Below are 144,179 nucleotides of genomic sequence, written 5' to 3' on the forward strand. Positions count from 1 at the left end.
GAGAAATGACCAGTTCTGCTCTAGACAGAAAGAACGAGTTACCTAAAGTTAAAGAACTCGACATTAAGTCTGGAAGACTGCACGTGCCTAGAAAGAAGATGAGGTGTTATTGCTCAAGGTTGCATTGTGCATCATTAAAACAGTACAGGAGGCCACAGAACAATAGATTTCTACTGTCAATTCAAATTTCCTGCATCTGCAGTTATTTTTTTAATTTTCATCTATTTGGGGCTCTTGGCTGAACATAGTTTTGAAAGCTTCAGCTTGTCTCTCATGATCAAGTGCTGGGCCCTGCCACTTTGGGGAGGGATATCCTTGGGCACCCCCCTCCCATTAGCAGTTTATTCACTCCCTATTATAACAAACTGAGGAAGGTTTCCTTACGTTCACTGGATTTTGGAAGAGTGAAAAGTGACCTCATTGACACATACAAGGTGCTGAGAGAGATCAGTGAGGTAGATGTTGTGTTGCTGTTTCCACCTGCTGGGAGGGGTGAGATCTAGAACCAGGAATCATTACCTCAGGTATGTGTCAGCTGTTCAGGAATGATATGAAGAGAAATTTCTTTATGCAGGGGATTATAAACTGTGTAATTCTCAAGCGCAGTGGGCTATGGATAATCAGGCTGAGATCAATATATATTTGGACCCAAGGGAATCAGTGGACTGGGATCATGTGGACTTTTCACAGGAGTTTTTGTAGGTGTAGATCAACCATGGTCTTCCTGACTGGATGATTTGTGTGAGGACCTGAATGGTCCACTTCTGCTTCTGTGTATGTCCTTGTGTTCTTAATCAGTGGCAACGAAACAGAACATTTATTAAGGATCTGTGGTTGTTATGCACAAATTATGACATTACAAGGCGACTATACTTCCACAATACTACTTTGGCATTTCACGAGGCCACCAAAATGAACATTGACCTATATAAAAGAAATAGTTGAATGTTAGTAACAAAGCTAAAAGGTCAATTATTAAAGGTACATTGAAAGAAAGTCCAAAGACAAAAAAACATTTAACTATATTCTCCAAACCAACTCTTAGGGTGAGCAAATCATGGGTCCCACATTGTGGTGATGTAACATGTACTTTGGTGATTGTGTCAAGTCCATAATCATATCTTTTTCCCAGGATCGAAATATCTAAGTACTAGAGGGTGCATTTAAGGTGAGAGGGGGTAAGTTCAAAGGTGGTGTGGGGGGGGGCAAGTTTCTTTTGCACAGAGAGTGTGGGCACCCAGAATGTGCTGCCAGGGGTGGTGGTGGAGGCAGATATGATAGAAGCATTTAAAAGGCTCTTGGATAGGTACATGAATGTGCAGAGAATGGACGGGTATGGACATTGTGTAGGCAGAAGGGATTAGTTCAGTTAGGCATTTAATTAGCTCGATACAACGTCAAGGGCCGAAGGGCCTGTTCCTGTGCTGTGCTGTTCCATGTTCTATATGTGTTCCTTCGTTATAGAACCTCTCATTACTATTGTTCTCTCATCCTCTAAAAAGAGAAAGATCAAAGTTCATAGGGTACCTCATGTTATACAGTGTTGGAGCAGTGGTAAGTTATGGGCTGGTGGGCCCAAGTTCAGCTTCCACTGTGGAATTTAAATTTGATTAACAATCTGCAATTTAAAAAAAAAGTTGTTAGTTATGATAACCAAAAAAAGCAGCAGATTAATGTAAAAACCGATCACCAATGTTCACAGGATGAAATCCACCATCCTTACCCAGTCTGGCCATTACATCACTCCAAGCCAACCTACACAAGAGACTTGGTGAGCTATTCACTTCAAGGGCAATTAGGGATGGGCACTGACTTCAGGGTAAAGAATGTAGCAGACAATTTGCAAGCAGTTTCGCATACAGTGATGGGATAATAATTGGATAATCTACCTTTGATGATAACGGTTGTGGGATATTTATGGGACATGAGATTGGAGAGAATGTCCCTGTTCTTTTTTAAAATAGTGCATGGAATCTTCTACATCTATCAATTGGAGTCAGTGTCAGCGACAGGTCAGGTTCTCACCCTCTTCTTTACGCAATTTCCCTATATCACCATTTCATCTTCCTCGTGTGCCACTGTGTTGCTCTTGATAAACTTCCGTTGTGTCCCTGCTCTCGCCGAGCTATAAACTGAGCAGGTCCAAACCCACATGGCTTTCTTGTGTACGTTCCTGCTGTTCCTTTTATAGGTGGTCACCCGGTTTATCTGCCCTCAGTTTCTCCCCAACTGTGGGATGTAAGCTCAGCATTCCTCTTTCAGCTGTGCAAAACTTCATTCCAGGGTAATGTGCAGAGCCGTAACATCCCACAGCACATTACAGCATCTGTATTGTCCTAATTGCTGTGGTTTTCCACAAGAATTTGTTCCAAAGGTAGCTCTTATTTGCTTGTCTGATGTTGCAGGTTTAGGCCCACTTTACTTCAGCACTAAAACTCAGAGCAATGCAGCCAAAGTGGTGGAATTTTATGCTTGGGCTGTATTAAACATAACTCATGTCTGCCTGATCATTAATGTCGGATCTGTCCCTCCCCCTACTCATCCCCCCACTGTCCCCATTAACTTCCTCCCCTCCCTCCAACTACCCTGCCTCTCAGACTCTCCTGCACCCTTTACAAAGCCTGCTCAACTTCTGAAGTGTGGTGGCCAGAACTGGACATCATACTCCATTTGTGGCCCATCCAATCTTTTCATAAATGCCCATTATGTCTCTGTGCTCTTATACTCTGTGCCTCTAAATATAAATAGAGTTCAGGATCCCGTATGCTTTTTTAAAAAATCATTTTCTAAAACTGGCCTGCCACCTTCAAAGAACTATGCATATAGTCTTTGCTCAGTCTGCCAATTGTACCCAAAGTGGAAACACTATCCTGCTATTTTTACTTCTCCCCATACAAACTTGCTTTGTCCATACCCCATACAACATTCATAGCCCAAATTAACTTTGTCAGCAGTTATACTGTGAGCAGACAATAAGTCAGTGGTCCCAAGCAGTAAGACCAAGTTTCGCACCAAAGTTAAACAACAATCCTTCACAGAGATAATATATGTGATCTTAAAGGATAGGACCTACATTATATAACACCTTTTATGACTTCAGAATGTTGCAAAATCTTTTACAGTGAAATAATATTTTGAAGTGTGTCACTTCTGTAATATAGATTTAAACACAGCTAGATTCCTCCAGTAAGCCCTCCCCTCTTCCCCCACCCCTTTGCTTTCCCTCATTCCTGTGGTCCCCTGATCCTTCTCTTTCCCCTCGCCCGCTGTCACGACCTGTCCATTTATTCCCCACCTCCTTCCCTTTATTCCATGGTCCACTGCCCTCTCCTACCGGATTCCTTCTTCTCCAGCCCTTTGCCTCTTCCACCCATCACCTCCCAGCTTCTCACATCACCCCCTCTCATCCCCCCCTCCCCCACCCACCTACCATCCCCCCCTCACCTGGACTCACCTGTCACCTGCCAGCTTGTGGTCCTCCCCCTCCCCCCACTTTCTTATTCTGGCTTCTGCCCTCTTCCTTTCCTGTCCTGATGAAGGGTCTCCACCCGAAACGTCGACTGTTTATTTCCCCCCATAGATGCTGCCTGACCTGCTGAGTTCCTCCAGCACTTTGTGTGTGTTGCCCTAGATTCCTCAAATAGCAATGTAATAATGACCAGATTTTTTTTTGGTGATGTTGGTTTAAGGGTAAATAGAAAGATGACATCTCATGTAAAAGACAGATTGCCTGGATATTCATCCCCTGTTGGAAGTGCTAAATGAACTATTTAGCAGTGTCACTGCCCTGCACTCTGCCTCTGAAACTCATGTCACTGAAGTCAATGGAATGAATTTCAAAGGTAAACACACCAGCACAACAATATAATGCACTGGTACATCGACCAAGGATGAACTTCTAAGCATGTACTTCTGATAGTCCAGCACTCCCTCTGTACCGCATTGAACTATCATCCTCTACTGTGTGCTCCAGACTTTGGAGAGATGTTTGAACACACAGATTCTGAGTCAGAGACACAATAGCTATCACTCAGACAGGGCTGGTACAAAATCGATCATCCAAATTAGCCTTCAAAACAGTTCTATTTCAGCCCTGATTTTTGAACCATATATTTTTGTTTGGCATGTGGAGCTGAGCTGTGAATATCAATGTGGAGAAAGCAAAGCTGAAAATTTGATCCACTTACACACAATTTTCATCTACAATTCACTCACAAAAGCCACTTGACGATTAGATATGCTAAGCAATCACTTCCAGGTCAAAATGATCCCCTTGAGAAATCGGCCCAGGCACTTGGTGTGTGATTCACTTTGGTGCGCGATTCACTTTGGTGCGCCTGATGTTTCGCAATGGCAGTCATGCATCTAATAGTGTTTCAAGTTGCGCATTATATGCACCTTCCCTTATCTGCATTAAATTGAAGTCTTTGGGTGCAACTTATGATCTTTGCTGAACATTTGTAGAGAAGCGAGGGGTATTTCACTCTGTGATCACCACAAGGTGTCTTACGCACACCATCTGCCAGCTTGTTTTCAGAGCTCAGCATTACAGAAATCTTATCAGTGGCTTTCCCATCACTGTTCATGGCCTTTCTGTACAACTCACATCAAACTCTGCTCCATTGATCATTACAGTGGGCCAATCCTACTATGGGACACAGAGGGGCAGATAATCATGTGGAGGAGGGGAGGGTTACCCGTACATGCAGCAGTTCACTAAACCTCCCCCCTCCCCTACTGCAGCCACAGGATGAGTTTAAGATCTCAGACAATCCCCAGTGACTGGAACGTCAGTGATGTGGCGGTTGCAAGTTCTTCCTGCACCTCCCATCAAAAGCCACATAGGTTGCAGATTATCACATATAACAAAGAAAGATTAATAAGCAAAAGAAAACAAACTGTTGGAGGAACTCAACAGGTCAAACAGCATCTGTAGAGGGAAATGGACAGTCGACGTTTCAGGTCATGACCAGAATGAAGGGTCTCAACCTGAAATGTCCACTGTCCATTTCCATCCACTGATACTGCCTGACCTGCTGAGTTCCTCCAGCATTTTGTGTCTTACTCCAGATTCCAGCATCTGCAGTCTCTTGTGTCTCAAGATCAATAAGCAGTAAGATAAGATTTGGGAGTGAATGTGGCATGAAATAGCTGACCTAACATCATCAACAAAGCCTTTAAGTCACTAGCAAGTAGACTGCAGTCAATATTTTTTGCAGGGAATTTTCCGCTTTGTGCCTTTAAGGAGAAACAAAAATAACTTTTAATACAGCAAAATGTTCTCTGGAGAATAATCAGACAAAATAACTGCTCCAGGGTTAGAGGTTTGCTCAGACAAGTCTGGAAAAATCTGCACTGTTGACAATCTGTTTAACATGGTAGGGCAATACTGCGCACATTTCCGGTTGTCCTAGGACTTATCGTTAAAATGGTCTCCGCATTTCTTGGCAGAACTTTTGCATTTGCTAGCAAGTTTTATTCTGGTGAGAAGCTCCCTCCAGATGACAGCAACAGTGGTGCAATGCCTGAAAGTTTGTCATCAGTAAGATTTTCAACATTAGTTGGGAAAATGACAATTGCTGTCACCAACCAGATTTTATTAACAACAGCAGAGCATGTTGAAAGTGCTCAGCAGGTCAGGGAGCATCAGTTGGAGAGAAGAAGAGTCTATGTCAAGGACCCTTTACCAGAACTTTTACTAACTCGACATTGATCTGCTGCATACTACTCTATACACACACAGCCTAGTCTGCACACTGAAGCCTGAGCTTTCCTTGCATTTCACCCACTCTTCTTAAAGCTAAGCTGATTTAAGGTGGGGATTTGTCTACATCTACTGCCCTGCTTGATTGATGATACAGAGCCAGAAGTGGCACTCTGGAAGAGGAGATCATAGGAGACCCAGGGGAGCTCATCACCAATGACAATCACCATCACAGGCTTTACAGGGAGCCTACATAGAAATTCTCCACCTCCCTAACCGATGGTTCTATCAACCCCAGAAGGCCTACAGCGAGTTTCTTAGGGCAGCTAACCATCTTCATCTCAAGAATAATTCATTATTTGCTATCAGTGGCAGCATCCCAGACAGGAATGAAGAAATGCAACAACACTTCCTGTCGAGAACCACCTCTTGCTTTGGTGGGAGATTACACAGGTAATTTGATATTAAGTGTGCCATTCCCAAAGTTACACACAGTTATAACCACACTCTATTTTAAAGCATAGAATTTATGCTCCTTTCATGCCCTTTGCATGCCATGTAGGAAAATCACTGCCTCAGAAAAAAAATGGCAAAAGTCCTCCCCATAGTGCCAATTAAGTAGGTCTTCTGTATGCTACAATTTCTAGACCATTTCTACAATGACCTGAAGAGTTTTACTTGTGAAATTGGCTTTTTGGCATGTCCCTGCCACAATCACTTGCATCTACTTTGCTTCACTGCTGATTGATTTGCCTTTTAATACTTTGCTTACAAACTGAAAGGTTTAAAGCATGACTCAGCTGCATTCAGTATCATATAGGTCAACATGCCAGTGCTGTCTTTTGTAAGAGCTATCCAGTTAACCACACCACTGTATTCTGCTCTTTCCCCACAGCATAATTTCATTTTTTCTCAAATAGATAACAAATTGTCTTCGCAATGTTACTAATGAAGCTGTATCCACTATCTTTTCAGGCAGTGCATTCAAGACGCTACAGAGTTTTCTTCCCTGTAGATTTTTGTAAACCATCTTGAATATGTCCTTCTTATCAAGGGAAGAAAATTGTCTTCGCAATGTTACTAATGAAGCTGTATCCACTATCTTTTCAGGCAGTGCATTCAAGACGCTACAGAGTTTTCTTCCCTGTAGATTTTTGTAAACCATCTTGAATATGTCCTTCTTATCAAGGGAAGAAAACTTTCTATATCAAAATTCCCCTTCATTTAGGAGATTTCTTTTAAATCCCTGGTATCATTTTAACTATCGTCTAGCAGTTGTTTTCACACATTTATGAAGCCTCTTCAATCAGCTGACCTGATCCAAACCGTCCTGATTTTTATGGCAAAGACCGCAGACTGCTCATGTTGAAAATCTGGCAAAGTTAAATAGTCTCCTCCTGCATTGTATTGTATGACTCAACAAATTAAACGTGTGATATGGAAGTATACTAAGAAGATAAATACCAAAATGAAGTCTGTATTAACACAATCAATCTGTCTAGAGCAAATAAAACCCCATAGAAAACCAAGTTCGATCCTGACCTCTGGTCCTGTCTGTGTGGAGTCTGCAGGTTCTGCAGTTATGTTGTGGGTTTACCAACATGTTCCAGTTAACTGGCCACTGTAAATTGGCCCTAGTGTAAGTAGGTGAATGGTAGAGTTGAGCACAGTACAAGGAAAGGAGTTTTCAGGAAAAATCAGTGGGGGAATGGGTTTGCATCATGAGCTAGCATAGACTTGATAGATCAAATGGTCTCCTTCTATGTCACATGGAAATATGAAAAACTCTTCCTCAGAACCCTCAATTATCAGCCGTCTGTCTTTCCACGGACACTGCCTGACCCGCTCACAGTTTCTAATATTTCCTCTTCTCCTCACTGCTCTGACTCCCCTTCCCTCAACTCTCCTCCTCCCCACTTCACCCTCTCCTTCCCCTACTTAGAGTGATACGGCACGGAAACAGGCCCCTTGGCCCACCTCTCCCTCCACTAGTTTCCCTCCCTCCTTCCCCTCCCCTCCTCTGATTTCGCAACAACTCTCCTTTCCCCCTCTTCGTCCACCGTGTCCCCTTCACTCTCCAGTTCTCCCCCACACCCACTCCTCACCCTCCTCCCCTCTCCGCACCTTCCACTCCCCACCCTCCTCCCCTCTCCTCCTTCCTACCCTGCTCTCCCCACCCACCTCCCATCCCCATCTTCCTCTCCCCACCCACCTCCCCTCTCCACCCTCCTCTCCAGTCTTCCTCCCTCCTCTCCACCCTCCTCTCCAGTCTTCCTCCCTCCTCTCCAGTCTTCCTCCCTCCTCTCCACCCTCCTCCCCAGTCTTCCTCCCCCCTCTCCAGCCCCACCCCTCACTCTCTTCCCCCTCCCCTCCCTCCTCACCCCCTTCCTCTCCCCCACCCCTTTCATCCCCTTCCTCTTCCCCCTCTCACCCCCTCCCCTCTTCCCCCTTCCTTCCCCCTTCCCCTCTCCCTCCCCCTTCCCCTCTCCCTCCCCCCCCTCTCCCCTCTCCCTCCTCTTCCCCTTCCTTCCCCCTTCCCCCTCTTCCCCTTCCCCCTCCTTCCCCTCCCCTCCTCCCTCTCCCCCACTCCCCCTCCCTCACCCCCCACTCCCCCTCCCCTCTTCCCTCTTCCCCCTCCCTCCTCTTCCCCTTCCCCCTCCCTCCTCTTCCCCTTCCCCCTCCCTCCTCTTCCCCTTCCCCCTCCCTCTTCCCCCTCCCTCTTCCCCCTCCCTCTTCCCCCTCCCTCCCTCCACTCTCCCTCCCCCTCCCCCCGCCTCTTCCCTCACCCCACCCTCCTCCCTCCTCTCCCCATTCTCCTACCCCTTCCTCCTCCCCCTCCCCCTCCTACCCCCTACTCCTCCTCCTCCCTCCTCTCCCCCATTCTCCTACCCCCTCCTCATCCCCCTCTCCCGCCCATCCGCACTGTGTTAATTCTGATATCTCCCTCCCCCCGGACCCCTCTCCGTGTGTTTATGCGTGTGTCTGCCGACCACATCCCGAAGCCGGGCGGCGACTTGTTCCGATCTCACCCCAGCACCTGACTGGGGTCACCGGCCCCGCCACACCCAGTGCAGAAGCGCCCTGCGAGAGTCCTTGGGACACGTAGTTCAGCCGGGGGGGGGGGGGGGGGGGGGACGCGGCTAAAAGTCACTGCAGAGGGCCAGGCCGGGCCGACGGGCCGACGGGCCGCGCTCACTCGCTACATTGTTTCCAAAAGAGGAAATCCGGGGCGGGGCGAACACGGGCCGTGACGTGGCCGGCGGCGCGGGTGGTGCCTATATATGGGCAGTGACGTCAGCGCGGTGTGCTGGGGGTGTTCTGTCGGCGTGAGACGGGGAGGCACCGGCTGCGGCAGCGGTGTGAGCGAGGGGCAGCCTGCTGCAGGAATTAAAGCCACGCCAATTCCCACTCATTGATAGATAAACCCTTCAGTTTATACCTGCTTATACAAACGCAGCCGGCAAAAATGGTAGACCGTGAGCAGTTGGTGCAGAAAGCCAGGCTGGCTGAACAAGCCGAACGGTACGACGATATGGCAGCCGCGATGAAATCGGTACGTCTTTTGTGGCTTATTTCTTCCCCCGTCTGTCTATTTTGTCCCCCTCGCCACCCTCCCAGTCGCATTTATTTTTTATTTTGCTGATCTTATCTCTTGCCCCCATTCCTCTCCTTTCCCTGCCTCCTCTGCTTTTGTCAGTACATAACTGGGCGATGCCGCAAAGCCGTAACCCGTTCGCAATGAATGAAGCTCAGCGCACGGTGTTTGACATTTAATTTTTGGGCCCAGGGTGGCAGGTGACTAACCTAGATATTTTTTTTGTTGGTGGGGCAGGGCCAGAAAATCACTAATTCTGGACTATCTAGGTTTGCGTCTGAATCTTTAACCTGATAAATTTGACATTATTGATCTTCTAAGTGGTGCTTAATTGTAAAGTGAATCGTATGGCTCCAACCATATTGTGCCTGAGACTAAACGGGTGAAATCTTTGGACAGGAAAACAACAGAATGCGGATAATGCCGACTGGGCGGTGCCTTACGAGAAATTTCTCGCCCAACTCCGCGCTTTCTTCGATTGAGCATCCTATCCGCGGCGTCAGATGAAATGTACATTTAAAACAGAATTGGCGTGGCTTTGCTAACTGGCTTTTTTTTTAAAAAAAAGCTCTTAAGCTGCCCCCTTTTTAATAGTATCTGCAGAGCCTCCCTCTGCCTGGCGTGTGTTTGGGGGGGGGGGGGTTGGGAATCGAAATAGAGGCGCAAACTGCAGCTTAAAAAGGCACGTCCTTTTCGCCCGTGTCTGCAACCCTCTTACCCCCGCGATCAACAGGCTCCCTGCCCGACCCCCAGAAGGGTGGTGGTGGAGGGGCGGGGGGGGGGGGGTTGGTGTGGAGGGCATTGTTCCCACCCTCCCCTCCCCTCCTTCCCCTCTGTGGAATGCATCGCTGACAATCTGCTGGAGCCTCTCTGCTCCTGACAGCGAACAAAGCAGAACTGGGAGGGAACAATTCTGGAATCTTCTGCCGGGGTGACACTGCAGGTATCCGAATTTCCCCAATGGAAATCGACCGAGAATGACAGTATCTCACCCCCCCCCCCCCCCCCCCCGCGCCCTGCAGGATTTTTGTCTCAGCGCCCGGCTGATCGCCGCTTGTGCTGGGCCGATTACTTACAAATGAAAGGAGGAGACGCGTGTCGATTTTTTTTTGGCTCTGGGAGTGGCGCAGCCCTTGCTCCGCATGCCCGCTGTCTTTATTGCGCCATTTGTTTCTTTGCTGTGTTAGGTACGCCCATTAAAGTCCCCTCTCAGCCGCATTCCGCCTCTGCAATTTTTCCTTAGAGTCACGTTTCGTGTGTGAATTTAGAAAGGGCAGGCGACCGAATATTATCCACTTTATTTTGGACAAAACGTGTGGTTTTATCGTCTCTGTGCATTTATTTCGAAAGAGGGGGTCTTATAAACCGACTTGAATCGTGGCATGGTCAGGTTATCTTGTATCCCTGCTATTGAATGGTCAATTATTACCCACGCCCTTTCCCGGCGACATCGGTGGGTTTCAGTCGAATGGAGCCATCCTTGTAATTTCATGTCCTTTTCCTCCGGTGCATCCCACGGAAGGGTTGTAGAACCCCGCCCAGGCTTTAACTTTATCAGTACCAGACGCCCCGAGGTAGACCGACGACACTTAACCGAGTGTGTCTGTTGGTTTAGTCATGGGAGGTGGAGGAGGGAAATGCTGTCCAGACGTCCCACTACACCCAGACTTTTGCATTTAATGCTGAGCTTTTGTTCACCAGTACACCAAGTTTTAACAAAAGTGCCCCCGAGTAGGTGATTTTTATAGTGCTTTTGGCGTTTCATTAACTAGTCTGATCAAGGAGAATTTGCCATATTTCCACAATTTAAAGCATTTCCCAGAATGTCACTACCTACTGGAATTAAGGCTCCCCTCGGCATCGCCCATCACTGATGAAAGACTTGAATGATCAAAAATTGATATCCTGAGGAAAATGGAATAGTATTTAAAAGTATATTTTGCATTTTTCAAATTGAAATCCATAGTATAATTTGAACATTAGATAAAACAATAGCTTGTTATCAGAACTCCTATTCTGTAAATGCACATCTGTAAGTGTAGTGTGCATTTGAGGAATGGGTTTTTTTTGGAAATTTAATTACAATGTTGCTTAATGGCTATCACTGACTAGTTATGGGTGTGGTTACAGTGACACTGAGTAATGAACAACAGATTACATATGGCACACATGATAACATTCATTATCCAGTGAAATAAGTGATCTAAAAATGGCTCACACTTTGCACCTTTGGCAAACCGGTAAGCTGAAGAGCAAAGTTTAAAGTGCATGTGCACAGTCTGCAAACGGGTAGTGACATCACCTGGTGTACGATGGGGGAACTCGCTCTTGTTCACAAATCGGAAAGTCGATGGTCACCCTGGAAATAATTTGCTGTATGTGGCTAGCACTAGATGACAATACTGGGTGATGATTTTGCTAATAGTGGCACTTTATCCCTGGCTAAAGATTGCATTGAAACAGGGTGCACATTCAGCAGATTAACAGTATGAATGGCAGTCTAAATTTTACCATGGACATTGGAACAGGTGTTCAGTCTAAAACTCAGCCTGAGCAAGCTCTGGAAGTTAACTTGAAATGATTGTACTTTCTTTTTGGCTAGCATATCCGTTGCTTGGCAAAATTACTATTAAGATCAATTAAAAATTCATCATTTTATGCTGACCTGTTGATATGATGTAAATGTCTTTTTTGGGTTTCACACTTGATATGAACATGTCAGGGATACATCATCTTATTTTAGTCAACGCTAATGTTGGCTTTTGATTAGTTCAGCAAATGAATGATAAAGTCATAAGGCAAAGAGCAGATGAGCCCACTGATCATTTGGATGAATCATGGTGACAGCACACCCTGCTACGAATCATTTTGGTCTTGGGAGGATTGTGAATTCTTTGAAAGTGGCGCCGACACATCTGGGATTGCACTATACAGCTATTTCCTAGAAGCAAAATGGGTTCCATTTTATAGTAAAGCTTGAAAGATCTTCCTGCTCAAACATGTACTAAAAAAAATCTGCAGATACACGGTCAATAAACAAAATGCTGGAAGCACTTGGTAGATGAGGCCACGTTTTTAGGTTGGGGGGGGAGAGAGAGTGTACGTGTTTCAGACCGAGCCTTCATAATATTTGAAAGCAAAGTGTTTCTAAGTATAGAGTCAGGAGAAGTGAGGAAGGAGGAAGGAGAAAGGAGAACCAAAAGTGACTTCTAGGAGATCAAGTGGTAAAAGGGAGCATGTAGGAAGGTAAAAGTGGAGAAGTAAAGACGCAGATGGACATAGATGAGAGTGGTTACAACAGAATAACAGAAGGAAGTAAAGAACATTTGGTAAGAAGATGAGGGTCAGGGGGCTGCAAAAAATGTCTTGAGCTCCATTCTGTTTTAAATGCTTGTGCAACTATTACCTGGCGTATAATGGAGGTAAATGACATGGAATGCATTAAGTATAAACAGATCACTCTTCCTGGTGGGAAGCAGCTGCTGGGAATGTAATAATTCATAATTATCAAATACTAAATGGAAGAGATGGGATGAAGTGACGGCTGACATCCAGGAGTGAAGGAAATCCTGTGTTTTTTCTCTCTGCGTGGAGATGGGTCAAAGGCTCAGTTTCCCTTCAGGTAGATGGAGTCTACAGTGCTCACGTTTATGTGGCTCCCTCTCCACTGGCCAAGGTCGCACTTGGTTAGGTTCAGACCTTCTAAATGAGGGCAAAAGCAGAGACGTGTAGCCTTGCAGGGAGAAAGATGATGGAAGAAAGCATGGCGCCATAGATATAGGATTCCACCCTTTTCAGAATTGCTTGCTAGGTACATAGGAAATGGGAGCAGGAGTACATCGCTCAGTCCTGCAGCCTGCTCCACCGTTCACGGCTGCTCTAATCTTGGCCCCAGCTCCCATTTTTCTGTCTGCTCCCCACGACCTTGGATTCTCTTATTGTCCGAAACCTGTCTGTTTCCGATACGGCAGAGGGACGACCTTCCTCTTGTCTTGCTGTTTTCTGAAGCTCCTCCAGCTTTTTCCACATGTGTAATAATATGGTATTGCTGCCATGCAAATTTGCATAATTTGTCCCTTTCAGTGAAGAGAAATGAATGATTGTGTCTCCGTGTTAATTGTAGTGACAGATGGCACGCTTGCAGGGATCTCTTCAGCCGCGATGGTTCTTCAGTGTTCCCTGGTAGGTGCCTGCAGCTGAAGATTTCAAGCGGTTTGAATATTTCTCATAACTGCCCAGGCTGTTTGAACTGTTGTACTGATGATATTATTCTTTCCTATAAATATCTTTCATTGTTCTAATGTGTCATTCAGTGCATGAAGTAAAGTGTAAGCAATGGCTGATGAACTGTTTGGTATTGGTTTATTATTGTAACTTGCACTGAGGTACAGTGAAAAACTTGTCTTGCATACCGATCGTACAGATCACTTCATTACGCAGTGCAGTTACATAGAGTTAGTACAGAGTGCATTGATGTAGTACAGGTAAAAACAACAACAGTACAGAGTAAAGTGTCACAGCTACAGAGAAAGTGCAGTGCAATAAGGTGCAAGGTCACAACAAGGTAGATCGTGAAGTCATAGTCCATCTCATTGCATAAGGGAACTGTTCAATAGTCTTATCACAGTGGGATAGAAGCTGTCTTTAAGCCTAATGGTGCGTGCCCTCAGGCTCCTGTATCTTCAACCCAATGGAAGAGGAGAGAAGAGAGAATGTCCTGGGTGGGTGGGGTCTTGCGTGTCTAATTTAGTGAGGACTGTGTTGGGACAAAAATGGTGTGTGAGGAGGGGTTTGCCAACAACCACACCCAGATACTTTTATTTATTCAATGGTATAATGGGGCCATTGAACATTGCTTTTCAGTCAAAAGTCCTCTTGCCTTTGAATCAATGGGATCAAACCCTGCTTAAGAACATGCCTACGTTGACGTTCCAGCACAGGTTGTCAGTGGCCCTTCATTGAAAAGCTCCATCTAATAAATTAGTCATCAGAGGTTAATGTACTATTCCACTTTCTGCTAGTCTTGAATGAAATTTATTATTGACTTGTATGCTGTGAAATTTGTTGTTTTGCGGCAGTAGTGCAGTGCAAAGACATAAATTTACTATAATTCTTGAGGAGTATATGGTTCTTAGGGAACCAGTGCCAGCATAGAATATTGGGGTGCTGGTCATCTGATGTTCTTGCTAATCTTCATCAGTTTAAATCACCAAAGAAAGGCTCACTGATCTAATTTGTGGGATTTTGCTTAGTACAGCATCCCTGCCTGATGAATTCTATTTCACTCGAGCACGTTAAGCTTTTGTGGTTTGAGAGTTATGAAAAGGTACAATATCGATGCAAGTATTCTGATGAGAATAAGGAAGAGGAGAGTGTAAAGGAAATAATTGTGGTCAGATTGTTCTTTCAAAAGGAACAACTGCAACTTGTTTCTTTGTCCCTTTAAATTGCGGGTAATCTGATTAGAGCCAGCAGTTTCTATTGAAAGATTTTCTAATGACTTCCCTCTCAATACTGTCAGAGAATTTTCCCATGTTATTTTCTTGCCAGGAGATGTACTTAAATTCTATTTAAGCTCTAATATCCCAGCAAAGGTAATCTGGGCAGAATGATCTCAACTTCTATATAACTAACAAAACCCTCAAACTTGGGTAAAGCTAAAGGCAAGAAACTTGTATCTATTTAAATGTTTAAGGTGCTGTTTGGATTTTCTCCAAGGAGATTGGGAGCAGGTGGCAATTACAATTGAATCAGCCAAATTTCCATAAAATGGCTGAGGCTCCATTAGGATCTGTGTATCACTTGACTAATGAGATGGTGAAAGATATTTGGACATCATGAATGCTGCCTGAAACACCTGGCCATGCAGTTCCCAGTTACTAAATGTGACATTTCAAGGTTTCTCTACAAAAATTTCAGTCCCAAATTTAACCATTGGCAGTGTCAGTTCTAGCTTCACTTTGAGTAAAAGCAGCATGGAAGATGATTGCCAATTAGCATATAATTCATTCCTGGAAATGCACAGCGAGTCAGCGAACATCTAAAGTGAAACAAATAGATTCATGTGTTGGGTGGGACATTTCAACACAGGCCAGTTACTGTTTCTGCTTCAAATTTGAGGCATTCAGTGTCCTTTTCCTCTAAGTGACTCATCATCTAGTCGTCAATGAACAACGTTGAGAGTCTGCAAATGCCCCTCTTGAGGGTGATAATTTTAAACATCCTCTTGGTTTTTAGCTTTAATGCATGTGTTGAATTGTGGGTTGAGTACAAGTAATCACTGATCTTAATTAGATATTTGGAAAAGCTTACAGGATTTAATAATTGTAGGAGTTTGGAATGATACTTGTTGCATCAGGCTACTGCTGCCAATGCTTGGGTCTACCTGCAGCAATAAGTGGTGGGAATCAGCAACAACGATATTCTGCGACATTTACTTTTTCTTGCGCTTCCTCAAGTGGTCTTGTTGCTTGTAAGTTTTATTAAAATGGATGTCAGAATCTTGTCTTGTCCAGCACCATTGCAACGGCCTAATGTAAATTTTAAAAGGAGCTTAATGGCATTTTAAATGTCACAGGAAGTCGTGGCAGTGATTTTAAAAGCAATGTTGACATTTTGGTTTCAAACACCGTGTCACGGTGGATAAGAAGCCTGACCTTTTGGTTTGTAGAGCAAGCCTTGGATGGGTGCTGAATGTTGCAGAAGGAAGACACTGTAAGATGAAGGACAGGTTTGGCCCAACAAGGACCAATTGGGGGAAATAAAAAAAAACAGCATGTGATGCCATGGATATGGACCATTGATCACATTGGGTATTTTAGAGAGCAATTAAAGTGCCTGTTTAATTTGTCTAAGGAACAGTAAGAGCATAAGAAATAAAAACATGATTAGGTCACTTGACTCTGCTGTTCTGTTACTTCACTTTCGTGTATTAGTATTCCTTGAATATCCCAAATATCTATTGGACTTTGTCTTGAATAGACTCAAAAACTGAGCCACTACAGCCCTCCTGGATCGAGAATTCCAGAGATGTACAACCTTTTGAGTGAAGATATTTCTTCTCAACTCAGTCCTGAATATCTAATCTCTGATTTTTGAGACCATGACCCCTGATTCTAGAAGTCCCAGCCAGGGGAAGCATCAACCTCGCATCTACCCGGTCAAGCCCAGTAAGAATTTTGTACGTTTCAACTCTATTACTTCTCATTCTCCTGAACTAAGGGGAGCATAATGCTGGTCTACTTAATTTCAGGCTTCTGTATAATTGGAGCAGGGCATCTCTTGTACTCTGGAACAACCATTTGCAACTAAAGTCCTCAAACCTATCCCAGTTAGGTCTCTAAATAAGATGTAGGGGATACTCAGCCAGTCTGGAAGCATCTGAAGAGAGGAACAGAGTTTCAGTCAACAACAGGGCAACCAATGTTACCTGACTTGTTCAGTATCCCCAACATTTATTTATTTCAGATTTCAAGTAAGTTTTTTGTGTTTTCCAGTTGTGCAATCCATTTACCTGTCTTTTCATCACGTCCCTTGGATACCTCCAGCTCATTAAAAAAATCTCCCTGCCTGTTGGTCTTGAGTGCCAGATTCCTAGTGACTACCTGCTTTGGGGGTTGGGTCAGGGAGAGAGTTCTGGCGGGGAGGGGGGGGGCTGGTTCCAGATCTCAGCCACCCTCTGCAGATTAACTGCATCCTGGAGGGGTTTGACTTCTGAATGGTCTAGCTCTCATTTTGATGTCTAAAGGTTTCGTTTGCCACAGGAAGTACCTTTACTGTCTATAACCAATCAAATCTTTTAACATTTTAAAACCATGGAATTACAAGAATGAAGTAACCACTGTTTGGACTTTCTTTCATAGTCTAATTCATCACTTCATCTGGCTAGCTGCAACTACACAATGCACAGTTTGTACTGGATGCACTGAATTAGAACCTTTTTATTCTGATATACTTGGTAGGACAAATTTTGCACAGGCCATCAGTACTCTTAAATATGTTGGTTAGCTTGGGCTAGGATAAAGGAGTTTGAGGCATTAAGATGGGCACACCAGAGGTTTTATGAGTTATTTTACTTGAGCCAACACCCAAGCTGAGTAATGGAGTTGGACTTAGATGAAAGTGTTCCAATATGACCAATACCAGCATTCATGACTATAAGGATTACACCCTGTAATCATTGCCTTTTAATCTAGTTCCCCATAAACTCTTCTGGACATTAAATATTCAACACATGCAGTGCACAGGTTGAAGTATTTGGCTTTTAGATGAGTTAAAGTCTGTCTGAAATTTGTTCTAATTATTTTGTCCAACAGTATAGTCATGACTAAAGTTAGTGGTATGTTGTTCAATCATGGATCCTGAGTTAGTACCTTGCTTTTTTAAAACAAAAGAGCAGTGAATGAGTTAACCAACTTAACATTTCAGCAAAATAATGCTTGAACAGTCTATGTCTAGTTCTTATGATTGGAAAAACTTGTCTTGCATACCATTCGTACAGATCAATTCATTACACCGTGCATCGAGGTAGTACAGAGTAAAACAATAATGGAATGCAGAATAAAGTGTAATGGCTACAGAGAAAGTGCAGTGCAGGGTCATAAACGAGGTAGATTGTGAGGTCAAGAGTCCATCTTGTCGTGTCAGTTGTGACTCGCTTGATAGTGCTCTCATTGCTGAGACTGAAAGTCGAGTGTTCGTATGCAATCCAGAGCGCAAAAAATGGAGCATCTTCCCCACAGAAATGCATGGACATGCAGTTAAACCTACCTTACAGGCTGAGCTGCAGACAAAGCTGCCCTCGGTTTAGATGTTTGTGATTGCCTCACATTATCACATGGAATCTATTTGTGTGCAATGAAGACAAAGGGGACAAAAAGAAACTGGGATTTGTCTGTAGGCCTCCAAACAGTGGCAGTAAATCAGGAAGTTGGAGGTATATAAAACAAGGGTAATACAATGATGGGGGACATTAATTGACATAGACTGGGAAAGCTAAATGAGCAGTAATAGCACAGCTCAAATTCTTTGAATCTATAGTAGATTTTCCAGATAAGTACATTGGGGGATTAACCAGGGAACAGGCTATTTTAGATGTGGTATTGTGGATTGAGAGAGAATTAACTGATCTGGTAGTTAAGAGATCTTTAGGGAAGAATTATAATAGTATAGAATTTGATATCAAGATTGAAAATGATTTAGTTCAATCTGAAACCAGAGCCTTGGGTCTAAACAAAGCAAACAGTAAGGTCCAGGGTGTGAGGTTTTGTAGATTGGGAAACTGTTAAAAGCCAACAAGCAATGGCTAATATTTAAAAATGCATGTATTACAACAAGTACATGATCTGTTTTAAGGCACTGAAATCCAACAGATTGCTAACAGGGGAGGTTTAAGATAGATCAAAGGAAAAAGCAAAAACCTTTGCTAAAAAGAGCAGTTGGCTCAAGGATTCATTTAAGAATTCAGCAAAGAAAGACCAAGACATTGATAACGAAAGGAAAAATGGAATACAACTATAATCTAGCAAGAATCAAATAGGCTATAAAGACTTCTATAGATGTGTAAAATGGAAAAGATTAGCAAGCATTATTGTGGGTCCCTCAGAGAATGAGGCAGGAATTGAACTGGGGTGTGGGGAGAAGAAAAAGGCACAAAAGTTAACAAAAATTGTCTGTCCTCTTAGAAAATGGCTGAGAAAACATCTAGAAGGAGGACAACAAATCTAGAGTGAACGAGGAACTGAACAAAGTATGTATCAGTAGCAAAATATATTAAGAGATTAAAGTGTCTGAAAGCTGACAAATAGCCAGGACCTGATGAGACTCATCACATGGTTTAGAAAGAGAGGCACTGGTTGTCATCTCCCAAAGTTCCCTAAATCCTAGAATTGTTTCTACAGATTAGACATTAGCAACTGTAACTCCACTATCTAAGGAAGGGATGAGAGATGTGGGAATCCCAGACCAGTTAGCTTAATGCCAATAATAAGGAAAGTGCTGGAATCTATTAATAAGGAAGTGGTAGCATGACACTTAAAAGGGAAAAGGGTGGGGCAGAGTCGATGTGACTTTGAGAGGAATCATGTTTGGCAGATGTCAGTTTTGAGGTTGTAACGAGCAGAACAGGACAAAGGGGAAACCAGTGGATGCCAATTAGGATTTTCAGAAGCCCTTCAATAAGATGCCACAAGAGGTTATTAAAATTAGAGCATGTGGGAGTGATATACCGGTGTAGATTGAGGAGTGGTTGGAGGACAGAAAACAATAGGACTAAACGGGTTGTTTTTAGTTGGGAGGCTAAGACCTTGGGGAACCTCAAGGAACAGGGCTGGAGCCCCGCATTGTTTACAATCCACATCAGTGATTCGGATGAGGCAACCAAATGATACACATCCATATTTGGTCATGGCACAAAACTGGGTGCCAGGGTGGATGGTGCAGGATGTAGGGAGACCCTGGGGGAAGGGGTGGCAGTGATAGAGATGGGCTAAGTTAACGGGTGAGGACGTGGTTGATGGAATGTGATGTGGAAAGATGTGAGAGGAAAAAAGGAAAAGCTGAGTGTTTTCGACATGGTGAGATTGAAAAGTATTGACGGTCAGAGGGACCTCTATCATTGTGCACTAATCATTGAAAGTTAACATGCAGATACAGTGAGGAATTGTAAGGCAAAGGTGTGTTGGCTTTTATTGCAAGATTTGAGTGCAAAAGGAGAGAGGTCTCGGTGAATATTGGAATTGTGTAGTTCCTTGGTGAGACCATGTCTGAAACATTGAGTACAGGTCTGGTGCACAAAGTATGCTTGTGACCCAGTGAAGGTTCACACCTGCGATGACTGGGTTGACATACAAGAGGTCAAACAGACTGAGGCTGTGCCACTTCAGTTGACAATAAATGCAGGGATGATGTTTCCCTTGATGCGTCAAGAACCAGTGACAGCTATTCAGGACTGATGTGAGAAGAAATTTCTCCATCTACAGGACAGCGAATCTTTGGAGTTCTCTACCCAAGAAAGCTCTGGAAGCTCGATCAGCAAGTGTACTCAAGGCAGCTGGATACATTTCTGGATATCGAGGAGAGCTGGAGTTAGTCCAGGATAGTGGTCATGATCTAACTGAAGAGCGAAGGGGCTGAATGGCCGCCTTATGTTAATGCAGGAAATGGGTTTGGTTCATTCAATGCTAGGTTGGTGTTTCAATGGGGCACTTGCAGGTTTGAACTTGATTATTTCCTGGGCTGAGCTCTGAAACACCAGGCATTTTACCATTGCTTCCCAACTAACAAACTAATCTGTCTGGTCATCTGCCCGTTCCCATGAGAAAAATTGAACAGTCATTGTTACTATAAAAAATAATGTGATCAGTCCTCTCCAATTCTTTTTAACTATTAGCTCTGCTAGAACAAAATGATTTTATTTTCATAAAAATATGAATATTTGTGGGACTTGAAGGGATGTGGGCCGAACGCAGGAAATTGAGACCAGCTGGGTGGTCACCGTGGTCAGCATGAACTTGTCGGGCCGAAGGGCCAGTAGCCGTGCTGTATTGCTCTGACTCCATGAAACTCTTTACACTGGCAGGTGAATTGGTAACCAGTAAAAGCAGTTTCAACATAGCTAGAAAAAGGGCTGCAGGGAAGAGGAGATTCTTCTCTCTGAGCTTGATGTGCAAGTTTACCACAAGAAGCCAATTCAGTAATGTCAAAATGAAATTGGATAAAGGCCTGACATCTATGGGGCTTTAAGGATGGGGGTGGGGGGGAAGCAGGGTGTGGAGAGGTGGAGGAGACTGGCAAAGGGTTAAAGCAGGGGAGTGGGATTATTTGGATTACTTGTCCAGTGAGCTATCCAAAACAATGGTTTGCTCCATGCTGGGAGGTTCTACGATTATAATTAGTCACCAGCGCGATTCCCTCCGACTGCAGAGAGATCACTTATGTAGCTGGTTTAAGATCGGAAATGATAGGTTTTCTTTCACTGTGCAAGTGAACGCGTGAATGTTTCACAACTCCTTTTCTCCCCGTTCTGCTTACTAAATTTCCAGTGAGCTGTCTTATAATGTGAAGTTGAGGGAAGGAAACATGCTGGCAAAAAATGAGGTGTTTATACTTTTGAGATTTTTAATAAGTGGGGAGTTGTTGCAACAGTTGTTGGTTGGTCCCTATTTGGTTCCAAAGGTGCATGGTCACAGGAACAATTTCACAGGACTATAAATCAAAAGAAACAATTATATAAAGTGGGTCACTTGATTTGAAGTGGGATACTTCCCAGGAGATGCTGTAGATATTCTAATCTATTTTTCAGGACCAGAATGTTTCCGTGTTTTAACAATTATTTTACAGCTTTTCCTCTGAAGGAAAACCATTGTCTTCAATTTCTTTCTCCATCCTTTCTCAAAGACAGTCTTATTGCGGGCATATATTTGTAGAAAAGTGCCACTGATCTGTTTGTGTCCCAGTCTGGAAATAGAGACATCAGGTGTTACTTGGGCACACATCAGCCAATACATCTATCCATGGATAGGAAGGAGTGGCTTCCTCTATAATCCCTGAGGCTAACAAAACACCAGCCTCAGGATAGCCAGCTGCTTTCATCCATTGATTTAAAAAAAAGTCCCCACCCGCTCTCCTGCATCACATCCCCATTGGAGAACAGTGAGGGAGAGAGTGACTAATGGGCTGATCATCAGTCTGACAGACGGTCAGTGAACTTATGTAACTACCTTTATATGGCTGAGTGTGGAAAGGTTTTTGAGAGGGTTTGTTGCAGTCCTGTGGGAAGAGGGGAGTGTGTAAGACTGTTCAAGACTGTACAGGAGCCTTTTCTTTCCCAGTCCCCCTTTCCCCACCACCAAGAAACCATGATAAAAAGCATCAATGTGCTAATGTTCACTTATGACTTGTGATTGCTGTTTTTCACCAGTGGTGCAGTTAACTTAAAGTCTGATTTAATTATCCAGACCATTCACACTGCAGTAGATGAGTGCTGGAATGAACTATCCATCATTAAACTACTTAGAGCATCAGAATTAGGATCCAAAGCAAATATACTAACTAGTTTGCATAATTTTTCAGGCTATGTTTTAGAGCTGATATTCTATTGCCTGCAGTGGACAGTAAAACTTCTTCCCTTTCCAATTTATTTCGAAACTAAAATTCCATGGAAAATTCGAAAGTTTCTACAATTGGAAAACGTTTCTTACAATTCCTCTCAAACAGATTAAAGCTTGTCGGGACTCATTATCTTGTTCTGAATATCGCTTGGTATCCTCTTCTGAGTGATAGGAAGGGGGATGTTGGGGGTTTCTTATTTTTTCCCCCTGCACTTGTATATCAAGACTTATCAACCCGTGTCTCTTAGGTACTCTAATGGGAAGAAAGTGGATTAGTGTGCTCTTCCACAAGTTATCTACCATGTCCCCTTGAATATTTCATACCAGAAAGTTTTGATTTAACGATATTTCCTGAATTAAAAACTATACCTGTTAGACTAATATATTGAGTTAAAAACAGAATTTTGGTCAAAAAAGGTAAAATTACAAAGAACCAGAATAATGCAAGCAGTAAACCATTTTATATTTTTACCTTGCTCATAATCCAGATTGATACTCTCTTCTTTCACCTTCTCTCTGCATAGTACCAGTGCAAGGTTTTCACTGGTGCAGTGTGAAAATGACCAACTGGGTGCATGCATCCTTGTGTTACTGTCTAGACATTATCTCCACTTTGAGAGAGAGGTGACAAAGCTTTGTAAAACCAGCATTGTCAGTAATTTAACAATGCAGATTTTAATCAAGTAGGTAACATTGACAATAATAGTAGTTTCCTTGGCTTGTCCTTTGGGATCGAGGATGACTGCTTCATCCTGGTTCTGAGGTACCCGAGGCCAAGGTGGGACCGCAAACTGTACCTTGGGTGGGGCATGAGGTGCTTGATGGGGGCAGGTCAGGTTTAGTTTGGGTGGTGGTGGACTCCTACCATTTACATGGACTTCTGGGTGCTCCTGTACAAGTGGATTTGGGGTTCTTGGTGTTGCCCCAGATGCTGCTCACCTTTTGGAGTGGCCATGGCCTGGGGATTCTCCCTCAGGTGGTATATCTCCTGCTGGAGGTAGTCCTTGACATGGAGTACAGGAGGCAGAGAACATTGCCGTCTGGTAGACCAGAGGCTTTGTGAGGTTTAAGGTCTTGATCTTCGAGACTCCGTTGTTCAGAGGTGAGGATGGAGCTGGCACAATGAGGGTGGTGATGATTTTCATCAGTGTCTGCCTTTTTTGAGAGATGGCTCACTGGATGTTGGAAGTGGTGGATGTTTTCCAGGGCCTTGTATGGAGTTTTATTGTTGGAGGATGGTACTGTACAGCTGAAGCAGGTTGATAGACAACCTTTGATTTGCAGATGTTAAGTTGTAAGATCCATTCACATGCCATTTTATGCACTTAATTGTGCAATGGCTTGGAGTTCTGCCTCTGAATATGTGCATACTCAATGATCATCTCAATATTGCAGCTCAATGACAGAAGTTGGGTTGACTTAGTCTCTGTATCGGAGATGATGTAGTTTGAACAATTTTCCAGTTGCTCTGTAGACCAGCTCTGCTCCAGTGGGAAGCTTGTTGGAGGTGAGTTGCAGCTTTGCCTCAAGAAACACTGAGAAGTGTTGAGGTAATGACACAGACTAGTCACCTGGCTACAACACATTTGGCTCTCTTGTGCTGTCATTGGTGGAGCTCAATGCATGTGGTGTGGCGAGTAGTTTCTATGAACATCTAAGCCTGAGAAGAATACTCCATTTTCCTTCTTGACTAATATGGGGGAAGAGTTTGAGGTCAAAGATTGCTAAGTATTGTGGTTGATGTTGCTCCCTGCATTGTCCCTGGAGTTGACACACGGTTAAGATAATTTCCACTGTGCCTGTAGATGGACAGAATTCTGGAAGTGGCTCTTGGGGAGGAGACAGTTGAGGAGGATCCTGACAACCTTACCTGGTGATGGAAGATGAAGGGGAGACCCCTCTATAGTTATCAAAATGAGATTTGTCCCATCTTGAAGACGGTCAAGATTAGAGTCTGAGGGTCCCTAGCATGTTGTCCTCTTCAACTCAACTGGCTGATGAACCAGTGGACCACGTGCTTGGACCAAGCAAAACGCACAATATAACGTTGATTGGATCATCAGATGAGAGTTTTGTCAATCATGAGTTTAATTTTCCCTCCTGTCCCAGCTGGCATCTATAGCACATGTGAATGAAATGAAGCATTTTCTAGTATAGATAACTTTGGGTTACCATGTAGTCATGGGGGTTGTCTTTCATCTTCCTCAATGGAAATGCAAACATCTGCTTGCCCTGAATTCCAAATACAACATTTTCAAGATAAATGTTCACAATTCAAAGCAACTTAAAATCAAACTAGTCACTAAGTGCTAGTATTGCTCAAAGTTTAGTATGTGTAGCTTGTATGATTGAGCACTCTATTGGAATTTCACACAAGATCACAAGACAAGGGAGCAGAAGTAGGCCGTTTGGCCCATCAAGTCTGCTCCAAGGAAAAGGGAAAAAAGAAAAAGAAATGAGAAATGGGGGGGAGGGGAAAAAAAACTATTCTAATCCGAATTTCCAGCCTTATCCCCATATCCCTTGATACCCCGACTATTTAGATATCTATCTATATCTTCCTTAAACGCCTCCAATGATCTGGCCTCCACTGCTGTACCTGGCAAGGAATTCCACAAATTCACCACCCTCTGGCTAAAGAAATTTCTCCTCATCTCTGTTTTGAAACTGTACCCTCTAATTCTAAGATTGAGCTCTCTGGTCCTGGACTCACCCACCAAGGGAAACAGCCTAGCCACATCTACTCTGTCCAGTCCTTTCAACATTTTAAATGTCTCTGAGGTCCCCTCTCATTCTTCTGTACTCCAGTGAGTACAGTCCAAGAGTTGACAAACGCTCATCATACATAAGCCCTTTCATTCCTGGAATCATCCTTGTAAATCTCCTCTGAATCCTCTCCAACATCAGCACATCCTTCCTAAGATATGGGGCCCAAAACTGTGCACAGTATTCCAAGTGAGGCCTCACTAGTGCCCCGTAGAGCCTCATCAACACTTCCTTACTTTTATACACTATACCTCTCGAAATGAATGCCAACACAGCATTCTCTCTCTTTACCACCGATCCGACCTGGTGGTTAACCTTTAAGGTATCCTGCACGAGTACCCCCAAGTCCCTTTGTACTTCAGTACTTTGAATTTTCTCTCCTTCTAAATAATAATCTGCCCGTTTATTTCTGTTCCCAATGTGTACAATTACACATTTCTCAACATTGAATCTCATCTGCCACTTCCTTGCCCATTCTCCTAAACTCTCTACGTCTCTCTCTGCAACCTTCCCGTCTCCTCAATACTCCCTACTCCTCCACCTATCTTGGTGTCATCCGCAAACTTAGCCACAAAACCATTTACTCCATCATCCAAATCATTAATGTACAAGGTAAAAAGAAGCGGCCCTAACACCGACCCATGTGGAACACCATTAGTAACCGGTAGCCAACCAGAACAAGATCCTTTTATTCCCACCCTTTGCTTCCTGCCAACCAGCCAATGCTCCACCCATTCTGTTATCCTACCTGTAATTCCATGACCTCTCATTTTATTAATCAGTCTGTTATGTGGCACCTCGTCGAAGGCCTTTTGAAAGTCTAAATACACAACATTTAAACCCAGCTTCTTGTAATACGGCAATAAAGTTAAATATATCAACAACAGGGCAGTGTTGTCCATCCATCGGTGACACAGCGAGGAGCATTGCTGGCTTACGGCTCCAGTGATCTGGGTTTGATCCCGACCTCTGGTACGCAGTCTGCATGTGACCTTGTGGGTATCCCCCTGGGTGTTCTAGTTTCCTCCTACATCCCAAGGTTGGTAGGTTAATTGGCCAGTGTATATCTTCCCTGATTATAGGTGGGTGGTGAGAGAATCAGAAGTTGATGGGGATGAGAGCGTAGGCTACAGGGAAATAATTGGGGAATGGGACTGATGGAAGTGCTCTTGAGAGCTAGCAGGAACTTGATGGACCAAATGGCTGCCTTCTATGTCATATGAAAATGAGAAATCTGCAGTGTTTTGTGTTGATGTTGAGTGCAGTTTGGCTGAGATCAGATGCCCCCAATTTCCAAGTTTGACACAAGTGGGATTGCATGTAGGAAGGAGGTTGTAAAGTGGGTTCAAGATACAGATTGACGTGTGGGTAAGAACATGGTAGACTTAATGTGGGGGAAAATGTCAGTCGATCCACTGAAGAAAACAGTAAAGTGGAGTGTTTTAAATGGTGACAGATTGAGTCATGTTCAAAAGGACTCAGTGTCCTTGTACCCAAGTCACTAAAAGCCAACATATAGGCCATCAATTGATTAGGAATCAATGGTACATTGACCTTTACTATAACAGGATTTGAATATAGGAGTAAAGATGTCTCACTGCAACTATATGGGACCTTGGTGAGACTACAGCTGGAACGTTGTTTACGGTTTTGGTCTCCTTACCAAAAATGATATACTTACTACTGAGGGAGTGCCACACTGGTCTTATTGAAATTTACAAAATGTTTTCTCTCCTGGTGTCCAAAACCACAGGTCACGGTCTTATAACGTGGGTATGCCATTTAGGACTGGAATGAGGAAAAATCTCTTCACCTTGGGTTGTGAATCTTTGGAATTCTATACCACAGGACTGTGGAAGTCATTCAAAATGGGTCAATAGATTTCTGGATGTTAAAGGGATATTGGGGTAGTGCAGGAAACTGGCTCTGAGATAGATTAGCCATCATCTTTTTGAATGGCGGAGCAGACTTGAAGAGTCAAATGGCATAATCTTGCACCTGTCTTTGTTCTTGAGTACAATGCTTGGTTTCCATTTCACCTTCTGCAGTACTTTAATGGATGTTGGAGATCAGCTTCGGTCACTGTGCAGGCTCTTTGGAGAGCTCTTCCCATGTTTAGTCTGACAGTTGTTACTTTTATATTCTATGCAAACTTGCATCATGTGCAGTTATAATACTAAAAATATTATCCATCACAGCCACAGATTTATTGTTTTTTGATTTGAATCATTCTTCAGATGCCTTACCATTAGTATATAGACTAAATGATTGGTTGTTCTGAAGACAATTTCAAATAAGAATGATTTTAATTTGTTCAATGCACCACAAAAGCTCTTGTCCTGATTCAATTTCACCTGCCTGGTTATAAAGAGATTTATTAAATACTGCAAATTCTTGCATGCAACCAGTGCTTGTTTTTTTTGTTCTGGTTGGGGGATGGGGTTGATTTTAAAGCATCTTAACCTATGAGCCTGGAGAGTGTGGGTTTGTGAGTCTGCAGAGATGTTTCAGACTGGCATTTCTGTAATATGATAGTGCTGCATGTTTAAAGTGCTTTCTTTCTGATGAATGTTAAACCTTGAGGCCCTGTCTCCTTTCAAGTGCGCATAAGATCCCATAGCTGTGTTCTGAAGAGTTACCCTGGATGTCCTGCGGAAATATTATCCCACAACCAGGATCACTAAAACAGATCATTTGTTCATTGCATTGTTGATGGGAGCTTGCTCTACACAAATTAGCTTCAATGATGGCACTTCAAATGTACTCGATTGGCTGTAAAGCACTTTGGGACATCCCAGGGTTGTGAGGTGCGACTTTATGCAAGTCTTTTTATTTGTTTCAGTATATTTTGTGCACTTTGATGCTGACTTCGGTGTCCTTCTCAGCGTCAAATACACAATCAGGGCAGCAGTGGCATTCTCCCTGTGACTCTGGGCTTCCTTGGGGACATCCTGTTACCTCCCACATTCTGAAGACATGTAGGTTGGTAGGTTAATTGGCTGCTGTAAATTGTCCCTAATTTAGAGTGATAGAATCTTGGGGGGGGGGGGGGGGGGGGAAGAGTTGATAAGAATGTGATAACCCATTTAAACAAATGGGTTAATGTAGTAATCCATCAACAATGCAATGAACAAATGATCTGTTTTAGTGATGCTGGTTGTGGGATAATGTAGAGGCATTTAGATAAACACATGGTCTGGACCTCCCCATTATATGTCTGATCATGTGCAGGCAGATGGGATCAGCTAGATTGGCATCATGGTCATCACAGACTGAAGGGCCTGTTCCTGTGCTGTATCATCTACAAACTACGTTACCATGCATCCAACATTTGGGTCCAGATGAATTTGCATCACAAAAAGCCAGAGACTGTGTACTGAATCCTGTGGAACCTCACTGAAGATAGCCTTCCAGTCATAAAACCAGCCATCAACCATTATCTTTTGCTTTGTTACTGAATGAGTTTTGGACCTAATTGGCCACTCCCTTGGATCCTTACCTTTTTACCATGTGCCAGGTCCTTGTTAAGCCTTACTAAAATCATGTAGACTACATCAAACACATTTCCCTTTCTGACCCTTGTGTTATTTCCTCAAAAAATGCAATTAGCAAGTCTACGCTGAGGCTCGCTAATTAATCCATGCCTTTCTAAATGAGTCTGTACTATCTCCTCAGAATTGATTTCAATAATTTGCCCAACATTTAAAGTTAAGTGGCAGATAATTACTCAGTTTATCCTTTTTATAAGCAATGATACAATGTTAGCAGTGGTCCATTTCTCTGGTAACATCCCAGTAGCCAGGAAGGATTGAAAATTGTGGTCAGCTTCTGTTATTTCCGCCCTTTGCCTGTGATAGAATTTGAGGTTGGTGATTTATGCTTTCAGCAACACAGAACTCCTTCATACTTCCTGTTACGGGTGCTAATCGCTTTCAACATTTCACTCTCGTCCTCTGCTACAGCACCAACAGCTTCCCCCTCTTCCGAATAATGGCTGCAAAGTATTCATTAAGAACCTTACCCCACCCTCCACACATTTGCTAGTTGATAGGTCCTTTTCTTATCCTCTTGATAATTTTGTTCTCAAATCATTGGATTTTTCTTTCTATCAATACACGTCTTTGCTTTTCAAATTTTACTTAATTTTGCTCTTGTATTTTCTATTCTGCTGTGCTAAGCTCTTGGGTTCTCTCGCTTTCCTTTTCCTTTATCATACTTTCTATATATCAGTCTAGATGTGGCAGCCCATGGGAGCATGTGTACCCTTGAATGCCTTCAATTTCCTCAAACATTTCCCATTGTTCTGAGACTTATTTACCTCTCTGAGACTTATTTACCTTCAAGTAGCTGTTTCCATTCCACGCTGGCTTAATTACTTCTCGGTCTGGTAAATTATCCCATATTAGAATCTTCACTTCTATTTTTATCTTTTTCTAAAACCATGCCAAATCTAATTGAATTGTGATCACTGTTGAAACCGCACTGCATTTTATACCCGCACACACTATCCTGCCTGAAAACCCTGTAACCAGGAAGGACAAGGCCAGTTCTGACCCTCTTTAAGCCATGGTTCAGTAATCAAAACACCATACCAGTGTCTTTCAGTACCCTCAACACATTTGCCCTGTTCATTAAGCTTGCATTTAGGTATTTGCGATTAAATTCGGCCAGACCCTTTTTTTCTTGTGTGTCATGAATTTTCTGCCTTCCGCTTTCAGTTCTGCTTCTCTCCCACCTGAATCTCTGCCCAGCTTCCCATCCCCTTTGAAGTCGGATTAAACTCCCTCTAACATCTCAGTAGGGCCAGGAGCAATATTCTTATAGGCAGTTTTGCTAGGGATGCAACCTGTCTGCCCTTCCCCAGAACTGGTCGCAATATCCCAGGTGGCTACAGCCCTCCCTACTGCACCATCCCTTCAGTCCCTCAGTGATCTGTGCTATCATCCTATTGCCTGTATTCTCTGCCGCTCGACATTGGAAATAATTGCAGATTACTTTGAAGTCCTGTTTAGTCTCTTTCCTAACTTGTCTGTCTGCTGGACCTCTCCCCTTTTCCTACCTATGTTGCTGGAATGTGGACTAAAACCTCCTTTCCTTCCAGAATGTTACTCAGTTACTCATTACTGCTCAGTGACATCTTGACCTTGGCACCAAGGAGGTAACACGCCATCCTGGAATCGTCTGACTGCAGAAGCTGCTGTCTGCTCTCCTAATAATAGAATCTCCTGTAACTGATGCTCTCGAACTTTCTGCCTCCCTGTATGGCTGAGTCACCCACGGTGTTTTGGTTGTAGCTACATTCACAGGGGAATCCTCTTCCCCTCGTATTTGGAACTGAATACTAGTTAAAGAGCAGAATGCTGTCAAGGCTCTTCACTTTTGACTGTGTAGCAGTCTCCCACTCTCCCTCTAACAAGGCTCTCTTCAGACACAATGTTTTTCCCCTTTGCAATCTCCTAAACTCAAACATAATTACAGTCTTCACTCTGCCAGCATTGTAAACATGGTAACTTGGGTTTGTCTGATGCAAGCAGTCGGGATTAGCGTTGTCATCTGCAAACCAATAAGAATATTTAGTAAACTGTATGCAATCCAAGATATTGGAGATGGTACATGGTGAGTGAGAAAAGATACCATACATGCCTGTATCCTGAACAGGGATGAACAGAATAACTTGAGTTGAAGCAAGAGTAGGTCATTTAGCCCATTGTACCTGTTCCATCAATAGGATCATGCTGGAAACACTCAGGTCAGGCAGCATCTATGGAGAGAGAAGAACACTTAATACCTCATTACTGGGACCCTTTGTCAGGACTGGGAAAGGGAGGAAAAAATGAAGATTGTCTTATGAGGATAGGATGAGTGAGCTTTTCTCTTTGGAGAGGAGGAGGATGAGCGGTGACTTGATAGAGGTGTACAAGATGGTAAGAGGCATAGATCGAGTGGACGGTCAGAGACTTTTTCCCAGGGCGACAATGGCTAACACGGTGGGGGCATAACTTTAAGGTGATTTAAGGTAGTGGTGGGTGTGTAGAACGTACTGCTGGCAGAGCTTGTGGGGGCAGATACATTAGGGATATTTAAGAGACACTTAGCCCTCTGTTTCTTTATCATTCATGTGTCTATCTATGTGGGAGGGAAGGGTTAGATGGATCTTGGAGCAGGATAAAATGTTGGTACAACATCGTAGGCCAAAGGGCCTGTACTGTGCTGTAGTGTTCTATGTTCTAACATAGTTTACTTTCAGTAGCGGAGAAGTTGGGAGATAGGTAGAACAGAGGGACTGTCTCTGGGGCGAGACCAAATGACAAGGTGGCAGTTGCAACCATTGTGCTGCTTTGTCCTAATAATGGTGGTCTTAATGTCGAGGCTGTGGGACATTTTTGAGCTCAGAAGGCAGCAGCATTGAATTTTCCAACTTTTAAGTTCCTCTTTTTCTCCATCTGTATCAGAACTGGCCATTTCCAACAGTCGTCACTTTGACTTGTTTTTTTCCCATTTGTCTAGTCTGACCGGCTGGACTTCACTAATAACACCTCCATGAACAAAGAAGTTCCATGCTGTGAGTCTGTGCTTGTTTGGATACTCCAACTGTCCGTAAACCCATTTGGTTCCACCCTATCCAGAAGTTGCAGTTTGTTTGATTTTTCACTCAAATTGTGGCTGATCATTCCTTGCACTAACTCCTGTATCGCTTGATCTTTTAATGTCTTTAAAAAAAATCCACCTTGAATATGCTTGGTGTCTGACCCTCAGCCCTCTTGCAGAGAAATTTCTGAAGATTGGCAACACTCTAGATGAAGATTCCTCTCATCTCAGTCCTATATGATCAACTGCTTATTTTGAGACTGACCATTGGTTCTTGACAACCCAGTTGAGGGAAACATCATCCCCGTATTACTCTATCAATCCCCATAAGAATTTTGTATGTTTCAAGGAGATCATCTAAACTCTCAAGAGTATGCCAGATCTACTTGATCTCACCTCGTAGGACACACCTGCCATCCCTGGCGTTCTATTTTCTATCAAATTTGATGTATCTTTCTAAAGTATGTTCAATTGCCATGTCCTTGCACAATTCCATAGCCCTGGTATATTTCACTCAAGTCCCTCTGCAACCTTGTCACAACTCGCACTGCCTGGTGTTGTACCTTGTGGTTGGATATATTACGCTTCGTCTTCTCATCCAAGTCATTAATAGATTGTGAACAATGGCGGCTCCTGCACCAATCCCTGTGGTGCCTTCCTACTCAATCTCCCAATTCAAAAGTGACTTGTTTATTCCTGTTGTTTTCTGTCCACTAACCAATCCTCAGTCCAATCCAATATATTACCCCCATCCTGAATACTTTATTTTTGTTTAATAAAATCTTGTGGCACCATGAAAGCATTCTAAAAAAAAATCATAATACATCACATCTACTGTTCTCCTTATCTATTCTGCTGGTTTCAACCTCAAAGTTCTCTATTAACAGATTTTCCAGATGAGTTTTTTTAAAGCTATAGTGACTGTCCAATTATATTGTGATTTTCTAGGTGCCTTTCACCACTTAATAATAGGCTCTAGCACTTTCCTTATTACAGTCTGTAGTTCGCTATTCTGTCTCTTCCGCCTTTCCTAAATCATGAGGTTACATTTGCCAATTCGCAAGCTGTGGGAACAGTTCTAGAATCTGTGGAATTTTGGAAGTTGACAGCCAGTGTGGCCAAGATCTTCACTGCTTTCTCTTTCTAAACCTTGGGATGCAGGTCAAGACATCCTGGGGACTTATTGGTTTCAATCCCATCAATTTCTCCAATTCTCTTTTAAGCTTTTCTTTCAACTTTTCATTAATCTGTTGTCCACCAATATTCCAGGAAGATTTTGTTATCTCAAATTGGGCACAAAATTTGTGCCATTTTCTTATTTACTAATACTTTTCATGTCTGTCTGTAGTATTCTACTAATATGTCCCTTTGCTAAGATTTTAAAGTATGTTTTTGTTTCTTGCAATATTACACAGCACCTCTACTTTTGCTTGGCAATGTGATAAGACTATTGAATGGTTCCCTTGTACGATGAGATGGACTCTCGACCTCACAATCTACCTTGTTTGATCTTGCACCTTATTGTCTACCTGCAATGCACTTCCCTGTAGCTGTGACACTTTACTGTTATTGTTTTTACCTGTACTACCTCAATGCACTCTTTACTTAATCAATGTATCTGCACTGTGTAATGAATTGACCTGGACGATCGGTATGCAAGACAAGTTTTTCACTGTACCTCAGTACAAGTGACAATAATAAACCAATACCAATCTGGTCCTCCTTTGCTGAAACCAGAACTATTCCATATCTTTTTAGCAACATTTAGTCTTTGGTTTAATGTGCTCTCTGACCACTTAACCACAGTCGGACCACTTTGTGGCCTTAAAGGGATACATAGTTGTTGTAAACTATAAATCAATTATTAGCTGACTTGTGCTTTATACCTTCATGGTTTGCTTTGATTAATTTTGAGACCTTGATTTCAGATTGAACCAAATTACTAACAATATTTACATAAGATTCCATCACATTGTGCTCACTCATCCCCCAGAATACCTTTAACTTTAAAATTAAGACAAGATATCTTTATCAGTCACATGTACATCGAAACACACAGTGAAATGCATCTTTTGCGTAGAGTGTTCTGGGGGCATCCCGCAAGTGTCGCCACGCTTCCGGCACCAACATAACACGCCCACAACTTCCTCACCTGTACGTCTTTGGAATGTGGGAGGAAACCGGAGCACCCGGAGGAAACCCACGCAGTCACGGGGAGAACGTACAAACTCCTTACAGCGGCTGGAATTGAGCCCGCGTTGCTGGCGCTGTAATAGCGCTACGCTACCGCACCTGCCCGCAGGAATTATTAATTCCTTTTGAATTACTCCAGATCTAAAATGGCCCATTCCTATTTGGCTTTTCAGCATTCTGATCTAGAAAACCATCTCATGTACACTGAATTTGTCCTTCACATTACTAATGCTAATTTGGTACATCCTGTTCATATGCAGATTAATTGATTGCAATACCCTTGTTACATGTACCCCTAATTTCTGGGTTATCGTTATCCATTTCGCTATCCTAGTCAGTGCCTCCGGCTGGGTAGTGGGTGTTGTTAAGAAAGGTGGTGTCTTTGGAATGATGCCATTGCCCATCTGCGTTTGTGGTCAGTGGTCAAAGTAACCGAGGGCAGCTGATGTTCATTGAGCCTGGTTACATTAATGTATCACCACTCGATATGGGATGAAGTTGGATAGCCTGAACTACTGGGCAGAATTAAATTAAGCACCAGCAAGTATAAACCATTGTCCACCAGTCATATGCCCATAACTCTGGACTGACTAGAATTGAACTGATAAGGTGACTATAAAAAGAAGCAAATGCAAAGAATATTGGGGATACTCTGCAGATTGGGCAGCATCTGTGGAAAGGAATAATTAATGTTTCAGATGATCCACAGTCCAAACTCGGAATGATGGTTGGCTGACCAGGAACCTGTCTCCATACTGCAGTGAACACATTAAAATGCTGTCACATGGGTAACAAATACCCAGACATGTAATGTATTGTTCAGATCTAGTTCCTTGTGAGTGATGGAGAGGCTTCTGAGAAGAGAACGAGACTCGACCAAAGTGTTACTAAGATGAGCAATGAGATTCCTGTACTTGTGGCAGGAGTGGTTAGATGCGAGGGAGATGGCAGAAGGAGTAGACTTCAAGATACAATATCTTCACATGTACATCGAAACTTTTCTATCATAGTGAATAACAGTTGTGGTAAACAGGAATTACAGGGATCAGAGTAATTTTCCCCAAATCAGTCAAAACCCAATGCAGAAAGTTATAGAATTTCAAGTGTGAGGTGTGTTCAATGGAACTTAAGTTCCTGAAATCTCTTGTACTCGTTTTAAAGAAGGCAGCACTGGCTCTGCAGAACTAACGTTTTCCAACATTCAGTGAGGGCATTTACACTAAATGTGCCTGTTTTTTGGACCTTAAGTATTCTTGTTGGATCCAAGTCCTCTAGTAGGCATCTAAAAGATAAATAGATTTAACTTATTAGGAAGCTAACTATTGTACACCAATGAAATTAATAAAATGGTACTGTATATCTTAGTTATTTACAACTGGATTACTTGTGGAGCAGGCCAGATACATCAATAGTGCTTATTGTTTAGTGATTTTCAGCTGATTTTAAAACTGTAGCAGGTTGTCACTCTTCTTTTAAAAAAAAAGTTATTCCTCTTAAATATTCCTATATGTAATGCAAGGGAACAATAAACAATCTTGTTCTCAAATGTTGCTCAGTGTACTCGTTCTTGGAATGTTAAAGCTTGTAATTATGCAAATATGCTTAAATGGAAACTTGTGCCATGACTGACTATGAGATGACTGGGACAATTCTAGACCTCCCTTGGTGCTGCACAAGTGTCGGCCTGGTTTTCAGCTCAAGTCTGAAGTGGAAATTGAACCCACAATCTTCTGACTTAAAAGCAAGAATACGACTACTGAGCTCAAGCTAATATTTTGCTTACCACACTCTTCTAAGCATAGGACCCAGTGCCATCCATTCAGGGCTGCCAGGTTTCCAGGGATTTACAGAATGGTTGCAGCATGAAAGGAGACCATTTAGCCTTTTGAGTCTGTACAAGCTGTATGCAAGAGCAATCCAGCTAACTCCAATCCCCTGCTCTCTCCTTGCAGCCCTGTAAATTATTTCAAATGTATATCTAGTTCCCTTTTTAACACCATAATTGAATGGGTCTCCACAACTACCCCGACTCAGCTATTCACTGTGTGGGAGGGGAAGAAAACTATTTCATTGTCATCTTTGGTTATTCTGCTCATTGTTTTATTAATCTGCTGTTCTTTACCCTTCTGATAACTTTTTCTCTGTGTATTGATTACATCCTTCATTTTAAATAGTTCTGCAGGATCCCCCAAATGTAGCCCTTTGTGGCAAATTTGCACTTAGATTAGTCATGCTACTGAGAACTGAAAGGAATACTTGAATTTATTGAACAGTTAATTGGAAAGACAGCATTCAAACACTCACATCTCGCTCTGTACACTTGCTGTCATGACACAAGGTAGCTTCCCATTGTTCTGAGTCCAGGTTCTTGTGCTGTTTAGACTTCCATAAGGTGTTAAATCCTATTTCCAGGACACACCACCTTCCTCCTCTTGTTCAATGAAGCAGTACCACGTGGTCTGGTCCAGGTCTGGATTGGTTGCAGGTAAACTAGTTGCTGCTTCCCTGCGTCAGGACTGAGCGCGTAGAGGGAGGATAACTAGTGTGAAGGTGGGGAGAGAGGTGAATCTGGGAGATGGGAGCTGGGGGCAATAGGTGGAAACAGACAAGGGAAAGAAAGGCTAAAGGAGCCAGTGGGGGGGGGGGGGGGGATGTGGGGGGTGGTGGCGGGAAGGTGAAGGTAGAGACAGGCTGGAGGGTGAAGGTGCATGAGGTGCAAGTGCTGGACTCTTAAGGAAGGTGGTGATAGGAGGGGGAGTGCAAATTTGCCGCAAAGGGCTACATCTGGGGGATCCTGCAGAACTATTTAAGATGAAGGATGTAATCAATACACAGAGAAAAAGTTACCAGAAGGGTAAAGAACCAGATGGGGGAGGGGTTAGAAGACCACTTGGGCGTAAGTGTGTGGTGATAGGCGGATGGAACCAGGTGGGGAGGGACAAAACTGGGTGGCGAGAAGGGGCATGGAAAAAGAGGGTGGGTGGATCAGAAGGTTGTGGGAGGTGGGGTGTAGGGGAGAACAACAGACCGGGGTTACCTAAAAATCAAAATCCACTGTTGTCAAATTGTGGACAAGCGGAATACAAGGTGTTGTCCTTCAGGTTTGCAATGGTGCTCACCCTGGCAATGGGGACAGACAGGTCAGTGTGGGAAGGGGGGACGAAATGGGATGTAACCTGGAATATTGCGGACAGGCTCTGTGAATGGGTCGCCTGGTCTATGCTTGGCTTCACTGTAAAGGAGGCCACATGGAGAGCACCAAAGGCAGTAGATGGGGTTGGAGGTGGAGCATGTGAATCCCTGCCTCACTGGGTGGGCTGTTTGCTATTACCAAATCCATCCTGGCTTCCTCCTGTCAGTCCACACTTGTCCAAGTGACTGCTAATTCTGTCCCTGATCATGCTTGAACTTTTCCTGTCACTGAGGTTAAACCAATTTGTCTCTAAGTACTCAATTTATTCCTACTCCTTTTATTGAACAAGGCTATATTTTCCAGTCCTTGGGCACTATCCCTGAATCCTTCTTAAATTTCTAAAATAAGATATCTTTATTAGTCACATGTACATCAAAACACAGTGAAATGCATTTTTTGCGTAGTGTTCTGGGGGCAACCTGCAAGTGTCGCCACGCTTCCGTTGCCAACATAGCATGCCCGCAACTTTCTAACCCGTACGTCTTTGGATTGTGGGAGGAAACCGGAGCACCCGGAGGAAACCCATGCAGACACGGGGAGAACGTACAAACTCCTTACAGTGGCGGGAATTGAACCCGGGTCGCTGGCGCTGTAATAATGTTACACTAACCGCTACACCTGCGGAGGCATGGCTAAACTTTATCCATAACAAAATATATGTACAAAAAGGAAAATGCAGTGCAAAAACTTTTTACATTCTTAGTGTTGTTTGGTCCCTGAATCTATAGATTTTGTATTTCAAAAATATTCATAATTAAAAAATATATACAGAGGAAGAAACAGTGCAAAACCTTTACATTCATGGTCAGTACATTCAGTAGTGTTAACTAATTTTTTTTAAACCATTGCCACTCATGTGGCCCCCTGGGGTGATGCACCATTTCAATGCTTGAGGGGCTTCCCCACCCGACTCAGCCCCTCTGTCTTCAGTAGCAGAAGAAACCTTGACTGTGGTCCTTCTCCAGAGAGCTTTTGCATTGGCTGTACCATACTTGGAAGATAGCCAGGGCTCTCATTTCCCACAGCAACCTCGGATGCATCCCATCAGGAGTAAATGATATATCCATGTTTAAGTGTAGCTAGCTGTTCTATATCTGTTTTTAGCCCACCCAGAATTGTAACTACACCTTTGCTGAGACTCCAGGATCGTTATCCTTCGTAACACTGATAATAGAGAGCTCATTTAGTCCCTCAGCCCCACCCAGTGCCTCCATGAGTACATTTGTTTTTTGATGCCTGATTAGCTCCACCTGTCATTTTACAACCCCTGTTCACAGGCCTATAGGATATTTTTGGATTCCCCTCTGTTTGCTGCCAGTCCTTCTGCATGCTCGCTTTCCTTTTTGTTCCTGAATTTCCTGTAATCAGTGTTTGCACGTGTTTAGAACATTAGTTTTTTATGTCCCCTCTTTTTTCTGCTCTATTTTACTATCTTTTGAGTCATCAACAGAGCTTAGGGTTTGATTTCCTATTCTTCTCCTCATGGGATCACAGATGAAACATTTTGACCTTAAGAGCTCCCCCATTGTTTGCCAGGCAAAACCAGAAGTGAACATCGATTCCAGTTTACCTGTGCCAGATCTATTCTCAACCCATTGAGCCTGGCCCTTGTCCAGCTGACTATTTTTTACCTTGGAATGCTCTATGTCCTTTTTCTGTAACTATTCTAAATATTTAATATTCTGAACTGCTTCCAAGATGTTTCCTCCAATGGTTGCTCTGCTTTACTTGACTCATTTCCAGGAACTGAACTGTCCAGCAATACTGACTTATTGGGCCAGGAAGTTCTACAGAGAAGACTTAACCTCCTTTCACCCTGCACCCTTATTGCTATCTCAGTCTACATTTGGATAGTGTCTCTGTGGATTTTGCACATCCATTGAATGTCCCTGCAGATTTGCTCCTCAATAGCCTTCCCACCTGTTGACAGCCCACAAAATATTCAAAACTAGTGTAGTCACACTTCTGGTTTAACTTTAAGCAGATTGTCCCTGTAACTTTGTTTAATATAAAATGCAAGGGCTCGAAGCCAGGGTTATGCAAGCTGTCCTTTCCATTTAACCCTCTAACTCTAAATCTGGTCAAACTACAACATTCAGCCTCTGTCATTGTGGTGCAAAGTTTTTTCAACCTAGATTGGTGCGGATAGAGGCACAAAGTGGCAGAAGATGCTTCTAAGCTTAGAGCACTGAATACAAGAGTAAGGATGTGGTGTTACTTTTGGTAAGTGTAGCATACAACACCACTTCCTTGCTCCTTGTGCTTGATTTGGTAAGGCTACACTTGGGATACTGCCTTCGGATGTGGGCACATAATTATAGGAGGGATTGTAGTGACACAGTGAAGGAATCAATGGGAATAGTTCCTGGACTAAGAAAAAAGCCCTAAAAAAATTAGGATATTTTTCAGTGGGTTTAAGTAAAGGGGATCAAAAGGATTTGAAAATCAGAAATATTTTAAGCAGATAACTTTTACTGGCTTGCAAATCAACAGAAGGGCATAAACTTTATTAGTACCAGGAAAAAAAAGATTATTTGATGTGATTAACACATCACTTTTGAGGCTCCAAAGACGTACGGGTTAGGAAGTTGTGGGCATGCTATGTTGGTGCCAGAAATTTGGCGACACTTGCGGACTCTCCCCAGAACACTCTACACAAAAGATGCATTTCACTGTGTTTCGATGTACATGTGACTAATAAAGATATCTTATCTTGAGGCTAATAATTAGTGAAGAATGAAGAGGTTGAGTAAAATAGAGAAGAACTTGGCACTCGTTCTTAAGTAGTGGCTTCCTTCAGTGATGTAATTTCTATAATACACCACGAAGAAGTTCCAAAGAATATATTCTTTTAATTTATTCAATAGAACCATAGAACAATACAGCACAATACAGGCCCTTCGGCCCACCATGTTGTGCCGACCTTCTAACCACACCTAAGACTATCTAACCCCTTCCTCCCACATATCCCTCTATTTTAAATTCCTCCATATGCTTATCTAACAAGCTCTTGAACCTGACCAACGTATCAGCCTCCAGCACCATCCCAGGCAGTGCATTCCATGCACCAACCACTCTCTGGGTGAAAAACCTCCCTCTTGACAGCTCCCTTGAACTTCCCACCCATTACCTTAAAGCCATGCCCTCTTGTATTGAGCATTGGTGCCCTGGGTACCACATCACTAAAGGATGCTGAAGATTTTGGGATAAACTGGGTGGAATCAGGCAAGTAAACAGGGGCGTTTAAAATGTAGCTGTTTCCGAAATGAGAGGTAGTGATGTAGGATTTTCATGGGCGACTTGTCTTGTAAAATAGGTGTATAGTGAGAGTTGAGAAAAATACACTGAATTTAAAATAATCGCTCCACACTGTAAACCTCAAATTATCTACAAAAAAATTTGAAGAAACAAAAGTCCTATATCATGTTTAAACTTGGAAAAAATTAGGAGTGATACTGTTGATCCTTCGCTTAAATTTGAGTAAGTTTGGAGTCCATTTATTCAATATTTTCACATGATATAGATCCCCTTGTAATAACCTTTCAACTTAGAGGAATGGAGTTGACGACATAATATTGCTCTGTTTCTACTGAGAAATTTTAGTCCAGTTTTTTTTTGAAATTTTTTTTGTTTAGCTTAGTTTGGTTTGATATATTGTTTATAATTTTTCTTATTGTTTTGGGGATTTTTTCTTTCTTTTATATAATCTTTTTCCTTTTATACTATATTCATTCACTAAGAGATCGTTGGATCTACAGATTTTTTTATACTTTATTGTTCTTTATGATTATCCATGCCATGATTGTTCTCCTGATCTCTTTGTATTACATGTACAAACATTGATGTTATATATTAATCTGTATTAATTTGAAAACTAATAAAAAGATTGAGAAAGAAAAACAAAAATCCAAGTTCTCCAAGCTTGGCCAAGCCAAACCAAGCATAAGCTATGGAATATTTATTGAGGAAGTGCTGCTGTATGTTAGTTTTGTAATGTAACATAACTTCCTTTTGTATCCAGTGCCCTTAAGCTTAAACTTGCAGGTCAATGGTAGTGCTTTTGCCACTGAATCAGGTGATCAAACCTCATACCAGAGAGGAGGCAAACACTAGTACTGAGAGAACACTATAACTGGAAGTGCTGCCTTGCAAATGATACACCTAGCAGAAGCTTCATCTTTGGATGTAAATGATCCTGAGGTTATACTTGAAAGAATAGTAGGTGCTCCTTGATGGTTGGGTCAATAATTCAATAACTAATCACTAATGATTATTTGATTGCTCTGTGACCTAGCTATGCACAAAATGGTTTCCATGTTTTTGTCATGGACTCTTCTGACTGGGGACTTCACTGTACATCACCAAGAGGTTCTGTTGTGGTAGCATGACTGAGCTGGCCAAGACTTCAAAGACAGACATTCAGGGTTTGTGGTGAGTGAGCCAACACAAGGGAGAACCAATTTGTCGTTGATGCATCTGTTCACGTTGGCGAGGGTGTGGTTGGGGAGTGAGCGGGTGGTGAGGAAATGCAGAGAGGTCTGTCCTTTCCTAGGGACAAATCCAGGCTTTGTTCCTCTGAAGGCTGGGGGGGTAAGAAGATTCACGTTCCAGCATGTTAGCTTGGGGGTCAAGCCCGGTGCCTTTGCTTTGTCTCCTTCCCACTGCCCTACTCCGCCATCTTTATCCGCCCCCACGTCCACCCCTGCTTCCTTCCCCCTCCTCCCTCTCTGTTTAAGGTTCCATTCTTTTATCAACCTTTCTAATGTCATAATATTGGGTCAATTATATTTTGAAATTGACTTTTTGAGTTGGAGACAAATTTATGGTTGGGATATTCTTAATAAATTCAAGAGGTCTGACAGGAATGTTGATGGGATGGTTTAGGAACAGATCTAGAAACTCAGTTGAGCTTCCCTGGGTCATCAGCAGCTCCACCACCATCGATAACCCAGTGATCTGGCATATCCCTTGTTCTATCATTAACATCAAGCAGGGGTCCAACCCTGATCCATGAGGAGTTTAGTGGGGTGTGTTGGGAGCAACATCAGGTGTAGCTGGAGATAAGCTGTGCACCTTTGTCAGGTTGGTGAGCACCAAACTGGTCAAGTTTATAGCTCTGTGTGCTGTACAGCTGAGTAGCTCCCCACTCTCCCCCTACCCCCCCCCCCCCCCCCCTAATTTAACAGATTAGGAAACCCTGGAGGCATCTCCACATCAGCAGTGAATGGTGGTGAGCAATTAAATAGCTCATTGAAAAGGTAGCTTCAAGAACAAACCTACCCTCCCTGATGGCAGGGCCCAGTATGTGGGTGCCAAAGCACCTTCACTCAACAGTTACGGCAGTGGTCCATTTCTACTTGTGGTCTCCCCAACAAGACAGAAACCAGTCTTCAGTCTGATACCAGCTGAGAGCAATGGATACAACAAAATCCATTAGCCCAGGCAACAACAACCAGACTGCACTGCTAAATACTTGCATTCCACAGCTAGGCCACACCTCCTGATAAGCTGTTCCGACATTGGCATTTCCCCAGTAATGTGGACCAGTGGCCAGGGATGTCTTGTCCACAAAAAGCAGGATAAATATAATCCAGCTAATTAAAATCCCATCAGCATACATCAGAAAAATGATAGGAGATGTTAAATCACTTGCTGATGGCCAGTGAAATGTCACAAAGCTCCAGAACTCGTTGGTCCAAAGATGGACAAGATCTGAATTCTGGAGATGTGGTGAGAGATGTCTAGGCAGGATTACTTCATGTAGCGCTATAACACAAGTCGATGGGAACTGAGGGGATGACTCTACGTGAGTTGAGGTTGTACTTTGCATGAAGGGAAGATGGTTGTAATTGTTGGATGTCAATCGTGTCAGCCACAGGACATTATTGCAAGACTTCCTCGGCAACATTCTTGTCCCACGAACCTTCAGTTCCTTCATCAAAGTCATTCCTTTCACATTGTGGGAGGATTACCATTTAGCAGAAACTCAACTCAACCAGAACTAGCTGTATAAATACAGTAGCTATCAGAGCAGATCAGAGGCTGGGTATCCTGGAGCCCATAAGCCTTAGTCTTTCTCCCCTGCACTGCAAGGTTTCAGGCCATTTTAGTTTGTTCTTTATAATCCCAGTAGTTTTCACAACCAACTCATTAAAACATGGTTAGATTTAAGAAATTATGAACCCAAACGTTTAAAACTATCGAAGCAGGACTTCAGGTTGAAGATCCAGGATTGAACTGATTGCGTTGGTTCTGGTTAGCAAAGTGGTTAATGCAGGCATCAGACTCCATACTAAGAAAGGTACAGCAATAACACCTGAGCTCAATATCATCCAGGATGAAAATTTGGTGCTATCCACCACCCTGAACATTAATTCCCTCTATCGCCGATGTATCATGGGTGCAATATGTTCCACCTACAAAGTGCACTGATTGGATTTACTCAAGCAGGTTACTCTGACAGCACCTGCCGAACCCCTGACCTCTGCCTGGAAGGACAAGGATTGCAGAGCACTTGGGAATGTCACCACCAAGTTTAACCCCCCCCCAAATCGCACATCTTGACCTGCAAATGTAGTGGTTCCTTCAGTGCTGGGTCTAAATCCTGGAGCTCCCTATCAAACAGCACTATACAAGCACCTTCAGAAAGATTGCAGCAATTCCAGAAGGCAATTTGCCATCATCCACCTCGTTGGCAAGGCAGCGTTTTATTAGTTCATCCTTCATTGCCAGAGATGCCCTCATTAGTAAATAATTACAGTCACTCAACCTTCAAATACAATTGTGAAGTGTTTCTTTTGCATGTTCCAGTGATGCCAAAGGAGTTGTGTAAATTTGCCTTTGGCTATTACAACCCCATTGTTCACCGTGGATCAAAGAACTAGAGTATATATTGCCCTTTGAGATATTTTGATTTTGGTTCAGTGCAAGATGATAACTGTTTTAGGGGATGTGTACAAAGGTGACGAACTGTGGGGAAGAAACAAGTAAATGTTCAACTTGGCTATTTCTAAGTAGGCCCCACAAGCTGTGCAGCTCAAGAGCAGTGAGGCAATTGCCCCAGCGTCTCTCCTAATTTCACTTTTGCTGGAGCAGTCTGAGTATCTCCACCTTCTTCCCAGGTTAAAATTTCCAGAACTGCATTAAAAATTGACTGAGTAATTCCAGAACCTCAGCACTGAAATAAAGCTGATTAGAATGTTGGCACATTGCACAATTCAGTTAAATATTCAAACAGATTCTCAAGCCTTGTTCTGTGTACTCTGATTGCAGTGAGTGAGCTCTGGCAGAGGTGGTTGTTTTGTGGCATTTGTCTGCTGGTTCTGCGGGGGGGGCTATATCATAGGAAGTACTTCAGGCCATTTTAGTTTGCTATCTATGATCCCAGTAGTTTTCACAACCAACTCATTAAAACATGGTTAGATTTAAGAAATTATGAACCCAAACATTTAAAACTATCAAGTTGAAGATCCAAGATTGTATTGATTGTGGTCAGCAAAGTGGCTAATGCAGGCATGGGACTCCATACTAAGAAAGGTTCAGCAAGTTGTCTTGCATACACCAATAAGTTGGCAGCTTAAAAACCTCTTTATTGAAATGAAAGGTAAATAAGTTTGTGACATGAACTAGTGCACTCATTTTTTTTGATTGTCAGCAACAATCAGCCAAGCAATAAGGATTCATTTAATTTTACCTTGCATCAGATAGCCACGAATAGTGGTTCGGGAAGTAGACGAAGATGTGAGAAAATGCCCTTGCTTAAAGAAGGAAGCAATGGATGGAGAGCAAACGTCCATCTTCAGAAGGGAGAACATCAGGTGAAGTCGGAGGCTCTTCCACTCCAACCAGTGGCTGAAAAAGCCAAAGAAAGGAAATGATTCCCTGGTAGATGCCAGGAAGAAGCAAGCTAACCAGGTGTCTCACTGGCAGCAATTTATGTCATACATAAACATAATAACTGAGTGCTACTGGCTTCTGCTCTGCATCACTAGAGGTTTCTAATTATTATAAAACAATTTTTTTTCTTGCAGAATCTCAATGCATTTTTAAGGCACAGATGATTATTACTCTTGCCGCTTAGTAAAAGGCTTTGAGATTAATTCTGCTTCCAGGGATTTAAGCATTAAAAGCCAAGGATAGATCTGCAGTGTAGTACTGAGGGAGTGCTCAGCCATGCTTTGAAAGAGACATTAAACAGGGGGCCACTTTGTGCTCTCGGTTGGGTGCGAGGTATCTCTTGGTTCTATTTCAAAGAGCAGAGAAGTTCTGTGTTTCTCAGCCAATGTTTATCCCCTGATCTACATTAAAACAGATTATCTGTTCAATCCCATATTACTTATGGAAGCTCACTGCTCTAATTCCTATCTAACACCAATGACTGCACTTCAGAGACGCTTCATCCAATCTAAAGCACTTCTGGGTAACCTGAGGCTTGTGAAAGGTGCTATTTAAATGCAAGTCTTGAATCTGTATATCTTTTTGGCTACTGACTAACCTTGTGGCCATGATTGGGACTAAGGTTGCTGCTAGACTGGAGCCTGTGGCCTCTCATTACACCACAGCATTGGCTGGCCACATGAAAAATAAACAACAAATTATATATGTGCATACAACGACTCCACAATTAAAGACAGCGAGGAAGCTTCCTCTTTTGATCTTCCCTTTTCAAGTTATGAATATTTTCAAGATTTAACTATGTTCTATTGAGGGGGTGGGTGGGATGGTATTGGGGGTACCTGAACTTTCTGCAACGACTCACTTAGAACTACAGAAGTGGTTCATTAGATGGAGCACACAAGTCTCTGCTTCTGGCAGTGGTCTGAGACTAAGAAAGCATATGTAGGATAATGGCATAGACTGAAGATTTTCCAACAGCATCAGACAGCAAAGTGCACATCTGAGGTTGAAATAATGGATCATATGAAGTGTCCCACTAGTCCACTGTTTGAAGTGTTGAACCCAGAAAGGATTTTTGCCCCTGTCTCCTTCAGCATCCAAATACTGGAAAAGGGTTAATTTACCTACACAGTTAAGTATTATTAGTACAATAATTGGCTATTAGGCTACACTTTTCTACAAAACTGAATGTAGAGGTTGGATGTCGAGAACTAGTCTGTAGTCCCCCACCACAGCCTGTTTTCCTCAGTCTGAGCCACAAACCTCTGACAACTCGGTCCCAGTAAGCAGCTGCAGTGTTTACCCACACTACAGGAACAACTACCCTTCAAAAGAAAAACATTGGCTTTAAAGCCTGGAGATCAAATTATCTAAATATATTTTCTTCCCCTCTCTCCTGGTATTTAAATGTTATGTTTAGAAGTTTAGGAAATGTTCTTGTAGCTTTTGTATTATTTATGCTTATTGGTTAATTGTAAAACCATGTACTATAGCCTGTTTGAGATGAGTTTTCTGTCAGGTGTAATACGTTGGTCCCAGAAGCTCTCCCACACTCTCCTATCCAACACATTGAGAAAAGATTAAATAGTCTTGGTTACTCTTTTCAAGAGGCTTCACAAATGTGAATCCTCAGGACTGAATTCAGTGTCATTTTTATTAGATGCCGCACATTTTTACAGATTTGGTGCATATGTTTGGTTGGGGGAGGGCTGGGTGGGGTAAGGATCTGAAGAAATGTGCTGTTTGGTAAAACTATTCTGTTAAATCTGAAAGTTGCTCCCAAATCTCTCTGAACTATAGACACGAGAGCAAATTTCTTTCTTCTACCACATGGCATATTAGCTCATTTAATCTGTGGTCTTCACCTTGTATGGTAAACTGGAGGAAACTGGTCTTTAGAAGCTATAGTCTTCTTGGGATGAGTGCACAAGCAGGGAGTGGGGTGAGGAACACGGCTACTCTTTCAATTTCCCCTGAGCAGACTGGCTGAGCCATTTTGGAGCACAGCTAGGAGGCAACTACATTGATGTTCTTGAGTAACACAGACAAAAGTAAAGATGGGAGGGTTTCCTCCTCCCATCTTAATCGGTTGGGTTTTTTTCTATGATAATCCAGTAGTTTTATGGTCACCATTATAAAGATGACTTTTTAAAAAAACTTCCACATTCCAAGATGGAATTTGAACTCTGTCTTTTGGGTTGCTAGTCCAGGCCTCTGGGTTGCTAGTCCAGTAACATAACCACTGTACCTCCACCCCTTGCTATCCAATCTCTGATTCCCAATCTTACCTTTTTTTTTCAGCCATCCATGTTCTAGAGAACTCAGTTTAACAATTTAAACAGGTCTTTGCAAGGTTATGAGAGATGGAAAATGAAAAGTGCATCCGCTTCCATAATCCCTTTGATTATGGAATGGTTCCCACAGATTGGAAAATAGCAAGAGCAACATGCTATTTAAGAAAGAAAACGGGCACTTACACATCTGTTAGCCTGATCTCAGTAGTGGGGGGGAAAATGTGTACTTTTCAGGTTGCAACTGGTAAAATAGGTGAGGGTGGTAGGGTGGAAGAGACGACGAATACGTGTTTGGACTTTCAGAAGATCTTTGATAAAGATGCCATATAAGAAATTAAACAAAATTGAGCACGAGATTTAGGGGAGGGCAGCATCTGGTATTGTAGTAGTGTGGCTTGAATATTCTGTAATGGATACAAAACAGTACGAATAAGTGAGTCATCTTTGGTTTGGGAGGCTGTGACTAGTGGCTGCCAAAGGAAATGATGCTGGGACCAAAGTTGTTCACAATCTCTAATCAGTGATTTGGACAACAGGACCAAGTGCAGTATATCTAGGCTTGCTGCTGATACAAAGACAAGTGGTGATGGGGGTCCAGGAGAATGCAGGGGGCTTGGGGAAATCCAAATATGTTAAGCAAATGAGTGAGGACATGGAAGATGGAATATAATGTGGGAAAACTGTGAGGTGGAAAAGTGGAGTGTTTTCTTTTAAAAGTAGTGAGAGATTGAAAGATCCTTTAATGCAATTGAGACAGCACCTGGAATATTACATACTGGTGTAAAATTCCCTACCTAAGGAAGGATGTACTTGCTGTAGGAGAGTCACTAATATTCACCAGATTGGTTCCAGGGATTTGTGTGTGTGTGTGGCGGGGTTGGGGGTAGGATGTGGTGCGATCCTATTGGGGTTGGTTAAGCAAACTGGGTCTGTACTGGGATTTGGAAGAACGAGAGAGGATCTCATGTAAAATTCTTACAAGACTTTACAGAGTAGATGGAGAGGTGACGCTTCCCTGGCTGAATCACAGAATAAGGGGTGAGCTTTTCAGCTCGATGAGAAGAAATTTGTTCATCAAGTGGGTAGTGATCTTTGGAATTTTCTGCCCAAGACAGTTGTGGAGGCTTAGTTGCTAATTATGTTGAACACTTGGCTTAGGTTTTCAGATATTAAAGGAACCCGCTTGGTTTTCAGATATTAAAGGAAACAGGGATATGAGATTACTATAGCAAAGATCAGCCATGATTTTATTGTATAGCAGAGCAGGTGTGAGAGGGTGAATGATTCCGTCCTGTTTCCGTTTGTTCTGCAAGTCTCTTTAAAAAAAAAATGCAAAATGCTATCTGTAATGCATTGCCTAAAAAAATCCCTCCTTATTGATTTGCTTGTGGAGACGGGTTTTCCTATTGCTGTTATCAAAGATTTGCAGTTTTGAACATCCTTTATATCTCCCATCATTGGGAGCTCAGAACTGCTTTGGTGGTTTACTACGAGATATAAGCTCCTTCACCAGATCAAAAGGCATCTGTGTTCTACAGCTTGCTAACTGTTAGTCAGACTTTAAGTTAAAATGTGATTGCTATTGTAAGGCATGGTGGAATAGTCCAGAGCCAAGCCTTGTACCCAATCAGCTCCAGCATCCTGGCTTCAACCCTGGCCTTGATCTGTCTGTGTGGAGTTTGCATGTTCTCCCTATGGCTGTGTGGGTTTCTGCCGGGTGCTCAGGTTTCCTTCCAAGTCCCAAAGACGTGCAGGTTGATAAGTTAATTGGCCACAGTAAATTGCCCCTAGTGTGTAGTAGGATCTGGGAGGAGTTGATTGGAATTTGGAGGAGAATATAATGGGATAAAGTGTAAATGAGTACTGATGATCGGCACAGACTTGGTGGGCTGACTGGCCTGTTTCTGTGCTCTATAACTAACTGAGGTATTGCGGTGTTACACTTTTGGGCATTGTGCCAATATATCAGCTAGCGCATCTGCTTAAATATCTGTGGGTCTGAAGAACAGTAACACTCCTGAGCTATCTGCAGTGATTGGAGATTAATTTAAAGATCCCTCAGTATTACAGAGTCTTGAACTTAGTGTGTCACCTTGAATCCAGAGAGCGTTTGTTGAAATTTACAGACATCTATAGATATTCAGCAGTTTTAGCACCTTTTTCTGGATCATTTTTGAGTTTCAAACAAAGCTTGCAATGTTTTAATGAAAACTTGAAAAGCTGCAACATTGCAATTGCCCCGTCAAATAATTTTAAATGTTGTGCCCACAGTGAAGCAATTGGGTGGTAAAATAGATGAACTGATTGGCACAAAAATAAAATGCTGGTAATACTCGGCAGGTCACGCCACCTCTGCGGGAAGAGAACCAGTTAATGCTTCAAGTCGAAGACCCTTCGTCAGAACTGGGAAGGTGACACAAGCTGCAGGGAGAGTGGGGAAGGGGGTGTCTCTTGTGGAACAATGTCAGGGTGACCATTGGAGATAAGCTGTAAACAAGGTTATCTGGCCAATGATTAAATGGGAGCAGTTAGAGACCGAGAACGTAGACAGAAGAATACAGACAAGATAATGTAGGACTTGTGAAAAGCAGAGCAGGAAGACAAGTTTTTTTTTCTCTACAGAATGGTGGGTGCCTGGAATGCGCCTGCTGGGGAGGTGGTGGAGGCAGATACGATAGTAACACTTACAAGGCATTTAGGCGGGCACGTGAACAGGTGGGGAATAAAGGGATTTTGACCGCGTGTAGGCAGGTGGGATTAGTTTCGATTGGCATTATGGTCGGCACGGGTATCATGGGCTGAAGGGCCTGTGCTGTACTGTTCTATGCCTGGCAGATTGGGCTGGGCATGTCCTCCACTTCTAGAGAGAAAACAAGGTGGGGGGGGGGGGTGGAAAAAACAAGTTGAGCCAGTGTTACAGAGGAATAACTGATACAGACAGAGAAATCAAGTTACCTAAAATTGTAGAATTCAGTATTGAAACTGGAAGGCTGTGACGTGCCCAGAATGAAGATGAGGTGTCGTTCCTTGAATGAGCTTGCATTGGGCCTCATTGTAACAATGCAGGAGGCTAAAGACCAGTGGGTCAGAGTGGGATGGAGAATTAAAGTGGCAGGCAACAGAAAGCTGAAAGTCACCACTGTGGACTGAACGCAGGCGTTCTGCAAAGCACTCACCCAATCTGCATTTGGTTTCTCCAGTGTGCAGGAGGCCACAAGCTTATTAGTGCTTCTAATATCCATGGAATTTTTGAATGCACGAATAGACTGGCACAGAAATGGATCTCCAAATGGATTTGTTGCCTCAAGTGGTTACCCTTGCAATTTTAAATATCTCTTAATGAAAAATCATTAAATAGCTGCAAATCAAGACAGCTTGTTACAGTCCTTTTTGGCATCTTCATTCTAACGTGAAAAGAAAAGTGAAAGTATTTGGATTTTGAGCATGGGTTGTTGAGTTCTCAAAAAGAAATATTAGGTGAGACTAAAAACTTGATCTAAGGATAGATTTGGAGTAGTTGGATATGGATTTAAAGAGGACCAATGCATGGCTAAAATCATGGTATCTGATCCTTAAGTCTTATCCCGAATGATTTAATATTGATGTTTATTTAAACAAGAACGTGAACTTTACAGATCAAATAATCCAAAGTTAAAGGGCATGGAAGTTATTGAAACTGAAAATGTGTAATGCATGATGACCGACTTGAATATTTCTAATGCCAGCAATAATATGATGAGATGGACTCCTGACCTCACAATCTACCTTGTTATGACCTTGCACCTTATTGTCTACCTGCACTGCATTTCCTCTGTAGGTGTGACAGTTTACTCTGTATTGTTATTGTTTTTACCCTGTACTACCTCAATGCACTGTGTAATGAATTGATCTGTACAAACGGTATGCAAGACAAGTTTTTCACTGTACCTTGGTACAAGTGACAATAATAAACCAATGCCAATAATGAAGATTAATGAAGTTCACATTTTGGTGCTTAGCAGCTAGCGTTTATCTGGATTAAATGCACAAAAAATCAGAATGTCCTTTATCCCATGTAACAGTGGGGAACAATAATGCTTGGGTAATGAGCTGATAAATAATCATGTCATCCCTTTTTTTTCCTGAGTGTCACAATCTGGTATAATTCTATAGGATTTGTTGCCTTTGAGAACATCTGCTTATTTTTTTTTTAACTACCCTGGAAACCACACAGGAGAATCTTGCTGCCAAACCCAATTCTCTCCGTGTCTGTTGTTTACTTTCAAGGATAATAAGTGTAGAAACTTAAAGGCTTTCTGATTTTTAAAGTTTTACTCTAGGATATTGGTACTACCACTATTCTGGTCAAAATGAACAAATTCTGGACTGCAGGCAATAGACATGGGGAATCTCTTGGTGGTTGATTGCATTCCACAATAAGCAGTGAGGTTGCCAGCTGGATCATTGAGGAAGTCTTTGGAACACATTTAATGTGGTTGTGTGGTACTGTCAGTGAATTGAAAAGGTGGGAGATCTTCTTGTGCCAATTACATATGTTGTGTTGGTGCTCTCCATTGATTTATGAACGTTTTCTTAACAAACCTTATAAACAAAAGGTTTCATTGAACACTGAACATGGAACATTACCATGCAGGAACAGGCCCTTCAACCCACCATTACTGCGCAAACCATAATGCGAATCTAAACTAATCCTATCTGCCTGCACTCGGTCCGTATCCCTCTCTTCCCTGCCTCTTCACATCTGTCTAAATGCCTCTTAAACGTCACCTATTGTGTCTGTTTCTATCACTTCTGATGCTGGATGGGCTTCCCCTTTTCCTATCTTCAGTCCTGAAGAAGGGTCCTGACCTGAAACGTTGACTGCCTGCTTTTCTCCACGGATGCTGCCTGGCCTGCTGAGTTCCTCCAGCATTGTCGTGTTTCTCATCTAGATTCCAGCATCTGCAGTCCTTTGTTTCTCCTGTTTCTACCATCTTCCCTGGTAGTGTGTTCCAGGCACATAACACTTTATATTTTAAAAAAAAATGTCTTGCACATCTCCTTTCAACTTACCTCTCTCAACTTAAATCTATGCTTCTAGTATTTGACTTCCCACCCTGGGAAAGACTCTATCTACCTATGCCTCTCATAATTTTATATACTTCTACCAGGTTGTCCCTCGGCCTCTGGCGTTTCAATAAAAACATTCCAAGTTTGTCCAATTTCACCTTACAGCTAATACACTCCAATCCAAGCAACCTTGTAAACTGCATCTTCTGCAAAGCTTCCATATCTCACCTATAGTGTGCCAACTAGAGCTGCACACAGTACTCCAAATGTGGTCTAACTAAAATTTTATGCAGCAGCAACATGACTTTCTGACTTTTATACACAATGCCCTGACTGCTGAAGGCAAGCGTGCCATACGCCACCTTTAGTACCCTATCCACTTGCGTTGCCACATTCATGGGGCTATGGACTTTAGATATTAAGGAAAGATCTCTCTGTACATCAATATTCCAAAGGGTCCCACCATTTATACTCTCTTGCATTTGACGTCCCAAGATGCAGCACTTTGGCTTAAACTCCATCTACCATTTCTCCACCCAAATTTCCACCTGATCAAAATCCTGCTGTATTACTTGACAGCCTTCCTCACTATCCGCAATTCTAATTTCTGTGTTGCCTGCAATCTTCCTAATCAGACTACCTCCATTTTTATCCAGACCCAGCACGGATCCTTGTGGAACACCACTGGTCACACACCACCTTTCAGAAAATCTGTCTTCTATGACCAAGCTAATTTTATAATCAACTTGCCAACTGGATGTGGATACCATGAGATTTAATTTTCCGGGACCAGCCTACCATGAGGGACCTTGCAAATGCTTTGACGTCCATGTAGACAATATCCACTGACCTACTCTCACCAGTCATCTTCCTCAAAAAACCCTCCAAATCTGTGAGACAGGACCTCCCCTGCACAAAGCCATACTGACTTAATGTCCATGTTTTACAAATGGGAGTAAATCCTGTTGCTAGGAATCTTCAATCATTTCCCTACCACTATTATAAAGCTATCATTTTCTGGTTTGTTTGTGTTGCCTTTAAAGGAACAACATTGGCTATTGTCCAATCTTTTGGGACTTTGCCTATGGCTAAAGAGGATGCAAACATTTCTGTCAAGGTCCCAGCACTCTTTCTTGCTTCACTCAGTATCCAGGGACAGATTCCATCAAGCCCCGGGGACTTATCCACGTTAACATTTCTCAATACAGACAAGTCTTCCTTAATGCCGAAACACCCTCTAATATCAACACACGTTGCCCGAATGTCACCATCGTCCATGTCCTTCTCAGTGAATACTGATGCAAAGTATTTATTAAGGACCTCATCCACTTGCTCTGGCTCCATGCATAAATTAGTCACTTAAGGTTTTGTTCACTATGACAAGGGTAGGGAGAACATCTGACACTGTTTCAAACATGGTTCTGTGAAAACAATCTGGAGGGAGTGGTGGATTGGGAGGAAACTCTCTTGAGCATGTGTGTTCTTCCATTACCGGCAATGACCTTTGGATGAATGACTGGTAAGTTTCAGCTTATAACAAGTGTGGTTTGCTTTTGATTTACTGTATCTTTACTGGGAAGAGATTGACTAGCTTCTGACTTACAATCCATGGCAAATGGTATTGTCCTGTGAAAGTTAAGGTTTACTGTGCCTTATGAATTTTCACACTACAGAGGGTTCTTTAGGAACTTAACCTTGGTGTGAATGGAGGAGACCTTTTAGTTTGGTTTACACCATGGGTTCAACTTGATTACACTTGTAATCTCTACTTTAGTCCAAACAGCTCACTGACTTTTGACTTGTTTGTACATATGGGCCTAGGTCCATCCCTTATGACAAGTTTTGATTTTTCTTACTAAATCTATTGAATCTTTTACTGACAAACCAACATTTGCTAACAACATCTCAAATATTATTTGGCTTAATGACAGCAGCATTGATGTTGCCTGTGCAGTATATATTTTAGGTTTGCTTAATTCTGAGATCCATAGGAGGCCATTGGAAATGTACAATGGCAACAAGAACAATGTATTGTTCCTTGTCATTTGTGAATCGTAAAGCCTTCATCTTGCTTACTGGTGTCTGTATGTTGTTCCCTATGACGTCCCTATTTCCATTCAGGTTTCACTTTAAGCAGGATGTGGTTAGGGTGCAGAGGGGAGTTATCACAGTGACAAAACAACAATGAAGGACTTCAGTCATGTAGAGAAGCTGAGATTGTTCTCCTTGGAGCAGAAGAAGTTAAAGGGAGATGTAATACTGTTTTCAAAAATACAAACTTTTTAGTAGAATAAAAAGGAAGGAATTGTTTCCACTGGCTGGACGTTTGGTAACCGAAGGATAATGACTTGATTTAATCGTGAAGAGAGAGCACTACTTAAAGGAGATTTGGTAGGATCTGGAATGGCTTTTGTGAAAGGGCAAAGGAAACAGATCCGATAGTAATGGTGAAAATGGAAATTAGATAATAAACTTGGCAATAGAAAGGCAGGCTCACTGGGAAGCTCAGTGGACCAGCTCGTCAAAGGGCTGGCATATGTCAGATAGGCCAAATAGTCACATTTCCTGCAGGATTGTGTGGAGGGTGGGGGGAGGAGGAAGAGTTGGAAATTCATCTTTAGTTACTATCACGACGTATTAATTGGCTGCTTGTTGTAGTCACTTATGCACATTTCCGTTCCATTGATCTCAACGGATCTGAACACATGGATGTAAGTGCAACCAGCAGCCAATATACTTGGTGTTGGCTCTGATCACATTTTGATCCCTTAATTCTCTGCCCTTTTGTGACTGTTTACTCCTTTATTGTCCACTGCCAATGATCTACATTTTGGCACCTGTTCTAGAGCTGGTTGGTTGCCTTTGCTTCAGGTAAAGGAATAAAAAGGCAAAGTAATAGTTGTCCATGGGACACATTAGTCCTTCCTATGTAACTGTCTCAACAGACAGGTACTGCCTATCCAACTTGCACTCATCTGAAATGATCTACCTCCAAATTCTTTTCCCCCCAGGAATGATTTTAAGTATGCATTGCAGCCAGCGTTCTGTAGCTACATTTCAAAATAACAAATTTAGATCTCTGATTCAAAGTTAATAAACCGATATTGCAGTACTCATTTTGTTTTTCTGGTGATTATTCAATGTACAACCAGATAGTATATATTCTCTTCAATAATATAAGAATTACTTGTTCCCAAGTGTGCATGCAACATAACCTAAAGAGGAGAATAATAAGTTCTTTGAACAGAAAAATCGCCCGTCTAGTAATGTGTTACAGCAAGCATTGGACCATGTGGTAATTCAATAAGATCATGGTTGATTGTATAACTTAATTCATTATCTTTGCCTGATCCCATATTCTTCAGTAGAAAACACTTGACACAATACAAGTAAATGTACATTTCAAGTGAAGTAACTATTTGGGGGGGGGGGGAGAGGAGGAAAGAATGATCATTTCATTAATCAAGACATTCAAACCATTTTTCATCTTCCTAAACACATTTTATATACACCAGCTTCCCCTCCTTAGATTCTGTCTTTACCTCTCGCTGTCTTGGTGAAGCAGCCGGCATAATCAAAGACCCCACCCACCCAGGGCATCCTCTCTTCTCTCCTCTTCCATCGGGTAGAAGATACAGGAGCCTGAGGGCACGTAACACCAGGCTTAAGGACAGCTTCTACCCCACTGTGATAAGACTATTGAACAGTTTCCTTATACAATGAGATGGACTATGACCTCACGATCTACCTCGTTGTGACCTTGCACCTTATTGCACTGCACTTTCTCTGTAGCTGTGACACTTTACTCTGTACTGTTATTGTTTTTACCTGTACTACATCAATGCACTCTGTACTAACTCCATGTAACTGCACTGTGTAATGAATTGACCTGTACAATCGGTTTGTAAGACAAGCTTTTCACTGTACCTCGGTATAATAATAAACCAATACCAATAAAAAAAATTTGCTAGCATGCGTCCCATGAGTATTGAGAAAACAAGCTGCTCATTTTTCTTTCACTAATCAAAAACATAACTGGGATCTGGATTAGCATTTGAATTAACAACCTGCCACAAAACTGGTTTAACTTGGCTTGCAGTTTTGCAATGAATACATTCGCTGTTCTAGGCAGTAGGACTGATAAGACACTGTAATTATACCTGTAACTGAAGTAATGATGTTTCCTCTTTAGATGTGTTTGTTGAGGGATTGGGTCCTCAGGGCATATCTGAAGCATTGCTTTAAAATGAACATACAGCATTGGTTAAGGCGGCTTATTGGCAACTCTGGCACTTCAAATGGGCTGACTATTAATGTTGGCAATTACTGAGGAAAAAATTGTATCTCAAGATTTTAATAAACCAATCAAAAAGAAAAACTTGCATTTGTATAGCTCCTTTCAGATGGAATACCAGTACACTTGACATCCCCTCAAGTGCTATGAAACTGTGGTCACCAGTGCACTTTGGAGGCAGTGCCGAGAAGGTTCACTGGATTGATTCCTGGGTTGAAGGGGTTATGTAATGGGCAAATACTGAGCGAAGTGGGCCTATGCTGATTAGAGTTTGGAAGAATGAGGTGATCTTATTGAAATACAAGATTCAGAAAGGGCCCAATATTCCTCTCAAAATTGAAAATTTGGTGGCATGGACTTGGAATAAAGGATTTCCCATTTAAGAATGATAAGGAAGAATATCTTTTAAGTTGTGAAATTCTCTAGCCTAGATGGTTATGGATTCTGAAAGTACATCGGAGACCTGAGAAATTTTGCTTATAAGGAAATCGAGGATTATGAAGATTGCTCAGGAAACTATGATAGAGCCAAGATCAGGTCAGCTATGACCTTAGTAAATGGTAAAGCAAGCTTGAGACTCTATGGTCTACATTTTATATAAAGTGCTCTTGGTCCCATTTTAGTTCCACATCAGAAGAGAACTGTTAATGCAAGCATAAACATGGCAGCCCATCATACATTGAACATTTGAAATTTCAAGAGGCTCGCAATCGATGGCTGCAGTAGATGCCCAACCATGGATTGTGCAGGATTTAAATGTAAAGTAGATATGAAGATTAGGACTCCCTTTCAGGTTAGATGAAGGATTCCCCTAAAATAACATTGGAAAAGTTCAAAGTGTCATTGTCTTTTGCTGGAATCTTTTGTATTTCCATCGTTGCCACCTTGGGTTAAGTGAAGTGAAGGTAGCCAGTTTGCCTAATAGTAAGAAGGTGGCCAATGCTGTTTACAATAGGACTATACCAGTAAGAAATTTAATACTTTCACCCCTGGATGTAAGTCACAAGCTGAATGTCCCCTTCTCCAAAGATTATCTAAGAACACTTGATTCAACTCATTTTCTTGCTGTTGGGACATGCTACTTTATGCAGTTAATTACTGAGGGTTCATTCTCTTCATGGCTACTGTCCATCTTAACCACCCTTTCCCAGTATCGGTGTATTTCAAGCAAAGATTTTGCTCCTCTTTGCAGCTTCAAGAATCTTCAAGGTAGATTCTTTGTGCATCCTGCTCTCCTTGGGCACTTTGCCTTGTTTTCTCCTTTGGTCCAACACTGGTAGTTCCTTTCTGGAAGTTGTTCCACCTTGTCTTGCTTTCAAGAATTTCTTTTAAAAAAAAATCCTTTGGATTCTGCTTTCCATCTGAAGTCTGGGTAAAACTTTGCCAGGATCTGGATATCAATTTTTAAAAGAAAGTTGTAGGAGTTTTAGGGCAGAGAAGACATGGGTGTGTATGACCATAGAATTCTCAGCATTAATATTGACATTTCAGAATTAGAAGGTTAAAGTGACAAAGGGATGTGTGAACTGGGGTTAGGATTGTTATTTATCTTCCATATATACTAACTGGACCAAGCACAGTTCCTGCAACATAATAAGCATGAATATTGAAGTGGCAATAGCCCATGTGGTCTTTTTTTAATCCTGATCCATTTTTATACTTCGCAGAAAAATATTTTCTTTTGTAGCCTGAAGCAGCAGCAATGCTATGTTAGTAGGAACTTGAATCTTGTGCAACGTACTCACCAGTTAAAATTGGTTGCCCTAGGGTGCCATTTCCTCTCCATCCACAGCTGGTAAAAATTACAATGTTATGCATGTGCCCGACTTGCCCAGTGGATTGGAGTAGCTCAAGGGTGACTCTCTCACAACCAAAGGAGTCATTCAGTTCATTGTCCCTGGGGCAGCTCTTTGACAGAACTATTCCATTAATCCCAATATCATGCTTTTACTGCTTAGTCCTGTTAGGTTTCAAGAATTTATCCAATAAAAGTTATTGAATCCATATCCACTGCCATTCTGGACAATGAATAACAGGCCCATATCAACTTGTGGCTTTAAAATGATATTGTTCTCGCTGCTCTTTCGTTCTTGTGTTGTCTTAGATCTGTCTAAAAACAAAAAGGTTGGATGATCACACTGGGTCAAGTAGGATCTGGATAGAGAAACAAAATTAACACTTCAGATTCAAGACCCTTTACTCGATCAGGGAAAGAAAACTAATTTAGGTTGCAGAGAGGAGAGGAAGGATGGGCAAGACAAAGGACAAAACTCTGATAGGATGAGGCCAGGAATGAGCTGATTGACAGGTTGCTGCAAGCAGAGAGAAAGAAAAAACATAACAATGTAAAAGCTCTGAAATGTAGAGCTGTCGGAAATGCTCAGAGGGTCAGGCCGTACTTGTGGTGGGAAAAGCTGAGCTTAATATCACATGGCTCGTTGTCTCTCTTCCAGATCCTTGACCTGAAACATCGATTCTGTCCCTCTCTCCGCAGATGCTTCCTGACCTGCTGGGTGTTTTCAGCGTTTTGTTTCAGATTTCCAGCATCTGCAGTTTTTGATTTTTGATTGAGATCTGTGTCCACTTATCGTTGTCACAAAAATGGTGTTATGGATTTTGCTTATTTGCTTCTGCCTAACGTAAGACTGTTTGTATCTTCACAACAGGTAACAGAACTGAATGAAGCCCTTTCCAACGAAGAAAGGAATCTTCTGTCCGTTGCTTACAAAAATGTGGTAGGAGCGAGACGCTCATCTTGGAGGGTGATCAGCAGCATCGAGCAAAAGACCTCTGCAGACGGCAATGAGAAGAAGATTGAGATGGTGCGGGCCTACAGGGAGAAGATAGAAAAGGAGCTGGAATCTGTGTGCCAAGATGTGCTCAACCTCTTAGACAATTACCTGATCAAAAACTGCAGCGACACACAGTATGAAAGCAAGGTCTTCTACCTGAAGATGAAGGGAGACTATTATCGCTATCTTGCCGAGGTGGCGTCTGGCGAGAAGCGTGCCACGGTGGTGGAGTCCTCGGAGAAGGCATACGGTGAGGCTCACGAGATCAGCAAGGAGCACATGCAGCCCACGCACCCCATTCGACTGGGCCTGGCCCTCAACTACTCGGTCTTCTATTACGAGATCCAGAATGCTCCCGAGCAGGCCTGCCACTTGGCCAAGACCGCCTTCGATGATGCCATCGCCGAGCTCGACACCCTCAACGAGGACTCCTACAAGGACTCGACCCTCATCATGCAGCTTCTTCGCGACAATCTGACGCTCTGGACAAGCGACCAACAGGACGACGAAGGCGGGGAAGGGAACAATTAAGCCCTGGGGGGAGGGGGAAACTGGCTGCTGCAGCTGCGACCGCAGTCTTTTTTTTTCCACTTGGGGTGGGGGAGGGAGAGCTTCTGGTTACCCCCTCCCCTCACTCTCCGCCCTGTTGACGCCTCTTCGACATTTGCCAAAACACCACTAGCGGAAAGTCAGACTTGGCCGTGCTGGTTCGGAATGGGAGCCACACACTGGCATTTGGACTGTTCTGTAGTTAAATAAGTGGAGTTGTTTCATTTAACGTAAAGCTAGACAGAAGTAAAACTTGAATGATGAGGTCTGCACAAAAAAATACTCTTGTGGTTTCGGTAACCTCCATTCTTTTGAAAAAATTCAAGTATTAACAAAATACAGTATAAAATATTTTATTTATTTCAGTTTGCCTATTTAAAAAAAAAGCAACTAATTTATAAAGCCATAGATGTGCTCCTGGGCTCTGATTTTCCTAAATTAGAAATTGATCGTGGCTCAAGTCCTGAAATAAATGACGACTTGCAAAGAACAATATTTCTAGATTTAAATAATAACTGGATCTAAAAAATTGATCTACCAGCATCAGGGCCTAGTTTAAAACTGCTGGCAGATGTATTGCTTTTTTTTTTGAAGGACTTGTGCCTTTTTATGATTAGGAGAAACTTCTGTTGGCCAATTGGATGTTATGAGCCTACCACTGGTGGCATCTTAGACCAGAGATTAGTTCTGTTACTACTTAGACCCCTCCACATGTTACTGGAAGCATAGGATCATTTTTTTGGGTCAGGCTGAATCGAGGGCAGATTTCATAAAAAGAAAAATAATGGGGATTGATCTTCAAGCAGCTTATTTGTTTTTTTTAAAAAGAGATGCACTTGCCTATTATGCTGTCTTATCAAGTGTAATATTATTATGCTTCAATATTGTGCATGCTGGTGATGTATTTAAACAGTAGCTCAGATTTATTAACTTATAGATGTGATGTATTCTAATGGCAAAAATACTAGTCTTCATATGTAACTGATTTGCTGGAATACACTTTACCCAAATGATCGTAACAGTTGATTGGTCTGTTCTGGACGTTACTATAGTGACATGCAATTATGTAATTGACTTGTTGAAAGCACCAGTGTTCTAGCTTAATCTTGATGTCTGGTGTTTTGTTATAGTGAAATTATTACAGTGTAGGAGCTTTTACCAGAACTTGTTAGTATGAGGCTTCTGTTTGTGCTTTTGTCATGTTATGCAGTGAACTCTTACAGTTTGAGCAAGTGACTTGATTATTTTATCTCCAACCCAGTGTATCTGTGGGGAAACCCTTCCACACAATGGACCATTCCTTGGCAATTTTATCAGTGATGGAATATCTTGAATGTGAGTCATTATGTAGCAGTCGCACACAGGCTAATAAAATCGCAAATCAGTTCTCCTGCTTATGTAGAGTTCTTCCGTCTACTTCATTGTCTGTGTCTTGGAGTGTTCTGAAGGCACTGGAAGCCCAGGAGGGAACTGAGCCTTGGAAGTGGTGCTGGAGGAGGAGGGGATGGTGTTGGGTCATGGCTGCTGTGCAGCATACATTTATTGTCAGATAATCAAAACCTAGAACTGGGAAGTTACTTCAATTGATATGAAAGAGTATAGAGGTGGTTGAGGGAATTCTAAGGGTTTCTCTTCCAGTATGTTGCTCTAACTTCAGCAAATGACTGTCAGAAATACTGAATACCCACCAAAATTTTGCTTATTGAGGCATGCGAGTACCAGCTCCAGTGACGAATGCAGTGGCAAGATATCAGGAAGGCATTTGGTGCTGTCACAATCCTACCTGGCCAAAGACTGGAGCCACCCAATGATGTGCCCACACCTTTCAATGGGATGGATTATTCTGAATGTACATTGTAGGCCTTGTAGGAATTGCACAGCATGTACTTGCAAGTATGAGGATCCCTTGAAGGTGTTAAGTGATGAGTTTTGCAGGATGTTTGGAAGTGCCCAAGATCCCCTTTTAAATTGCTCAAAAAAAGTGATGTTGGGGTAAGTGCTTGCTGTAAATTCTGTCTCAAGGTTGAGGCTTGAACCTGCATCAGGACTCTAACACTGATTTGAAACTTTGGTCAAGTCACTAGCAGACATCTCCCTGCAAAGGAAACTGTTTTGTAAGACAAGATATTGTTATTAGTCACATGTACATCGAAACGCACAGTGAAATGCATCTTTTGCGTAGGGTGTTCTGGGGGCAGCTCGCAAGTGTCGCCACGCTTCTGGCACCAATATAACATGCCCACAGCTTCCTAACCCGTACATCTTTGGAATTTGGGAGGAAACCGGAGCACCCAGAGGAAACCCACGCAGACACGGGGAGAACGTACAAACTCCTTAAAGCAGCAGGAATTGAACCTGGGGTTGCTGGCGCTGTAATAGTGTTACGCTGATTGCTACACTACCGTGCCTGCCCTAGGACACCAGGTCCACCAGGACAGACAGAGTTGCTTTAACAATTCATCCAAAAGATGCCACACTTCTGATGACACCATTGTTCCAACAGAACCAATGCAATGTGCCGATATTAATGCTGCTTATGGATACTTGGTGTGCAATTTGACTGCCATGTTTCCTCAAAGCAAACCTTTTTTCCCTACATTCATTGGGTCATTTTTTTTAAGTTGTTTGGAATGTCCCAGCAGAACTAGGATCTTTCTTTTGGAATGTCATTGAGAATCAGAATCTCTACAGCAGTAAATTCTGAACCACTTTACAATGAAGGGACTGCAAGTTCCTGTCTCAAATGTTTTCTATCCCGTATAAAGATCTGACCACCTAACCTTCCTAAGAGGGAAATTTCTCATTTGCATTCTGTCTATCTAATTTCACATCCTGACTTCACTGTGGAACACATTAAACAATTGGAACTCACCAAGTGTTGGCAATAGTGACCTATACATCTCCACTTATTTAGCAGTTCTGTGAAGTGCTTGGTGGAAGTAATCAAGATTATGATAATGAACAGTTCCTGTTGAGCACAATGGGGAAGGAGTTTTCTGAGCAAACTGGAATAGACTATAGCCCGAAATAGTGTCTGATCTTTTGCTTCCTCAGCTTCCTCTCAAGTTGACTTTTTTCCCCCTATCAGTTCTATTTAGGTGTGCCATAAACCAGGGTTTGAACACTTTCCATACAATTCAATATTCCTCATTTCCCACAGGAGCAGTGACAATTATAGCTCCCTGCTACGGAGGGCTCATCCTTCCATAATCCAGAGAGTCTGCTTGCAGCTGCTGAGGCTCCCTGACCATAACAGGAAGACTCCTTCTGGGTCATTCAGTCACAGTCCAACTTTAGCTGACATTTGAGCAAAGCAACTTCCTGCCTGGTATGTGACTGCAGTTCTTTTTTTAAAAATATCTGCTCCCAATTTCTTGAGATTGTTCCAGTAAATCCCATTCTGCAGAAAGGTTCAGACAAACTGTCAGGTTTATATGTGGCTTTCAATAGTTCTGCAGTCAGCCTCTGACCTCTAGCTGTGACGATGGTGTTGTATTCAGCCAGAGGGCCTCTGGTTTTTGTGTGTTTGTGTTGCATGCTTTCATTTTTGTGTAATGCCAGAAACTGAAAATTAAAGAGTTCTCACTGTCCCACAGCTTTGTAGTTCAATCATGTGCTGATACCAAGTACACTAGTGCACTGGCTCATAATACTTACTGATATGGAAAGGCATTTCAGTCTTGGAGCAACAGAAGACATGACGTCATTGTGAATTCTTAATGGTGACTGAGCTGATAGTAATTGAACAGCTGAGACTATTTGGTGCTGCCTTGTCCCAAAAGTTCACTGACTTATTGCTAACCCTAAAATTGTGCATTACCTTTATTGCAGACAGTTTGGAGAAAATCTGGAGGCACCAAAGCAAAATACTATACATGTTAGAAATCTGAAATATTTTGGGGAGACAAAAAGTTGCTGGAATAGATGAAGCAGCATCCATGGAGAGAGAAATAGTCAATGTTTTGGGTTGATGACATTTCAGAAGCCATCAGGTTTCCTGAGCACCAGCCATACTCCCTCAATTGGGGCCACCTTGTAAGAAACATGGTAAAAGTTTTGGATTGCAAAGAAAACTCTGCAATTTTTAAGATGCAAAGTTTTTTTTCCAGCATAGTCAAAATAATGTGCTGCAATGTTGGAGATTTCCCTCACTTTGATATTGAGTAGGTTTTATGGAGAGTAAATTCAGATCAGAGTCTACAACTGGTAGTCTGCATTCAAACTAAAACATCCTTGCAAATGAACTGTCAATGTACCCTTGTACAAGGCAGAAGGAGCAGTTTGCTTAGATTCTTTAGTGCTGAAGCATTTTGTTTGCACAACTCCAGGAACATCATTTAATACAATCTACCCAGAGATCATGATGGAGGAGTATGAAATGGTGGCTATGAATGTGGCTATGTAAGGCTGATGCTTAATTAATCTGTAGGTTAGACCCCTGGCTCCAGATGTTTGAGCAAAATTTTGCAGGATTGGGAATGATTTTGCCATGTCTGAATCCACCACAGGTCAATGCAGGGTGGCACATCCAGTTCTATTGAGGTCAACTTGGCAGTTTTTATAGATCCGAGCAGGTCATTGTGCTATTTCAGAGGGCTATTGAGAGTTGACCACTATACTGTGTGTCTGGAGCCACTTATCGGCCAGACCTGGTAAGGACTAAATTTCCTTCTCTAAAGAACATTCAAATGCACCAGGCACACCTTCCCATTCTTTCTCCATGCTTTGTGCTTTTCTTAAGTGATATGATTCAGCACAGCCACAATGGGTCAAGTGGTTTCCAGCTATGAAGAAAGATTTGAAGATGTTTATCACTAGAATAGGAAAATAAGGGAAGCTTAGCAAAGAATTTTCTCAGGATTATAAGAACCCTGAATGCATGCTGGTATTGACACCAATGACTGCTGTGACACACTCAAACATCAGTCGTGCTCAAGGTTTCATTGCGCCCCCTGTAGCTATAACAAAGTAAGGTCCTGTCTGTGGGTCTGGATGTTAGAGGGTAGAAATGAATGGTATTTGAAGGCCTGGGGGGGGGGGGGGGGGTCAGGTCACGATGAGGGTCATCACAGCCTCAGGATGGCTGGGACCTGGGCTGATTAGGGGTTGTGAAGTGGGAGGATCAGACTGCCAGAAGGTTGGCCTGGGTCATTTGGTGGATTAGGGAACCAAGGCCTTGGGTTAAGTGTTTTGGGGCCTGGAGAGATGGTGTGAGTTGGGAGTTGGTGATGGTTATTGCATAGAATGAAGTTTTGGTTCAATGGCAAGGAAGTCCATGGATATTGGAGTGCAGGAATAAAAACAAAGTACTGGAAAGCCAACACCTGTGGAGAAAAAAACTTTTTATTTTAGATTTCCAATATCTGGAATTCTTTTGCTTTTCAACTTGGAGGTCGGGCTCTGCTGCACAGATTTAACAGACACCCCCTACGCTCCCCATCCGCCAACCCGAGGTCCAAGCGGCCTCGTCCAGAGTCCCCGAACACCTCCCAGAAATAATGGGAGATTCTCTAGCTTGCCTGCCTGGCACTGTCTGAGGTTGGCAGATTGTGGTCTCCTGGTGAGTTGGTCAGTTCTAGTGTACAGCTTCCTGGCCAATGGACGTATAGTCATTCTGCGGGGTGGGAGCATCTCATTTGGCTGCCATCATCAATCAGTGAACATGGACTCTATATGGTCAGCTGATCTGTTTCCTATGCTTCTGGGCTCAGGGAACCTCTGTCTCCTGTGCTCCTCTTAACTTCACAGGGCTTATAATAGCTACAAAGATATGGAGAATCCCTTCCCAAGAGCACTGTGGGGATACCTTCAACAGAAGGACTCCAGTGTTTCAATATGATGGCTCACCGACCACCAGCTTCTTAAACACAATTTTCCAGCAACCGCCATGTCCTGAAATATCAATAAGGAAAGAAAATGGTGTCAACATGTGCATGCCAGTAACAACGAAAAGAGATGATGACTTCCAAGATAGCACTTATCATGATGTACTGTGCGAGCTGATTTGTTCATAGGCAATCAAGAATGGCAGGTCACAGCTTCAGACTGCTACCCCAAGTTCCCACTCTTTAGAGGAATTAAATATTTGTGAGACATAGTCATTATCACACCAGTTCAAATCCTTTTTCCAGAACAAGGGGTTCCTGAGAAGTGTGTGTGTGACAACCAGACTCAATTCACCTCTGGAGAATTTAAAGAACATGCCAAGTGATGCACGTATTACATTGTGACCACATCCCCTCAGTATTCGAAAGGGCAGGATGTTACAGGGAAACTATATCCAGTCAAGAGAACCCTTATAAAATGCAAAGAGACAAAGAAAGACCCCAATCCCTCCTCAATGTTACCCTGGGCTATACCTCTGATGTGAAATTGCCAGCCAAGCTGCTGAATGGGAGAAAGTACAACGTTGCCAAACAAAATGTATTCTCCAAGACACTAAGGAGAAGTAAGACAATGATTGATGCACGTGTAGCTGGAAGACGACACTGCAACAACCATGCTAAATCATTTCCTGAGTTGCTGTGTATCACAAGCAGTGCAAATGCAGGGTCCAGCTGAAGTTAACAATAAACTTGACCCCAGGTCCAGATGAAGGGTCTCAACCCGAAACATCGACTGTCCATTTCTCTGCATAGATGCTGCCTGACCCACTGAGTTCCTCCAACTCCTTTGTGTGTTGCCCGGCGTTGTCTTATTGTCAAATATACCAGTACGCTGAGGTACATTGAAAAACTCGCTTGCGGCATCACCAAAGGTACATAAGTAGTTTCAGACAACACACAGAACATAAATTGTACGTAAATTATACAAGGCAGTGAAGAAAAAGACTGCGAAACAAGACATTAGTGCAAAAACAATCAGAAACAAGTGTTTTAGAAACACAATTGGATAAAAACAGTATCAAAAGTTGGACAGGACAGCAGGTGACACAGAACAGAATCCACCTCCAACCTACAGCAGAACTGATATGACGGAAAATATTAACAGCAATACCAGCAGCAGCAAGTATTAGTTCGACAGCAAACCAACTTACCACAGAGAGTTACAAACAACTCCATGAAATGAGGCCTTTCCGAGTGATATGGTGTCGATATAAGAAGCATAACATGTAATAGAGTTAAAATTAAATTTTTAAAGTTATTTTAAATAAACAGAGACTGCTTTTTAAGGAAGAGGTGATGTTATATTAATGCAAGAAGGATTAGTGGTCTATACTTTAGCCAGAAGTACATCATCTATAATTAATGTCTTCTTCTTAGACAATCCCTTCAGATCAAGGTTAACTTGCTTCCACTCCAGTTGTGTGGGTTCTGAGATGGCTGTTGTGGCTAATGTGGAACTGCAGACTTTTCCACACCTGGGACAGGTGGTGGCTAACTTTCTAGGTAGGTGGGTAGTCACTAAGGTGGTGCACTCATTTCCACTGCTTACACAGGACTTCAGTGTGCTCCCAATGCATGGCTTCAAGATTCTTAGTACCGTTGTGAATGCAACTCCACTTTGAGTAGACTTGAGCCAGGAGTCAGTGAGAATGTTACATTTCCTCAAGGAAGCTTTGAGCACATTCTTCAGTCTTTTTCTCTGGCAATCTAGTAATCTCTTTCCATGACAGACAGACAGTTTTGGGAGTCTGGTGTTGGGCATGTAAATGATGTAGCCTGCCCAATGTAGCCGAGTATGAACAAGTCAGGCCTCAGTGCTTGGCTGGCGTGGTGTAGAAGGCTGAAGTGCTCACTTATCCTGCCAGTGAATTTGGAGGATTTTGAAGAGACAGCATTGGTGGTATTTTTCAGTACCTTGAGATGATGGTAGTCAGGTCTCAGAAGCATAATGGAGGGCAGGGACCACTCCCTCCATGAGTTTTGTACCAGGTCTAAGGTCTTGCTATTCAAATAACCTTTAACCAATTGACCAAAGGCTGTGCTAGCTCTTGGAAGACAGTGGTGAATTTTATCATCAATGTCTCCCTTGGCTGAGAGGTGGCTCCTGAGATATAGGAAGAGGTCCATGTTTTCCAGGGTCTCATCATGAACTTTTATTGTCAGAATGCAGTGTGATGCAGCAGTATCGGATGCTGAATGTGAAGCCATCTTCTCATACACTTCGATGTTTAGGAGCTTGGCTTCTGAGCCCATGCAAACACCAGCACAGTCTGTAAACTGCAGCTTGGCTACTGAGGTTTTGGCAACTTTGGCTGTGGAGTGTAGTTGCTGCAAGTTGAACAGTTTCCCATTAGTTCTTAAAGATAGCTCAGAACTAATAGGAAACTGTTAGAGGTGAGGTGCCACATTGCAGTGAGAAAGATTGAGAAATGTGTTTGGATAATGTCACAGATTTGTTTGACACAGGTCTTTAATGAGGTTACTGCACTGCATCACTGACTGGCACAATGACTGTAGAAAACAACAGCGTATCCCTAAGCAGTGTGTGGCCTCTATGAAAATATACAAATTGTAAGCCACAAATTTGAGTCTTAAAAATGTGAATAAGAAAGAGAGTTCTGGGAACAACGATCTGCAATAGCTAGAATATCGCATTTTGTGTTTAATAATACAGAATTATTTCAGTTACACTTCCCCCAAAATCAACAAGAACTGGAGTGCCACTGTTACGTACAGTAATTGGATCCTGTATAGGCTGTTTATTTCAACACTTTGTGTTTCTAAATTGATTTCACCCAGAGTAAATTACATTAGTGATCATTTCCAGGTGGAATCGAGCCAGCTGTGAAATTGGACCAGGCACTTTTGGTCAGAATCCACAGTAGGGCGCCTGATGTTCTCTCAGCACCTGAAGACATCAATCATCATGCAATGAACATTTCAGCCCCTTCTGCCATAAACTGGAGCTCACAGCTCCAGCCAACAACTACCATGGGAGAGTCTCAGGAGGACGAGGAGCACAGTATGCTTACACTCTTCATTTACTTGCAATTTAAAGGGACACCATTCAGAAATCAGAGCAGCTTCAGAACTGACTGCAGAACTGCTCAAACAACTCCCAAGGTCCCCACCTCTCCCACCCAGTTCCACGGCCTGCTGCATTTTACCATCCTTGCTTATCTATCCCTCCGTGATCGCCAACGAACATTATGCCTCAATTTTGTACCCCTACACACCCAGCCCAACATGATGGTGAACTCTCCCTTCACCGCCCCCATCTCCATTACTATTCCTTTGCCAGAAGTCTTCATCTCAGACTGCAGACCCCTTCTTCCATCTCCAGAATTCACAATTCTTCTGAAACCCTTCCTCTGAACTCTTAGCCTTTCCGGACTGATTCATTGCTAACTGCCAATGGGCCACTGACTGTTTGGGCTTTCCCACTCCTCCCACTCACTCTAATCTACCTCCTCCTGAACTTGCAGCACTCAGAGCCAATCCTGGTATTATCATCAAATCAAACGACAAGGATGATACTATTATGGTCTGAAGAACTGACCTCTGTGTTGCAAGGGCAAATGTTGCAGATGTTCTCGGGAACACCCTTCATACCCCCTGCTGGATGATGACCTCACCATCGAACATCAGGCCATTGCTTCCCACACAGTCACGGACCTCATCCCCTCATGAATTTTCTCTCCATGGCTTCCAACCTTGTAATGTTCCAACCCTACAGAGCCTGCTTCGACCCAAGATCCACAAGCAAGACTGTCCAGGCAGACATTTTTTTCAGGCTGCGCTTATCCCAATAAACTTATCCCTCTCTACTTTAACTCCATACCTTTCTCCACTTGTCCAGTCGTTTTCCTTCCCTCTCTGAATCTCACCGTCTCCATCTCAGGGGATAGACTAGCCACAAACATCCACTGCAAACCAACAGACTCCCACAACCCTCTTGATTTTCCTTCCTCCTATCCTGTCTCATGTAAGGACTCCATTCCATTCTCCCAGTTCCTCCATCTCTGTTGCATTTGCCCCGATAATTGACCTTGCACAGAGGTGCCTCTGAAATGTCTCCCACCTTCCTGAACCAAGATCTCACTGGCCACACTCATTACTGTAATAGGCCAGAGAAGCAGGAGCCAAGTGCAGGGATTCCCTGCCCCAGCTCTATCAATTTAACCTGGCTGACTTTCTGAGGGCAGTCAGAGGCTCCATCCCTCACAAAACTGACCATGATATCCACACCTTTACCCACCAAGGCCCTATGTTCTGCAATTCCCTCTTTAAACCCCTCCATCTCTATCTCCCTCATAAAACCTTCCTTAAAGCCCATCTCTTTTCCCAATGTGATGGTCAAACTCCTATTATCTTTTTCTTTTGGCTTTGGCACCCATTATTTTTTTTTGCACTCTGAGAAGTGCCTTTGAGTGTTTTCCTACAATAGCAAACCCCTATTTATTGTTGGTCTTTTATAGTCAATCAATTTGTTTCACTCCTATGTTCTATGGCTTTTTTTTTGCCTTAGTCACAATGTTGATCTAAACAAGCATCACGACAATGCTTTCCCTCTTGTCCCTATCAGAAAGTAGAGTTCACTCCAATCACCTTGAAGAAACCAACATTTTGAAAAGCCTGGTAGAAACAGCAAATAATGTCAATAAACTGTAGATGCTGGAGTTCTGAAACAAACAGAAAATGCTGGAAACACCCAGCAGGTTAGAGAAGCAGGCTTGATGCTTCAAGTGGAAGACCCTTCATCGGAACCAGATCTCGACCTGAAACACTAACCCTGTTTCTCTCTCCACAGATACTACCTGACCTGCTGAGTGTTTTCAGCATTTTGTTTTTATTTCCAGCACTTTCTATTTTTGCCTGAGACTGCATCAATGGATTGCTGGTCACCAGAAACAGCCAATTGGATTGAGGCTGTATTTTCTTATTGTTTTCAGGATCTGAGCAACACTGGCATGACAGCATTTATTGCCCATCAGTAATGAGTAAAATTCCATTGGTTAAAGGATGGCATTTGTAAGCAAGCCCCTGGAGCTTAATAGGATTGGCTAGAGTTCAGTTTCAGTGGTGGCACTGTCAAGAGAATGGCGGGTTTCTGTTGCTGCTGACAACATAACCAACTAGCTCAAGATCCACTTAGATTTCCAAGTACAAGACATACTTTCTCACCACATGTGAGTGAAACTCAGGATCTGAATCAATTTTACTGACGATCGCCTCCTTTCCATCAGTAATGAAAAAAAAAGATTTTGTTCAAATCATGAAACTTGCACCATTGCTGCATTGGTGCAGAGATCGTTGTCGCAGCTGATGCCACTGGCCTCCTCCTGCAAAACCAACAAAACCAATTGATCCAATGAAGGAACCATTCAAACATATGCAACCATTTAGTTTGTTGGCAAATATTTCTGTTGTTTTGCAAATTTCATTACTGGATTAAGTGGTCTTTATTACGTATCTGAGGTTGGTTTGTGAACAAGACTTGGGAGCGTTAGTGAGTGCTTTAATAACTGATGCGCCCTGGTGCCTGGAAATTGGGCTTTATGCACGTTTGGTGTGCCAGATGAGTGTGGTCTACAGTAGTAATAATGCCCATATGTTTTGCTCACATAAACATGACAGAACTTTCTGAAAATGTGATTGAGAAAACTAAAGGGTGTTTATCACCCAGAACTGCATAGAACAGTACAGTATAGGAACAGGCCCTTTGGCCCACCATGTCTGTGTGGACCATGATGCCAATCTAAACTACTCCCTCTGCCTGCACATGGTTTGTATCCCTCTATTCCCTGTCTGTTCGTGTGTCTGTCCTCTTAAATGTTGCTGTTGTATTGCTTCTAACACCTCCCCTGGCAGCGTGTTCCAGGCACTTACTGCTCTGATAAAAAAACATGCCTCACACGTTTCCTTTAAACTTTCCGCCCCTCACTTCAAACGTATGCTCTCTAGTATCTGACATTTCCACCCAGGGAGAAAGACTCTGAATGTCCAACATACCTATGCCCCTCATACGTTTATATAGTTCTGTCAGGTTGTCCCGCCCCTAGCCTCCAACACTCCAGAGAAAACAATCCAAGGTTGTTCAATCTCATTATAGCTAATACACTTCAATCCAAGCAATATCCTGGTGAACCTCTCCTTCACCCTCTCCAAAGCCTCCACATCTTTCCTTGAGTAATATTCTTCATGCAGTAAAATAGGACCTGCGCTATTTTACAAAGCATACAACCCAATTTAGCAAAATGACAAATGCTTTTCTATACACCAATCGCACAAGGATGTCTTAAAGGTATACTTTCCCAGCAGGCACAGATAGCAGCTACAAACGTAATGGTGGGAAAGGTCGACAGTGAGTGAGGGGGAGATCCTCTTAATAAACTCTGCTTGACTTACAAGTGCTCATTAATTCAATCACTGTGAGGAAGGAGGTCCTACACTACAGGGTGCCAGGACACACTGCATGGCTATGATTAGGAGAGTTTTGTAGGAGGAGGCCAGTGGCATCAGCTGCAACAACGATCTCTGCACCAATGCAGCAATGGTGCAAGTTTCATGATTTGAACAGATGATGTGAGAAAAGGAGCTCATTCATAGTGACAGTTTCTCTCTCTCACTCTCTCTCTCTCTCACTCTCTCTCACTCTCTCTCTCACTCTCTATCTCACTCTCTCTCTCTCTCTCTCACTCTCTCTCTCTCTCTCTCTCACTCTCTCTCACTCTCTCTCTCTCTCACTCTCTCTCTCTCTCACTCTCTCACTCTCTCTCACTCTCTCTCTCTCACTCTCTCTCACTCTCTCTCTCACTCTCTCTCTCACTCTCTCAGACACACACATACACACTCCCCTCGGAGTGCACCATTTGACTGGTCAGGAGTTCAACATCCGAGGATTGATGGGCCCTGGGTACCAGAGGGCTGGGAGAGCAGGCAGGATAGGAAACTTGCCGGGTATGTGTCCCAGTGCTTCATGCTGATGACAACATTCCTACTGAGTTCCTCAGCAGTGCACAACCTCACAGCGATCAGTGGTGCTGCATGAATGTGAAGGCCTAAATTCCAGATCATAGAAGTTCTATCATTATAATTGTGTCTTTTCAGAGCATTGACAGAGATATAAGATGCCCTCTCCTCAGCAGAGAAAGAAAGAATGGAACGGGAGGAGTCAGAGGGGAAGATGAGGAAGATAATGAAGCTTTGCACACTGCATCCTTGCACCTAATACCTGACACACCAGCTCAGAGGCAGGCACCAGGAGGGATTGCAATGTTGGTTTCGAGGGATGTGTATCACAGGCACCAGTGGGGCTGGGGTCTGACAGGAGACACAGGAGTCAGGGACAGGGGTGCTCCAGAGGAGGTGTTCAAGCATCTCTTACTGCCTGGAGTAATCAGGTGTCCAGCACGAGATGCCTTCTTGCCAAGGCTGATGTATATGGAGGTGGTGAATGCGTTGTCGGGACTGCCTGACCAAATGTAGACGTCAAGGAGCACGGAGCAACTACCTCCCTGCTCTCACGGCAGCTTGTGTGGAGCTGGGATGCCAAGGCAGCCTCTTGAGAGGCCATGAGCACTTCCATGCAAGGACTTGGCAGCAACACCCCCCTCACCCAGCACCTACTGGAGCAGGTGACATCTACAGAAGAGGCACAGTTGGAGACTGCAGGAACTCTGAATGCATCCACATAGTCTTGTGCTGATCCGCCTGGGACCCTGATCTCTGCCACATGGATGCAACGACACGCAGAACGGCCACGTGCCAGGAGCTTGATGTCTTTGTGGGTCGACAGAGCACTGTTCTCACAAATCCCTGATGAAGTCACTAGGCAAATAGACACAACTCATGAGCCCCTCACCCTCATTCATGAGTAAACCCAGACTGCACAGCAGCAGCTCACTCCCCTACAGGAGGACAGAGGTGGCCTGCATGAGATCTCCCCTCATGAGCAGTAGCAGAAATGTGCACCCTCCACACACACCCCTGGATCATGAGCAGTGTCCTTGCTCTCACTGCAGAGAGAACTGTCTCCACGACGAAGGGTAAAGGCAGCAGGGATCAGAGACCGGTGGGTCTGGATTTCAGGAGTCATAGTGGAGTGGTCTGATTGCCATTCGGCCAATGCACCACCTCCTGCCCAGGCTCCTGAGACATGGCCTGGTGTCCAGCTTCAGCACATGTCCCCGACTCCAGTGGGCGCAATGACCTCTAAGGCTGCACTCACCCAGACCGCCAGAAATCCCAGACTATTCTTTCGATTGGCCGTGAGCAGCAAACTGAAGCCAGCTCCTCCAGGGCAAGAGCTTTACGTTGGTCTCCAAATCTGTCAATCTCCAACTAATGGGGGCCATCCTTCCAGAAGGCCAACTGAAGGCACACAGGGGACAATGCAATGCTGTGCTAGAAACTGTAAACCCATGTAAAGGTTGTAACATTGGTAAACTGGTTTATTATAGTCACATGTACCAAGGAACAGTGAAAAATTTGTCTTGCATACCAATCATACAGATCAAGTCATTACAACAGTTTATTGAGGTAGTACAAGGTAAAAACAATAACAGAGTGCGGGATAAAGTGTTACAGAATAGAGAAAGTGCAGTGCAGGTAGACAATAAGGTGCAAGGGCACAACAAGGTAGATTGTGAGGTCAAGAGTCCATCCTCTCGTACAAGGGAACCATTCAACAGTCTTATAGCAGCGAGATAGAAACTGTCCCGGAGCCTGGTGGTACGTGCTTTCAGGCTTTTGTATCTTCTGCCCAATGGGAGGGGGGAGCAGAGAGAATGACCCGGGTGGGTGGGGTCTTTGATTATGCTGGCTGCTTTACCAAGGCAGTGAGAAGTGTAGACAAAGTCCATGGAGGAGATGCTGGTGTCCGTGATGTGCTGAGCTGTGTCCACAACTCTCTGCAGTTTCTTGCGATCATGGGCAGAACAGTTGCCGTACCAAGCTGTGATGCCTCCGGATAGGATGCTTTCTATGATACATTGATAAAAATTAGTGAGGGTCGAAGGGGACATGCCAAATTTCTTCAGCCCCCTGAGAAAGTAGAGGCGCTGAGAATGTAGGTGAGCTTTCTTGGCCATGGCATCTATGTGGACAGGACAGGGCATTGGTGATGTTCACTCCTGGGAACTAGGAAATGTAACGGTCATGAAGATGTTTAGAATAAAGACAGATGATGTATTTATTTGCTTGTTTAACTTCATGTGGTTTTGTTATAAATTTCTATTTAAACACAATCATATGAAAATTGGCTTTTTACTTTTTGTGATTGCACCTGTTATCAGCCATGTTGTGGTATCCGCTGGCACATCTTCATGGACTGCTATGCCTCATCCAGGCAGTTTGTTAAATGGACACATGCAAGGTGTTGGGGCTCCAGGGCATTCCTCATATGAATTATTGCTATCGGTATTGGTATTGGTTTATTATTGTCACTTGTACCGAGGTACAGTGAAAAACTTGTCTTGCATACCGATCGTACAGGTCAATTCATTACACAGTGCAGATACATTGAGTTAGTACAGAGTGCATTGAGTTAGTACAGGTAAAAACAATAAAAGTACAGAGTAAAGTGTCACAGCTACAGAGGAAGTGCATTGCAGGTAGACAATAAGGTGCAAGGTCACAACAAGGTAGATCGTGAGATCAGAGTCCATCTCATCGTATAAGGGAACCACTCAATAGTCTTATCACAGTGGGATAGAAACTGTCCTTAAGTCTGGTGGTACGTGCCCTTAGGCTCCTGTATCTTCTACCTGATGGAAGAGGAGAGAAGAGGGAATGACGTGGGTGGGTGGGGTCTTTGATTATGCTGGCTGCTTCGCCAAGGCAGCGAGAGGTAAAGACAGAGTCCAAGGAAGGGAGGCTGGTTTCCGTGATACGCTGGGCTGTGTCCACAACTCTCTGCAGTTTCTTGCGGTCCTGGGCAGAGCAGTTGCTGTACCAAGCCGTGATGCATCCAGATAGGATGCTTTCTATGGTGCATCGGTAAAAGTTGGTCAGTGTCTTCCCACTGAGGGTTATGGCTGAGTGGCAGCTGCTCCCTGCACGGTGAGTGTTGTATACTTTTGCCACTGGTTGCATACCGCTTTGCCAGTGATTGCATCTGAGCCCCTATGCAAGTTGTTTCCCTCCTCCTGATGTTTTACACTTCCGAGGCAGAGATCCTTGTCAATGGCAATAAAATATGCAGAGATGTCAAATCTTCTCCAACGTGCCCCTTCTGTTGTGGACTCCCCAACTTGGAGATGAATTAAATGATCATCCTCTTATTGACTTGTGCAGGGAAGAGATGCAGTACCTTGATCAGAAAATCTTCGCCGTGAGCTTTGGGAAGCAAAGTGCTTCCAACCATTACAGTCAGCACATATTTGCATCCACCTGCACGCCTGTGATACGAACCATTTGTGCGATGGATTTAGATGACCCCTACATGAAATCTTGTGAAGTTGTTCTCATTGATTTGAGGTGCAACCTGGGTGACTGGAAACGTTATCCCCTCTTACCGTCTTCATAACCTTTGAATAGCAATCAGATTACCTATACATTGTTGTTCTCCACATGACCCTCAGCTGCTGTGGAAATTCTGTCTGACATCAACTTCGCTTAGCAGTATGAGGGGCTCAACTGTTGAGAAAATGATTAGCTCACTCTCTCCAGGAGTTAATGCATCGTGGGTGCTCTCATGATACATTGCACTGACCATGGGGAACATTTTCTGATGATCTACCACAAGCTGTGTTTTGAGAACATAGAACAGTACAGCACAGAACAGGCCCTTCGGTCCCCAATGCTGTGCCGACATAGCTAATCCCTCCTACCTACCGAATGCCCATATCCCTCCATTTTCCTCTCATTCATGTGCCCATCCAAGCCCCTCTTAAAAGCCCCCAATGAATTTGCCTCCACCACCCTATCAGGCAACTCATCCCAGACATCCAACACACCCTCTGAGTAAGAAACTTAGCCCTCATGTCTCTTCTGAACCTACCCCCCTCACCTTAAATGCATGCCCTCTTGTATTGGATCGCTCAATGATGGGAAAACGATGTTGCTTGTCCACCCTATCTATGCCCCTCATAATTTTATACACTTCCCACAGATCACCCCTCAGCCTCCACCGCTCCAGAGAACCCAAGTTTGTCCAGCCTCTCCTGATAGCACATGCCCTCTAATCCAGGCAGCATCCTAGTAAACCTCCTCTGCACCCTCTCTAAAGCCTCGACATCCTTCCTGCTTACCATATTGCTGCTTATGGGAGCTTGCTGTGCACATATTGGATGCTACATGTCTTAAAAATTTTAAATTTAAAAAAAAATTTTATTTACAGCGTGATAACAGGCCCTTCCGGACCAACGAGTCCACGCCGCCCATTTTAAACCCAAATTAACCTACCCATACGTCTTTGAAATGTAGGAGGAAACTGGAGCACCCGGAGGAAACCCACGCAGACACGGGAGAATGTACAAACTCCTTACAGACAGCGACGGGAATCAAACCCCGGTTGCTGGCGCTGTAATAGCATCGCGCTAACTGCTACGCTACCATGCCACCCGCATAATATATCATGGTCTACTTTTCAATTGGCTGTAAAGTATTTTGGAATGCTCTAATGTTGTGTAGAGTGCTTTTGTTGGAAGACACTATTCTATTTAATAGTTTCTATCCTATCGGTTACACAGATTCTACAATAACTGGAAAATGCAATCCTTCACTGGCAGTGCCTGTGTACCTGTGGAGGGAAGGTAGGAAGTGATAATTCATATTATCTGATTTGTTGGCTTTATGTTGAAGTACATTGTAGATAGCAATTTGTTTTGTGAGGTGGGTCATTTGCTCTGGAACCCTGTCAATGCCAACTGAAGTGAGACGTCTCTCTCTCTATAAGGGAAGCCTTTCTCATCCTCGCGGTCCTGCATCCCTCCTATCCACGGCTGGAAAGTGTTACAGAATTCCTCTTCCTGTGCCACATCCTCTCTTCTTCAGTCCAAGGATCTCCAGGGTACAAGACTCCTTCCTCTTCTTCCCCTGGAACATGCTGCCACTTGCGTGATTGTGCAGCATTCAGCATGCAATGGTGAAATTTGTGCAGCTGACTGGACTATACTGAAGGATGCCCGAGTAGAAAACATCTGAAACACCTCTCGAAAATACTCAGACCATAGAACATACAACAATACAGCACAGGAACAAGCTCTGGGATGACCACGGTGCCAGTCCAAGCTAATCCCGTCTGCCTGCACATGGCCCATATCCCTCCATTCCCTACTTATTCATCTGTCTGTCTAAAATGCCTCTTAAACATATCTATCGTATCTGCTACCATAATTTCTCCTGGCAGCGTGTTCCAAGCACTTACCACTCTCTGTAAAAAAAAACTTGCCTCATAAATCTCCTTTAAACTCTCCCCCTCTCATCTTAAATCTATGCCCTCTAGTATTTGACATTTCTACCCTGGGATAAAGCCTCTGACTACCTAACCCTATCTATACCTTTCATAATTTTACATACTTCTATCAGGCCGCCCCTGAGCCACCGATGCTCTGGGAAAACAATCCAAGTTTGTTCAACCTCTCCCTATAGCTAATACACTCCGATCCGGGAAATATCCTGGTGAACCTCCTCTGCACCATCTCCAGAGCCTCCACATCCTTTCTGTAATGGGGGCGACCAGACTGCACACAATGTTCCCTCCACCATGATTCTGGTAGTCACTTGGCTTTCATTATTGTAAGGACATCCATGTAAGGAGCCAGGGAAGGACAGAATAGACCTTGACCCCCAACTGTCTAGGCAGTGGCACCTCGGAAGATATCTGTCAGGTTGCTCTCTCCAGGCGTGACGACGTCATAGGTGCTGCCAGGGATACATAACATTGACCGTGAGGAGCAGTTTCTGATGATCCACCACAATCAGTGAATGGAAGCCTTTTCTGTGGCAGTGAGCATGAATCCCGGATGGTATGTTGCCTCCCAGGTGCCAGGGTCCGGGATGTCACTGATCGGGTCCACAGAATTCTTGAGTGGGAGGGAGAGCAGCCAGAAGTTGTGGTCCATATTGGCACCAATGACATAGGTAGGAAGGGGGATGAGGTCCTGAAGAGTGAGTTCAGGGAGCTAGGCAGAAAATTGAGGAACAGGACCTCAAGTGTAGCAATCTCGGGATTGCTGCCAGTGCCACGTGATAGTGAAGGTAGGAATAGGAGGAGGTGGCAGATAAATGTGTGGCTGAGAAGTTGGTGCAGGAGGGAGGGTTTTAGATTTCTGGATCATTGGGATCTCTTCTCGGGAAGGTGGGACCTGTACAGAGAGGACGGGTTACACCCGAACCAGAAGGGAGCCAATATCCTTGCGGCTAGGTTTGCTAGGGTGGTTCGGGAGGGTTTAAACTAGTTTGTGAGGGGGGAGGGAACCAGAGGAGTAGGTCAGAGGAAGAAGGGAATGGGGAAAAGTTAGATCAAACAGGTAGAGAGGCTTTGGGGAAGGAGAAGCAGAATACAGGCTGTAAAAGTAGTAAGGTAGATGGACTGAAGTGTGTTTACTTAAATGCAAGAAGTGTCAGGAATAAGGGGGATGAACTGAGGGCTTGGATAAGTATGGGGGACTATGATATCGTGGCTATTACTGAGATGTGGCTGACGTCAGGAGAGGAGTGGATATTGAATATTCCTGGTTTTCGGTGTTTTAAGAGGGATAGGGAAGGGGGGAGAAGAGGGGGAGGGGTGGCGATACTGGTCAGGGACACTGTTACGGCTGTGGAAAAGATGGATGTTGTAGAAGGATCATCTCTAGAGTCCGTATGGGTGGAGTTAAGGAACAAGAAAGGAGCAGTTACTCTACTAGGAGTATTCTATAGGCCCCCCGGTAGCAGTAGAGATATAGAGGAGCAGATTGGCAGGCAGTGTTTGGAGAGAAGCAGAAATAACAGGGTTATTATAATGGGAGACTTCAACTTCCCAAATATAGACTGGAACCTGCTTAGTGCCAAAGGTTTAGATGGGACAGAATTTGTTAAGTGTGTCCAGGAGGGATTCCTGACGCAGTATGTTGACAGGCCGACTAGACGGAATGCCATGCTAGATCTAGTTTTAGGAAATGAACCGGGACAGGTGAAGGATCTATTGGTGGGTGAGCATTTGGGGGACAGTGACCATTGCTCCATAACCTTTAAAATTGTCATGGACAGGGACAGGTGCAGAGAGGACAAGAGGTTTTTCAATTGGGGAAGGGCTAACTACAAGGCTATAAGGAGAGAACTTGGGAGTGTAAATTGGGATGTCCTTTTTGAAGGAAAATGTACCATGGGGATGTGGTCGATATTCAGGGATCTTATGCAGGATGTTAGGGATAAATATGTCCCGGTGAGGCAGAGAAGGAACGGCAGGGTGAGGGAACTGTGGGTGACGAGAGAGGTGGAACGACTTGTTAGGGAGAAGAAGGTAACATACGTGAGGTATAAGCAGCAAGGTTCAGACAGGGCCCGTGAGGAATATAGGGTAGCAAGGAAGGAACTTAAGAAAGGGCTGAGGAGAGCTAGAAGGGGACATGAAAAGGCTTTGGCTAGTAGGGTTAAGGAAAATCCCAAGGCCTTTTTCAAGTACGTGAAGGGTAGGAGGATGGCTAGGGTGAAGGTAGGTCCGATTAAGGACAAAGGTGGGAGAATTTGCCTGGAGGTGGCGGAAGTGGGAGATGTTCTCAATGAGTACTTCTCTTCGGTATTCACCAGGGAGAGGGGTCTTGATGATGCGGAAGGGAGTGCTGGTAAGGGTAATGTTCTCGAGGTTGTTGATATCAAGAGAGAGGATGTGTTGAAGTTGTTAAATAATATTAAGACAGATAAATCTCCGGGGCCTGACGGGATTTTCCCCAGGCTGCTTCGAGAGGCTAGGGAGGAGATTGCTGAACCGCTGGTAAGGATCTTTGAGTCCTCGTTGTCTACGGGGGTGGTGCCGGAGGATTGGAGGGTTGCGAATGTGGTCCCCTTGTTCAAAAAAGGTAATAGGGATAGGCCAGGGAATTATAGACCGGTGAGTCTCACGTCTGTGGTGGGTAAGCTGTTAGAAAGGATTCTAAGGGATAGGATTTATGAACACCTTGAGAATCATGGACTGATTAGGGACAGCCAGCATGGCTTTGTGAAGGGAAGATCTTGCCTCACAAGCCTGATAGAGTTCTTTGAGGAGGTGACCAGGAAGATTGATGAGGGCAGTGCGGTGGATGTGGTTTACATGGATTTTAGTAAGGCGTTTGATAAGGTTCCTCATGGTAGGCTTCTTCAGAAGGTCAGAGGCCAAGGGATCCAAGGAAGCTTGGCTGTGTGGATTAGGAATTGGCTTGCATGTAGAAAGCAGAGGGTTGTGGTGGAAGGAGTGCCCTCGGATTGGAAGGCAGTGACTAGTGGTGTCCCGCAGGGATCGGTTCTGGGACCTCTACTTTTTGTGATATTTATAGATGATTTAGATGAGGGGGTGGAGGGCTGGGTTAGTAAGTTTGCGGACGACACTAAGATCGGCGGTGTTGTGGATAGTGTGGAGGGCTGTCGGAGCTTACAGAGGGACATTGATAGGATGCAGAGCTGGGCTGACAAGTGGCAGATGGAGTTCAATCCGGAGAAGTGTGAGGTGGTACACTTTGGAAGGACAAACTCCAGGGCAGAGTACAGGGTAAACGGCAAGGTACTTGGCAGTGTGGAGGAGTGGAGGGATCTGGGGGTTCATATTCACAGTTCATTGAAAGTTGCCTCACAGGTGGAAAGAGCAGTTAAGAAGGCCAATGGGATGCTGGCTTTCATAAGTCGCGGGATTGAGTTTAAGAGCCGCGAGGTTATGATGCAGCTTTACAAAACTCTAGTTAGGCCACACTTAGAGTACTGTGTTCAGTTCTGGTCGCCTCATTATAGGAAGGATGTGGAGGCATTGGAGAGGGTGCAGAGGAGATTTACCAGGATGCTGCCTGGATTAGAACGTATGGAATATGAGGAGAGGCTTAAGGTGCTAGGGCTTTATTCACTGGATAGGAGGAGGATGAGAGGAGACATGATAGAGGTATATAAAATATTGAGAAGAATAGATAGAGTAGACAGTCAGCGCCTCCTTCCCAGGGCACCAATGCTCAAGACGAGAGGTCATGGCTTTAAGGTTATGGGTGGGAGGTTCAGGGGAGATGTCAGAGGGAGGTTTTTCACCCAAAGAGTGGTTGGTGCATGGAATGCACTGCCTGGGGTGGTGGTGGAGGCAGATACATTGAACAGGTTCAAGAGCTTGTTGGATAGGCATATGGAGGAACGTGAGATAGAGGGATATGCGGGAGGAAGGGGTTAGGTAGTGTGAGGGTGGTCTGATGGACGGCACGACACGGTGGGCCGAAGGGCCTGTTTTGTGCTGTATGGTTCTATGGTTCTATGGTTCTATGGTTCTATGGTTCTATGGTAAAAGGTCAGGGTTAATGAACGGAACTCTTACTTGCACATGGGTGTAGTCAATTATCTGCCCTTGTGGAAAGCCTGCAAGACTTGCAAATCCCAATGCCTGAGAAGTGACCCCCTCCTCGCTAAAACTGAAGTGGATAAATTCATCCCTCCATGAGTAAAGCACCGGTCTGATCTCTTTAATGCAGTGATGAGCTGCAGTCGTTGTTTGGAAGGTGATCTTGGCCTCAATGGAGCCAGCAAATTTGGCAAAATAGTGTGGTGCAGTCTTTCTTTTTCCAAGCAGGTCACATATCTTTGCCATAACAGACTTCACAAAAATCTAGACAGAAATGATATTTCCTGAAAACTTTCTTAGAGCAGGGTCTTCTCTGATGGTCATGTTTATGTTTCTTTGGGGGCAAGGTCCCCAACCATCCCTGAATGGCCAATCATCACATATCAGTTCCTCCAGTAATATACAGCACCCACTGGTGTCTCTAATGAGGCTCCCATTGATGAGCATTTTAAGTGTTAATGCAACACTCAACAGAGCTTTATGACCATCAGACGGTAGTTTAGTCATAGAACCCGATTTCTGAAGATGGCTAGTTAAAAGTTCAGATGTCAGCAGCTGTGTTCCTTTAAATCACAAACAAAGCTGGGGAGTAGAGCAATGGATCACAGTGAATGAATCTTAAAAGTGGTAAGTGAAATCCAAAGAGTGCAATTTATGATGTTAAACCCAGAAAAGAGAACTGCGCACTGTGGTGTTACCATTTCTCTAGCAAATCACAGCCAGAAATTGTTTCCTGTGCAAAGGTGAATATTACATGAAATCACCTAAGCAATTTCATGACAGCTGCCGATTCTATCAATTTTTGGCACTATCCCTTGGAATTGTGCTTTGAAGGTCTTTTATGCATTATTTGCATATAACAATTGGCTGCTAATGGGCCCAGAATCCAGGCACTCGAGTTTCAAAACAACATTGTGCATTTTATTCTGGTCCAGCAGTAACGACAGATCTGTGTCAAGAACTGATGAAACCAGCACTGACTCAGAATTGACCAATAATTCTATCTAACCACACCACAAGGATCTGCCCATTGCTTTGACTACTAAGGACCCCATTGCATGAGTATATCAGCTGTTAAATGCAGCTAAAGTCTGCTCACTGTAGCTTCCAGTCGTCTGTAGGCCTTGGATGGGGTTTCAGTAGCTGAAATTGATTTCTAAAGACACTTTTAGAACAGACCGCAAGCTGTAGGATCTGCAAAGGGGGTCATTTTAAACAAATTGTCTGTGAAAGCTGACTAATTTACTAATCTCCATTTTCCAGAGCTTTTGTGGCATGACTACCCACAGAACTTCCGTGCCAAAAAATCGAGTTAATTATTGTCGGAACTTTCAAAATGTTGATAAATTCAGATCTCTTTCTCGTCAAAACAACTTTTCTTTGAAAATGTATTTATTCTTTGTCATCGGTTGAGAAATGCATAGATTTGTAAGGATTAGGTGGACAAAGAGCACACAATCAATCATCATGGGTGTAATTTCTTTTGTATTACATAAAGGGGTGTTTGGAGCAAATCTTTAGCAATTAGCATACTGCTGCAGACAGGGATGATTATATCTGCGTAAGAGGGTGGGTTCTTCCAAGTGATCGTCAGGGTGAGTTGCATTCAGAGAGTTAGAGATATAAGTGAGGTGAAATTACAATAACAGTTAAAAAGTTAAAGTTTTGTAAGGTCGTTAGAGTACAAAAGCCATATACTGTAAGTATACAATATTTTGTTGTGGTGTTTTATGTCAGGTAATTCTTCTGTAGTTTCTTGTAGTTTTTAATGATAGGTTATTTGTAGTGCTTTATATTGTATCAGTTGTAGTGTTTACTTAACCTTAGTAAAGTTTTATGAAGAGTTCTGGGGTGGGGGAGGGGGCAGTAATCTGAGAGTTTTGTCTTGTTTTACGCCACCCAGACAGACTTAACGGGGTGCTCCGGTTTCCTCCCACATTCTGAAGACGTACAGGTTGGGAGCTGTGGGCATGCTATGTTGGCGCTGGAAGAGTGGCGACACTTGTGGGCTGCCCCCAGCACATTCTTAGCAACGCAAAAAGATGTATTTCACTGTGTATTTCGATGTACATGTGACTAATAAATACCTTAATATCTCAGAAAATAAGTATAAGGGACAATTATCTACAAAGAGAGAAAATGTGGTGCTTACATTATATTACAACATGATTATGCTATTACCTACGAGCACATGATTTACTTACATGTTATCCATAAGTATACCACAATCCTGTATAATTTAATGGATTATAATTCAACCACGGATGTAAATCAACAAAGGGACAAAAACAATGCTACAAAATGTCATCGTTTGGACATTTTCCCATGTTAAAATAGCTCGAATAAAAGCAAGTTATTTAATAATTCATTTATGTTGCAGTGGATGTATGATTTGTATTAGAAGCTTGAAGTGTTGGAAAAGCACAACAGGCCAAATGGCATTAGAAAGTTTCGTGTCTTCAGTGGGGCCTGTGATCACTGATAGTCCAGTGGTTAGGTTCTGGTACAATTGCTGTTGTGGTCCCGACTGGATTCCTGGTTAGTAAGGCAATGTTTACAGAACTAAATGACGACAGCAGTCTCCCTCATTTGCACTTGCTTTGCTGAGCAGAACTGAAGCAGGGTGACTTCACTAACCCAGCTTTTCCTTCAACATGATGACTGAGCCACTGCACGTCTACAGTAGTTTGTCTTTATTTGGCTATTCTGCACCTTCTCCAAAACGATGTAAGTGGCACAGTTTGCATAACTGTGAGTCAGCTTTCACATGTTGAATCACTGAAGTCAATACACTAGAGCACTGTAGTCCTCCAAAATGAGTAGTGCGGGATTTATTGCTGTTTATTAATATCTTGCCTCATTTTGTAAACATAATGGCAGAAATGAGAATGACACTGTGTTAGAATGCTGCTGGTGTGGTAGACAACATTACATGGAGAACAAGGGGAGCTGTAATTTTTCTTAGAACAGAGAGGTTAAAGCAAGTTTAAATATTCAAAACTATGGGAGACTTTGATGGAATAAATGAAGGGAAACTGTTTCCACAAGCACGTGCCATAAACCGGAGACCACAGATTATTAATACTTGGCAAAAGTAACAACAGGGAGATAGGTGTTTTTTATTTGCACCGTTGTTTTGATCAGATTGCAGTGCCTGAAGGGGTGGCAGATCAAGTAGTAACTTTCCAAAGTTAATTGGATAAAAAGTTCAAAAGGTAAGATGTGCAGGAACATGAAGAAAATGTGATCAATTAGCCAGCTTCTTCAAAGAGATATCACAGGCACACAAAACCGACTGCAAAAAAAACAAACTGCCCAACAGGTCAAGCAGCATCTATGGCAGCAGCGGGGTGGTAGACATTTCGGGTCAAGACCCTGCGCTAAGATTGAGAGTATAGAGGGGAGATGGCCAGTACAAAGAGGAGTGAGGTAGCGGCTGGCAGGCAATAGGTGGAACCAGGTGAGGAGGGGGATGATGGGCAGGTGGAGCCAAGTGGGGGATGGGAACAAAACTAGGTAATGGAGTGGGAGGGGTTGGTGGCTGGAAGTTGGCAAGAAGGGATGGGAACACTTGGATCAGAAGGAAAGAGAAAGGAACACGGTGGGTGTGGATTAGGATGCTTAAGAAGGCGTATGGTGTGTTGGCCTTCATTAGTCGTGGTATTGAGTTCAAGAGCCGCCAGGTGATGTTGCAGCTCTATAGAGCTCTGGTTAGACCACACTTGGAGTATTGTGTTCAGTTCTGGTCGCCTCATTATGGGAAGGATGTGAAAGCTTTAGAGAGGGTGCAGAGGAGATTTACCAGGATGCTGCCTGGATTGGAGAGCGTGTCTTATGAGGATAGGTTGAGTGAGCTAGGGCTTTTCTCTTTGGAGAGGAGGAGGATGTAGAGGTGACTTGATAGAGGTGCACAAGGTGATAAGAGGCACAGGTCGAATGGACAGTCAGAGACTTTTTCCCAGGGCAACAATAGCTAACATGAGGGGACACAAGTTTAAGGTGATTGGAGGAAGATATAAGGCGGATGTCAGGGGTAAGTTTTTTTACACAGAGGATGGTGGGTGTGTGGAACGCACTGCCGGCAGAGGTTGTGGGGGCAGATACATTAGGGACATTTAAAAGACTCTTAGATAGCACATGAATGATAGAAAAATGGGGGGCTATGTGGGAGGGAAGGGTTAGATAGATCTCAGAGTAGGATAAAATGTTGGCACAACATTATGGGCCGAAGGGCCTGTACTGTGCTGTAATGTTCTATGTTCCATATGTTCTATGTACCTAAAATTGATAAATTCAATGTTCATACCGTAGGGTTGTAGACTGGCCACGCAGAATACGAAGAGTGTTTGGCCTCAGTGGAGAAGGCAGAGGACAGACAGATCGGTGTGGGAATAGGATGGGGTCTTGAAGTGGCATGCGTCTGGGAGCTCAACTTGGCCAATGGGGACAAAAGTTCACATGCACCCCCTCCAACCTCGTCTGCTGCATTCAGTGCTCTCAATGTGGCTTCTGCTCCATTGATGAGACCAAGTGTAGATTAGTCAACCATTTTGTGGAGCACCTGTGCTCTCTCTGCAATGGCCAGGATTATAGGCTTCTCAAGGAAGGAAGGAGCAGCCATGGCCAGAATTTCTTAAACCTTCCTTAGATATGTAACTTGTGCTGGGAGATTCAAAGACAGCTAATCAGACACCCATGTTCCAGAAGGATAGGTTGATTTGACAGATGAATGCGTGGCTGAGGAGTTGGTGCAGGGGGCAGGGTTTCATATTGTGGGTCATTGGGATCTCTTCTGGGGAAGGTACGACCTGTACAAGAGGGACGGGTTATACCTGAACTGGAGGGGGACCAATATTCTTGCGGGCAGGTTTGCTAGACCTGCTGGGGAGGGTTCAAACTAATTCAGCAGGGGGATTGGAACTCAAGTGATAGGTCAGAGGTTGGTGCATTTAGTGTACAAGTCGATGCAGCATGTAGAAAGACTGTGTGGGAGGATAGGCAGTTGAAAGGGCAAAATTGCAGTCAGTTGGATGGGCTGAAGTGTGTCTACTTTAATGCAAGAAGTATCAGGAACAAGGGTGATGAACTTAGAGCATGGGTAAGTACATGGAACTATGATGTGGTGGCCATTACAGATACTTGGCTGTCACAAGGGCAGGAATGGCTGCTAGATATTCTGGGGTTTAGAGGTAAAAGAGGTGGGGGAGTGGCTTTGCTGGACAGGGACAGTGTCACAGCTGTAAAAAGGGAGGACGTCCTGGAGGCATCGTTTACTGAGTTAGTGTGGGTGGAAGTCAGAAACAGGAAGGGAGCGAACACTCTATTGGGAGTATTCTACAGACTCTCCAATAGCAGCAGAGACAGTGAGGAACAGATCGGGAGGTAGATCTTGGAGAGGTGCAAAAATAACAGGGTTGTTGTCATGGGTGATTTCAACTTCCTTAATATTGATTGACACCTCCTTAGTGTAAAGGGGATAGATGGGGCAGAGGTTGTTAGGTGTGTCCAGGAAGGATTCCTGACACAATATGTGGACAGGCCGACTAGAGGAGAGGCCATACTGGACCTGGTACTAGGCAATGAGCCTGATCAGGTTTCAGATCTCTCGGTCAGGGAGTATTTTGGAGACAGTGACCATAACTCCTTGACCTTTACCATAGCCTTGGAGAGGGGTAGGAGCAACGAAATGGGAAAGTATTTAATTGGGGGAGGGGGAATTATGAGGCTATTAGGCAGGAACTTGGGAGTGTTAATTCGGAAAAGATACTGTATTCTTGGGGAAGTGCACAGCAAAAATGTGGAGGTTGTTTAGGGAGTATTTGCATGGGGTTCTGAATAGGTTTGTCCCACTGAGGCAGGGTAAGGATGGTAGAGTGAAGGAACCGTGGTTAACAAGAGACATAGAATATCTTGTCAAGAGGAAGAAAGAAGCTTACCTGAGGTTTAGAAAGCAAGGATCAGATAGGGCTCTGGTGAGTTACAAGGTAGCCAGGAAGGAGCTTAAGAATGGACTTAGGAGAGCTAGAAGTGGAATGAGAAGGCCTTGATGAGTAGGATTAAGGAAAACCCCAAGGAGTTCTACACGTATGTGAAAAACAGGAGAATGACTAGAATGAGGGTAGGACCGATCGGGGATAAAAGAGGAAAGATGTGCCTGGAGTCAGAAGAGGTAGGGGAGGTCCTTAATGAATACTTTACTTCAGTATTCACCAGTGAGAGAGACCTTGACGTTTGTGAGGATGGTGTACAACAGGTTGATTTACTAGGACATGTCGACGTGAGGAAAGAGGATGTGCTGGAACTTTTGTAAAACATTAGGATAGATAAGTCACCGGGGCCGGACGGGATATCCAAGGTTATTACGGGAAGTGAGGGAAGAGATTGCTGCACCTTTGGCCACGATCTTTGCATCCTCACTGTCCACAGGAGTAGTGCCAGATGATTGGAGGGTGGCAAATGTTGTTCCTTTGTTCAAGAAAGGGAGTAGGGATAACTCTGGGAATTACAGACCAGTGAGTCTTACACCAGTGGTGGGCAAATTACTGGAGAAGATTCTTAGAGACAGGATTTATGGGCATTTGGAGAAGCATAAGCTGATTAGGGACAGTCGGCATCGCTTTGTGAGGGGCAGGTCATGCCCCACGAGCCTGATTGAATTCTTTGAGGATGTGACAAAGCACATTGATGAAGGTAGAGCAGTGGATGTGGTGTACATGGATTTTAGTAAGGCGTTTGATAAGGTTCCTCATAGAAGGCTCATTCAGAAAGTCAAGAGGCATGGGATCCAGGGAAACTTGGCTGTGTGGATTCAGAATTGGCTCGCCCTAGAAGACAGAGGGTGGTGGTAGATGGAGCATATTCTGCCTGGAGGTCGGTGACCAGTGGTGTTCCGCAAGGATCTGTTCTGGGACCCCTGCTGTTTGTCATTTTTATAAATGACTTGAATGAGGATGTGGAAGGGTGGATTAGTAAGTTTGCAGATGACACGAAGGTTGGTGGTGTTGTGGATAGTGTAGAAGGTTGCTGTAGGTTACAACAGGACATTGATAGGATGCAGAGCTGGGCTGAAAAGTGGGAGATGTAGTTCAACCTGGAAAAGTGAGAAGTGATACACTTTGGAAGGTTGAATTTGAAGGCAGGATACAAGGTTAATGGCAGGACTTTTTAGCAGTGTGGAGGAACAGAGGGATCTTGGGGTCCACATCCATAGATCCCTCAAGGTTGCCACACAGGTTGATAGGGTTGTTAAGAAGACGTATGGTGTGTTGGCCTTCATTAGTCAGGGTATTGAGTTTAAGAGCCGCAAGGTAATGTTGCAGCCCTATAGAACTCTGGTCAGACCACACTTGGAGTATTGTGTTCATTTCTGGTCGTCTCATTATAGGAAGGATGTAGAAGCTTTAGAGAGGGTGCAGAGGAGATTTACCAAGATGCTGCCTGGACTGGAGGTCATGTCTTATGAGGATAGGTTGAGCGAGCTGGGGCTTTTCTCTTTGGAGAGAAGGAGGATGAGAGGGGACTTGGTAGAGGTGTACAAGATGATAAGAGGCATAGATCGAGTGGACAGTCAGAGACTTTTTCCCAGGGCGACAATGGCTAACACGAGGGGGCATAATTGTAAGGTGACTGGAGGAAGGTATAAGGGGGATGTCAGGGGTAAGTTTTTTATACAGAGAGTGGTGGGTGGATGGAACACACTACCTGCAGAGGTTGTGGGGGCAGATATATTAGGGACATTTAAGCAACTCTTAGTCACATGAATGATAGAAAAATGGAGGGCTGTGTGGGAGGGAAGGGTTAGATAGATTTTAGAGCAGGATAAAATGTCGGCACAACATCGTGGGCCAAAGGGCCTGAACTGTGCTGTAATGTTCTATGTTCTATGACAGTCAGAGGAACTATCAATAAATTCATTTCTTATGTGGCCTTACCCATAATTTGACATAAAACTATTTGGCATTTAGAATTGTATGGCTTGATTAAAAACAGTCAAAACAGTCAAATCATACCTAAGGAGACACAAGAGACTGCAGAATCTGGGGCAACACACAAAACACTGGAAGAACTCAGTGGGTCAGGCAGCATCTATGGAGGAAAATGGACAGTCAACACTTCAGGTCAAGACCCTTCATCACGCCTAATACCTTTTACAGGTATTACCTATTCCATTGTTGGTATGTCTTATTCCATTGTTGGAATAAGATCATACCTAATACCCATAAAAGCTTTAAAAGAACTCTATGGAGGATGCAATAAATAGAGACTAAGAATCTTACATTTTAAAATTTCAGTATGGTGTCACATATGTCATTGGAATCCAACATAGATATATAACTAAAGGCATAATGTGGGTTTCCTGGTGGGTAGGTTTAAAATTACCCGATAAGTTGTGAGATTCAGTAACCACCACTATCTCGACACAGAATTAAACAGATAGGGACATGGTTAAAGCTATGGCAGACTTCTCTGTTTCAATGAGATTAATATAGTTATTAAAATTGAAACTAACACATGGGAAGGAAACACAACTGGCGGAAGTTACTCTCCCAAGCATTTAGCACAAGTGATCAAAATCAAATTTCTACCCACAATCTACTGAGGCATTTACTCAGCAGAAATCTCAAGTCTAATGCTTTTAGCTGAATGAAAGGGAGAGAACTCACCTTTTAATGTTCCCTTCCTTATAAGAAAATACCACCCTTTCAACGTGGTTAACGTGACGCTATTACAGCGCCAGTGACTCAGATTCAATTCCAGCCGCTGTCTGTAAGTTTGTACGTTCTCGCCATGTCTGCGTGGGTTTCCTCTGGGTGCTCCGGTTTCCTCCCACATCCCAAAGACGTACGGGTTAGGAAGTTGTGGGCATGCTATGTTGGCGCCGGAAGCGTGGCGACACTTGCAGGCTGCCCCCAGAACACTCTACGCAAAAGATGCATTTCACTGTGCTTTTCGATGTACGTGTGACTAATAAAGATATCTTATCAAACGTCCAAAACTAAACGTTTACCTTGGGACTCAAGAATATATCTGTAAAGATAACTTGAGAGGATAGATTTTCATAGAATCATAGAGACATACAGCACAGAAATGGGCCCTTTGAGCCCACCTCGACTGTGATGTCTCTCTATGCTCATCTCATTCACTTGCATTACAGCTGTACCCGTCCACTCCTTTCCTATCCAAGTACATGTCCAAATGCATTTTAAATATTGTAATAGTATCTGCCTCCTCCATCTCCCCTGGCAGCTCATTCCAAATATTTACCAACCTCTGTGTGCAAAAACTTCAGGGGGTAAAGCTCCTTTAAATTCCTGCCCTTTCACCTTAAACCTGTGCTGTCTAGTTCTAGACTCCTCTGCCCTGCTAAAAAGACTCTCATTGTCTATCCTATCCATGGCCCTCATAAGTTTGTAAACCTCAAAATAATAACTCCCTTTCCTTATTCCCCTGTATCCATGCCCATCAACTCACTTTGCAATGAACCTACACAAGTGGAAATTTACACTAGCCAATTAACCCACCAGCACATCTGATGTGGTTGTCTTTTGTTTTTTTTTACAGCATGAAGTGGTGTGTAGAAGTTAGTTTGTCGACAGAATTAGACATGATACATCAGTATTTTGTTAGAATATGACCAGTTAATATCGCAAAGCATCTCCTGGCCAATGAATCTGCTTTCAATTCTCTGTATTGATCCTGGTGGTTAAATGAGCCTCATGCTAATACTGGTAGCTTTGTCTCGCAAGGATATTGGGAGGTGTTACCAGCCAGAGATGTCAAATGTCACCTTGATCTCCCAGAATGCATTTTGTTCTACTAAGACTAAACAGCAAATAATAAGGAAACAATTTAAATTGATATTGATCCTTTCATGAGCTGATAATGGCCCCCAGTATCCAGCCAATAAAACTACTTTTTAAGTGTCAGTACATCACTGCAGGTGTTCCTCAGGGCAGATTTTTCATTGGTTCAACAATGACCTTCCTTCCATCATAGGGTCAGAACTGAACAATAATCAATTCCATTCACAACTCCTCAGCAACTTAAGCAGTCAATGCCTGCACGCAGCAAGACCTTAGCAACATTTAGATTGATATTGGACACATAACATTTGTACCACAGTGCCAATCTATTATTATCTCAATTAAGGGAGAGTCTAATCACCCAGCCTTGATGTTCAATGACATTATGAATGTCAAGTGCCCCGCCACCTCTTGGGGTCAGCACTGACCAGAACCTCAAATGGACTGGCCACTTAAATTCCATGGCTAAATCAACACAGCTGCACGGATGTACACCCAGATGTACAGTGGCGAGCATTCTGACTGATTGCATCACCGCCTGGTATGGAGGCTTCAACGCACAGGATCAAAAGAGGCTGCAGAAGGTTGTAGACTCAGCCAGCTCCATCATGGGCACAACCCTCCCCACAATTGAGGACATCTTCAAGAGGCGGTGCCTCAAGAAGGCGGCATCCATTTTTAAGGACGCTCACCACCCGGGACGTGCCCTCTTCTTGTTACTACCATCGAGGAGGTGGTACAGGAGCCTGAAGACCCACACTCAGCGTTTCAGGAACAGCTTCTTCCCCTCTGCCATCAGATTTCTGAACAGTCCATGAACCCATGAACACTACCTCGTTATTCCTCTTTTGCACTATTTATCTATTTTTGTAACTCATTGCAATTTTTATGTCTTAGACTGTACTGCTGCCACAAAACAACAAATTTCACGACATGTGTCAGTGATAATAAACCTGATTCTGATTCTGAAGAGCAAGTAAGTACCTTGTGGTGAGTTACTGACACGCCAAAGTCTTTACAACAGCTACAAGGCACAAGGAAGGAATGTGATGAAGTACTCTCCGCTTGCCCGGGCGAGACTTGCGACACTTAAGAATTGCAACAGCATCCAAGACGAAGTAACCTTCTTGATTGATACATCATTTATTGCCCTGAGCATTCATTCTTTAGACCACTGGAGCCCCTGGCTTTAGTGAATACTATCTGCTGCATTTACTCAGCTGTGTTACTTGATAGCACATCCCAAATGTGGGATCTGGGACCACCAGCACCAGAAGGCTTCCATGCATATCATATACCGAGCAACAAACAATCTGCTGGAGGAACTCAGCAGGTCAAGCAGCATCTGTGGGAGGAAAGGAATTGTTGATGTTTCAGGTCAAGACCCTGCATCAGGACCCAAAACGTCGACAATTCTTTCCTTCCCACAGATGCTGCTCGACCCGCTGAGTTCCTCCAGCAGATTGTTTGTGGCTTCAGATTCCAGCATCTGCAGTCTCTTGTGTCTCCAAGTCATATACTAACCCGATTTGGAAATATATCACCATTTCTTTATTGTCACTGACTCTAAATCCTGGAACTACCTCCTCAATGTCATTGCTGGGGTCTCTTTACTGCAAGAGCAGCAGCTGTTGAAGAAGGGAGCTCACCATCTTCTCATGGGAAATTACGGATAGGTTATAAATGTTGGCCTTGCCAATGATGTTTGCATCCTGAAAACCGAATCTAAAAGAAAGAGCCCACGAACTGATAGGTCCCAGGGATTTTGCTGGATAAATATTGATCTGGAGAATTTCCTTTACTACAAATAGTGTTGTGGCAATTTTTCTAGGCCTTTGTTTAACACCTCACCCCAAAGGCATTACCTGGGGAGGTTAGCCCTCTAGGATCCTCAATTGCCTCAAGAAAGAAAGATTAATGTTCTGAACACAACTGGGAGAAAAAAGAGAGATAAGTGGGGGGGGGGGGGGGGGTGGTGGTGTAAGATGAAACTTCCAGGCCAAGCTCCAACAAGAGTTAGTAATCTTATTCCTGGATGTATAAGTTGCTGCCACTTTAAATCCTGTTGCATTGTATTCTCATGGCAATCTCCCAGAGAGAGGCAGAATCAGCGTCACCAATGTAATTAAGCTAGCGCTGGAAAATTCAATCGATTCAAAGTGGAAGTCTGAGCCCTCCCACACATTTGGGTCCAGATGTTCTATTTACATTCCAGAAATTTCCAGACAGTTCACTTGAGATACTTGACAGATATGAACTCTGATTTACCCTGTCATCACCCTTTACCTACATGTTCAAGTAGACGCAAACACATGGGCAGAGAAAGTTAATTGGTCATCAAATTAAACCATTGATTTCAAGACAACTTTGAGAAGGGCTGACTCCTTACAAATGTCATAGGACAAATAACTTCCCTTTTTTATAACTATGTGACCACTCAAAGCTGCAAGTCAGCAATGACTTAATTGCTTCTGCGCAACAGCCCATGATTAAAAGACAAATACAATGCTCTGAATCTTCAGACCTGCTCTCTTTTTTTCCCAAAAGACCACAGTGATTTAATTGGTTGTCTTGAAGTAATCGTTGGAATTAGTTCAGGGTACATGCGTCGACTGGAAATAGAATGACCTCTGAAGGTCAAAGGTGAACCAATGGAACATTGTCAAAGTGCCACTCTTCCGCATCATAAAACCTCTGACCCTGACTGAGGCCACACAAGCTTCCTATGGTAACTTCTGCCACACAACTGTACTAAGCACAATGTGAACTTGTAATCAATTGTGAGTTTGTAAAGAAAAGCAACTCTATTTGCGTCAAAATATCTGGGGATAATAATGCATATCGTTGGGGGGGGTCACATTCCAGGGTAGTTCCCAACTGAAATATTGTGTCCTCGACTTAAATATGATTTTGGAAGCGTTCATAACTTTCAAGGGGTCTCCCTGGGAGTTGAGCAGAATTCCTGGGGCACTGTCTGCATTGGAGTAATCGCTGGGGCAAGTTGCAGGAGTGCTGTCTTCCAGGTGCACATTAGGAGAGGGTGGATGTCGTCCCATCTCCACCAGAGCCTTGCATGTGAACACCTTGCTGCAGTCACGTGAGTGCTGAATGGAGCTTGCAGCCAGTGGTAGCTGTTGTTAAGCTGCTTGTCTGGTAACTGGGGAGAAGGGAGAAGAAACATGTCTCTCATACGTGCACGGCTGACTGTGAGATCCAGTTTCTCTGGCAGAGCTTTGGTAGAATCCTCAGGAAAAAAAGTCAAGAGGTCCTGATGATTTTAAGGTGATTGGAGGAAGGTATAAGGGGGATGTCAGGGGTAAGTTTTTGATATTGGTATTGGTTTATTATTGTCACTTGTACCGAGGTACAGTGAAAAACTTGTCTTGCATACCAATCGTACAGGTCAATTCATTACACAGTGCAGTTACATTGAGTTAGTACAGAGTGCATTGATGTAGTACAGGTAAAAACAATAATGGTACAGAGTAAAGTGTCACAGCTACAGAGAAAATGCAGTGCAATAAGGTGCAAGGTCACAACAAGGTAGATCATGAGGTCAGAGTCCATCTCATCGTATAAGGGAACCGTTCAATAGTCTTATCACAGTGGGGTAGAAGCTGTCCTTAAGTCTGGTGGTACGTACCTTCAGGCTCCTGTATCTTCTACCTGATGGAAGAGGAGAGAAGAGAGAATGACCCGGGTAGGTGGGGTCTTTGATAATGCTGGCTGCTTCACCAAGACAGCGAGAGGTAAAGACAGAGTCCAAGGAGGGGAGGCTGGTGTCCATGATGCGCTGGGCTGTGTCCACAACTCTCTGCAGTTTCTTGCGGTTCTGGGCAGAGCAGTTGCCATACCAAGCCGTGATGCATCCAGATAGGATGCTTTCTATGGTTCTAAGTTTTTTACACAGAGAGTGGTGGGTGTGTGGAACGCACTGCTGGCAGAGGTTTTGTGGGGGCAGGTACATTAGAGACATTTAAGAGCCCCTTAGATAGACACATGAATGATAGAGAAATAGGGGACTATGTGGGAGGGAAGGGTTAGATAGATCTTAGAGCAGGATAAAATGTCGGCACAACATTGTGGGCCAAAGGGCCTGTACTGTGCTGTAGTGTTCTATGTTCTATGAAGGGTCTCGGCCCAAAATGTCAACTGTTTATTTCCCTCCACAGATGCTGCCTGACCTGCTGAGTTCCTTTTTGTGTATTGCTCCAGATTCCAGCATCTGCAGAACTTTTTGTGTCTCGAGAGGTGTTGACGTTGATATCCATTTGTAATGCTTGGTCATCAGGTTCAGCTGACGGCAGGTATTTTTCCAGAAGGATGTAAATGTTTGTCACAGTGAGAAGCCCTGATCCTCCTGAGATACTGGTGCTCTGACACATCAAAAGAAGCTTACTTCTGCTTTCAGACACCGTGTTCAGGGTATGACCTCCTGCGAACAGCAAACAATCTGCTGGAGGAACTCAGCAGGTTGAGCAGCATCTGTGGAAAGAGAGGAATTGTTGACATTTTGGGTCAAAACCCTGGTTCAGGACTGACCCGAAATGCTGACAATCCCTTTCCTCCCACAGACGCTGTTCGACCCGCAGATTTCCTCCAGCAGATTGTTTGCTGCTCCAGATTCCAGCATCCGCAGTCTCTCGTGTCTCCATGACCTCCTCTGAGTTGCACTGCTCTGCTGGTCCTCTCTCTGGTGGGTACAGCAGCATTGTAGTTAAATTACTGAGTTGCCGAGAACTGGATCAATAACTAACACTACTGATAAGGAATCAGTAATGGCAACCATTAAACTACCAGGTTGCTGTGAAGGCCCACCTGGTCCACCGACATTGTTCAGGGAAGGAAATCTGTCATGTATTGATACTGGTATTGGTATTGGTTTATTATTGTCACTTGTACTGAGGTACAGTGAAAAACTTGTCTTGCATACCGATCGTAAAGGTCAATTCATTACACAGTGCAGTTACATTGGGTTAGTACAGAGTGCATTGACAATAGTGCAGAGTGCAAAGCAATAACAATACAGAGTACAGAGTAAAGTGTCACAGCTACAGAGAAAGTGCAGTGCAATAAGGTGCAAGGTCACAACAAGGTAGATCGTGAAGTCATAGTCCATCTCATTGTATAAGGGAACCGTTCAATAGTCTTATCACAGTGGGATAGAAGCTGTCCTTAAGTCTGGTGGTACGTGCCCTCAGGCTTCTACCTGATGGAAGAGGAGAGAAGAGAGAATGACCCGGGTAGGTGGGGTCTTTGATTATGCCGGCTGCTTCACCAAGACAGCGAGAGGTAAAGACAGAGTCCAAGGAGGGGATGCTGGTGTCCATGATGCGCTGGGCTGTGTCCACAACTCTCTGCAGTTTCTTGCGGTCCAGGGCAAAACAGCTGCCGTACCAAGCCGCGATGTATCCAGATAGGATGCTTTCTATGGTGCATCGATAAAAGTTGGTGAGAGTCAAAGGGGACAAACCAAATTTCTTTAGCCTCCTGAGGAAGTAGAGGAGCTGGTGAGCTTTCTTGGCCATGGCATCTACGTGATTTGACCAGGACAGGCTGTTGGTGATGTTCACTCCCAGGAACATGAAGTTCTCAACCCTCTCGACCTCAGCACCATTGATGTAGACAGGTGCATGTTCACCGCCCCCTTTCCTGAAGTCAATGACTAGCTCTTTTGTTTTGTTGACATTGAGGGAAAGGTTGTTGTCATGACACCATGTCACTAAGCTCTCTATCTCCTTCCTGTACTCTAACTCATCATTGTTTGAGATACAGGGCCTATAATGGTGGTATCATCTGCAAACTTGCAGATGTTCGTGCAGGATGGCCACGTGTGATTCTAGGAACACCAAGATGATTAACTGAGCTCTGAAACAGCATACGAGCGAGTCCATTCAGGAAAGACATTGGGACGGACTACAATTACTGGCCATGACAACAAAGTTCACAATCCATCAATGAAAAATATTGTCAAAAATTGATAAAAATTTGAATGCTTCCGAGCACCAGCATGTCACAGGTGCTGCTGTGGTTGCTCATGCTACAACTACCGTGGCTGTTGTGATTAGTTTGATCCTCATCCAAAGTCCAAAGCAGGACAGTGTAACTTTCAGCTCTGCTGATATGATTGATCAGAAACCCAAAGTAGACCACTGAACTTCCAAGGTGCCAGTGACATCGCCAAACTGTGCAATCTCTCATCACAAGTACTGTGAACAAACCTTTTGCACAACCAGGTATGAAAATAACTCTGAGTGCTTTGTTTTGTTAACATTTTTCATCGTCGTTGCTTCGGACCTCTCTGTTTCAGTTTTTTTTCTTATTTTGATTTTCCAGTGTATCGAGAGAGAGGGGAGAGAGAAGAGTGAATGAGAGAGAGGGGAGAGAGAATGGGAGGGGGAGAAGAGAGAGAGAGAAAGTGAGAGAGAAAGGGAGAGAGGGAGAAAGGAAGAGAGGGAGGGAGAGGGGGAGAGGGAGGGATAGGGGGAGAAGGAGAGGGGGAGAGGGAGAAAGAGAGAGAAAGTGAGAGAGAAAGAGTGAGAAAGAGAAAACAATGAAATGTGAAGTGGGACACTGAATGGGTCACACTGACACTTGGACATAGCTGAGACCTGAGAACAGCTTTCAGGTTGACATCTGGAGACCTGGCTGGTATCAATGTGAGAATGCAGCTTTGACAGCTTTACAAGTCCTGTGAACGATCCCCCTATCCCTGAGAACAAAACTAACAGATAAGGATGTCTGGGAACAGACATTGTATGTAGAAGTGTAGACAGACACTCTGATAATCAAAGACTAGGTTATGAAAGCCAGGAGGAATTTGAATAAATTAAAGAAAGGAGAACGTATAAGGAAAGTAATGGACTTATAGCCATTAAATTGGGCATAAAATCAAAGCAATATCTAGGAGGTATGCAAAGAAATGTATAAAAAGGTGCCTTACAGGATGATCAGGAGCAACAATTCCAGAGAATAACCATCACAGAAGAAGTTCCTGAGGGAGGTACTTGGAGAAGAACTCGTCAAGATTGAACCCCAGCCAGGTACATCGACGGCAGATAATATCTGAATAAAAATAGGGAGTTTTGAAAGTTGTGAAGAATTGTGTAACAAAAGGAGTCATGTAGCTAAAGAGCTAATGAGTTTTGTTTAAGACTGTATAATAGTTAGGTAACTAAAAAGTCATGAGATTTGTTTGAAACTATGTAAGAGTCATGTAGCTAAAGAGTTAATGTATTCTGTTTGAAATTATATAATGAATCTTTGATTTATTTGTACTAACTGTGGTTAATAAAGTATTATTAGGTAAAGTTATTAACTGGTGTGATTCATTGGTTGCTCTGTCTAATTGGCAACACCAAGTTCCAGGAACAACAGAAAATCCATGGAGCCAAAATTAAAGCTCAAAACCAGTTGAGCGTCACCATAATTGACTGGTTAACATATTGAAATTGTCAACCCACCCCTCCAGAGATGTTGTAGTCATGCAGCCTAATGCGCAGCAGTTAAATGCAGAAATGTGCAAGTTGCAGTTGTCTTCCTAAATGTGCCAATAATTTCTCTGATTTGAACTTCCCACCCTCTCTCAAAGCCATGCAATCTTTCACAATAAATTTCAACTCATAGGAACAAGAGTAGCTGTTCAATTAAATTGTGGCTGATTTGTAATTATCCACCTTGGTTCCATAACCCTTGCCTAACAATAATAAATGTCAGTTTTGAAGATGATGATGACAGCCTCCACAGTAGCCTCATTCAGGCACTGAAATAATGCATGGCCCCAGAATGGGGTCAGAGACTCAGGAGCAATATAAAACAGGCACAGCGTACAAGCCAGAATGGTTACATATACAGAATAAACAAAGACATATTCATTCAATGCTTTTCATGATCTCAAGAAGTTCAAAAGCAATTTCAAACAGTTAAAGTGAATTTTTTTAACAGTAGCGCCTGTTGTTATGTAAGAAATGCAAGCATCAATTTAGGGACACTAAGATCCCACAAAGAGAAATGTATTAAATAATTGAATCATCTATTTGTGGTGCTGTGAGAGAAGCAAATATTGACCAAGGTACTGGAAGAACTCAGAGACACAAGAGACTGTAGATGCTGGAAGCTGGAGCCAAAAATGAGCTTCCGGAGGACTGAGTCAATGAAGGGTCTCGACCTGAAACATCGATTGTCCGTTTCCCTCCACAGATGCTGCCTGACCCACTGAGTTCCTCCAGCAGCTCAATTTTTTTAACTGGAAGAATTTTACTGCTCATTGGAATGATGTTATGAGATATCACGCTTCCTACATCTGTGACTACAATTCAAAGTATTGAAAATGTTTTGAGATGTTGTGATGTTATAAAAGGTGCTATTTAATCAGCCAGAATCTCTGCTCTTTAATGTAATTCAGTGAGGCCCCCTGCTAAAAAAATGGGCAAGAGCCAACATTAGCTGAGATTTGCACTTGCTTTGCCTGTGGTGCTTGCATTGTTGAAGAGCCATACAACATGCATTGAACAGGCTCTTACAAGAAGTATGCCCAGTTGGGTGAGGTATAGCAGGGAGCCTGGTGTTCAGGAGACTAGGTCATTTCACAAGTGATAGATGAAAGAATTGAATTGTTGAATTGAAACATACTGAATCAAATGACAGCTGATGCTCAGTTGATACCTCTGACAGAGGTTTGGACTCAAATACAAACTTAGACTGACACTTCATTGCAGTATTAAGGAAGAGCTGCCATGTTGGAGGTGTTGTCTTTCAGATGAAGTTAAATTGAGGCCCTGTCTTCTTTCTCTGGTGGACATAAGACATACAAGAGCATTATTTTAAAGAAAGGCAGAAGAGTTATGCCTGGAGTCCTGGCCAATATTTTCCCTCAGTGAACGTCACAGAAACAGATCAGTTGTTCATTATCACAATGCTCTTTATGTGAGCTTGCAGTATGCAAATTAGTTGTTGCAGTTCCTACATTATAATAGTGACTAGACTTCAGAAAGTGTTTCACCGGGTGTAAAGCACTTCGGGCCATTGTGAAAGGTGCTCTAGAAATGTGAGTTTAGTTATTGTCCAAACGTCCTCACCTAGAGGGACAATGACAACAGGCAAGTCCCCCCCCCCCCCCCCCCAAGTCACACATCACCTTAACTTGGAAAAGTATTACTTTCCTTCTTTTCTGCAATGTCAAAATCTGAGTCCCGATGCAGCCAATGCTTAGTCTCTGCGGGGAAGGACACGAGTGGCTTGTTGCTATGTTTGTTTTTTTTTAATGTTTACACTACTAAAGGTAATGACCGTGAATTCAAAAGTTTTTTTGCAATGTTTCTTCCTTTGTATATATATTTTTTTGTTTTGAATAAAGTTTGTTTTTGAAATTAAAAAAAGTCAAAATCCACCTAACAATAATATTGGAATTCTTTTACCCCGCAGATTGCAAAATTCAAGGGCAACTAGCAATAGACAATAAATGCTAACCTTCCTTAACAAATAAATACATAGAAAGGATTCATATATTGTTTTAATGGCAGTTTCTAATCCCAGCCTTGGCACTGCATCTGATACTCACTAATGTAGCTATTCACTCGTACAATGAATTTGATGGGAACCTGCAGCTTAGGAACCAACCCTGCCTTTACATTCAGCTTTTAGGAGGTAGAAATGCTGACCCTTCCTCAATTCAAGTCATCCTGACAGCATTACCATTGTCTCAGCAGCTGCATCGTCACCACAGTGGTGGTATCCACTTACTGTTACCAAGGAGATTGCCATGGGCAACAATGATCCAATGAGCAGTCAACTTAAAACAGGTTAGGCCCCAACTCTTGTTAACAAAGCACAGCTCATGAATAATATTCACAGATGTCTCATGAAGGGTGGCGGGGGGGGGGGGGGGTGGTGCGGAGGTAAATGTCTTATCTCTGCGTACTCTACTGTGCAAAGATGGTGATCTAGGATCTGGTGGCTATCCCATTCTGTACAGTACTAGTGACGCTTGATGGGAAGCAGCAATGCATTTACGCTGCTAAAGCTTTGCTACCTCCACTCCTGCTTTTTCTCAACAAACGTAAGCCAGATGCACAAAACTGTGGTAAATGGATCATAATGTCTACAAATGGAAATTGAGTTAGTCGGGAAAGTTGTGCCAAGGTAAAAGATCAGCCTTGATCAGTGAATGGTGGAGCAGGTACAAAGGGTCAGACTGTCTACTCCTGCTTCTACTTCTTGTGTCCTAAGAATAGAACAGATTTCTGCCTAAATGCTATGAAACTAGAATATAGGAACATGGGAGATAAGAACCTAGAAACAAAGAAAATTGAGTCACCTTGAGGCTGTTCCACCATTAAGTAAGATCATGGCTTATTTGTGACCTAATTCCATACACCTGCCTTTTCTCCATAGGCACTGGACAATACTCAATAATGAAAAAGTGCAAGACCAATAAAGCTTGGACTTTTATAATCAAGATTGGTAAAATGATTTGGAAGCTGCAGAAAATATTCAAAAAAAAGTTGACTGAATGCCGAACTTTATATTCAGAGGAGAGCATGTTGACAGAAAACAATAGGCCCAAGGGTACATTCTTGGGATACTCCATTTGTAACAATCTGGGAGTAGGAAGAGAAGCCATTTCAACTGATTCACTGGCTTTGATTCAATAGATAAGAATAGAAGACAAGCAAACGTCTATCCAGCTGGACAACTGAGGAAAGATACTAAAAGAATATATGATAACCTGCATCGACGGCTACAGAATAGATGATACGAGGAAGCAGGTTTCACCATGGTCACCATTTGTAAACATCATTTGTAACTTTGATTAAAGTCGTTTCAGGTGTCCAGCAGTGGTGAAAACCTCATTAGTACAATTCAAACATGGCACTTATGGTTTTGATGGATGTATTAGGAAGGCAACAATATGTTCAGGAGCTTTTAAATCGAAAGGGAAAATATGCAAAAAGCACACAGTAGGTAAGGCAGCATCTTTGGAAAGTGAAAGGATTAATCTTCCAGGTTCAATACCCTTTGTTAGAAATGGGAAAGAAGGAAAACAGGTTAGTTTTTCATTGCAGGGAGGGTGGGGGAGGGATGGATAGGACATGGAGAACATCTCTAGTCAGGTGGCTCCGGGGTTGCCATGGGTAAAAAGCTGCAGATAAAACGATTTGGTTGATAGGCTAAGGAAAGCAGATAAAAAGGGGGAGAAAAACAAAGAGACATGAGTAAAAACTGAAATGCAGGTCAGGGGTTTAAACAAATGCCCAGAAGATGAGGCATAAGTGTAGAGAGAAAAAAGACTAAGTTAATGTATAGATGGATAATGTATAGAACTGGAACATTCTGACACAGGGAAAGTGAGTTACCTGAAGTAGCTGAATTTGATATTGAGTCTGGAAGGCTGCAACATACCCAGACAGAAAGTCAGAGTGGGAGTGGCATAGAGAACTTGACTTAACAGGTTTGTTTGGAAATAGGACTAGGGCAACAAGCAGTGAATCGCCAAGGAAGGGGAATTAATCCCATCTTCCTGCAGATGCCTCCCAATCAGAAAGCCTCAACCAAGAGAAAACAGATTATTAGATGTGGTGAGGGAGGAAACATTGCTACCAAAATATTATACTTGTTCAATGTTCACATATGCCTAACCGTGGTCAAGAGTGATGACTGGAAACTGATTCGCTCTTATTTTTCCTACAGCTGCTGCAGGCAGTATTAATTCACCAATTGGCACACCACCAAATTAATTAAATGAAAGTTCTTTTTTTCCTACTGGCTGTGCATCCTATCAATGGAAAATTTGATCCAATAACTCATGTGCAATTATCAGTGGCGTAGTAGTTAGCGTGACGCTTTACGGCGCCAGCGACTCAGGTTCAATTCTGGCCGCTGCCTGTAAGGAGTCTGTACGTTCTCCCTGTGTCTGCGTGGGTTTCCTCCGGGTGCTCTGGTTTCCTCCCACATTCCAAAGACGTACGGGTTGGGAAGTTGTGGGCATGCTATGTTGGCGCCGGAAGCGTGGCGACACTTGCGGGCTGCCCCCAGAGCACTCTACGCAAAAAGATGGATTTCACTGTGTGTTTCGATGTACACGTGACTAATAAAGAAATCTTATCATGAAGGTTTCCAGGAGAATGGCTTGTGAGACTGACGAATGCTGCCACTATGTTGTGTGGGACAAACTGGTGGCCAAAGCTTGGGCAATTGTCCCTTTCCCTATCAAGTGCTGCCACTAAATAACAACACCAATGGTCACCAATCCACCAATCAGACACTCCTCTGGGGACCTATCACATCTCCAACCACCATCACCCTCCTCCACCACTGGCACTCTGGCCACCAATCATATGCCAGGTGCCCATTAACCGTCAAACCCCACCCCCCCCGCCCACATACAACATGTCACTAACTATACGCATCACTCCGCCACTATTCACTTTGCCATGGCCACAAATCACACACAACCCGCACCACCATCAATCACACCTCCCACTTCAGTCACCTACCACAAACACCAATCATCTCTGTCATCATTTACATTCATTCTCCAGTCCACCAATAAGCTCCTCACACCCCTGACGTCTATCACGCCCACCCTTTCCGCCCCATTTCCTGCCACCAATCACACTCCTCTTCCTCCCCCACCTGGCCATCGATCACGAAACCCCATCTCTAGCCACCAATCACCACAACGCTACCCTAACTCTTTCCCTGAGGACTTCAGGAACCTCCATTCTACATGCTCCTTGCCCTGTTAATTACTCCTGTTTGGATTGCAGAGTTTATATATTGCCTCCAAGACCATGTTCCCAAGAATGGATGCATCCAAATTTCTTGGCCTATGACTCACATGTAACAACTGTAATAACTCCCAACAACTGTGAAACACATCAGCAAGTCTGACATTCATTACAGCCATCATCAGTATTCTCCAATGTTTAGCAGCTGTTTCGAATAGTGCTTTGCTCACGTGAGATTATTGGAATGTTTGATGTAAAAGTAACCCAGCCAACAATCTTGGCGTAATGAGTGAGGAAGAGGCATTTGGTCAGTTCAGAATGATGAATGTGGACTAAAGATAATCAGTGGTTGCAGTTGAATATTAATTTCCTTGGAAGTGGCATAATATCAAAGACGTCAAACCATAACTTCAGTAGAGGGATGGCACACTCTGGACAGCTCTTTCTGTAAAAGCATTGATCTATATTCAGAATAAGAAATGAAACAACCTGTCTTGACCCAGTTGCTCTTGTTCTTTTCCTCGTCTGCAATATTGGCCTATTTTTGTCCGAGCTTCCTCCTCCAACAAGTTTACTATCATTTGATAATGATGATAATGGCTTGGACAAACATCGCAAATAACACGAAGTCCACCTAGTCTCCCAAACTGGTGTCACTCAATTGAGGGGGCTGTGGGAGCTTTCCCCAGATCATTTCCTTTCTCTTATTGGCTCCAATTTGTTTTTTCTGTTTTTCTGTCATCCTGGAGGATTATTTAGTTGCAGGAGTGGAAAAGGGGATCGGATGAGTGTGGATATGATACTCAAGTCTTTGTGAATTGAGGGGTTGATTTAACAGAACAGCTTGTCTTCTGCTTGTCAAATTTGCATTTTATATGTATGCATCCCGCAAACCCCACATTACCCCTAGTACATCGAATTTAAATGATTCCTGATTTGTTGGTTCCACTGCATTATTTCATAGTTTAATAGAGGTGTCAATCATTCCCTCTGTGAGAATCTGTTTTATATTCTCCTTACATGTTTATTAAACCCTTGCAGTTTAATTTATTATATCTTCCAGGCCAATTTATGAAGAAGATGCAACTTTTAGTTAAGTTTTGCTTTTTAAAGCACTTTACAGCCATTGAATTTATTTGCAATGTGCAGTCATTCTGGAGACTATAACAGCCAGCTTGTGCAGAGCACGATACCAAGATCAGCAATGTAATAATATCAAATTATCTGTTTTAACAATGTAGCCTATATTAGTCATTTCACTGGGAAGAACTAACATTCTTCAGAATGGAGCCATGGGAACATTTAACCCGAGAAGGCAGACGGAACCTCTGTTTAAAGTCTTGTCCAAAAGACTTACCCTCTGACAGTCCAACTTTAGGATTCAGCCTTCTCCCTTCTCTGATAGTATATCTGAAGTAAGCATGAGACTCTTGGTGGATTACCTGGAAGTTATTTTACTGATGTGATGCACAGTATCAATGATCTGCTCAACCAGACACAATAAGTGGCTTTCAGCTTTTAGTTCCATCCTTCAATCTCTCTGAAGACCATCAGATTTTGCCTACATCATCGGTCCAGGCACAGGACTTCATTATGTATCTATTTCTGAATCCTTTGTCATTCTAATCACTAAACAGTTCTAGTTATTTAAACTAAAGCTACTTCCTTCAAACTAAACTTCCTTACTTAAAAATACTTAGTTTCTTTGATGAAAATGTTACATTAACTGTTTACTATGGTTAATGGTTCCCTCTCCGTGTTTATTACCCTATCCATTAAAAAAATATATTTTAAATCAGTCATGGCTAGCATTGCCACTGTTACTTAACTTCCTTACACGGGTCTTACTTATTTTTAAGTAATCAGAAATGAACATTATGCTCAAGGTTCAGCATGGCCAGAGAATAGGAAAGGTGGAGGCTTGTTGTCTCTAATCCCCTCCAATGACATTCAACTGGATGGCCATAATTCCCACATTTATCCTTCTTTCCGCGCCCACCCACCCCCCCAACTTTTTTTGAAAGAATGTAAAATTTGAACCAGTCTTTCTGGGCCACTTCTTTATCTCAGCTGATTCTGGGATGAAAACCAGTCAGTTCTGTGGAAAAAATCCTTAGGTATCTTTTTTTTTCCATTACAATTCATCTTCTTTCATAATTTATGAGGCATCCATTCCCTGATTTAATATTTGCTTTCTTTGGATGCATGGCATTTATCCTCTACTGTAAGAACCATCACAAATTAATTATTTAACATACTCTTTATTTTCTTGTTTTCATTTCCAACTTCTTCATTTGCAAGAACAATACAGAAGAAACACATTTAGTCTAACCGAGACACAAAAATTCTGCAGATGCTGGAATCGGGAGCAATACACAAAGAGGGCTGGAAGAACTCAGCAGGTCAGGCAGCATCCGTGGAGGGAAATAAACAGTCAACGTTTCGGGCCGAGACCCTTCATCAGGACTGTGAAAATTCTCGGTCTGAAACGTCGACTGTTTATTTCCCTCCATGGATGCTGCCTGACCTGCTGAGTTCCTCCAGCACTTTTTGTGTATTACATTTAGTCTAACCACCTATATCCAGATACTGATAGTTTAGGTCCATTTATGAAGACACAAATGCTAGTTGCTTAAAAGCTAAGTTTATTAACAGATGGTTACATTTAAAACATTCACAGCTTCACAGCTCTCACTGCCTCTCCTCATTTTTTCACCACATCACCTCTGGACCTTGCCAGCAATATTCCCCCATCCTCTTAAGTCTTCCACTTCTTCAGTAAGGAGACAGGCTTCTTACTTAAATAGTCCAATCGAAAATGGTGTTAGGCACAAGGACCCTGTGGAGCCCCGAAGGCATGTGCTCTGCATTGAGTTTCCGCAGCACTAGTCTCCTCCTGATTGGACCACTCAAGCTGAGCAACTTCTCCTGATCAACTAACTCCAGAATGTTAGCTGGACAAATATAAAGATTATGTGGAGTGGTCAGTGTGGTCGGGTTGGACAAAATCTTTCAGAGCATCAAGTGTGGTGAGCACCAGCAGACTAGACAACCAACAGTTTGCTGTGAAGGATGGATCCGCATTAAAGGTGGTACAAAAATGCAAGTTGTTGTTTTGTAACATCTTGCCTCCTTTGCTAACTTCCAAGAGGCCTTGTCTTTTGTTTGGTGGATACTAAACTAAGTGACATTCAAACTTCACGCTGAATCAGAGTCTGTGAAAGCCCTGCACCGCAAACCCTTTCAGGGGATGGCAAAATTCATGACTCAAGTACTACGGTCCTTGTGCTTTAAATGTGCCTAAATTTCATCCTCAAGCAACACACCAACCAGTCATGTACACCATAAACCAGGCACGGCCATTTCTGGAATAAAACAAAAGCAGCATATTTTTTGAGTTCATTTCATGCAAATAAATGTAAATTGATTTGTTTATGGGCTTTAGAGGATTGCGAGCCGTTGAACAAATGCTTCATTTGAGTCTCTGTTTCTCTCTTTTTATTCCCCCACCCCTTCTCGTCAGGAATGTAAGTCACATCTCACTCACAGCAACAGTCAGCCAATTAGAAGCAAGCAGAGGACACCAATGTACCAATATATTTCCTGTTTCCAGGGGAATAGCAGAGAGCGACACCATTTCCTTTTTTACACACAAATTGTTATCCCCTTGAACCATGACAAAGAATATTCAGCAACAATCTCAAAGAACATGGGTGTATGCACAAGGCGACTGGGTGTGATGGGCATCATGTTTTAGGAAAAGAGCATTTTCAAAAATGTTTGCAAATAATGTCCCTTACAACTGTAAAATTCAGCTAAAGGAAGACTTGCATTTATATTGCCTCTTTCACAGCCTTAGCCTATCCTAGAGGGGTTTACAGCAAATTAAATGCTTTTGAAATGTAGTCACCTGGTGATATAGAAAATATGACTGATATTGTGTGCATGGCAAGCTCCCACCGCATTTCAGATAGACTTCCCAAGTCATTTCACAATGCTTTTTTCCTAAGCTGGATAATTGGCAGATCTTTTGACAAAGCAAATATGACTAATTTAAGCGCAAACATTGAAAGAATGAACTTGCCTTACTTCAATACCTCTCCCATCTGCTGGTCATCTTAAAACCAGTGAAGTGAATTCAGAATTGTAAAGTGTGCACAACAAAATCTCAAAAAGAATAATGAGGTAATAACCCAGCTAATCTGTTTGAGAACATTAGTTCAGTGACACAGACTGGCCTAGAGATCTGGAAGAGCTCCCCTGCTACTTTCTGAAACTGCCAGAGGAATTTGCAAATCCAACGGAGAAGGCAGATGGCACACTGGTTTAGCAGCTTATCTGAAAGTCAGTAACTGTGATAGTGTACCACTCCCTGATTACTGCACTGAAATATTAGCCTGGATTTTGTACTCCAATCTCTGCAGTGGGATTTGAACCAACTACCATCTGGCCCAAAGGCCAGAGTTCTACTAACTGAGCCATGACTCACATTTCTGTTTAAACAAATACTGAGTTCACAGAAGTTAACAGTTTAACAATAGATTTTGCAGCTTTAAATAATTAAAATGCATGTGGCTTTGAGATTGGATTTTGAAAATTCAAATTCTGATCAAAACTGTGTAGTAGTATCTTTGATGATTTTGTGAACACCCCGTGTGAAGATACATGTGTACATTAGAAGGAGTGAAATATTTCTAAAGTTATGTTTGGCATAAGAAGCAATAAGTGTGGACCTGACAGTGGACAAAATTTTAGCATATAAATCAGATTATGCCCAATTTTAGGAACAGTACCAAGTTTAATTATCATTTCCAGGTGAATTAATGCCAATCTTTAAATTGAACAGGTATTTGTCTACACTAGCTATGTTAACATGTTTGACCATATTCTGACTTTGGATGCACACCAACAACATCCCAAGTCGTTTCCACCGTACTGATGTAAATTGGTGCTGGAAACTCCACACTGTTGAATAATCTCAGTAGAATTAAGAGAAGTTTTTGCTAGTTTGTTACTTTTCTTGCTATTTACTCGTTAGCTCACAAGACCCAGCTGTGCGCATTCAGAATTGACGACAGGGTGTTCAAACACCTCCCAAAATCCACAGTGTGTGCTGTAATGAACAGGAATGCCTTCAACAGTACTTAGCTGCTGAGACACTGAGTGGAGACACTGCTGGCCACACTCTGGAAGCATTGTTATGGCCACGGCAGGCCTTGAAGGGTGAATTGGGACCTCGGGGCAGGAAGCAAGGAAATAGCAATCAACAAAGAGTCTACTCTCCAAGAATCTTCAGAGACAGCGCTTTCCACCTCGACCTCTCTAAAGATCAATGTATTTGCACAGTGTGGTTTTCAAAGGCTGTCATCGTCAAGGTGTGTAACATTCTGCAGGAGATCTTTGACCACACTCTCATGCCTGGACTGCTCTCTCCATGGAGGTCAAGGTAAAATTGAGTCTCTATTTCCTCTCTGCCATATCTCTTAACTTGCTGCTGATCAGTGCACCAGATAGGTCAAGCAAGCACTGTATTTTGAGAAATGATTTATCTTCCTTGATTTCTGCAAGGAACCTCAGGCATTGATAGAGCCATACATCATGGAAACAGGCCCTTCAGCCCATCGAATATGGGCTGAATCATCAAAGCAACACACACATAAAATGCTGGAGGAACTCAGCAGGTCAGGCAGCATCTCTGGAGAGAAATAAACAGTCGACGTTTTGGGCCGAAACCCTTCATCAGGACTGGAAAGAAAGAGGGCAGAAGCCAGAATAAGGAGGGGGAGGAGCACATGCAGGCAGGCGACCACTTCATCGAGCACCTTTGCTCCATCCGCCACAAAAGCAAGGATCTCCCGGTGGCCATCCACTTCAATTCTACATCCCTCTCCCATACCGACTCGCCTATCCACGGCCTCCTCTACTGCTACTTTGAGGCCAGATGCAGCTTGGAGGAACAACACCTCATATTCCGCCTTGGGAGTCTCCAGCCTGATGGCCTCAACATCAATTTCTCTAACTTCCGGTAACCCTTCCCCTCTTCTCACCCCCACCTTCTTTTTTTCTCTCCTTTGTCTTCCCTCATTCCTGAGGCCCCCTTCCCCCTTCTCTTACCCCTTCCCCTGCCCTCATGACCTGCCCATCTATTCCCCACCCCTTTATGCCATGGTCAATTGCCCTCTCCTACAAGATTCCTTCTTCTTCAGCCCTTTGTCTCTTCTACCTATCACCTCTCAGCTTCTTACTTCTCCCCCCTCCCTCCCCCCCCCACCCACCTACCTCCCCCCTCTCACCTGGACTCACTTATGACCTGCTGGTATGTACTCCTCCCCCGACTGTCTTACTCTGGCTTCTGCCCTCTTCCTTTCCAGTCCTGATGAAGGGTCTCGACCCGAAAGCTCGACTATTTATTTCCCTCCACAGATGTTGCCTGACCTGCTGGGTTCCTCCAGCATTTTGTGTGTGTTCCTCCAGATTCCGGCATCTGCAGAATCTCTTGTGTCTCTGAATCATCAATGACCCACTTAAACTTGTCCGATTATTAATGCTATTTTATTCTCTTAGCATTCCTATCAATGGCCCCCTCTCCCCATCCCACAAGCCGTGCCCCCATTCGGTACATTAGGGGCAACTTACAACATGGGAGGGGAGGGGGGAGATGGGTCAGAATTGAAACTGGGTGAATCAAGCTGCAAGGTAGTAGCCCTACCAGCTAGTCCACTGTGCTGCATGGTAGAAGGACTCCCATTAAGAATCTAGACTCTTCCCTCAATGGTTAAGGTTTCTACTCCCCTGTCATTGTGCAGTTTGTTTTGGATCATGAGAAAAAATTCCTGAAGTTCAGTGCTATGCTTCAAAAAAGTCCACATGATTCATTCAAAGTGAAGGAGTCTATGCTGCTAGGTATTTCCAGCAGCCAGGACTACCCCAGATGGGTGGATCTGGGAGATAAACCTCGATTTCACTGGTGGATCACAACAGGGTGCTTTCCAATTGCAGCAGCTGAGCACATAGACAAAAGCTATTGCAAGTACCAAGATCATAGTGAAAAATGTTATTGGTCGCCTGAAGATGAGATTTCATTGCCTGCATAACTCTAGGAGCCTGTAAAATCATAGTCCCCAGTGCAATTCAAGTGAGCCTCTCCACTCCAGTTGTTACTACCAGCAGAGCCCATTAATTTTAAGAGATGGAAGGCAGATAACAGACAATAATCCCTGATATCCTGCTCTGCACTGATTGTCCACTGGCACTGATTAAGATGTATAAATGAACGAATTCCTGCCAATTACTTAAGAGGCTAGCAGGAACATCTCTATACTTCCTGACCAGTAGCACATTGCTTAAAGAACTCAGATCTCTGCATAAATACACTTTGATGTGAGAATCACTGCGGGTGTAAATAATGGTGTTCAGGTCACCCTGGCATATCCATTGCAGACAGGAAATCTCATCAAGGATTGCTCTGTTCTACAGGAAGATTGGCATCCTTGAGGAGACTACTGCTGCCATCTTCTTCCAGGTTCTTCTTATGGTTTCCCTGACAGGTCTCCTGTCCCCCTGTCTCCTGGCATCTATATTATGGACTAGGGTCTGCACGTTCTTTTAAATGAGTGAAGCTATCTCCCTCTTCTCCATGACAACCATAACATGTGTCGTTGCTGTGAGGCTGCCATAGTGAGTATGCTTTTAAGTGGTGTTGCCCATCTCTGATTACTGTACAGCAAAGTGTGGAGAATTATGCTGAATTGGGGAAGATCCCATCAGGAATCACACAAATCCCATTTTGACATGTTACTGATATAAACAAACCTAATGCTGTTTCAGACTGGAATTTGGCCAATTTCACTATTCCTTTTCGGGAACCCCAGCCATTTAATGATGATTTTCAGTTTTTGGTCAAGTTAGATCGAAGTACCTTTTCTGTTTCCCAGTTGAATGAGAGATTGGTTGGATGTGTATTTCTTGTAATTTGTACTGGAACAGCAGTGAGTCATAAACCCACCCATATCAAATGAAAGAGGCTGCAGTAAATGTGGAAGAATGTTTCATATTTCTTTACTAGATAGAAGGAGGCCATTCAGTCCAATGAGCCTATGCTGGCTCTCAGAGCAATTCCATCTATTCTCCCATTATTTCCTGGCAACATATTCTCTTTCACATGCCCATTAATTCCTGCCGTCTGAATCTCCTGGTCAACCAGTTAAACGCAGGGTAATTTACAATAGCCAATTAACTTATCAACCATCGTATCTTTGGGATGTGGGAGGAAACTGGAGCACCTGGGGGAAATTCAGAAAGCCAAAAGGCAAACTCAGTGCAGATAACAATGGAGATCAGGATCAAACCCGGGTCACTGGATCTGTGAGGCAGCAGCTCTATCTGGGAGAATTTCTCAGAGTATTCTTTGCACCTTTATTTCCTTGCACCACTTAATTGCTCTGACCTAAAAACTGGTTCATGCATTGCAAGCCCAAAGGCAAATAGAAACTACAGCACCAGAACTGATGAGGCAGAGGAAAATATTCTTGCAATCCTTCATTGTCACTGCATCAAAATCCTGGAGTGCTCCCAGAATTCCTGAACTGGAGTCATTTCACCACCTAGACTGCAGCAATTCAAGGGCTATTAGGGATGTCTATTAAATGCTGGACATGCCAGTGATGCAAATGTCCCGTGACAAATGAAATACTGACTCAATTGGTTCCTCCATGAGTTCTCCCTTTTACTTACAGTTTAAGAGAAGGATAGGCAGCAAAAAAGGGACGTTAGGGAGGTCAGGAAATACCAGAGGAAGACTGCATATCAAGTGAACCCTAATGCCAATTCTTAGTTGAATGTACATAGCTGTCCTAAATCTATTCTCCCGAGTCTTGAGGCTATGTCCCCTAGCTCTAGTCTCACCTACCAGTGGAAACAACCTTCCTGCCTCTATCTTATCTATCCCTTTCAGAATTTTATATGTTTCAAAAAGCTCCCCTCTCATTTTTCTGAATTCCAGTGAGTATAGTCCCAGGCGGCTCAATCTTTCCTCATAGGCTAAACCCCTCATCTCCGGAATCAACCTGTGAACCTCCTCTGCACCACCTCCAAAGCCAGTATTTCTTTCCTCAAGTAAGGAGACCAGAACTGCACGCAGTACTCCAGGTGCGGCCTCACCAGTACCCTGTACAGTTGCAGCATAACCTCCCTGCTCTTAAATTCAGTCCCTCCAGCAATGAAGGCCAACATTCCGTTTGCCTTCTTGATAACCTGTTGCACTTGCAAACCAACCCTTTGCGATCCATGCACAAGCACTCCCAAGTCCCTCTGCTCAACAGCATGCTGCAAACCTTCACTATTTAAATAATAATCTGATCTTCTATTTTTCCTTCTAAATTGGATGACCTCGCATTTACCAACATTGTACTCCATCTGCCAGACCCTTGCCCACTCACTTAATCAATCTATATTTCTCCGAAAACACTCAGCATCTTCTGCACAATTTGTTTTTCCACTCAGTTTAGTGTCATCAGCAAACTTAGATACGCTACACTCGGTCCCCTCTTCCAAATCGTTAATGTATATTGTGAACAGTTGCAGGCCCAGCACCGACCCCTGCGGCTCCCCGCTCACCACTGATTGACAACCAGAGTAACACCAATTCATCCCAACTCTCTGCCTTCTATTGGTTAACCAATCCTCTATCCATGCTAATCCATTACCCCCGACTCCATGCATCCTTATCTTATGGATAAGCCTTTTATACAGCACCTTACCGAATGCCTTCTGGAAATCCAAGTATATGACATCCACCTGTTCCCCTCTATCCACTGCGCTCATTATATCCTCAAAGAACTCCAATAAGTTTGTCAAACAGGACCTGCCCCTCCTGTATCCATGCTGCGCCTGCCTGATAGAATCACTTCTATCCAGACGTCTCACTACTTCTTCCTGAATGATAGCTTCATGCGTTTTCCCAACTACAGACATTAAGCTAACTGGCCTATAGTTTATCTGCCTTTTGCCTACATCCGTTTTTAAACAATGGTGTGACATTCACTGTCTTCCAATCTGCCGGGACCTGCCCAGAGTCCAGATAATTTTGGTAAATTATAACAAGTGCGTCTACTATAACTTCCGCCATTTCTTTCAGTACCCTGGGATGCATCCCATCAGGACCAGACCTTGTCTACCTTTAGGCCCATGAGTTTGCTCATCGCTACCTCTGTAGCGATAATGATTGTATTGAGGCCCTCACCTCCCATCGCATCCATAATATCTCTCTTTGGCATGTTAGATGTGTCTTCCACTGTGAAGACCGACACAAAATAGTTGTTCAAGGCCTCAACCATTTCCATATTACCCAATATTAATTCTCCCTTCTCATCTTCCAAGGGACCTACGTTCACTTTAGCCACCCTTTTGCGTGTTAATAATTATATTAAATATATTAAGCTATATTGCACTATATAATTATACAAAGTTTTATGACCTGTTTTTATATTTTGTGCTAATTTACTTTCATAATCTTCCTTATTGCTTGTTTAGTGGTCCTTTATTACTTTTTAAAGTTTTCCCAATCTTCCAGTTTCCCACTACTCTTGGTGACTTTGTATGCCTGAGCATTTAGCCTGATGCCTTCTTTTATTTCCTTAGTTATCCAAGGCTGTCTCTCCCCACCCTTCCTGTCCCTGCTTTTAATTGGAATATACTTTTGTTGAGCACTGTGAAAAATCTCTTTGAAAGTCTTCCACTGTTCCTCAACTGTCCCACCACCATACAGCCTGTGTTCCCAGTCCACACTAGCCAACTCCTCCCTCATCCTGTTGTAGTTTCCTTTGTTTAGGCATAATACACTAGTTTTAGATGGAACTATTGCACTCTCCATTTGTATGAGAAATTCAATCATACTATGTTCACTCTTTCCAAGAGGATTCCTAACTACAAGATCATCAGTTTTATCTGTCTCGTTGCACAGGACTAGATCTAAGACAGCATTTTCCCTTGTAGGTTCACTAACATGCTGTTCAACAAAGCTATCATGGATGCATGCTACAAAGTCCTCCCCAAGACTGCCTCGACCAACTTGATTCGCTCAATCTATGTGGATTTTAAAGTCCACCATGACAACTGCCGTTCCATTCTTACATGGATGAGGATGTGGAAGGGTAGGTTAGTAAGTTTGCAGATGACACAAAGGTTGGTGGTGTTATGGATGGTGTAGAAGGTTGTCGAGGGTTACGACAGGACATTGATAGGATGCAGAGCTGGGCTGAGAAGTGGCAGATGGATTTCAACCCAGAAAAGTGTGAAGTGATACACTTTGGAAGATCAAATGTGAAGGCAGAATACAAGGTTAATGGCAGGACTTTTAGCAGTGTGGAGGTCCACATCCATAGATCCCTCAAGGTTGCCACGCAGGTTGATAGGGTTGTTAAGAAGGCTTATGGTCTGTTGGTCTTCATTAGTCAGGGTACTGAGTTCAAGAGCCACGAGGTAATGTTGCAGCTGTATAAAATTCTGGTTAGATCACACTTGGAGTATTGTGTTCAGTTCTGGTCGCCTCATTATAGGAAGGATGTGGAAGCTTTAGAGAGGGTTGCAGAGGAGATTTACCAGGATGCTGCCTGGATTGCAGAGCATGTCTTATGAGGATAGGTTGAGTGAGCTAGGGCTTTTCTCTTTGGAGAGAAGGAGGATGAGAGGTGACTTGATAGAGGTGTACAAGATGATAAGAGGCATAGGTCGAATGGACAGTCAGAGACTTTTTCCCGGGACGAAAATGGCTAACACGAGGGACATAATTTTAAGGTGATTGGAGGAAGGTATAGGGGGGATGTCAGAGGTAAGTTTTTTACACAGAGAGTGGTGGGTGCATGGAACACACTGCCAGCAGAGGTGGTGGGAGCAGATACATTAGGGACATTTAAAAGACTCTTAGATAGTCACATGAATGATAGAGAAATGGAGGTCTGTGTGGGAGGAAAGGGTTAGATAGATCTTAGAGCAGGATAAAACGTCGGCACAACATTGTGGGCCGAAGGGGCTGTACTGTGCTGTAATGTTCTATGTTCTTGGTTTATTGCCACTGTAATGTTATTATTTGGTGGCCTATAGACAACTCCCACCAGTGATTTTTTTCCCTTTACTAATCCTAATCTCTACCCAGATGGTCTCAACATTCTGCTCCTTTTTTTCTCCTGTATTAGTTCTCTCCTGGACTTCTAAAGCAAGAGTTCTTGCTGGAATGCAGGAGTTCCCTCTGGAATGCAGGAGTTCTCTCCTGCATTTCTTATAAACTTCAAAGGACTCACTCGATACCAAATGCCAATACCTGATGTATGCTTCCTTCATATTTCTGATCAAATCTTCAATTTTTGTTTGTTAACCAAGATTCCTTAATATTACCATCTTTGCTTCTTACCCTTACAGGGACATGCTGACTCTGAGCTCTTACTGTCTCACATGGCACGGTAGTGTAGTGGTTCGCGTAACGCTTTACGGCGCCAGCGACCTGGGTTCAATTCTGGCCACTGTCTGTAAGGAGTTTATACGTTCTCCCCTTGTCTGGTGGGTTTCCTCCGGGTGCTCCGGTTTCCTGCCACATTCCAAAGATGTACAGGTTAGGAAGTTGTGGGCATGCTATGTTGGTGCCGGAAACGTGGCAACACTTGCGGGCTGCCCCCAGAACACTCTATGCAAAAGATGCATTTCACTGTGTGTTTCGATGTACATGCGACTAATAAAGATATCTTGTTTTATCTTTGAATGCCGCCCACTTATTGGATGTTGTTTTCCCCTCTTGCAGCTGCTCCCAATTTACTTTCACCAAGTCCTGCCTTATACTGTTGAAATCAGCCCTCCCACAATTTAAGACCTGAAGTCTAGGACCGACCTTATCTTTTTCCATGACTACCTTGAAAGTTACCAAACTATAGTCACCGTTTCCAAAGGGTTCCTCCGCAGACACTTCTACCATTTGCCCATCCTCACTCCCCAAGATAAAGTCCGGTACAGCCCCTTCCCTGGTAAGGATCTCGACATACTGCTTTAAAATCCCCTCTTGAATGCACTTTACAAATTCCACCCCATCTAAGCCACTTACACGAAGGCAATTCCAGTCAATATTGGGCAAGTTAAAATCCCCCACTGTTACAACCCTATTGGTTTTACACCCTGTTGTGATTTGCCTACATATCAGTTTTTCTAATTCCCGCTGACTATAGGCGACCCCCATTTCAGTAACAGAAATTTTTCCTTAGAGAATTCACAAATCACTACCCAAAAATATGAGATACAGAATAAAAATCACTCTCATGGAATTTATGTGAAAACAATGTAAATGGATGAACACGTGTGCAGCTGATATGACTTTGCGTTACAGAAAATCGTGATATGGACATATTCTAGTAACACAACCAACCCCAACATGGCTAAAGTGATTGCCCCTTTCTTATCCTTGCTGCACTTCTTGAATAAACATTCCTTCTATACAATCTAATTGTTTACCAACAATAACTGAAACTCTGCACTAATTACATATTGATAAACTCCTTCCGTCATTTAGAACATAGAACAGTACAGCACAGTACGGCCCCTTCGGCCCACGATGTTGTGCCGACCTATATAAATCTACTCACAGTCAATCTAACCCTTCCCTCCTACACAACCCATAGCCCTCCATTTTTCTTACATCCATGTGCCTTTCTAAGAGTCTTTTATATTTCCCAATTGTATCAGCCTCTACCACCACCCCCGGCAGTGCATTCCAGGCACCCACCACTCTCTGTGTAAAGAACCTACCTCTGACATCTCCCTAAACTTTCCTCCTCTGACCTTAAACCGATGTCCTCTGGTATTGGCCATTACCACCCTGGGGAAAAGGTGCTGGCTGTCCACTCTATCTATGCCCCTCATAATCTTGCACACCTTTATCAAATCGCCTCTTATCCTCCGTTGCTCCAAAGAGAAAAGCCCTAGCTCAATCAACCTTTCCTCATAAGATGTCCTCTAATCCAGGCCACAGCCTGGTAAATCTCCTCTGCACCCTCTCTAAAGCTTCCACATCATTCCTATAATGAGGTGACCAGAACTGAACACAGTTATCAAAGTGTGGTCTCACCAGAGTTTTATAGAGCTGCAACATTACCTTACGGCTCTAGAACTCAATCCCCCAGCTGATGAAAGCCAACAATACCATACGCCTTCTTAAATACCTTCTTATCAACTTGCGTGGCAACTTAGCGGGATCTATGGACTTGGACCCCTAGATCCCTCTGTTCCTCCACACTGCTAAGGATCCTGCCACTTACCTTCTACTCCACCTTCAAGTTTGTTCTTCCAATGTGTATCATTTCACATGTTTCCAGATTGAACTCCACCTACCACTTCTCCACCCAACTCTGCATCCTGTCTATATTCTGTTGTAACCTACAACAACCTTCTACACTATCCACAACACCTTGAACCTTCGTGTCATCTGCAAAGTCACGAACCCATCCCTCCACTTCCTCATCCGAGTCACTTATAAAAATCACAAAGAGCAGGTGTCCCTGCGCAACACCACCAGTCACCGACCTCCAGGCAGAAAACTGCCATCCCTGCAGCTGTGGGCAAGCCAATTCCGATTCCAGGCAGCCGAGTCTCCATGGATCCCATGTCTTATGGCTTTCTGGATGAGCCTACCATGGGGAACCTTATCAAACACCTTACTAAGGTCCATATACACCACATCCACTGCTCTACTTTCATCTATTTGTTCTGCAGAAGCATCTCAGTTCCCAGCAAAATCACTTACCAGCTCCAAGACAGTGCATCTCCCCGTTGCAAGTCACTTCAACTCCCTCCCACACTATCACTGATATGTCAGTCCTCGGCCTCCTCCACTGCCGGGAGAATTCCAAGCGCAAACTGGAGGAACAGCACCTCATTTTCCATCTTGGAACCTTGCAGCCTGACGGTATGAACATTGAATTCTCCCACTTTAGGTAATCCCCACCCCCCCTTCCCCACAACCCCCCTGCCCCCCCCCCCACAATGCTTCTTCCCTTCTTCCCTTTCCTAGCTTATTACTTTTTTTCTACCCCCTTTTTTTCCTCTCTCCTCTTACCTTTGACCCATCCCCCCGTGGATCTGCTCTCCCCTCCTCCCCCGCACCTGCCCCTCACTATCTCTCACCTGCATCTTCCTATCACCACCCTGTGCCCACCCCACCTCCCCTCTTTTGTCTACCTATCACTATTCTGCGTTTCCCTCCTATATATTGGGCTTCCCCTTTTCCTATCTTCAGTCCTGAAGATGAAATGTTGACCGCCTGCTTTTCTCCGTGGATGCTGCCTGGCCTGCTGAGTTCCTCCAGCATCGTCGTGTTCCTCATCCAAGACAGTGCAGTCCTTTTGGTTGCTCAACAGCTGTGACCTTCACCTTGACGTATGCCAAAACCCTACATTGTCATCTCTCTCAGGATTGCAACATTCTAGCTTCACCTGTATCAGCTGCAGAAGGTGAAGGGGCAGCATCGCTGATGGACTGATGGAGTTATTTACTCGCCCACTCCCACTGTTACTTAATGTCATAGCCTCCACCACTTATGAGCACACTTTCATCACTTACTTACATATTGCCTCTGTCGACATGGGACACACTTTCTCCATTGTTTATTAAAACTCTCCCTCTATCATTTCCTGACACAATTTGTCCACCACTCACTGACACGGTAGTGTAGCAGTTAGCATAACGCTTTACAGCACCAGAGACCAGGGTTCAATGCCCGCTGCTGTCTGTAAGGAGTTTGTACGTTCTCCCCGTGTCTGCGTGGGTTTCCTCTGGGTGCTCCGGTTTCCTCCCACATTCCAAAGACGTACAGGTTGGGAAGTTGTGGGCATGCTATGTTGGCGCCGGAAGCGTGGCGACACTTGCGGGCTGCCCCCAGAACACTCTACGCAAAAGATGCATTTCACTGTGTGTTTCGATGTACATGTGACTAGTAAAAGATATCTATCAGTTATTAACATGTTCCCTCTGTTATTTACCAACACATTACCCATTGACTAGCATTCACCCTCCATCATTTAATGACACATTCCCTACGTCACTCTGTGACATTTCCTCTAGTTATTGATACATTCCCACGGTTAATATAAGATAAGATAAGATATCTTGATTAGTCACATGTACATCAAAACACACAGTGAAGGGCATCTTTTGCGTAGAGTGTTCTGGGGGCAGCCCGCAAGTGTCGCCACACTTCCAGCGCCAACTTAGCATGCCCACAACTCCTTAACTTGTACGCCTTTGGAATGTGGGAGGAAACCGGAGCACCCGGAGGAAACCCACGCAGACACGGGGGGAACGTACAAACTCCTTACAGACAGTGGCCAGAATTGAACCTGGGTCGCTGGCACTGTAATCGCATTATGCTAACTGCTACACTACTGTGCCTGTTACTGACAAATTCCCTCCAAGACTTACTCCCCATATACATATTGGCCTTTTACTGTTGGATAACTGAGCAAGTGGAGGCCCCACAGCTCCTCAAACCTGTTCCACCACTGAAAGTTTTCCTGGCTCCCAGGACCTAAACAAGAATTCCCATCCGTTTCCTGTAATCCTGAAGTTCATTTGTTTAAGCTAAAGCTATCAAACTAAATTTAATGTTCACACTTGAAGCATTGTTGGTTGATTTTTGTGAAGGAGAGCTTGAAACTTCCACAGCTAGTCATGTTGAAGTTTCACTGCTGTCAGATCTTACTTTACCCCTTATTTTAGACTCTCTAACCAGCAAATATTGTTTCCATCTATTTTAGGCCAACACTTACCCCACCCCTCTCCACATTCAATCAGCAACCCCTACACCAGGACCCTCCCCCTCCTCCACCACTGATGCCCTTAGCAGTCTAATACATCTCAACTATCATTTTGAGCTTTTAATTAGCTCCAGATTTTGTTATGGCCTTTAAGCCATGGCATATATTAAAACACTCAAGTGTATTTTTTACTTTGAAACGCAGCCTTTTATGGGCCGGGTGTGTACAAGACTGAATACTTTGCCTGTCACCTCAGTCACTACAGCGTGTGCATGAGGAGGATATTCCTGCACTGGACTCACATCAATCAGCAACATGGAATTATTTTGTGCTGTCCGATGATTTGGGCCCTGCCCACGTTTTCCTGGTGTTTTTCTTAATCAAAGTCATTGATCTGGTGTGAGTTTTGGAGCAAATACCAAATATCCAAGGAAAACTAAATCACTGACATCACTCTTTTAGAAACTATCCAATAATCCTTTCATTGACATTTTTGTAGAATTATTTCTTCAAAATGCATCACCATTAGAATTACCTTAGCAGAGAAATCCCACATAATGAAACTGTCACATCGACACAAGATGCTTAGGTAGACTGAGCAGTCCAAATGACCAGAGCAGAGAATGTCAAATAAGATCCTGAATGATTTACTTCAACACCGAGAGATGTTTCTTTCTCGTCTTGAATGTTCCCTCTTATGCCCTTCTTCTATCTCTTAGAAACAGTGACTCAGTATTGAGTCAGTTCAACATGTGAAAACCTCAGCAGAGAAGGCCATCACTTCCCCTGACCTTGTCCTCACGTGACAACCATCGATGCAGTTACAGCCAGGACTAACTGGAGTGAGATTAAGAATTGGATTGTCGGGCAAAGCTTCACAAGGTGTCTAACCTTGTCTCTATCTGTAGCAAGTCAAGAGATTGTAAGTATGACCCCATCTGCCTGAGCAATATTTGGGCTAACATTTCAGCGCCGTTCTCAGGAATGTGCTATGGAGCCTCTGTAGAGATGCTAAACTTTTGGAAAGTGTCTCAGTCTTATTACATTTGTGGGTCTGGTTGCTTTTTTATCTTCATCAGCGATGCTGCCCCTTAACCTTCAGTAGCTGATACAGGTGAAGCTAGAATGTTGCAATCCTAAGAGAGATGATAATGTAGGGTTTTGGCATACGTCAAGGTGAAGGTCACAGCTGTTGAGCGACCAAACGGACTGCACTGTCTTAGGGCTGGTAAGTGATTTTACTGGGGAACTGAGATGCCTCTACAAGATATATTACTGAGGAAAGTGCTGCTCTTGCTAACTAAACTATTCTGTCGCTTCAAGTACCAAGAATGCAAGGCATTTTCCAATTTGCAAGATTAACAACTGAACACGTGAAGAAAATAAACACATTTAAAAGTAGGTTGTCCATGGTAACATCTGATAAATTGTCATTAAGTGGGTGCAACTGATTGGACATATGAATATACCTACAAAAGTACCACCCAGTTAATGATGATTTTTCATTTTATGCTCTGGTGCAGCAGTTGAGTGAGAGGTTGGTTGCACGTTTATTTCTTGTGGCTTGTTTTGGAACATCAATGAGTCTTAAGCCTCTTCCCAATATAAAATGTTGCTCTGGGCTACAATGAACGTTGAAGAATATTGACACACTTATTCAGCTTAAATTTCTGTATGTTTATTTCCTTGTGTCATTTGATTACTCTGACCTAAAAACTGGTTCACATGCTAATGGAAACCACAGCACCAGAACTGATAAGGAAGAGGAAAATATTTTTACATTCCTTCTCTGTCATTGGCTCAAGTCCCTGAAACTCCCTAATGTTGGAGTAATTTCACCAGCAGAGTGCAGCAGTTGAAGTAGGACTTCCAGGGATGGGTATTAAATGCTGACCTTGCCAGAGAAACACACATCCCATGACAGATAAATAAATACTTTCACAATGGTTTTCTCCATGGGATCTTCCCTTGGATTACATTTAAAAAGTAGGGAGCAAAAAAGGGGACGTGAAGGAAGGGGGTCAGCGCCAAAAGGTTGCGCCCACCCATAGAATCCTCTTAAACGGGTGTAGCTGAACATAATAGCAGGAGTCGGCCACTCAGCTTCTCACATCAGCTTCTCCAGTCAGCAAGGTTCATGGCTGATCTTTCGCATCAAAACCACTTCCTTCCACTGACTGCATAACCCTTGATTTCCTTATTATCTAAAAATCTATCAAACTATGTTGAATAACTGAGCTTTCAAGGCCCTCTTGAGTAGAGAATTTCAAAGCTTACAATGGTTGAAGTATTTTCTTCTCATCTCAGTTCTCGGAGGCCAAACCCTTATTTTGAGACAGTGACCTCCAGGTTCTAGACACTCCAGCTAGAGAAATCATCATCTCTGCATCTACCCTACCAAACTCTTCAGAACATGTCTTAATGAAGTCATCTCTCATTCTTCTCAAGGCTACTGAGTATAGGTCCGGCCTGCGTAATCCCTCCTCATACGACAAATCCCCCTCTTACCCTCACCCTGTCTCCCCTCCACACCCACATTCCAGGAATCAAACTGTTAAATCTTCTATGCTCACCTTCTATCTCAAGTATATCCTTTCTCAAGTAGAGAGAATAAACCTGTACACAATGTTCCAGGTGTGTTCTCACCAAGGCCGTACATAATTGTAGTAAGATGTCTTTAATTCCTTTAGCAATAAGGGCCAACATAACATTTGCCTTCTTAATTTCTTGCTGTACCTGAATACTAACTTTCATTGATTAGTGTAAAAAGACACCCACATCCCTCTGAACAGAGACATCTTTCAGTATCACATTTTTTCTATATTTTCTCCCAAGTGGATGACCTCATATTTTTCCACATTATATTCCATCTGATATGTAGTCACCATTCACTACGCCTATCTATATCCATCCAAAGCCTTCTGCATCCTCTTCACAGCCCACACTGGCATCCAGTTCTACAATGTCAGTAAGTCTGGATATATTAGCATTTGTCTCTCTCATCAAAATCACTGATATAGATTGTGAACTGCCGGGCACTGTCTGTAAGGAGTTTGTACGTTCTCCCCGTGTCTGTGTGGGTTTCCTCCGGGTGCTCTGGTTTCCTCCCACATTCCAAAGACGTACAAGTTAGGAAGTTATGGGCATTCTATGTTGGCGCCGGAAGCGTGGCGACACTTGCGGGCTGCCGCCCCAAAAACTCACTATGCAAAAGATGAATTTCACTGTGTGTTTCGATGTACATGTGACGAATAAAGATCTTATCTTATCTTGGTTTCAGCCTCACAACCTGACCATTTTACTTCCACTCTTTTTTTCTGTCCATTAACCAATTCTCCCAATCCACATCAGTATATTTTCCTGGAACCCATATGCTTTAATTTTAATTAGGAACCTCTTGTGTGGCAAGTTACAAGGGGACATGTACCTGGATATGACAGAGGCTTTAACTGGAAGCTCGTCTTAATTCCAAGGAGAGAGGCAACTGACTCAAAGACAGGTATGCAATACTGCTGGCAATGCCAGAACAAACAGTCAACTACACATAAAGGATTCTGCCTCCACTTTCTTCCAGGAATGATATAGAATCCTGCCCTTATATTGACAGGTGACATGCTTTGGCAAGCCCTCTCGCCCCTCACTAATTGCTATGTCAAGGTAGTGGGTATCACATATAAGGGTTGAATTACAAACTGCTCTATTATTTGCCAAAGACTATTTCCTCCTAAATACCATCGATTGACATATTATGTAATCAGTTACATTTCTTGATATGTAAAAGGCTTTTGCAAACCCTGGTGTATGTTAAAATATTGGAACCAGCTGAAGAATCTTGTTTGAAAAATCAAGATGCCCAATCCAGTGTATTTAAGGATCCATTGTTTAATGGATGGATGCTATTCCCAGCAAAAATAGGCCATAGATTTAGCACAGAAATCGGTTCTTCAGCCTAGCTCGTCCATGCTGTCCAAGATGTCTATCCAAGCTAGTCACATTTGTCTGAGTTTGACCCATATCCCCCTGAACCTTTCCATCCGTGTACCTGTCTAAGTGTCTTTCAAACAGTGTAATTGTACCCGACTCTACAGTTTCCTTTGGCAACTCATTCCAAATACCCACGACACTCTGTGTTGAAAAAGTTGCCTTTCTCAGGTCCCTTTTTGATCTTTTGCCTCATCACTTGACAAGTGAGTTTCACTTACAGGAGTCTGAGACTTGGAGCAAGAGAATTGAAAGAGAGGTGAGTCTCACTACTTGCTTGTGAGTTTCACTTGCAGGAATTTAAGAGGTAAGTCAGCTAATTGTTAGTAATAGGTGATTGGCTAATTAAAAGAAGTTAGAAGCAAGAGCAGCAGCCATTTTCAGAGGGGCTGCTGTCTAGTCAAAGTACTGCTGGTTGTCTAAGTGTTGGCTTGGTGAATACTGGGCTTCTGTGAGGAGGGTGAGCAACACTAGGGTAAGGTGAGGGTAGGTTCTTATTCTTCTTTTGTCTCTTTAACTTCCCTCAAAGCCTTAGTCATGGCAGGTGAGCTCAGACCTGTGTCATGCTTGTCCTGTACAATGTGGGAACTCAGGGAGGCTGCCAGGGTCCCTGATGACTGTGTGCAGGAAGTGTGTCCGGCTGCAGCTCCTGACAGACCGCATGACGGCACTGGAGGTGCGCATGGATTCACTTTGGAGCATCTGCGATGCTGAGAATGCTGTGGATAGCACGTTTAATGAGTTGGTCACACCGCAGTTTAAGGGCCTAGGGAAGGATAGGGAATGGGTGACCAACAGGCAAATCAGTAGCAGGAAGGTAGTGCAGGAGTCCCCTGCGGTCTTCTCCCTCCAAAACAGATATACTGCTTTGGACACTGTTGGGGGAGATGGCTCATCAGGGAAAGGCAGCAGTAGCCAGGATCATGGCACCGTGAGTGGCTCTGCTGCACAGGAGGGCAGGAAAAAGAGTGGCAGAGCTCTAGTGGTCAGGGATTCCACGGTAAGAGGAATAGACAGGAGATTCTGTGGCCGCAAACGGGACTCCCAGTTGGTGTGTTGCCTCCCGAGTGCAAGGGTCAGAGATGTGTCAGTGGCTGCAGGACATTCTGGAAGGGGAGGATGAACAGCTGGTTGCCATGGTACATGTAGATATCAACAATGGAGGAAAAAAGTGGGATGAGGCCCTGCAAACCGAATTTAGGGAGCTAGGAGCTAGATTAAAAAGTAGGACCTCTAAGGTAATAATCTCAGGATTACTACCTGTGCCATGTGCTAGTCAGAGTAGGAACAGCAGCATAGTTGGGGTGAATATGTGGCTTGAGCAGTGGTGCAGGAGGGAGGGTTTCAGATTCCTGGAGCATTGGAATCAGTTCTGGGGGAGGTGGGACCAGTACAAACCTGACGGTCTATACCTGGGCAGGACTGGGATCAATGTCTTGGGGGATTGTTTGCTAGTGCTGTTGGGGAGGGTTTAAACTAATATGGCAGGGTGATGGGAATCCATGCAGAAAGACAGAGAAGCAAAGCGGAGACCACAGCAAAAGTTAGAAAAGAGTAAAAGTGGAGTACAGAAAAGTCAAACAAAGGACACAAAGGTTAGATTCTAAAAGGACAATGAGTGTAAGGGCACCTTATCTGAATGCCCGTAGTATTCAAAACAAGGTCAGTGAACTTGTGGCACAAATCAGCACAAAGGTGTATGATTTATTGGCCATTACAGAAACACAGTTGCAGGGTAGAGATGAGTGGGAATTAAATATCCAAGGGTAATCGGGTAGTATGGAAGGATAGGCAGGAAGGTAAGAGAGGTGGGGTAGTGCTCTTAATTAAGAATGAGGTCAAAGTAATCGTGAGAAACGATACAAGATCCAAGGAGCAGAAAGTTGAGTCCATCTGGGTAGAGATTAGGAATAGTAAAGGGAAAAAAATCACTGGTGGGAGTTGTCTATGGGCCACTAAATAATAACATTACAATGGCACAGGCATTAAACCAAGAAATATTTGACGCATGTAAGAATGGAACAGCAGTTGTCATGGGGGACTTTAACTTCCACATTGGGTGAATCCAGTTGGTTGAGGCAATCTTGGGGAGGACTTTGCAGCATGCATCCATGATAGCTTTCTTGAACAGCATCTTAGTGAACCTACAAGGAAAATGCTATCTTGGATCTGGTCTTGTGCAATGAAACAGGTAAAATTAACAATCTTGTAGTTAGGATCCTCTTGGAAAGTGACCAGAGTATGATTGAATTTCTCATTCAAATGGAGGGTGCAATTGTTTGATCTACAACAGGATGAGGGAGGAGTTGGGAAGCTGAGAAACAGTGGAAGACTTTCAAAGATTTTTCACGGTGCTCAACAAAAGTGTATTCCAAGGCCAGTCAGCTTAATGTCCGTAGTTGGGGAAAATGCTATCATTAAGGAAGAAATAGTGAGACATCTGGATAGAAATGGTTCCATCAGGCAGACAGCATGGATTCGGGAAGGGCAGGTCCTGTTTGACCAACTTATTGGCATTCTGAGGATGTAATGAGTGCAGTGGATTGTCGGAACAGGTGGATGTTGTATACTTGGATTTCCAGAAGGCGTTCGATAATGTGTCGCATAAAGGACTTTTCTATAAGATAAGGATGCATGGAGTTGGGGGTAATGTATTAGCATGGATAGAGGATTGGTTAACCAATAGAATGCAGAGGGTTGGGATTAATGGGTGCTTCTCAGGTTGGCAATCAGTGGTGAGCGGGGTGCCGCAGGGGTCAGTGCTGGGCCTGCAACTGTTCACAATATACGTTAACGATCTCGGTTAAGTGAGTGGGCAAGGGTCTGGCAGATGGAGTACGAAGTTGGTAAATGTGAGGTTGGTAAATTTGGAAGGAAAAAAAAGATCAGATTATTTAAATGGTGAAAGGCTGCAACATGCTGTTGTACAGAGGGACTTGGGAGTGCTTGTGCATGAATCGCAAAAGATTGGTTTGCAGGTGCAATAGGTTAGCAAGAAGGCAAATGGAATGTTGGCCTTCATTGCTGGAGGGATTGAATTTAAGAGCGGAGAGGTTATGCTGCAACTGTACAGGGTACTGGTGAGGCTGCACATGGAGTACTGCGTGCAGTTCTGGTCTCCTTACTTGAGGAAAGAAATACTGGCTTTGGAGACTGTGCAGAGGAGGTTCACCGGGTTGATTCTGGAGATGAGGGGGTTAGCCTATGAGGAGAGATTGAGTCATCTGGGACTATACTTGCTGGAACTCAGAAGAATGAGAGGGGATCTTTTTGAAACATATAAAATTCTGGAAGGGATAGATAAGATAGAGGCAGGAAGGTTGTTTCCACTGGTAGGTGAGACTAGAACTAGGGGGTCATAGCCTCAAGATTTGGGGGAATAGATTTGACAGAGTTGAGGAGAAACTGCTTTTCCCAGAGGGTAGTGAATCTGTGGAATTCTCTGCCCAGGGAAGCAATGGCGGCTATCTCACTAAATATATTTAAGACAGTTACACAAGAAATTGTACAGATGCTGGATTTTTGCATAATAGGGGAATTAAGGGTTATGGGGAAAAGGCAGGTAGGGGGATCTGAGTGTACGACCAGATCAGCCATGGTCCTATTGAATGGCGGATCAGGCTCAACAGGCCAGATGACCTACTTCTGCTCCCATTTCGTAAGTTCTTATGTTCACCTTAAATCTGTCCACTAGTTTTAGACTCCCCTCCCCGGGGAAAAGACCATGGCCATCCACCTTATCGACACCCCTCATGATTTTATATACCTCGAAGGTCATCCTTCAGCCTCTCGTGCTCCATGGAAGACAGTCCCAGCCTATCCAACCCCTCCTTATAAAGCAAACCCTCCAGTTCTGGTAATGTCCTTGTGAATATTTTCTGCACCTTTTTCTTGCTTAATGACATCCTTCCTATAGCTGAGTGACCAGAACTGTGTACAATACTCAAGTGTGGTCTCACCTATGATGTGGTATTCCTGGCTTTTGAAGAATTCATTGCAAAAGAGTGAACGACTTTCTGATCATTTTTTTTTGATATATAGGACAAAGTGGTAGGAACATTTGCAATTCAAATGTCTAGTAACTGTATCACCTATAAATGGAAGCACTAATTCAGTGCAGCACAGGTGAACAGTGGCTATTCATGCCAGCACACATGGGACAAGATTTCATGATGTTGTGCAAACATCAAGATGTGTTTGGTGAGCCCAATGCTATTATCATGTTTGGTCCTGATGCTTTTACTGCATCATCATTGTGCTAAATGGCATCAGAGCTCCAGGTAGTTCACCTTGGTGTGTATTGCTCTGATACTTCAGGTAGCTGACAGAAGCACTGCAGAGAAAACAGAGAGATTTATCCCATACCTTGGAGTAGTACCAAAAATTAAACATGTGACAACTGACAGTGAGGAGGAAAGACTTGGACAGCAGGACAATATGGGTGGTCTAACCCTTTGGGCAGAAAAATGGCAAATGGAGTTTAATTCATTTTGTGAGAAGTAGTGCATCTGGGGAGATGCACAAGAGGACATGTAATAAGTGCCATTAAGGAATAGAGGGAGTGTACATACACAGATCTTAAAGGTAGCAGGACAGGTTATTAAGGTAGTTAAAAAGACATGGGATGCTTTCCTTTCTAAGCCAAGGCATAGAATATAAGAGTGGGTGTGGGAAAGGATTATGCTAGAACTGTATACAGCTGTAGTTATTCCAATGATTGAATATAGCATACAGGATTGCAGAGATGAGACTGCAGATGTGGAATCTGGAGCAAAAATCTAAGATATCTTTATTAGTCACATGTACATCGAAACACAGTGAAATGCATACAAACTCCTTACAGTGGCGGGAATTGAACCTGGGTCGCTGGTGCTGTAAAGCGTTATGCTAACACTAACGGTAGCATAGCGGTTAGCGTGATGCTATTACAGTGCCAGCAGTCGGGGTTCGATTCCCGTTGCTGTCTGTAAGGAGTTTGTACGTTCTCCCGTGTCTGTGTGGGTTTCCTCCGGGTGCTCTGGTTTCCTCCCACATTCCAAAAAAGACATATGGGTAGGTTAATATGGGTTTAAAATGGGCGGCGCAGACTCGTTGGGCCGGAAGGTCCTGTTACCATGCTGTAAATAAAATTTAAAATTTAAATTTAAAAATTTAACCACTACGCTACCACGCCTGCTGGAGTAATTGTCCTGATGCGGGGTTTCCAGCCGAAATGTCAATAATTCCTTTCCTCCACAGATGCTGCTTGACCCATTGAGTTCCTCCAGCAGTTTTTTACAGTATTGGAGAGGAATGCAGACGAGATTTGGATACATGTTGCCAGGACTAGAAAACTAGCTGCAGGTAAGCAGGATCTTTTGGAACACAGAGTGAGGGGAGATTGAAATGAGATGTATAAAATTGAGGGGCTTGGACTGAGTGACAAAGAAGGAATTATTTCCCTTGGCAGTGAAGAGAGATTTAGTTATTCATGGAAAGATTGGCGGGAAGGTGACGAAAAGGTTTTTTTACCCAGAGGGCAATAGGTATCTGGAATTCATTGTCTGAAGACAAAAACCTTTATCACATTTAAAAAGCACTTGAATTTGCACTTGAAACATTGTGACCACAGGCCAACAGTCCTAGTGCTGGTAAGTAGCATTCGGTTGGCTAGCTCCTTAATGACCAGCATGGACACAATGGGCTGAATATCATCATTTTGTATCACTGCAGAGTCCCAGGAGCTGCCATCTGCCCAGCCCCGTCACCTTGTCACTGCCCCCCCCACCCCACCCCACCATACAGGCACCTCACTTGGCAGAGGAGGTGACAGTGGAGGAGGAAGGCAGCCCTTTACCTCACGAAGCACCACTTCTGATACTGATAGACATAGTCATACAACATGGAAACAGGCCCTTCGGGACAACTGGTCCATACAACCAAGGTGTCCCATTTGGCCCATAATCTTCTAAACCTTTCCAATCCATGTACCTATCCAACTGTCTCTTAAGTTATCTTACCTGCCTCAACCACTTCCCCTGGCAGTTCATTCTACATACATACTACTGTTTTGTTTAAAAAAAAGATGCCCCTCAAGTTCTTATTAGATCTCTCCCCTCTCACCTTAAACCTATGCCCTCTAGTTCTTCATTCCCCAGCCCTGGGAAAAAAATACATAGGGTGCATTCACCCTATCTATGCCCCTCATGATTTTATACACCTCTATAAGATCACCTCTCAGTCTCCTATGCTCCAAGGAATAAAGTCCTAGCCTGTCCAACATCTCCCTATAATTCAGTCCCTCAAGTCCTGGCAACATCCTTGTAAATCTTTCCGGTTGAATAACATTTCCTTTAGCAAAGTGACCAAAACTGAATGCAATACACAAAGTGTGGCCTCTCAGCTGTCCTGTATAACCACACCATGACCTCCCAACTTTCAATGCGTTGACTGAGGAAGGCTAGTGTACCAAAAGTCATCTTCACCACCCTGTCTACCTGTAACTCTACTTTCAGGAAATGATGTACGTGTACACCAAGATCCCTTTATTCTACAACAATCCCCAAGGTCCTGTCATTCATTGTAAAAGTTCTACCTTGATTTGACTTTCCAAAATACCACACCTTGCACTTATCTGAATTAAACTCCATTTTCCGTTCCTCAGCCCACTTGCTCAGCTGATCAAGATCCCTTTGTAACTTCTGATAAACACCTTCATTGTCCACTATACCACCTATTTTAGTATCATCTGCAAACTTGCTAACAATGCCTTGTACATTCTTTTCCAAATCATTGATATAGATGACAAACAACAATGGGTCCAGCCCTGAGGCACACCACTAGTCATGGGCTTCCAGTTTGAGAAGGGCTTCTAGTGATACCTCAAGGGCTGAACAGAGTAGATTAGAGCCTCACATTACATGTGGGGAGATATCTGGACCTACAGGGTAGAAGACAGGGAAGTGCCATGGAGAAAGAAATTGCTCACCAGAGGAAGATTATGATAGAGCTCATGTGGGAAGGGTAATGCAGACATATGGAAATTCTTGGCTCGTCGTCCAGCTTGTCTGTCAGAATGCAAATGATGTCAAGAAGTGTGGATCTCTAACCTCTTGCAGTATTTCATGCAGAGACAAGTGTGTGAAGGTGTAACAATGCTGTACCATGTGATTGGTTCTGGTGATCTCAGTTGTTTACAACTTGTATGAAGGAGCTGAAGATATGGTTGACAAATTTGCCAATGACACAAATGCAAGGTAAGCTATGAAGAGGATATAAGGCAGCTACAAAGGAATATAATAGAAATTATTATTTATTGCTAGGGGAATTCAATACAGAAATATGGAGGTTAAACTTCAGTTAAACAGGGTACTAATGAGACCACATCCTGAGTACTGTGTACAGCATAGTTTCCTTGTAATGGAAGGACATTAAAGTATTAGAAACAGTTCCGAGAAGTTTACTACACCAACACCTGGAATGGCGGGTTGACTTGTGAGGAAGGATTGGATGGGCTAGGTTTGCATTCATTGGAGTTTAGAAGAGTGAAAAGGGCCTTGACTGAAATGTCCAAGATCCTTGAGGGGTTTCAACAGGATGGATTTGAAGAGGATTTTTCTTCCTGCAGGGGAATCTAGAACTAGGGCTACTGTTTAAAAAATAATTAGGTCACCCATTTAAGACTAAGACGAGGCATTTTTTTTCTCTCAGCGATGTCGAGTCTTTCACACTTCCTTAAAGGGCAGTGGTAGCAGAATCTTCAGAATCAGGTTTATTATCACTGACATATGTCGTGAAATGTTGTTTTGCGGCGACAGTACAGTGCAAGGCATAAAAATTCCTATAAATTACAAAAATAAATAGTGCAAAAGAGGAATAACAAGGTAGTGTTCATGGACCATTCAGCAATCTGATGGCAGAGGGGAAGAAGCTGTTCCTGAATTGTTGAATGTGGGTCTTCAGGCTCCTGTATCACCTCCCTGATGGTAGTAACATGAAGGGGGCCTGTCCTGGGTGGTGAGGGTCCTTAATGAAAGCTTGGCAGGGGTATGGGAACCAGAGTGTCAGATTAGAGGATGAATCAGTTGGTGTAGATGTGATGTACAAAGAAGGTGAGGAAGGATAGGCGGGGGATGGGGCATAAATGCAATCAGTTAGATGGGTTGAAATGTGTTTACCTTAATGCAAGAAGTGTTAAGAATAAGGATGAACTTAGAGCACGGATCAATACATGGAATTACGTTGTTGTGGCTGCTTAAGGTTCAAGGGTTTAGATGTTTCAAAAGGGATAGGAAAGGGGGTAGAAGGGGTAGGGGGTGGCATTGCTAATCAGGGATAATATCACAGCTGTAGGAAGGGAGGACATCAGAGAAGGATCGTCTATTGAGTCAGTGTGGGTGGAAGTCAGGAACAGGAAGGGAGCGATCACTCGATTGGGAGTATTCTATAGGCCCTGAAAAAGCCATCAGGACACAGAGGACCAGATAAGTAGGCAGATTTTGGAAAGGTGCAAAAATAACAGGGTTGTTGTCATGGGTGTCTTCAACTTCCCTAATAATGATTGGCACCTCCTTAGAGCAAAAGGTTTAGATGGGGCAGAGTTTGTTCTGTGTACAGGAAGGATTCCTGACACAGCATGTGGACAGGCTGACTAGAGGAAGGGCCATGCTGGATCTGGTATTAAGCAATGAACCTGGTCAGGTGAAAGACCTCTCAGTGGGTGAGCATTTTGGGGATAGTGACCACAACTTCTTGACCTTTAGCATGTCCTTGGACAAAGATAGGAACAGACATTATTAATTGGGGGAGGGCAAATTACAATGGCATTAGGCAAGAATATAAGAGCATAAACTGAACAGATTTTCTCTGGTAAATGCACTGCAGAAATGTGGAGGTTGTTTTGGGGACCACTTACATGGGGTTCTAGGTAAGTTTGTCTTGCTGAGACAAGGAACGGATGGTAGGGTGAAGGAACCATGGTTAACAAGAGAGGTGGAAGGTTTAGTCAAGAGGAAGTAGGAAGTATATTTAAGGTTTAGGAAGCAAAAATCAGACAGGGCTCTTGAGAGTTATAAGGTAGCCAGGAAAGAGCTTAAGAAGGGACTTGAGAGAGCTAGAAGGGGACATGAGAAGGCCTTGACAAGTGGGGTTAAGGAAAAGTATAAGGAGTTCTACACGTGAAAGCAACAAGAGGATGACTAGGGTGAGGGTAGGACTGCTCAGGGATAAGGGAGAAAAAATGTGTCTGGAGGTGAAGGAGGTAGGGGAGGTCCTGAATGAATATTTTGCTTCAGTGTTCACCAGTGAGAGGGATTTAGATGAATGTGAGGTTAGCGTAGGGCAGGCAAATGTGTTGGAGCATGTTGAGGTTAAGAAAGAAGCAGTGTTGGAGCTACTAAAAAGCATTAGAATAGATAAGTACCTGGGGTTGGACAGGATATACCCCAGGTTAATATGGGAAGCAAGGAAAGTGATTGAAGGAACGTTAATGATGATCTTTGAGTCCTCCCTGGCCACAGGAGTGGTATTGGAGGACGGCAAACGTTCCATTGTTCAAGAAAGGTAATAGGGATAATCCTGGGAATTATAGACCAGCGAGTCTTACATCAGTGGTGGGCAAACTATTGGAGAGGATTCTTAGGGACAGGATTTATGAGCATTTGGAGAAGCATAGCTTTATTGGGGATACTCAACATGACTTTGTGAAGGGCAGGTTGTGCCTTGCGAGCTTAGTTTTTTTGAGGAAGTGACAAGACAAATTGAAGGTAGGATGGTGGATGTGGTATATATGGATTTTAGCAAGGCATTTGACAAGGTTGCCCCATGGTAGGCTCATTCAGAAAGTCACGAGGTATGGGATCCATGGAAAATTGGCTGTGTGGATTTGAAATTGGCTCGCCCACAGAAGGCAGAGGGTGGTTAGAGAAGGGGAGTATTCGACCTGAAGGTTGGTGACCAGTGGTGTTTTTCAGGGATCTGTTCTGAGACCCCTGCTCTTTGTGATTTTTATAAATGATACGGATGAGGAAGTGGAAAGATGGTTTGGTAAGTTTGCAGATGACACGAAGGTTGGTGATGGAGTAGATAGTGAAGGTTGTGCAGAGCTGGGCAGAGAAGTGGCAGATGGAGTTCAATCCTGTGAAGTGATACACTTTGGAAGAATGAACTTGAAGGAAGAGTACATGGTTAATGGCAGGATTCTTGGCGGTGTGGAGGAACAGAGATCTTGGGGCCCAAGTACATAGATCCCTCAAAGTTGCCTTGCAAGTGGGTAGGGCAGTTAAGAAGGCCTATGGTGTTCTGGCCTTCATTAGCCAGGGGATTGAGTTCAAGAGCCACGAGGTAACGTTGCAGCTCTATAAAACTGGTTAGACCACACTTGGAATATTGTGTTCAGTTCTGGTCATCTCATTATAGGAGGGATGTGGAAGCTTTGGAGAGGGTGCAGAGGGGACTTACAAGGATACTACCTGGGTTGGAGAGCATGTCATATGAAGAGAGGTTGAGCAAATTAGGGCTTTTCGCTTTGGAGTGACTGAGGATGAGAGGAGACTTGATAGAGGCATTTAAGATTGAAAGGCATAGACAGAGTGGACAGCCAGCATCTTTTCCCCAGGGTGGCAATGGGCAATACTAGAGGTCACCCTTTTAAGGTGTGTGGAGGGAAGTTCAGGGGAGATGTCAGAGGTAGGTTTTTGTTTTAAGAATGGTGGGTGCCTGGAATGCACTTCCAGGGGTGGTGGTAGGGGTTGAGATGACAGGATCATTTAAAAGACCATTAGATAAGCACATGGACGAAAGAGAGTTATGGGAGGTGAAGGAGATAAGGGGATAGATTGAATGGGGACGAGGTTTATATAAGTTGGCACAACATTGTGGGCCGAAGGGCCTGTGCTGTACTGGTCTGTTCTAGAAAGAGAAAGTGATGGCTCAACATTGAACAAACAAGTGAGGAAGACCTCTGAACATTGGGAGAGAGTGAGAGAGAGATTGTGCTCAACATTGAGAGGGATAAAGTAGTAGACTGTCCAGCCTGGAGCAGGGAGAGTGAGAGACTGCTCAACATGGAGTGTGTGTAGATGAGAAGTAGAGAAAGACTGCCACTGTTGACAGAGAGACAGGAACTGTTCAACAGAGACAAAGTGAGACTTCAATATTAAGAGAAATATATGTAGATAGGACTTTAATGCAGAGAGTATGGTGTTTGTTTTAATACTGAACACAAATATTGAGACTTTCTCATTTGCACATGCAAATCAAGTCTGAGTCCCCTCAACTGGCATATTCATTGTTCTGTTGGATCAGACAGCTTCTTTGCTGGTTCAGTTTTCAAACCTTTACACTGTAGTGAGCAGACATCATCAAATTGCTATTTCTACCCTGCATTTCTGCAGTTGACTGCAGCAGAGGATGTCCATTGTCTGGCTGTCCTTATTATCATTGTTATCATTGATTGCTGACACTCAAGGTTGTTTGCTTGCACTTTGTTGCAGTATTTTCTGTGGCAAACTCTGATTTCCCAAGGTTGCTGAGTAACAGTCGCATACTTCACAGGCCCCTCTGAGAAAAGATTTCTCTGAACTGGTCACTTTGAAAGAAATGCAGCTACTGAGTTTTTCATGATATAGTTGAGAATCACAGACTCAAATTTTTTCAGTTTTGACCAGTAGTTGAATGGATGGCTGTTCTCATTTTGGTGTGTAGCATTTCTCTATAAAGATCCTTAATGTATCCACTTAATTGGTACGGATAATTCCTCCAGAAACGCTGCAAAATACTTGAGCATTGGTGTAGATGATGGAAATATCTTTGGCTTCTTTCCTTGACTACAAACCATCGGGACTGACTGGTTATCTGGGCAGAGAATCCATTGGAAGGTAAGGGAATGGTCATTAACTCCCTGTTGCTTTGTTTACACTGCATGGGGAAGAAGGGGTTGGGCAAAGAGCGCGCTACTTCAGCAGTTGCTGGCCAGTGATCATGCTCAGCTCTGCGCAGACCTGTTTCGTGTTCCACTGTAAACAATGCCTCTGATTGTGGGTGAGGTCTTCCACAGAGGAAGTGTAGGGGTGGGGGTCAGTTAGAAACCTCTAACCATTGAACCTTGGCGACTGAATCCCAGAGCCTGGTGGTGTAAGGGGCGCTCATCCTTTGCTCTCAGACCGTGGAGTAAGGTCTTCAAGAGAATCTCCGTTCAATCAGATTGGCTTCAACAGTTTGTTCAAGAGAAGCATCTCCAAGCTGCCACTTTTCCACATCTCCTTCTACGTCACTGCTGCTGGAACAGCTCACTGAAAGGCTGAGCACTCCTGACGCTGAGGTTGTTTAAGAGGCAACAATTGGGAGCATGATATCATAAACACATTTGGGAAATAAGTCTGCAGATATGATCCCTTCTTCTGATCCTCCCCCAGGGTCCCGTGTTGTGTTTGTCTTGCCATTCAGCTCCAACTTGTATTGCACTCCCAGTGCAACCACCACAAGAAGCACCCATGGGAAGAGGTAAGAAACACAATCTCAGTGTGCCTCATTCAAGGTACTGTGGGAAATAGGAGCCGCTTCCTGAATCAACAGAAAAGCTCCACAATGCTGCCTGGATTGGAGGGTATTGAATCTGAGGAGAGGCTTAAGGTGCTAGGGCTTTATTCACTGGAAAGGAGGAGGATGAGAGGAGACATGATAGAGGTATATAAAATATTGAGAGGAATAGATAGAGTAGACAGTCAGCACCTCCTTCCCAGGGCACCAATGCTCAAGACGAGAGGTCATGGCTTTAAGGTTATGGGTGGGAGGTTCAGGGGAGATGTCAGAGGGAGGTTTTTCACCCAGAGAGTGGTTGGTGCATGGAATGCACTGCCTGGGGTGGTGGTGGAGGCAGATACATTGAACAGGTTCAAGAGCTTGTTGGATAGGCATATGGAGGAACGTGAGATAGAGGGATATGCGGGAGGAAGGGGTTAGGTAGTGTGAGGGTGGTCTGATGGACGGCACGATACGGTGGGCCGAAGGGCCTGTTTTGTGCTGTATGGTTCTGTGGTTCTACGGTTTAATGACCTGCAGACATTGGAGCCCTCAAGATGGTTTTCTGGCACCCACGGCACTCCACCGTGCTCTCCAGAGAGCCTTCATCTCTGGCACCCTGCAGCATATTCTGGAAGCTATAACATTCTAAGACTATGGTGATGGAGGTCAGTAATCCTCAGCGGTCAGAGGTCCACAAGTACACCATGGCCCATAGACCCCTGGCTGTGAGCATCAAGGATCACCCTGAACTTCTTAGCCTTCAGAGCAGTCCAGGCAGTGCTGTTTGATCTAAACTATCTTCCCCAGTTTGTTGTCCAGCAACAGGGAGGCTAAGAAGAAGTATACTCCCTCTGTCATAGAGTTGTAGAGTAATACAGCACAGAAACAGGCCCTTCAACCCAACTGGTCCATGCTGAGCACAGCATCGTCCCAGTTGCCTGCATTTGGCCCTTAACCGTCCAAGGCCCTCCCTTCTGTGTACCTATCCAAATGCCTCTTAAATGTTGTAATTGTACCCCCCTCCACCACCTCTTCTGGCAGCTCATTCCAGATACTCACTACCCTCTGTGTAAAGAAGTTACACCTCTGGTCTCTTTAATCTGTCCCCTCTTATCTTGTATCTGTGCCCTCTAGTTTTGTTCTCCCCAACCCTGGGGAAAAGGCTATGACCGTCCACCTTATCCATACCCTCATGATTTTATAAACTTCTGAGGTCACCCCTCATTCTCCTACACTCCAAGGAATAAAGATCCAGTGTGCCCAACCTCTCCCTATATCTCAGGCCCTCCAGTCCAGGCAGCATCCTTGTAAATCTCTTCTGTACACTTTCCAGCTTGACAATGTCTTTCCTATAACAGGATGATCAAAACTGTGCCCAATACTCCAAGTGTGGCCTCACCAATGAATTGTATAGCTGCAACATAATGTCCTGACTCCTAAATTTGACGCCCTGACAGATGAAGGGCAGCATGCTAAATGCCACTTTCACCACCCTGTCTACTTGCGTGGCCACTTTCAGTGAACTGTGCACTTGTACTCCCAGGTCCCTCTGTTCCACAACACTCGTCAGTGCCCTGCCATTCACTGTATACGTCCTACCTTGGTCTGAATGTCCAAAATGCATCACCTCACACTTATCTATTTGCCATTCCTCAGCACATCTCCCTAAATGATCAAGATCTCTTTGTAATTCATTGTATCCTGCTTCACTGTCAACAAGACCCCTAATTTAGTATCATCAGCAAACTTGCTAATTGTGCCATGTGCATTTGTATCCAAATCATTTACATACATAATGAATAACAGAGGTCCCAACACCGACCCCTGGGGCACCCCATTAGTCACAGGTCTCCAGTCGGAGAATCGACCTTCAACCATCACCCTCTGTTTCCTATCATCGAGCCAGTTCCGAATCCACCTCACTAGCTCCCCTGAATCCCATGTGACCTAACCTTCCAGATCAGCCTGCTATGTGGGACACTGTCAAAGGCCTTACTGGAAGTCCATATAAACAACATCCACTGCCCTACCTTCATCTATCCCCTTAATTAACTCTTCAAAAACCTCCAAAAGATTCATCAGACATGACCTCCCATGCACAAAACTGTGCTGACTATTCCTGATCTGGCCTTGACTATCCAAGTGATGGTAGATCTTGTCCCTCAGAATTCCCTCCAGTAACTTCCCTACAACTGAACTTGGGCTCACCAGCCTGTAGTTCCCTGGCCTGTCCTTGTTACTCTTGAACAATGGAACAACATTAGCCACCCTCCAGTCTTCTGGAACTTCGCCAGTGACTAATGACGAAGCAAATATCTCTACAAGGGCCTCCGCAATTTCTTCCTTGGCCTCCCGTAAGGTTTGGGGGGTGGGGCGCACTTGGTCAGGCCCTGGGGATTTGCCCACCTTAATGAGCTTCAAGGCTGCACACTGTGTTATTGTAATAGCATTCCAAGTCTTCTGTGGTGGTTGTTCTGAGTCCAGCACAAACTGGATCTTCAAGACAGATCTGAGGGAGAGAAGACATGTCACAAGATCCCTTGAGGTTGTCTGGCAACTAACTCTCTAGCAGACTACAGAATTAAGTATCAAGTAAACGAGCGTCTCCTTGTATCATTTAGCTGCAGAGAAGGCAGCACTTTGAAATTATGCTTTCCTATGGCTGATGAATGATGTTTCTAAAGCAGAAAAATGTGACCCCATTTTACCTGACAACATGCTAAGCAACTGTTGAATACTGAATGATACTATTTTGTGCTTTTTTTGTATGTCAAATATCTATTGTCTGCACACTGTGACCAGATGTGTTAAATTTTCACCACTGAATTTTGAAAATTGCTTTTGCAGTTTCCTCCCAAAATATAAATTTTTAATTACCAAGTGCTTAAACAAACAACTGAGCAATCACATTTCTTAACAATAGTTATTGCAGCATTTTAATTTTGCCCATCAATCATTGTGATTTAATTTTTCATTCCCCAACAGGCATGGTTACTAGGCCCAAGCCCTTTAATCATTTGTCACTTCCTGTGCACTCTCTTTATAGCGTAGACCAAGATCTAAACCTCATCAGGGTTATTGCAAAGTTATGCTGTGCCACAGATCCTACAGTTTCTGCAGAGTGCACCTCCCCCTTGCAGCCAGTACACATGACAAGATGATGTAAATCCAAACTTGCCCTTTCTAAGAGGTCTATGTGGTGAGGAGGGGTTTGGTGGAATGTCAGCTGAGCTTCCCACACAGATTTGTTTCGGATAATGGAAGGATAAAGAATGGAACACTGGTGGGCCTTCGGACTTGATTTGCAGTTACTCGTGATCTAATTGAATGCTGGAACAGTCCTGTTGGACTGAATGGCTTCCTCCTTTGCCAAGTTAACTCGCTGAGCTGCATGTATTACCATACCATGTGACTGACATTGACTGTTATAGAATTACATAGGATTTGTGACACAGAGGTCAGTTGGCCCAACCAGTCCATGCTGATGGTTTATGCTCCATTTCAACTTCCTTCTGGCTTTCCTCATCTGAATATCAGCATAACCCTCTATCCCCTTCCCTTTCACTTAAATGTATCAAAACTATTTTCCTCAATCACTCCCTACGCTAACAATCTACATACTAACATTACAAGATTGGACAAGGTCAGCCACTTGAAGCCACTTCATGTAATAATATCATGGCCGATCTGATGGTAACCCCAATGCCAGCTTCCTGTCTACCTGCAGTAACCTTTCATCCCCTTGCTTAGTAAGAATCCACCTATCCCTGTCTTCCACCATCCTGAGGAAGAGTTCCAAAGGTTCACAAGCCTTCGAGAGAGGGGAAAAAACCATCTCGTCTCTTAAAATGGGCAAACCCTTATTTTTAAACAGTAAACGCTGCAGGGTCTCATCCCAAAATATCACCATTCCTTTGCTTCCACAGATGATGCCTGACCTGCTACATTCCTCTAGCAGTTCATTTTGTGTTCCAGATTCTGGCATCTGCAGCCTCTTGTCTCCAACAGATACAAGCCTAGCCTGTTGAAACTTTCTTCATAATACAATCCACTCATTCCAGGTATTAGCTAAGTAAACCTCCTCTGACCTGCTTCCAACACATGAATATCCTTAAAATAAGGTGACCAATGCTGTACATTGTATTCCAGATGTGGTCTCACCAATGCCCTATATAACTGAAGCATTATCTCTCTATTTCTGTATTCAATTTGCTGAGCAATGAATGATAACATTCTGTTAACTTAATTACTTGTCTCACTAGCATTGTACCCTTTTACAAATTATGCACAAGGACAACTTGATTCCTCTGCGTCACAGAGCTCTGTAGTCCCTCACCATTTAGATAATATACCTTTTTCTATATTTCCTGCTAAATTGGAAATCTTCCCACGTTCTATCCATTTGCCAGATCTTCCCCACTCAATAAACCTTCTCCCTTTGTAGCCTCCTTAAATCTTCAGATGATTTAGATTTAGACTTAAAATCAGAAGATTTCTAAGGTTTAGAAAGCATGGATCAGACAGGGCTACAAGGTAGCCCAGAGGGAGCTTAAGAAGGCAGCATGAGAAGGCCTTGGCAAGTAGGATTAAGGAAAACCCCAAGGTCTTCTACACATGTGAAAAATAGGATGAGTAGGGTGGGGGTAGGACTGATCAGGGAAAAAAGGAAACATGTGCCTGGAATCAGAAGTAGGGGAGGTCCTTAATGAATACTTTGCATCAGTATTCGCCAGTGAGAGAGACCTCGATGTTTGTAAGGATGGCGTACAACAGGCTGATATGGTAGGGCATGTCAATGTAAGGAAACAGGATGTACTGGAATACTTGAAAAACATTAGGATAGATAAGTCACTGGGACTGGATGGGATATATCCAAGATTATTATGGGAAGCAAGGGAAAAGATCGCTGTGCCTTCAGTGATCTTTGTTTCCTCACTGGCCACAGGAGTAGTGCCAGATGATTGGAGGGTGGCAAATGTTATTCCTTTGTTTAAGAAAGGGAGTAGGGATAACGTTGGGAATTACAGACCAGTGAGTCTTACTTCGGTGGTGGGCAAATTACTGGAGAAAATTCTCAGAGACAGGATTTATGGGCATTTGGAGAAGCATAGGCTGATTAGAGACAATCAGCATGGCTTTGTGAGGGGCAGGTTGCGCCTCACGAGCCTGATTGAATTCTTTGAGGATGTGACAAAGTATATTGATGAAGGTCAAGCAGTGGATGTCGTGCACATGGATTTTAATAAGGAGGTTCCTCATGGAAGGCTCATTCAGAAAGTCAGTAGGCATGGGATCCAGGGAAACTTGGCGGTGTGGATTCAGAATTGGCTCGCCCATAGAAGACGAAAGGTGGTGGTAAATGGAGCATATTCTGCCTGGAGGTCAGTGACCACTGGTGTTCTGCAGGGATCTGTTCTGGGACCCCTGCTCTTCATTATTTTATAAATGACTTGGATGAGGATGTGGAAGGGTGGGTAAGTTTGCTGATGACATGAAGGTTGGTGGTGTTGTGGATAGTGTAGAAAGTTGCTGTAGATTACAACAGGACATTGATAGAATGCAGAGCTGGGCTGAAAAGTGGCAGATGTAGTTCAACCCAGAAAACTGTGAAGTGATACACTTTGGGAGATCAAACTTGAAGGTAGAATACAAAATTAACGGCAGGACTCTTGGCAGTGTGGAGGAACAGGAGATCTTGGGGTCCACGTCCATAGATCCCTCAAGGTTGCTGCACAAGTCAAGAGGGTTGTTAAGAAGGCGCATGGTGTGTTGGAGGTAATGTTGCAGCTCTATAGAACTCTGGTTAGACCACATTTGGAGTGTGGTGTTCAGTTCTGGTCACCTCATTATTGGAAGGATGTGGAAGCTTTAGAGAAGGTGCAGAGGAGATTTACCAGGATGTTGCCTGCTTTTGTGAGCATGTCTTGAGGAAAGGTTGAGTGAGCTAGGGCTTTTCTCTTTGGAGAGTAGGAGGATG

At 43.5% G+C, this 144,179-nt stretch overlaps 1 protein-coding gene across 1 annotated transcript; it reads left to right on the forward strand.

Annotated features, from left to right (window-relative positions):
* The first annotated feature begins 9,005 nt into the window (after positions 1–9,005).
* LOC127581215 (14-3-3 protein gamma-B) lies at positions 9,006–61,409 on the forward strand. The gene is made up of 2 exons (XM_052035358.1): positions 9,006–9,257; positions 59,348–61,409. Exons 1-2 carry the CDS (start codon positions 9,171–9,173, stop codon positions 60,002–60,004), a joined length of 744 nt encoding a protein of 247 aa, XP_051891318.1. The 5' UTR covers positions 9,006–9,170; the 3' UTR covers positions 60,005–61,409.
* Positions 61,410–144,179: the final 82,770 nt, after the last annotated feature.

Source organism: Pristis pectinata, chromosome 21 (genome assembly GCF_009764475.1).
Source record: "Pristis pectinata isolate sPriPec2 chromosome 21, sPriPec2.1.pri, whole genome shotgun sequence".
Classification (NCBI taxonomy): domain Eukaryota; kingdom Metazoa; phylum Chordata; class Chondrichthyes; order Rhinopristiformes; family Pristidae; genus Pristis; species Pristis pectinata.

What these genes read in the sequence shown, in the direction of transcription:
- LOC127581215 (XM_052035358.1), top strand. Translation starts at nt 9,171, where the DNA reads ATGGTAGACCGTGAGCAGTTGGTGCAGAAAGCCAGGCTGGCTGAACAA. An exon ending in TGGCAGCCGCGATGAAATCG is followed by an intron (nt 9,258 to 59,347) that starts GTACGTCTTTTG and finishes TCTTCACAACAG; the next exon opens with GTAACAGAACTGAATGAAGC.